At 36.8% G+C, this 144,179-nt stretch overlaps 10 protein-coding genes, 1 long non-coding RNA gene, 1 other non-coding gene and 1 pseudogene across 13 annotated transcripts, besides 1 other annotated feature; 10 read left to right on the top strand and 3 right to left on the bottom strand.

Moving 5' to 3' along the window:
* Nucleotides 1–5,893: 5,893 nt before the first annotated feature.
* KRTAP19-5 (keratin associated protein 19-5) lies at nucleotides 5,894–6,378 on the top strand. Its single transcript, NM_181611.3, has one exon. The coding sequence runs from the start codon at nucleotides 5,945–5,947 to the stop codon at nucleotides 6,161–6,163; it is 219 nt and encodes a 72-aa protein (NP_853642.1). The 5' UTR covers nucleotides 5,894–5,944; the 3' UTR covers nucleotides 6,164–6,378.
* A 4,491-nt stretch (nucleotides 6,379–10,869) lies between these two features.
* KRTAP19-4 (keratin associated protein 19-4) lies at nucleotides 10,870–11,211 on the top strand. Its single transcript, NM_181610.3, has one exon. It carries the CDS (start codon nucleotides 10,925–10,927, stop codon nucleotides 11,177–11,179), a length of 255 nt encoding a protein of 84 aa, NP_853641.1. The 5' UTR covers nucleotides 10,870–10,924; the 3' UTR covers nucleotides 11,180–11,211.
* Nucleotides 11,212–16,021: 4,810 nt separating this feature from the next.
* KRTAP19-3 (keratin associated protein 19-3) lies at nucleotides 16,022–16,573 on the top strand. Its single transcript, NM_181609.4, has one exon. The coding sequence runs from the start codon at nucleotides 16,078–16,080 to the stop codon at nucleotides 16,321–16,323; it is 246 nt and encodes an 81-aa protein (NP_853640.1). The 5' UTR covers nucleotides 16,022–16,077; the 3' UTR covers nucleotides 16,324–16,573.
* Nucleotides 16,574–20,598: 4,025 nt separating this feature from the next.
* Nucleotides 20,599–20,992, top strand: KRTAP19-2 (keratin associated protein 19-2). Its single transcript, NM_181608.2, has one exon. The coding sequence runs from the start codon at nucleotides 20,687–20,689 to the stop codon at nucleotides 20,843–20,845; it is 159 nt and encodes a 52-aa protein (NP_853639.1). The 5' UTR covers nucleotides 20,599–20,686; the 3' UTR covers nucleotides 20,846–20,992.
* Nucleotides 20,993–27,667: 6,675 nt separating this feature from the next.
* Nucleotides 27,668–28,329, top strand: KRTAP19-1 (keratin associated protein 19-1). The gene has a single exon (NM_181607.3). It carries the CDS (start codon nucleotides 27,718–27,720, stop codon nucleotides 27,988–27,990), a length of 273 nt encoding a protein of 90 aa, NP_853638.1. The 5' UTR covers nucleotides 27,668–27,717; the 3' UTR covers nucleotides 27,991–28,329.
* Nucleotides 28,330–32,326: 3,997 nt separating this feature from the next.
* LOC105372772 (uncharacterized) lies at nucleotides 32,327–114,819 on the top strand. 2 transcript variants are annotated; one of them, XR_937653.3, is made up of 4 exons: nucleotides 32,327–32,370; nucleotides 33,960–34,015; nucleotides 34,577–34,671; nucleotides 114,675–114,819. It is a non-coding gene; the product is annotated as an uncharacterized LOC105372772 (long non-coding RNA). The 2 variants fall into 2 exon arrangements; XR_937654.3 differs by lacking the exons at nucleotides 34,577–34,671; nucleotides 114,675–114,819 and adding exons at nucleotides 62,306–62,368; nucleotides 63,309–63,428.
* KRTAP15-1 (keratin associated protein 15-1) lies at nucleotides 67,166–67,760 on the bottom strand. Its single transcript, NM_181623.3, has one exon. It carries the CDS (start codon nucleotides 67,705–67,707, stop codon nucleotides 67,294–67,296), a length of 414 nt encoding a protein of 137 aa, NP_853654.1. The 5' UTR covers nucleotides 67,708–67,760; the 3' UTR covers nucleotides 67,166–67,293.
* KRTAP13-5P (keratin associated protein 13-5, pseudogene) lies at nucleotides 71,064–71,574 on the top strand (annotated as a pseudogene).
* On the bottom strand, nucleotides 77,009–77,815 carry KRTAP13-4 (keratin associated protein 13-4). The gene has a single exon (NM_181600.3). The coding sequence runs from the start codon at nucleotides 77,757–77,759 to the stop codon at nucleotides 77,277–77,279; it is 483 nt and encodes a 160-aa protein (NP_853631.1). The 5' UTR covers nucleotides 77,760–77,815; the 3' UTR covers nucleotides 77,009–77,276.
* On the top strand, nucleotides 82,109–82,655 carry KRTAP13-3 (keratin associated protein 13-3). The gene has a single exon (NM_181622.2). The coding sequence runs from the start codon at nucleotides 82,123–82,125 to the stop codon at nucleotides 82,639–82,641; it is 519 nt and encodes a 172-aa protein (NP_853653.1). The 5' UTR covers nucleotides 82,109–82,122; the 3' UTR covers nucleotides 82,642–82,655.
* KRTAP13-1 (keratin associated protein 13-1) lies at nucleotides 111,213–112,004 on the bottom strand. The gene has a single exon (NM_181599.3). The coding sequence runs from the start codon at nucleotides 111,946–111,948 to the stop codon at nucleotides 111,430–111,432; it is 519 nt and encodes a 172-aa protein (NP_853630.2). The 5' UTR covers nucleotides 111,949–112,004; the 3' UTR covers nucleotides 111,213–111,429.
* Nucleotides 111,647–112,148: an enhancer, noted in NCBI's record as "H3K27ac hESC enhancer chr21:31768205-31768706 (GRCh37/hg19 assembly coordinates)". NCBI's record gives its function as "activates a minimal SCP1, AML or CMV promoter by ChIP-STARR-seq in naive H9 embryonic stem cells {active_cell/tissue: H9 hESC(naive)}" and the evidence as "EXISTENCE:reporter gene assay evidence [ECO:0000049][PMID:30033119]".
* Nucleotides 114,820–132,656: 17,837 nt separating the features above from the next.
* Nucleotides 132,657–132,741, top strand: MIR4327 (microRNA 4327). Its single transcript, NR_036221.1, has one exon. It is a non-coding gene; the product is annotated as a microRNA 4327 (primary transcript).
* A 3,022-nt stretch (nucleotides 132,742–135,763) lies between these two features.
* KRTAP13-2 (keratin associated protein 13-2) lies at nucleotides 135,764–136,645 on the top strand. The gene has a single exon (NM_181621.4). The coding sequence runs from the start codon at nucleotides 135,822–135,824 to the stop codon at nucleotides 136,347–136,349; it is 528 nt and encodes a 175-aa protein (NP_853652.1). The 5' UTR covers nucleotides 135,764–135,821; the 3' UTR covers nucleotides 136,350–136,645.
* Nucleotides 136,646–144,179: the final 7,534 nt, after the last annotated feature.

The following is a 144,179-nucleotide window of genomic DNA, read 5'->3' as shown; positions in this document are numbered from 1 at the left end:
CTCGTAAATTTGTTTAAGTTACTTGTAGATTATGGATATTAGACATTTGTCAGATGGGTAGACTGCAAAAAATTTCTCCCACTGCCTGTTCACTCTGATTCTAGTTTCTTTTGCTGTGAGGAAACTCTTTAGTTTAACTATACCCCGTTTGTCAAGTTTGGCTTTGGTTGCAATTGCTTTTGGTGTTTTAGTCATGAAGTTTTTGCCCATGTCTCTGTCCTGAATGGTATTGCCTATGTTTCCTGCTAGGCAAATAACTTAGAAGCAAGAGCAAACCAATTTAAAAGCTACCAGAAGACAAGAAATAACTAAGATCAGAGCAGAACTGAAGGAGATAGAGACACAAAAATCCCATGAAAAAAATCAATGAATCCAGGAGCTGGTTTTTTGAAAAAAAATTAACAAATTAGATATTCCACTAGCTAGACTAATAAAGAAGAAAAGAGAGAAGAATCAAATCGACACAATAAAAAATGATAAAGGGGATATCACCACTGATCTCACATAAATACAAACTGCAATCAGAGAATACAATAAAAACCTCTACACAAATAAACTAAAAAATCTAGAAGAAATGGATATATTCCTATACACACACATGCTCTCAAAACTTAACTAGGAAGAAGTTAAATCCCTGAAAAGACCAATAACAACTTCTGAAATTGCGGCAGTAATTAATAGTCTACCAACCAAAAAAAGCCCAGAACCAGATGGATTCACAGCCAAATTCTACAAGAGGTACAGAGAAGAGCTGGTTCCATTCCTTCTGAAATTATTCCAAACAATAGAAAAAGAAAGACTCCTCCATAACTCATTTTATGAGGCCAGCAGCATCCCGATACCAAACCTGGCAGAGACATAACAAAAAAAAAAAATTTCAGGCCATTATCCCTGATGAACATCGATGCAAAAATCCTCAACAAAATACTGGCAAACTGAATCTAGCAGCACATCAAAAAGCTTATCCACCATGATCAAGTCGGCTTCATCCATGGGATGCAAGGCTGGTTCACCATATGCAAGTCAATAAACGTAATCTGTCACATAAACAGAACCAATGACAAAAACCACATGATTATCTCAATAGATGTAGAAAAAGTCTTCGATAAAATTCAACATCCCTTCATGTTAAAAACTCTTAACAAACTAGGTATTGATGGAACATATCTCAAAATAATAAGAGCTATTTGTGAGATACCCATAGCCAATATCATACTGAATGGACAAAAGCTGGAAGAATTCCCTTTGAAAACCAGCACAAAACAAGGATGCCCTCTCTCACTGCTCCTATTTGACATAGTATTGGAAGTTCTGGCCAGGGCAATCAGGCAAGATAAAGAAATAAAGGCTACTTAAATAGGAATAGAGGAAGTCAAATTGTCTCTCTTTGCAAATGACATGATTCTGTATTTAGAAAACCCCATCGTCTCAGCCCCAAAACTCCTTAAGCTGATAAACAACTTTAGCAAAGTCTCAAGATCGAAAATCATTGTGCAAAAATCACAAGCATTCCTATACACCAACAACAGACAAGCAGAGAGCCAAATCGTAAATGAAATCCCATTCACAACTGCTACAAAATGAAGAAAATAGCTAGGATTACAACTTACAAGGGACGTGAAGGACCTCTTCAAGGAAAACTACAAACCAGTACTCAAGGAAACAAGAGAGGACACAAAGAAATGGAAAAACATTCCATGCTCATGATAGGAAGTATCAATATCATGAAAATAGCCATACTGCCCAAAGTAACTTATAGATTCAATGCTATTCCCATCAAGCTACCATTGACTTTCTCAGCAGAATTGGAAAAAACTACTTTAAGCTTCATATGGAACCAGAAATGAGCCTGCATAGCTAAGACAATCCTAAGCAAAAAGAACAAAGCTGGAGACATCACGCTACCTGACTTTAAACTATACTACAAGGCTACAGCAACCAAAATAGCATGGTACTGGTACCAAAACAGATATACACACTAATAGAACAAAACCCAGACCTCAGAAATAACACCACACATCTACAACCATCTGATCTTCAACAAACCTGACAAAAACAAGCAATGGGGAAAGGATTCCCTATTTAATAAATGATGCTTGGAAAACTGGCTAGCCATTTGCAGAAACTGAAACTGGACCCCTTCCTGGGGAAATTCAATAATACAAGGACAAAAGAAGTGAGAGCTGGACCAAACGTTAGATTATTACAGATTGTACCGTGCTGCCCCCTATAGTACAGGTGAGGAAATGCCGAACAGTTAAGTGATGCCTAGAGTTAAAATCTAAGTGTCAGAATCAAGACCAGAAAGCAGTTCACCTGAACCTAATGCTCTAGTCCATCATTCTGAGTCTCTTTCACTGCATAATTCCAAATCTGAATGCCATCTGGAAAGTTCTTGTAATAATACTGTGGATGGTTTCAATTTTGGAGCAGAGTATATGGAGACTAATTTCATCTCTTAGATTAACTATGTTTTGTTGCTGTTGTTTTTAAAATTTTTCTTGTTAACTTTTATTTTGTTATATATAATACATTTCTGAATTGCTAACTTAGCTTTACTTGAAGGCAAAAACAGAACAAATAAGCTCAATTCTCAAGATTATTTATTTTTATGAGAAATACTTGGGTTTGTTTATGCAATGTAAAGATGAAATATGAACAAACAACTCAGACAAATCTTGTTATTTCTCTCTTTAGATGCTGTACCTTCACAGGGGAGGGCAAGGTAGATAAATTTTGGTAATTTCATTAAAGGAATTTTGACCCTATAACTGAATTTCAGATGAAACTGCTCTATTCTCATACAGGTAAATATCCTCCCAGCCTGAGTAAAAGTATTAAAAATTTGCAATTAAAAGAAAGATCAGTATAATTATAATGAGAAAAAGCACTTGTGGCATTGCTGGTATAATTCAATATTAACATATTTTTGTAACTTACATTTTTATATATTATTAGTTTGTGTCTGAGTTAAACGAAGTCTTTGGAATTTATAACAAAAGCTTTCTTTCTTTCCAGGTAAAAGTTACTACTTATCCCAAGTAAGAACATATTTTCTTCTTCCTTATCCATTATCATAAAGTTATTAAGCATATATTCCAAAGTAAACTTCCTAAAAGTGAAAAGAAGGAGAAAATATAAAACATCATTGTTCTATCAACTTTGGGTCTAATCGACTTTGAGTCTAACAATCTCTTTCAGCATAAAACCAATATCACTACAAATGAATATATGTCTTCATTTTACAATGGATGCTTTCATTTTACTATTTGTTCACTTCGAAAAAAGGACAAAATATTTGTTCTATATATTTTGTATATAAAATATGTAGATTTATATATTTTATTTTAGTATTAATCATTTACTGCTTACGATCATTAATTGGTCTTGTGGAAAATTATCACATAGTCTATTTCTTTAAAACATTCTAATTCTTATTTGGCTATTGAGGTTTTCCATTTATATCTTGTTTGGTTTTATATCTCAGATGTATGCATTGTTTATGCATCCCAAACAAAAATTAGCTATTAAACACTCTTACATTATCAGGCTGATTTATATGGACAAACTGTGGTATCCTTAATATAGTTATTTGTGATTTTGAGTTATTTGTGATTTTATGGCTTCAAAAGGACTCACTGAGAACTCAGCTTATTGACTGTTTCAAGTTCAGATGAGAAATAAGAATGAACCAATATTTGGATAAAAGAAATGTAGCAAATATTGGATTAAATCCTACTCTATAAATGGAAAGACTTATTGAGCTATTTTTCTGTCTTAAAAAGGTAGCTCACTAAGGCGTAGTCAGGGTTGTGCACAGATTGTGGTTGCTGTGGCAGTTACTGTCAATTTACTTAGAATTTCTTCAATAAACAATTTTTAATTCCCTAGTCTGTTGCTTAGAAGAACTGAAGCATTCCTTTTAGGAAATTTATGTTTGATAAAATACTTATAAATCTCACAAAAACTCACCAGCATGTTCAAAGTCATGTAAATTAAATGAATTTTTAGTTGTCGAAGCCAAGAGACAGGTGCTGCATGGAGATTAATCAAGAGTGGTCTCAATGTTGTATCTGTTTCACTAATTCAACAAAGTCAGCTGAGGAACTCTATGAAGCCCAGGGCAAATTTCTTTACATATGTTTCTCTATTCTGTGCCATTTCACCATGGTGCCTTTATTTTGAAAACTTTGAAGACAATTTCTATTTTAGGATACCTTTTAAATTTCAGAAAGCCATAGGAGTTGGAGTACATTTTAAAAAACCCATCCCCTCAAGTATTTATCTGTTGAGTTAACAAACAGTCTAATTTTACTCAAGACATTTTAAAATGTACAATTAAGTTGTTATTGACTATAGTCACTCTATTGTGCTATCAAATAGTAGGTCTTATTCATTATTTCTAAGTATTTTTGCTGGGGTGGGGAGTTGAGGATGTTTAGTAAGTACAAAAAATAGAAAGCTTTAAAAATGATATTTTAATGAACTATTAACAGATCAGTAGGCAGTGGTTAGAAATTACCTCAGAATAAATGAGTACAGGATAGACATAGAAGAACATCAGAATCACGCCTGTAATCCTAGCACTTTGCGGGGCCGAGGCGGGCAGATCACGAGATCAGGAGATCAAGACCATTCTGGCTAACATGGTGAAACCCCGTCTGTACTAAAAATCCAAAAAAAATAGCCAGGCGTGGTGGCGGGCGCCTGTAGTCCCAGCTACTGGGGAGGTTGAGGCAGGAGAATGGCGTGAACCCGGGAGGCGGAGCTTGTAGTAAGCCGAGATGGTGCCACTGCACTCCAGACTGGGCGACAGAGTGAGACTCCGTCTCAAAAAACAAACAAACAAAAAAATCAGGAAAGATGTTACAGTGAATACAAAGAGGAGATAGAAAAAAAAAAGCGTTGAGATAAGTCGATGGAAGACAGAGGGAATGTATGCAATAAACTTCTACCTGGCTGTTTCTATAGACATTAAGAAAATGGGAAGAAGAATAAAAGCTGAAATGAGAAAGGAAATAGAGGTCATATATACACTACTGAAAAATGATAAAGAAAGAAAGTAATTGACTAGAATGTGCAAAACAGAGGCAGATGCAATCTGCAATTTTACCAGGACTTTGAATAAAACCAATTATAAAGGAGAGTTTTAGGACTTGAATGGAAAACTAAAGTGCTACTCTGATAAGTCTGCGTAGGAGATGGATTTTGTGCCCTCAATTTCTGAAATTAATTCTTATGTATTTTGCAACCAAAAGGTTCTGAAGCTGGTGTGCAAAGTCAAAAATAGTATAAAAGTTATTGTGAATAAAATGCTAAAAATCAGCATACACTCTCTTTTTTTGAGTCCTTTGGCGATTGTACACAGCAGGGCATTAAAATCATTTTGATTTCAAATGTTTTCCTGTATTGTGCATATAGGCACTTTCTGAAGACCTCACCTTGATAAATAAGTTTGCTTTTTAAAACTATAGATTTAACATCTGTAAATTGAAAAAACAGCTGTAAATTTAGTTGAATATGAAGTTATCAGTTTGGAAGATGACGGACAAAGGAAATTATTCATTATAAAAGGAATACCATAAAGTGTAGATGATGTAATACACCTGGTAATAGGCAATTCTGTTGAGCATTTGGAATGTGCATATTTTGAACAGTAAGCCCTTTCTTTTCATAAAAGCAAAGCAGTAAGTTCAATCGTGTCCTGAATAAGACATTAAGTAAGCTGAAATATTTTAATGAGAATGAGGGCATCTCCCTACATCAGAAGACAATAGATAAATGAGTTGTAACATCAAACGTAATACAAATAACTATAGCAAAGGAGGGTATACAGATGACTCATCACACGCTCTGACCAGGGTATATAAGCCTCCTACACATGCTGGTGTTCACACTCAGGATCTTGCCTTGAGCAGCATACCAACTCACCACTCCTGACACCATGAACTACTACGGCAACTACTATGGAGGCCTGGGCTACGGCTACGGAGGCTTCGATGACCTGGGCTATGGCTATGGCTGTGGATGTGGCAGCTTCCGCAGACTGGGCTATGGCGGTGGCTACGGAGGCTACGGATACGGCTCTGGCTTCGGAGGCTATGGATACCGCAGCTGCCGTCCATCATGCTATGGAGGATATGGATTCTCTGGATTTTATTGAAATCCTTCCCTGACAACCTAACATGAGGGGACATAAGAAGATCACCCAAACCTGACTGCAATAACAAACAAACGAGGTCACCCTGGATCAAGCCAAGATCAAGAGCAGTTAGCATCTAAGAGGTTTAAGAATACCTATCATTCCATAATTCTTTGCTTTATGTCTCTGGATGTGTCTTACTTGTACCTTTATAACTGTGGGGTTTCTCTGTTCCTTTTAGAATAAATTATGCTAACTGAAAGCAAATACACGACTTTTGTTTTTTGCTTGACTCAAAATGGCAAAGTGGTTATTTGTAATTATATCCAGTGAAAAAAGAACAAACTACTATACATATAGAAGTATATTATATATAACAAAATAATTTTGTATATACATGCACCTATCTATATAGCTGTATGTATGTGTGTGCATGTATATATTCACATTCAAAGGTCACAGTTGACCCTTGAATAATGTAGGGGTTAGCAGTACTGATTCCCCCATGCAGTTGAAAATCCACATATAACTTTTGACTCTCCAGAAACCTAACTACTGGTAGCCGACTGTTGACTGGAAGCCTCACTGATAACATAAACAGTTGATTAACACATACTTTGTGTTTTATATGCATTATATACTGTATTCTTACAATAAAGTAAATAAGAGAAAAGAAAATGTTATGAAAATAATAAGGAAGAGAATTTATATTTACTGTTTGTTAAGTGGAAGCGACTCATCATAAAGGTCTTTATCCTCATTGTCTTCACATTGAATAGGCTGAGGAGGAGGAGGAACGGGGACGATGGTCTTGCTATCTCAGGAGTGGCAGAGGTAGAACAAAATCTCAGTATGAGTGGATTCACTCAGTCCAAGCCCATGTTGTCCAAAGGTAAACTGTACATGCACAAATGAAAACCATAACACTCAATTAAAAAGAAGGCTTTTTCTTTGGAACACTGCGCCATATTCACCATATCTTTTTCATTTCAATGCTTTCAGTGAGATCATGTTAGTGTTTAAATTCAGCCTTGAAATACCAACTTCATAAACTTTCACATTTAACTGGAGACCAACATGAAGAGTATGTATTTCTATAGTTTGTTCAAAATGTATGTTTATATGGCCCCTTTAATGGTAAGAAAAGTGCTGATAAAACAAAGTATATATCTGAATATACACTGAAAAAGAACTTATTTTTGTGACTTTTTTTTTTTTTTGAGATGGAGTCTTGCTCTGTCACCCAGGCTGGAGTGCAGTGGTGCAATCTCGGCTCACTGCAAGCTCCACCTCCCAGGTTCACGCCATTCTCCTGCCAAGGCCTCCCAAGTAGCTGGGATTACAGGCACCCGCCACCACGCCTGGCCAATTTTTTGTATTTTTAGTAGAGAAGGGGTTTCACCATGTTAGCCAGGATGGTCTCGATCGCCTGACCTGGTGAACCGCCCGCCTCAACCTCCCAAAGTGCTGGGTTGACAGGCGTGAGCCACCGCGCCCAGCCCTTTTGTGACTTTCTATCATGTTTTATTCCTGGTCCATTGTGGTGTGACACGAAGTTGTATTTTCATATTATCAGCACATTTATATTTTGCAACACACCTAGGAAATATAGAAATCATTGCCATCACTTGTGAAGTAATTCATATTAAGGCTGTGATTGACCTGAAGCTTTATACACTCTAGCCAAGTCTCTTTTAACCTTTAACAAGCAAATGTGGGCCTTTTCGTGTTGGTATTTCAGATAAGTATCTTGCCCATGAAAAATATGCAATAACATATTATTATGTTTCAAGAATAATATATTTCAGTACTGAAATAAAAGCGAATGTCTTTAGTTGGAGTCAAGCAAATTCAAAAATGCCAGGAAAATAATATAAAAGAACTGTGGAGCATGCAGGGGAACTACTATAAAGTTTTCCCAGTGCTTACCCTAATACCATCTTGAATGGGAAAAGATCTCCAAAAAGTGAAATCATTTGCTAAGGATCAAAAATGGCATGACAAGGAGAGCCCAGACCAGAACCCAGTTTTACTGAGTATCAGGCATTCTACTTCCCCATGCTCACTGTTCCATTCATTTTTTACTTCTCTTCTTGTGTGTTGTCACATGAAGCATCTCGAAGGCTCTGTTCATGTGCGTCTGAAGAGTTTAATTGTCATGGCCAAATGACCACCTCTATTTAATTTCATTTGTAAACACTCTGTTGTAGAATCTTGAACTTAGCAATTTCTAATGTAGCTTTATCTGTGTAAAAACAACTTGTTAATAGTGCAAATCCAATATTTTAATATTTAAAAGAAATCATAACGCATTTGAAAAACTCTGGCTTGTTTACTGAACTTATGGATGGATTTGCTTAGCTAGATGCTATGACCAATTCTTTCATTCAATTCAAGTGAGATGTTGCAGTTTTGCCATAAATAGATCTCGGTAAAAATATCTTAGTGTCTTCATTGCAGGGCTGTACTATTTAGTTTTACTGAGTATGACAGAATTTCACATGAAAACTTTTTACTCCCTAAGTGGTCAATGGCATCACAGTCTGAAGAAAGGCTGTCTATGTCAAAAGAAGAACAATTAATATAACCATCTAGAGAAAGTACCACTTTTAGTTTAATGCAATTTCATCATATTATTACATCTCTAGTTGTTAGATTGTATTGATTTGTGTTGAAATTAAAAGAATACCTTAAGAATACATTTCCTTCCAAGGAAAAGCTGTCGCCTGGTCTAGAGAAAATGCATCATAGGATCATTAGCCCCGCAACTGAGCAAAGATCTGACAGAGCAAAATAGGCAGCGTGATAACATTAAACCTGTTTATTTGTGATTTTATAGCTTCCAACTGAAATAATGAGAATTTAATATTCAAGTTAGCCACTGTCTTTTGATTTAGGATGCTTCATAAAAATGGAACAGGTTCTGAAAAGACAAGACAAAGAAATTAAGAATAAGATGTGAGGTAATCAAAAGTTTCTCAATTAGGACAAAAAAGCATTAAACATAAAATACAAATATTAACAAATTTTATCTGATATTAAGATAATCTATTTACATATAAACATTAATTGAAAGTGAAAAAACAAACCACATGTTGGCAGAAAATATTTTCAAAACCAAACTTTTACAAAATACCTGTATCCAAGTATGTAAAAAGCTCCCACAAATCAGTGCTAGAATATAACAAACCCACTTAAAAATGGACGAAATACATGAGCAGGTACTTTTAAAAAGAGAATATCTAAATGGCCAATACACATATAAAATGGTGGTCAGTATCATTACTCATCAGGCAAAAACTAAATTAAATCAATACTTGGATATTACTAAATGCCCACAAGAATAGTCAGAATTAAACAGTCTAAAAATGACAAGCATTATCAAATATGTGGAACAACTAGAATTTTCTTACATTGCTCATGAGACTATACATTTCTACATTGCTGATGAGACTGTAAATTTAGAATACTATTGACAAGATCTTTTGAAGCTGTTGTTAAAAACTGGAAAGAAGATTATCTCTAGGGAATGATATTTGCCATAATGGAACAATGGAAACATTTTGGAGATTAGAGTGTGCTTGGTGTAGGTAGTGTAAGCACATATGCAAAAATTCATCAAATTCATCACACACACACACACACACACACACACACACACACACACACACACACATACACCTTTTTCTTCTCAGGAAATACCATGCTAGTCCACTAAGTTGTTAAATGTTTATTAAGGTATAGGATATATAAAAAGATAATTTAAATATAAGGGCTCTTTGAAATTCAATAAGATACCATTAACATTAGAAATGTTTTCAGAATCTCCAAAATGTAGGTATAATATTACAAGATAACAGGCAGAAGAAATAACTGAGGGTGCAAGTCCTCAGTTGACTCCAAGAATTTAGTCACATACAGCCACAGGTGACCCCAAATATTGTTAATTCAGCTGTGCCCTTAATTTCAACTTTGAGCTTTTAAGTTCTTTTTAACCTTATATGATCTCAAATACAGTGATCAGTTATTTTTAGTCTTATAAGTAATTTCCAAATGTTGTGCTTTCACAACTGAATTTGCATGCCTCTTTGCAATAATTACCTTGTAGTAACAACACAATACATAAATGCTGAAAGGATGAATAAATTCTAAAGTCTATGCCTCTCAAAGGCATGAGTAATTCTCTGGCTACATCTGAACAATAGGGATTTAAAGATGAAATGAAGGCTGGGTGAGGTGGCTTATGCCTCTAATCTCAGCACTTTGGGGGTCGAGGGAGGAGGGTCACTTGAGCCCAGTAGCTTGAGACCAGTCTGGGCAAAATAAAGAAGACAAAGAAATGAGCTCCAATAGCATCTGACTTTAGAGGAACATATAACCTTCATTTTATTTCATTTGTAATATGCAATATGTCTAGCTATGAAGAAATCTATTTAGGATCTGGTATGCCAAGACTTTAGATACAGCAATTTCTTCTCATTAAGTGGTGTGATAACTTTTAAGGGCCACTCCAATTCAGCAACAAAGCAAACTCAAACAATTTAACGATTGTGAGGGCCTCTCCTTGTGCCAGGGAAAAATGAATGACTTGTGTTAAGTAACTAATTTAAAACACACACACAGACACACACACAACAAACAAACAAAAAAACAAAAAAAACAGGTACGCATGTGACTCATCACATACTCTTATCAGGGTATATAAGCCTCCCTCTACACGTGCTGCCATTCACACTTAGGATCTTGCCTTGAGCAGCCAAACAACTCACCACTCCTGACGCCATGAGCTACTATGGCAGCTATTACAGAGGCCTGGGCTATGGCTGTGGAGGCTTTGGTGGCCTAGGCTATGGCTATGGCTGTGGATGTGGCAGCTTCCGCAGACTGGGTTATGGCTGTGGCTTTGGAGGCAACGGATATGGCTACTGCCGCCCATCATGCTATGGAGGATATGGATTCTCAATTCTACTGAAATCCTACCCTGAGGACACGATATCAGAGGTCATAAGAAGATCATTCAATTTAACCAAATATTGAGTCAAACAAGGGCACACTAGATCAATCCAAGATGAAAAAAAATAGCATCTAAGATGTTAGGAATATTCATTATGTTATAATTGCCTATATCGTGTCTACTGGCATCCACTACCTATACTTTCCTAACTGTGTAATTGCTTAGTTCCCTTTGCAATAAATTGTCTCAATTTGAAATGGCACACATGGCTTCTGTTTATTTATTTGTCTATTTGTTTAAATGCTGACTCTCAATTCCATTGCATATTTCTTTTCTTGATGCTTCCCAATAATCTTAAAATTCTGGTCTTATATTCGTGTAACAATCACAGCTGAGTTTTGAAGATTAGTCTACTTTTCACAGTATATGCCTCTTTTTATTTAAGATTTTGATGAATCTTGAACCTCTTAATTTCTAGCATATCTAGATCTAAATAAAAGTTATTAGTAAATAATGATAAATTCAAATGGTATAAAAAATTAAGAAGCATTAGAAAGACTCAGACTTGTTTACTAAACATAAGAATAGGTTTATACAGCCAGCTAGTAAGACCCACACTTTCAGTGAGACTAGTGAGAGTACATAACACTCTCCATGGACTGGGTCAATTGATTCCATTTGAGGACTACACTACTTAGTTTGACAGAATATGATAATAGCTCTTCCATTTTCCTGATCGTTAGTGGCATTTTCTCACAATACAGGTAAAGGCCTTCTGTAGCTAGGAACAAGTATAATAATCAATTTAACTACTTAGAAAAAGCATTTGATACTTCTAGTACACTGTGGTATGATCAAATTATTAGAACTTGAATTTATTGATTTTATGGATCGCTGAAGGATTTAAAATAAATATTCCAGAATATCTTTACTTTCAGGGAATAGCTTTGCTTTTCTTAGGAAGAATACATTACAACAATACCATAAGCCCCAAAACAGATGCATATTTGGTAGACTTAAATAGGCAGTATCTGAAACCTGTTTATTTGCGATTATGTTGCTTTAGCCTGAGTTAGCAAAAGTGTAATATTCAAATCATCAACTGCCTTTAAAAAAATCACAAAAATAGAACAAGTTTTAAAGAAAACAGACAAAAGTTTTAAATAACAATGTGAGAGGTAGTCAAAATTTTTTAAATTAGGACCAAAAACATTAAACATAAAACAAAAAGATTTTAAAATGGGAGTTTACTATATTATTGCATTTTATTTATGTATAGACACCATTTTAAGATGAAAAAATCTACATAGTGAATGAAAATATTTTTAATACATAAATCTGAAAAAAATCCTGTGCCCAAATATGTAAAGATCACCTGAGAATCAATAATAAAATATTACTAGCTCAATTAAAAGTGAACAAAATACTTCAACAGTTACTTCAAAAAAAATCTAAATGGCCTATAAGCATATGTAAAGATGTTGAATATTATTATTAATCAAATAAAACCATATTAAAACAATAATCAGGTATCATTATGTATTCACAAAAATAGTCAATTTTTTAAAGAGTTTGCAAGTGATTAGTGTAGGTAAGGATGTGAAGCAACTGGAACTCTCATACGTCCCTGTTGGTACAGTAAATTTAACAACTGGTAAATGTAATAACTGCATCTTGAGATTGGTAGAATCTGTGGAAGCTAAATATATATTATATAATATATAACTGTTATTTATGATATATAATGTATAAAATAAGTATAGATATGATATAAATTAGCAATTCCTATCCCAGCTATAAGAAAGGTATAGGAAAGCCTAGGTCTAAAAATAAGGATCTTAGCTGGGTGTGGTGGCTCACTCCTATAATCCCAGCACTTTGGGAGGCTGAGGTGGGTGGATCACTTGAGGTAAGGAGTTGAGACCAGCCTGGCCAACGTGGTGAAGCCCTGTTCTACTAAAAATACAAAATTATTTTGTATTTGGGCATGGTGATGCACGCCTGAAGTCCCAGCCACTCAGGAGGCAGAGGCAGGAGGATCGCTTGAACCTGGCAGACAGAGGTTGCAATGAGCCGAGATAGCGCCACTGCACTCCAGCCTGCATGATAGAGTGAGACTCCATCTCGAAAAAAAAAAAAAAGAAAAGAAAGAAGAAAAGAATCTTTATAAAAAGGTACAAAACAACTTTCTTTTCTTTTCTTTTCTTTTTTTTTTCTTTTTTTTTTTTTTGAGATGGAGTCTTGCTCTGTCTCCCAGGCTGGAGTGCAATGGCGCGATCTCTGCTCATTCCAAGCTCCACCTCCCGGGTTCAAGCGATTCTCCTGCTTCAGCCTCCCGAGTAGCTGGGACTGCAGGCACCCTCCACCACTCCCGGCTAATTTTTTGTATTTTTAGTAGAGACGGGGTTTCACCGTGTTAGCCAGGATAGTCTCGATCTCCTGACCGCGTAATCCGCCCGCCTCGGCCTCCGAAAGTGCTGGGATTACAGGCGTGAGCCACCGCGCCTGGCCAACAGCTTTCTTTATTCACTCTAGCAATAAAAAACCAAACCAAACCAAAACTGAAACCACTAAACTCCTCAAATATAGGCCTACCAGAGCAGAATCATAAATCAGTTGTGCTCTATTCATGTAGTAGACTACTTTTCAGAAATTAAAACAACAAAATTCACATCACATACGACAGAGATCTACCTAATAGTGACACACAGAAGAATTGGGGATGGAAATGGGAAGTTTCAGTATACTACATGAGACCACCTAAGTGAAGTACAGAACAAGAAAGCCTTATGTAGGATGTTAATTGTTACTCTACAAGGAATAATATTGACTGGTAGAGTCAAGCGCCAGACTTTGGGAATTAGAGTGTGCTTGTTATAGGTGGTCTATAAATATAAGAAAAATATCACCAACTTGTATACTTAAGATTTAAGTATTTTTAAATATGCCTTAAACAACAGCAACAAAAAGCAAATGAAATGATAGGTTATTTGTTCCTCTAAAGAAAGAAAGCTATTTGAGCTAATTTCTCTTTTAAATTCTTATTGTTGGATACATTCGTAGTATTGTTCATTTCTATGAGATGTAAGATTTTTACCTGTAAGAACTAGAATTCATTCATCTATTCAACACTTATATATTGAGTTTCTATTGCATGCTGGTCATTGAACTGCAGCCAGCAAATCTATCTGGAGAAATGCACAATTTCAAAATTGCTTATAAACTCATCAAAAGCTTAACAGTATATTCAAAGTAATAAAAATTAAACAAGAAATTATATATTTAAGCTTAAAGTTAAGGGCATATGTGGGTGGGGTTTGGGGTCAGCCTTGGGTCTAGGTGACTAAATTCTTAGAGTCAGCTGAGGTACTCTTTGTCTTTAATTATTATTTCCTTCATCCTGTCTTTTTATATTATACATATTTTTAGGGGATTCCTAAGACATTCACAATGCTAACAGTCTCTTACTGAATTCCCCAGGGTCTTTGGCGATGGCATCTATTAACATCTAACACTTTAATAAATACCTAACATCTTAGTAAAGCTTAGTTAGCTATTTTCTTTTAGGAAAAAAAAGAAACACACAATAGGTAAAGGTAACATAAAGGCAAAAATATCTGAAAAATCGAAGATTTTATTTATATATATATATGAATTTAAGTAAGTATTAAATGAAAATGGATGGGAGGCAAAAAGAATTGCATATATTTCACCATCTCACCTAGTCCCAGACCCTAATGGGAACTGAAAGAATATATTGAAAAGAGGAGGCCGGGCGCTGTGGCTCATGCCTGTAATCCCAGCACTGTGGGAGGCCGAGACGGGTGGATCACGAGGTCAGGAGATCGAGACCATCCGGGCTAACACGGTGAAACCCCGTCTCTACTAAAAATACAAAAAAAAATTAGCCGGGCGTGGTGGCGGGTGCCTGTAGTCCCAGCTAATCCGGAGGCTGAGGCCGGAGAATGGCGTGAACCCGGGTGGTGGAGCTTGCAGTGAGCCGAGACAGCGCCACTGCACTCCAGCCTGGGCGAAAGAGCGAGATTCTGTCTCAGAAAAAAAAAAAAAAAGAAAAGAAAAGAGGATAATTGTGTGGATCAGGAAAAAGGAATGAATGGGAGGAGGGCAATACAATCTGTATTTTTGGTAGCACCTTGGATGTCTAATATGCCAGTAAGGGAGTCGGGATGTGAAAACAATTTTGAACAGTTTGTAAAGCTGCTTAGGAAATAGATTTTTGATTACTGTGATTTGACTTTAATGTTTGAGCAATATACTGTTGTGTTGTTAAATCAAAATGGTTTTTATTTTTTAAACGAGTAAAACCAAAAAAAGAGAATATTGGTTATGATGGCCAATGTTCTAGAGTAATAGAAGAATGATGGCTTTATTTTAACTTTTTTAACCCCATGAAATTCTTTACTGTTAGGCATAGCAGGTGAGCAGATGGCTCCAGTCTTTCAAATGTTTGCTTCTCTTTAAAAAGGGACCTCACCTGAGGTAATAGATACCTCTGGAAGAATATAATAAATTTCAGAGCATTGAATTTAACCAAAGTCTGTTATTTAATCATAAATGAGTAAAACAATTCAAGGAAAGCCAGAGATGAAGCAATATTTAATTTCAAAACATAGCATTACCAACTATGTAATGCAATATGCCTACGAAGAAGTCTATTTAAGGTCTGGTATGCACAGACTTTGAAGCTACAGCAATTTCTTCTCATAAAAGTGATGCAATATGTTAAAGGGACAGCATGAGAAGACAGCAATGCAAGCTCAAACACTTTAATGAGTTTGAGGGCCTCTTCAGATGTCAGGATTGGGTCAGGTAAGTGTAACATACACAACTACACTAAAATAGGCAGCAAGTGTTTTGTTACGTGATGTGTCAGGGTATATAAGCATGCCTGCACAGATGTCAACATTCACACTCAGGACCTTGCCTTGAGCAGCAAACCAAACTCACTACCCCTGACACCATGAGCTACTACGGCAGCTACTATGGAGGCCTGGGCTATGGCTGTGGAGGCTTTGGTGGCCTGGGCTATGGCTATGGCTGTGGATGTGGCAGCTTCCGCAGACTGGGTTCTGGCTGTGGCTATGGAGGCTACGGATATGGCTCTGGCTTTGGAGGCTATGGATATGGCTCTGGCTTCGGAGGCTACGGATATGGCTGCTACCGCCCATCATACTATGGAGGATATGGATTCTCTGGATTCTATTAAACTACTGCCCCAGCAACACAATGTGTGAAATTATAAGAGGACTTTCCCAGAGCTGACTTCAATCATTGGACAACAAAGATCATGCTGGAGCTATTTGCACAAAAGAATTTAACATCTCAGAATTTCAGGCAATTTTTTTTCTCTGTATACCCACATCTCTATAATAATCCTAGTATTCTCTACTTTTGCTTTTAAAGCTGATTGAATTATCTGTTTATCTTCCAATAAAACATTCTATTTTCAAACACAATATGGTTCTGTTTTGTTCATGAAACTCAATTATACGTAAGTGATGATGTCAATGAGAGAAGCTATCTCCTTGGTTGAGAATCTATGTTTTTTCATATACCTCATAAACATGCATGCAGATAGATAAATACATCGATAGCTCCAAAGAAGAATAATTCTAGATTGAAATGAAAAGAACTGCAAAATGGTTAGTAATCTGATATTTTTCAACATTTTCCTTTTATTTAGATAGTATTCAGATTTAAGTCAACAACAAAAAGGAATACCTACTAAACATGTCTTTATATTTATATATCAAGCATATATGTTTTATTTAATTCAGATCACATTTGTCAACTCACTCTGAATGTGTAATGAATTCTTCTATCCATTCAAAATTTCTTTCTTTTTATTGTAAGAGCAAGCAAATGGTGACAGATCAAATGATATTCCTAGGTTAATTATGAAAGTGTATTTTCTTTCCAAGAATTATTGTAATTGGTATAACCTCACCCTATCATACTCTTCTGTCCATTAATTTATTTGACATTTTCATTGAACAACTGATGTACATAACTATTAAATTAGTATAGAATTTTTTTTCATATTGGATTAACATATTTAACTCAAAATATTTTAGATAATTTTTTCAGCTAGCTTTTCTATTATCTTACTTGGTCTTCATGGTATGATATGGCAAAGTCATGGCATGATATAGCAAAGTTATCATTTGGCCAGTAGAAAACTTTATTTTCATTATTTCACACACCAACACAGGATCTGAGTTTCACAATTAACTCATGATCTTCCTGGAAAAATATCCCCAAAATAGCATAACAGAGAAATAATTGTGCAAGTCATTGAGTCCACTGAATTAAGAGAAAAAAATTGAAAAATAAACATTTCTCAGTTTCCAAAGTTAATCGCTATCCAAAAGATACTATAATTGTTCTACTTTTCAATTAGGAAAAAAAGCAGAAGTATTTGATTGTTTTGGTTCATATCTTTCACAGCATTATATGATCATATATGTGCATGTATATATATGTGTGTATTTGTGTATCACAATGAAGTATATCTTATTATTTTGTTATTTGAAAATACATAAGAAAAGCAGGGCATATTTTATTAAATATATTTTATTTGTAATAAATAATAAAATTTGCCTTTAATTTGTAAAATCTATTGGATTATATTTCTCTTGGAGATGGTTATATGCATCGGAAATAGCAATGTACATTAGCCTTTCATGAGGGTTAGAAAATCTTGCAGGTTTACCCAATAATTCATGAGATTCTTAAAGTAGTTAGACTTACTTATTATTGTTTGTCTTCAACAACTACTCATTGAGAATTTAAACATTGTCCAGTTTTCTTTTTCAGAACGAAAATAAAGGTGGAATTAATTTTGATAAAGGAGAAAACAACCATGGCAAATATTGAGTTAAATATTCATTTAAAACCTGAAAGCCATTTTGAGTGCATATTCCACCTTAGATATGCACTACATGTTGAGGCAGGCAAAATTCATTCTTTCATTTATCCAACAAATTTTTTGGAAGAATAGTGAACAAATCAAGTTGAGAAAACGCATTATCAAAAATGTTGCTTATAGACCTCAAAACAAAGCAAAACAGAAAACAAAACAACAAAAAATACTCTTGGCAAAATGTTTAAAGTCTTGTAAAGCAAAGTATTGCTTAAGGACCCAAATCCAATATATGGTCATATTTTGGTGGAGCTAAACTTGGGATTGATTTACTATCTTCCTAGAGTAAGCACAGAAAATCTGTGGAGCATGGCCAGCCCTCCTCACATCCTTGCTTCCTATCTCAGTTATTTCACCACTGCACATTCGCATTTGAGATTTTCAAGGCATCAGAATTTTAAGAGACTGTTAGATGTATTATATGACTCTAAGAGTCATATAAAATATTGTTTAAAAATGTATAACCTTAATAAATAAATAATGTCTTATGTTTGCTGGTTGAGAGAAAGTAGGAAGATGAGGCACACAGAATTGGAAAAGAAAACATAAGGACAAAAATATTGTGATAAAATTAAATATATGGGTAGAAGGGTAAAATACTGATTAGAAAAAAATGGATAAGAAGAAATACCTGCTTGGCACTAGTACATATTGGGAATGAATGCAGCATAAAATGAAAAGCTTTGATAAAGAGAACTGATATATACATAGTGAGGAAGAGTAGGAAGTGGAAGAAAAGTGGTATCTGTAAAGCATGAAGCCAAGCTCATCTGAGTTTCTAGGTAATACTTTATTTAGAGCCAGTTCTGGAAAATTGTGTAACGATAAAAATAGACTTGATTGTTTTCGTGTGTGTGTGTGTGTGTGTGTGTGTATGTGTCTGTTTTAGACAGTTTCACTCTGTTACCCAGGCTGGAGCGCAGTGGCATGATCATGGCTCACTGCAGCATTGACCTCCCAGGGATCAAACAATCCTCCTGCCTTTGCCTCCCGAGTAGCTGGAACCACAGGTGTGCACCTCACACCTGGCTATTTTTTGATTTTTTGGTGGAGACAAGGTCTCCCTATGTTGCCCAGGCTACTCTCAAACTCCTGGTGATATAGTTTGGCCATGTCCCCATCCGAATCTCAACTTGAATTGTATCTCCCAGAATTCCCATGTGTTGTGGGAGGGATCCAGGTGGAAGTAATTGAATCATGAGGGCTGGTCTTTCCCTTGTTATTCTCATGATAGTGAGTAAGTCTCATGAGATCCGATGGGTTTATCAGGGGTTTCCGCTTTTGCTTCTTTCTCATTTTCTCTTGCCGCCACCATGTAAGAAGTACCTTTCACCTCCTGCCATGATTCTGAGGCCTCCAGAGCCATGTGGAACTGTAAGTCCAATTAAACCTATTTTTCTTCCCAGTCTCAGGTATGTCTTTATCAGCAGTGTGAAAACAAACTAATATACCTGATCTCAAGTGATCTTCTCACCTTGGCCTCCAGAATTACAGGGGTGAGCCACTGTGCCCCACCTGAAGAGAATATCTTTGAACTGCTGTTCAGGCTGGTGTAAAACTGAGTTTATTCTCTTGGATAATATATCAGTTTCTGGAATAAATTTTGTTACATTGATAAGCCAAAACAATGTTTTGCAAGCTGATATAGAAAATTAAAGTAGTTTTATATTATGTCTACATACATATTTTCCATTACTTTGTGTTTACCACAGCTGATAAGAAAATTTATTTATTCAAAAACTTCCTTTTCTTTTGAAGGAGGAATAGCCTTAATTTCTCAACGCAATAAAAATATTTGATATTTGAAGGCTTTACTAGATTTAAAAGTTTTAAACTTGATCGATTTATTTGAATCTAGGTGGAGGTAAAATAGAACAATCTAAGGAATGGTGTAAAAATGAGAAATGAGAAAACATTTAATAAAAACACAGTGTCAAATACAAATAATTCAATATGCATAGTGATGAAGAATTTAGGATTTTTTAAAAATTGTGTAACTTTGAAGATGCAGACTATTTTATCATTAAAAAGAATGTATCAGCTGGGCGCAGTGGCGCAAGCCTGTAATGCCAGCACTTTGGGAAGCCAAGGTGTGTGGATCACCTGAAGTCAGGAGTTCGAGACCAGCCTGGCCAACATGGTGAAACCCTGTCTCTACTAAAAATATAAAAATTAGCTGAGAGTGGTGGCAGACACCTGTAATCCCAGCTACTCAGGAGGCTGGGGCAGGAGAATCACTTGAACCCAGGAGGTGGAGTTTATAGTGAGCTGAAATCACAACATTGCACTCCAGCCTGGGTGACAAGAGCAAGACTCCATCTTAAAAAAAAAATGTAATAAGTTCAAGGGCATTCTAACCATGCAGCTAAGCCAGCTCAAAGATTTTAATGAGTTTGTGTCTCTCCTTGTGCTAACAAACAGATTGATTATTTGTATAGAGTAGATAAATAAATTGGGATGCTGCAAAAGGATGGCCACATGTTTATCACATGTTCTGCTCAGGGTATATAAGCGTTCCCTAAACATGCTATATTCACACTCAGGACCTTGCCTGGGACAGCAAACCCAACTCACTATCTCTGACACCGTGAGCTACTAGGGCAGCTACTGTGGAGGTCTGGGCTATGGCTGTGGAGGCTTTGGTGGCATGTGCTATGGCTACGGCTGTGGATGTGGCAGCTTCTGCAGACTGGGCTATGGCTGCGGCTATGAAGGATGCAGATATGGTTGTGGCCACAGAGGCTGTGGAGATGGCTGCTGCTGCCCATCATGCTACAGAAGATATAGATTCACTGGCTTCTACTAAGCTGCTGCTCTAGTGATGCAGCATCTGTTATTTTGAAGGGATTTAAAAACAAGTTACTTACTTCTAAGATACAATGGGGGTAAAGGTGTAAATGTGTAAATGCTCCCATTCCAAAGGGAGAAATTGACCAAAACAAAGGGGCTATAAGACCCCAAACAAGTCCAAAACCCAGCAGGGCAGTCATTAAATATTAAAGCTTCAAAATAATCTCCTTTTACTGCATGTCTCACACCCAGGCCACATCGATGCAATGGGTAGACTCCCAGGGCATTGGGCAGCTCCACTTCTGTGGCTCTGCAGGGTATAGTTCTCCTGGCTGCTTTCACAGGCTTGCATTGAGTATCTGCAGCTTTTCCTGGCACACAGTGGAAGCTGTCTGTGGATCTACCATTCTGGGGTCTGGAGGATGGTGACCCTCTTCTCAGAGCTCCACTAGGCAGTGTCTCAGTAGGGACTCTGGGTGGGGGCTCTAAACCCACATTTCCCCTCCACATTGCCCTAGTAGAGGTTTTCCATGAGGGCTCCACACTTGTAGCAGACTTCTGCCTGGAAATCTAGGTATTTTCTTACTCCCTCTGAAATCTAGGCAGGAGCTCCCAAGCCTCAACTCTTGCCCTCTGTGCACCCACAGGCTTAACACCATGTGAAAACCTTGGCAGCTCCTCGCTTGCACACTTGGGAACATCAGCCTGAGATGTATCTGGAGCCCTTTTACCGATGGCTGGAGCTTGAGTGTCTGGGACTCAGGGCAACATGTCCCAAGGCTGCACAGAGCAGTGGGTCCTTGGGCCTGGCCAACAAAATCATTTTTCCCTCCTAGGCCTCCAGGCCTGTGGTGAAAGGGCTGCTGCAATGGTCTCTGAAATGACTTGGAGGCATTTTTCCATTGTCTTGGCTATTAACATTTGGCTCCTCTCTACTTATGCAAATTTCTGCAGCAGGCTTGAATTTCTCCCCAAACAATGAGATTTCATTTTCTATGACATGGCTGGGCTGCAAATTTTCCAAACTTTTATGCTATGTTTCCCTTTTATGCTCTGGAAATATAAGTTCCAGCTTCAGATAATCTCTTTGTTCAAGCATATGAGGGTATGCTGTTAGAAGTAGCCATATTACATCTTGAATGATTTGCTGCCTAGAAATTTCTTCTGCCAGATACCCTAAATTGTCTCCCTCAAGTTCAAAGCTCAACGGATCCCTAGAGCACAGGCACGGTGCTGCCAGTCTCTTTGCTAAAGCATAGTAAGTGTGACCTTTTCTCCAGTTCCCAATAAGTTTCTCACCTCCATCTGAGACCACCTCATTTGGGCTTTATTGTCCATGTCACTATCAGCGTTTTGGTGACAACAATTTAACAAATCTCTAGGAAGTTCCAAACTTTCTCCCATCTTCTTTTCTTCTGAGCTCTCCAAACTGTTCCAACCTCTGCCTGTTACCCAGTTCCAAAGTCGTTCCACATTTTCAAGTATCTTTATAGCAATGTCCTTCTTCTCTGGTACCAATTTTCTGTATTAGTCCATTGTCACACTGCTATAAAGAAATACCTGAGACTGGGTAATTTATAAAGTAAATAAGTTTAATTGGCTCACAGTTCTGTGGGCTGCACAGGCTTCTCCTAGAGAGGCCTCAGGAAACTTTCAAGTATGGTGAAAGGCAAAGGAGAAGCAAGCACATCTTCACATGGTCAGCAGGAGAGAGAGGTCAAGGGAGGTGCTACACACTGTTAAATAAGCAGATCTCGGGAGAACCCCATCACAAGACAGCAGTAGGAGGATGATGCCAAACCATCAGACATTGCCCCCATACCCAATCACCTTCTACCAGGCCCCTCCTCCAACAGTAGGGGTTACAATTTGACATGAGATATGGGCAGGGACACACATATAAAGCATTTCACAGAATCAATAGGATATACATAGATATACAGAAGAATATTTACTGTTAGGGAAGAACTCATGCAATTATGGAGGCTGAGAAGTCTCATGATCTTCTGTTTGCAAGTTAGAGGCCCAGGAAAGCTGGTCTAGTACTTCCAGTCCAAACCCAAAAGTTAGAGAACAGGGGAGTCAATGATGTTAAGTTTCAATCTGAGACCAAATGCTCTAACCAGGAATGCTGATGTGTGAGGATAGGAGAGGATGAAGATCCCAGCTCAGAGAGCAAACTCCCTTTGCCTTCCCCATTTAGTTCTATTTAGGTCTTCAACAGATTAAATGATGCTCACATACACTGGTAAGAGTGATCTTTACTCAGTCTACAGATTAAAATATGAATCCTTCTGGAAAAACCCTCACAGACAACCCAGAAATAGTTTACCAACTATCCCAGCATCCCTTAACAGAGTCAAATTGACACTTAAAATTAAGCATCACAACATTCATATCATTAAAACTGTAATAAAAACAAACTTTCTTCTCACAAATCTTATAATCTATATCCCTAAAACTTAAAGAGAAGTGAACTCTCTTTTTCTATGAATCTTTGCATTATCTATAATCTTCTTTTATTCATAATTTTCTGCTTTCATCTAGTTTGTTATGCATGTACAACAAGCCTGACCTAAAAGTCCTTGATAAACTGGATAATAAAATGTGAATTGTAGTCATTCAACTCATTTCACTTGTCTTTTTATAGGAATATTGTGTTCTTTATTATCATCATTATACTGAAGGATTTGTAATGCAGTAGGGACTATAAACACACAGAAACATTATTATGAGGCAAAATATTCTGTAGTTTCAACTGACTAAAAGTGTCATTTAATATTTAAATATATAGAAGTATGTATATTTAAATATATAGAAGTATATATTTAAATATTACATTTAAATATATAGGAGTATATATTTAAATATTACATTTAAATATATAGGAGTATATATTTAAATATTACATAAATTTATATATTAAATATAAATAAATATATTTTTATATTTATATGTATTATGAATAATAAATATTATTTTATTTATATTTCAATATGATTATTGATAATTTGTTATTTATATTTATTAATATATAGAAGTATATGTTTAAATATTAATGAAATATTAATTTATTTATTATATATTATATATAAAATATATAATACATACATATATAGTATATATTGTATATAATGTATATATTTTATACAAATATCATTTTATATATTTCTATATGTCTTATATCAATATCATTATGTATACATACTTCTCTCTCTCTCTCTCTCTATACATATATATATATATACACACACACATATATATATACATATGAAGATAAATTTCAGTGAAACCTCATCCTTTCAAGAAATGGCCAAAACAATATTGTTTTTATAAAACAGAATTTCAGGCAATGATATGTGCCTACAGATGTTTTGTACAAGCTCGCCAAATGTAATAAAATGAGGACAAAAATTAAATCACACAAGGAGCAGAAAGAGGCATTACAATTCTGCAACGCTGTATTCCAATTTTGGAGGCACAGAAATTCAGAATATGTTATTTTTGTCATAATTGGTGCCAAGACTAGGATCAGAATCATGCCATCCTGAGTCCCAGGTTTTAGACTATACTTTGCAGACTCACCTTTTATGCATTTTCTTCTTGATTGTTGTCAGATAACCATTCTGAAAGTTCTGGTCATAGTTGTAAGAAAAGCTAAATTATCTCAACTGCTTTTATGAAGGTTGGCCCTTTTTCTTACATTAACATTGATGTTTCATTTTTATTGTTGCGATATACAGAATTAAACCAATCAAATTTTAGTTTATCTACTTCTGATTGTAACTAACCAATGAGCAATGTTAAAATCAGACTCTAAGTTAAAAAACAAAACAAAGCGCCATGACCTCTTCTTTGAGTCAATGCTCTCAGGGCATTCTGTGTACTACAACAATGGGCTGAACAGGGGAAATACAGCAAAGTAACTCTATGGGAGGTCAGCAATATTGTCTGACCCAGTAGAATAGGATTTCACTAGAAGCATTTTCTTCTCATTTGGATAATGTCCCAGGGATAGTTTCCATGGGGCTGAAAAGCAGTAATCAATATAATTGTTACTGCTATTGTTATTACTATAATCAATCTTATAATTTCATGCTGTTTAAGGTTGTATTGAATAATTTCTGAGATGATAGAAAATTTATAACAAAAATTTCCTTACTTCCAGGAAAAATGTGAGAACATTTTTCACTCTTCCACCTATCAACATGAGTAGAAAATAGGGTCATGAGCTAACAGTTCTTAAAAAGCAATAATGATCCAAATCTACTTTTGATCCAATAAATGGATAGAAAAAGAATAACCCCTCAAAGGAAATTTCAGAGACTTTTTTCACTTGCATATACAGAAAATAAATCAGATTTTTTACATATTCTTCAAATTTTTTTTCTAGTTTACACGGCTAGTGGACAAAATAAGCTATGCATGTCATAGTCATATGTTTTATTCTTTGAAAATACATTTAGTGTTTATTGTACTATAGAAGTTTCGCATTTGTGTCTCATATTATTTCCATATAGAGACAGTTTTATGTATCAAAAACAAACAAAATAGCCTTTAATCATGGTCACATGCTCTGACAGAGCTACACAAGAAAATGTGAAATTCTTAATGCTATGTAATTTATTCATAATTCTAAGTGTTTCATTAGAAATGTATATATGAATTGTATCACTTGACTGATTTTCTGAAATGGAGAATAAAAATGGAATGAAATTGGGTTACAGTAACACAGACATCAAAGAGGAAGGCTATTGTTGGGTTAAATGCTACTCTGACAGCAGGAATCTTGTTGGAACTTGCGTTCAGCCTTACAACATCTCCCAGAATAGCCAGTAAGTTGCTCATGTTATGCTATTCATGGCCCTTGCATTGATGTCAAAGTCATATGCTTCATTCAAATAATATTTTTGAATGCCAACTAAATATGAGACTTTGTTTTGACACTCAGCAGGTCAGAGAAACACCGCATTGTAAAAAAAAAAAAAGTGTGACTTGAACAGAAAGTCATTATGTTTAGGGAAATAAACAGGCACACAAAGAGAGGTATCACATGTTCTCACTCATAAGTGGGAGATAAAAAAGTTAATCTTATGAATGTAGAGAAAAGAGTGATAGATATCAGATGCTGGAATGGGTGTGTGGGTGCAGGAGAGATAAAAGTTGGATGAAAGGTATAAGTTCTATTGCAGAGTGACTATAGTTAACAACAATATACTGTATATTTCAAAGTAGCTGGAAGAGAGAGCTTGATTTATTCCCAACATAAAGAAATGATAAATATTTAAAGTGATGGATATTTCAATTACTCTACCTTGAACATTATACATTCTATGCATGCAATTAAATATCATATGTATCTAATAAGTATGTAAAATATGTATCAATAAAAAATTTAAATAAAATAAAAATTTTAAAATGTGTCATTCGGTTACTCATAAATCTCAAAAAAATCTTAGTAGTATGATTATAGTCATATAAAACTGATACCTTTCTGGAGTTCCAAGTTTCAAGATATAGGTACATCTGGATGAGGCTTAATCAGGTATGAGGTAAGCCTTGGGCATTTCTAACTCTATGGGCTGAGCTGAGGGACTCACTGGTCAACTCTCCCTACAGAGCTACTCCTTCTTTTCTATATTTTTCACAATTGTCCCTTACATTTAGAGAATTTCGTGTTAATCTAAGTTGCACAAATATTTTTTTAAATTTCAGATAATTTGAAGAGTTGAAAAATGTTTTAAACAAGAAACACCATAATCAATATCTTAGAAGATCTAGTTGATTTCTCAGGAAAAGATAACTAGAAAGCGGTTAAAACAAAGCACAACAAAAAACATGGGCACAGAATAGGCAAAGACAAGGGCAAATATTGACTATGGAGATCTAAATGGAAAGAATGAATGTTGATTTGAGTAAATAGGTTGTAGCCAGAACATTTTACCTACTTCAAACTTTTACCTGGTTATAGTAATGAATTGTGGAGGAAAAGAAGTTGGGTGAAATTTGAAGTGAGATCAGCAAAAGATGCAAGAGGGATGAATTAATGACAAAAGGTAGAGAAAGAGAAACAATTCTGTATGAAGGCAGATTATAATCTTCATTTTTTGGTAACAGTGAGGTTAGAACATATAATGGAGAAGGGACTTGAGATATAAATAGAAAACTCTGGAAAGACCAGATGAGATGGGCTTTTGATCCCTGTAAGAGTCTCTCCACTTATGACTACAATTGTGCTATGTTCTTAAAACAAAACAAATATTTTGTATGCTGTTGTGCAAAGCCCAAAATAAATATAACAATTGTGCATGATCAAAGTTTTAAAAGTCTACAAATTAGGTGACATTTGTTTCTTTCAGGTACATACACAGATGAATCAAATCTTTCTTGCTTCTCACTCTACAAAATATGTGTGTTTTATGAAGAAACTGATGAAAGTAAGAGTCTTGACCTTGGCTATTTCTTGAAATTTTGTGGAATCAACTATAACCACGTCCAAAAATGCTAGTGATGAGAATATATTTGAATAGAAATTCAAGAATTTTTAATGTGACTGATGTTAAGTGACTGGTAATAAAGAATTCTATTTAAGGTTTGGTATGTTTTAGACTTTGAAGAAGCAGCAATCCCTTCTAATAAAATTAAAGCAGCAAGCTCAGGGACAACCTAACTAGGTAGCCAAACAAGCTCAGGCAATCTTACTGAGTGTTGTCAGGGGACAATAGATTAACGAGCTGCCTCAGGCAAGTATAATTCATGGAATGACACAAAAAGAGGGGCACATGTTTATCACATGCTCTGACCAGGGTATATAAACCTCCTATACATGCTGGCATTCACACTCAGGATCTTGCCTGAACAACAAACCAACTCACCACTCCTGACACCATGAGTCACTACGGCAGCTACTACGGAGGCCTGGGCTACAGCTGTGGAGGCTTCGGTGGCCTGGGCTATGGCTATGGCTGTGGATGTGGCAGCTTCTGCAGACGGGGTTCTGGCTGTGGCTATGGAGGCTACGGATATGGCTCTGGCTTTGGAAGCTACGGATATGGCTCTGGCTTTGGAGGCTACGGATATGGCTCTGGCTTTGGAGGCTATGGATATGGCTGCTGCCGCCCATCGTACAATGGAGGATACGGATTCTCTGGCTTTTATTAAATGAATTGCTGAAATTGGAAGCAGAGGAGAAACCTCCAAATGTGTTTGGTCCTGTCCCGTGCTTTCATTCCAAAAATCCATTCTATTGCCTTCAGCATCAATGGAGAGATATTTAGCTATGTTAAATCTTTAAAATAGATTTAAGCTGCTTCTGTGAATATTTGTTGTCTTTTTACTTTCGGAGTCCGTCACCTGAAATCATATTCATGTATAACTACTCTAGGTTGTTCTTCTAAATTTGCTTTATTTTTCTTACCACCATTACCTTGATGTTATCTATCAAGATCCTAGCAAAAACTTGTATTTTGCTTTTATCTAATAAATGAAGTAAAGTATAAATATTTTAGTTCTTGTCAATGTTTCCATTGTCATATTTAACATTTTATTTTGCAACTACTATAAAAAGTTTACTTATGAGGCAGTGAGATCTGTGGCTCCATGGTGGAATATGATGAAAATGTTTCTAGTTTACTGTGTTAACGGAAGCTTGAGAACAAATAAGATATCATATTAACAAGAGATAAAAATAACTTGCCTGTCTATTTACTTAGGATGTCAGCCCCTCTCAAGTGTCCCTCAAGTGTTCCTGGAATCACTAAGGATAGTGTCATTCTCATATTCTGCTGTGCAACGTTGGTTGCTGTTAGCTGAACGTCTTCTTGGTACCCCTGTTCTGGCCAGGCATGTGTTTGCTTTTTGTCCACCCTTCAGTTGAGGTTGCGGCAAGGAGATTGGGAAGTTTCACTCATTTCCTACTCAGAACTACATTCTATATTTAGCATCTCCCTGAAGGCCATTGTCCAATATTTGACTGAGGCAACTCCCACTGAAATGCGGCACTGAAACCCAGTGGCACAATGTTGTACAAAAAATGGGAGGTAGTTTGCAAATGTATTCTCCAATTCCGTGGGTTGTCTCTTCACTTTGTTGATTGTTTCATTTGCTGTGCAGAAGCTTTTCAACTTTATGTGATCCCATTTGTCCATTTTTGCCTTGACTGCCTGTGCTTACTGGGTATTACTCAAGAAATTTTTGCCCAGACCAACATCCTGGGAGATTCTTGTGTTAAGTGAAATAAACCAGGCACAGGAGGACAAATGTCATATGTTCTCACTTATTTGTGGGATCTAAAAATCAAAGCAATGGAACTCATGGAGGTAGAGAATAGAAGGACAGTTACTAAAGTCTGGGAAGGGTATTTGGGGAGGGGACTGGGGCTGGTTAATAGGTGCAAAAAAAATAGAAAGAATAAATAATGACTTAGTATTTGATAGCACAACTAGGGGACTATTGTCAATAATAATTCAATTGTACATTTTAAAATAACTTGGAGAGTAAAATTGGATTGTTTGTAACACAAAGGATAAATGCTTGAGGACAGGGCTACCCCATTTCCCATGATGTGATTATTACACTTTGAAAGCCTCTACCAAAATATCTCATGTAACTCATAAATATATGTACCTACTATGTCCCCACAAAAGTAAAAAAATTAAAAAAAATTAAAAGAAAGAAAAATTGGGATAAGCCGGAGGGATGCTTTCTGATTTTTTTGTTGCACCCTATTAGAGGCTCTTAACAGTCTATATGGCTTGTCGTGAATGGATGATGACACAAAGTCACATGAGAATAATACACAGGAGGCTTTACTGATAAGAAACCTTCTGGGCTGTCAACTCTGGCTTCATTTCTCAGTCAAGTTCAAGGAGCCTGGCTCTCTTTTCTCTAGGAATTTTTTCTCACCCAAAAAATTCTTCCGTTCCTTTCAGGCTTGTTTTACAAGTTCATCACCCGTGGCCAGGCATCTTGGAACACCAACAGTAAACACAGATAGAACCGTCCTCTGCAATGTTTCTCAGTCAACTTTCAAAGTAGCAAGAGAAGCCTGTTTCACCAGTTTGTCTGACATGACTAGGCATGTCTGAATCCACTTAAATTCAAATTTGGACCCCTACTATTTATCTTAGAAAATCTTTTTATCCTTTTGTAAATCTAAAAGAGGAACACTATTTATAAATAATTTCCATAGAAAAAGTGTTACCTTTTTGTCTATACTATAGTTTTGATTTCAAATTAAGAAACTAAACAATGGAAGCAAAAAAATGGAGAGAAGAAAAGAAAGAAGCAAGAGAGAAATCAAAAAAGAAAGAGAGAGAAAAATTCATAAGTTAAGGGCCCAATCACATTTAGAACACATTCCATGTTTTATTTTATTTTATTTTTTAATTGGCACAATAATGGTATGTATTTATGGGGCACAGAGTGAAGCTTTGATATATATAATGTAATCAGATCAGGATAATGAGCATGGATAATTGATCTTTTGTGAAGCTGAAATGAGAACCAGATATAATACCTGTCCAAGTGCTGTTAAACTGAAAGACAGTGATTTAAAGACCCTTCAGCAGCTACCCTTGGCAAATGCTTAATTTTGCTAGTGAGGTTTTGCAATCTAAGTTTTAGTAAGTTCTAAATTCCTTGGACAAAATAGAAGAGTTAATTAATTATTTAATTAAGCTAATTTTTAGCTTTAGCTAATTATTTTATGTTCTAACAACAACAACAAAAAATCTACAGGAGAATAGCCCGTAGCCCCTGTAGATTATAGGAACTGTAGTTACTATTCTGTATGATTTCGATCTTTGATTTTTTTATTGTCCTTTGTCAACTCTAAAATTTAACAATGTGTGAATTAGTCTGCATATTTATATTTGCTCTATGAGGGTTGTAAGCATATATAAAGCTTCCCTTTATAAACATATAAAAAATGGTGGGTGCTTTTAGAGAACAATTATTTAGAATGTACAGTATGTGACTAGTCAACCTAATTTTCTCCAGACAGACATTATATCCTACTAAAGATGACCTTGAAGATAGAATATCTGTTACCTTTTTACTACACCACACTTTCTATTTCAAATTAGAAAACCAAAAAAGGGAAGCAAAAACAACAAAAATCATCCTCATTAGGTTTAAGTGCTGGCCTTACTTGAAGGTCTTTTTGATTTCCGATCTAAACTGTCCAGGTGCTGTTAAATTTGATTTGTTCCCAAATATAATTTGTGATGCTCCTGAATGTCATGGCTTTTAAAAGTATATTGCAAAAGATGTTTTTATTCTTGGTTAGATTGTTAAAGAATTGGAAGCTGGGAACGTGAAAGATATTTCTAAATTGCAGTCAGTAAGTAGTTCTGCTGGGAGAACTGAATTTCTGTTGATTTCTATTACAGTATATCAGTAAGATATACTGTAGAACTCACCTTCAAAATTTAAAATATACTACAGAACATACAATTCTTATGAATGCAAGTAGAGGGGGAATTTCCTGATGAAAACTATAAATTCTAATTTTGAGGAAGGTATAATAGTGTCATGTGTACCTAGTCATGCTTGTGCATAGTGATTGCATAATTTAGGATCCAAGATTAATGTTAAAGGATAAAATTGGAGAATGAATAATTTCTTGAAACATGGATACAAAAAGTAAAATTTCTTTCTTCCACCGAAAAAGTTTTTTCAGACATAATAATCATGGTCACATCTTACTACTGCACTCAGATTGGTCACAGAAACCTCTAATAATGCAAATCAATATAAAAACTCTTTAATCAATTAAAAATGCTCTATTACTATGAAAGATCAATTGAATCAATATTGTATTGGATATGTGTATAGAATAAAAATTCAGGATACCTGAGCAATTTGGTAATCTGAATAAAAGTATTCCCTTTTATTGGAAATATGTTTGACAGACATCACTGCTGGCCTCTGAAGTTTAGAGGACTAGGTTGCAGCTATGAATCCATCTATGGTTTGAGCTACTAACTTGGAGATTCTAAGGCTTAATATTGTTATATATTTAGTTATGTTTCTGCCAAGCACCTTACTATGGGTTGTAGAGACCATGTGGATTCTATTGTTTAATTGGTTGACAAGGACAACCAATTTGTGATCGCTACAGCCACTCAAGTCAGAATATGGAGAAGCTTCACATGTCTCCTCTGTCATCTCCATAGCCAATTGGTAGCTATTTTGTGCTATCTTCTTAACAGATACATAAAATATATAATTCTTTATAAATATATTCAATTTCATTTTACCTTTTATCTAATGCTGATGGTCATAATTTGCCACTTGGACTATGGCTGCACCTTTTCATCTATTCCTATCTGATCTCCAAAACTCAAAACCTGCCACCTTTCTTTAGTCCCTTTGTTAAAAGTTATTTGTTCAAAATGACTCCTTATATCTCTCCCTGGAATGACACATAATGCTGCTATTATGATGAAAACAATGAAGCGCTCAATATGCTGATATGGAAGGAAATTTTATTAAAAGGCAAGTTACAGAAGAGCCTGGACCATGCAGTTGGCTCATCAGGTATGATATTACACTCAGCAAACACCGACTGAATTAATATGTGTATTTACCTAAATGATCCATAATCTTGTTAAATATCTGCCTTTATACTAGCTCCTCCTTTACCTTGCATGCGCTGCTCTTCACTTCTCAAAAAGAGTTCCTACTCATCTTCAAAATTTAACTTAAGGGATTTCTGGGTCAAATGGTATTTCTGGTTCTAGATCCTTGAGGAATCGCCACACTGTCTTCCACAGTGGTTGAACTAATTTACACTCCCACCAACAGTGTAAAATTCCTATTTCTCCACACCCTCGCCAGCATCTGTTGTTTCCTGACTTTTTAATAATCACCATTATGACTGGTGTGAGATGATATCTCACTGTGGTTTTGATTTGCATTTCTCTGATGACCAGTGATGATGAGCTTTTTTTCATATGTTTGTTGGCTGCATAAATGTCTTCTTTTGAGAAGCGTCTGTTTATATAATTTGCATGCCTTTTGATGGGGTTGTTTGGTTTTTTTCTTGTAAATTTGTTTAAGTTCCTTGTAGATTCTTGATATTAGACCTTTGTCAGATGGGTAGATTGCAAACATTTTCTCCCATATACCCAAAGGATTATAAATAATTCTACTATAAAGACACATGCTCATGTAGGTTTATTTCCACACTATTTACAATAGCAAAGACTTGGAACCAACCCAAATGCCCATCAAGAATTGACTGGATAAAGAAAATGTGGCACATATACACCATGGAATACTACAAAGCTATAAAAAAGAATGAGATATGTCCTTTTAAGGGACATGAATGAAGCTGGAAGCCATCATTCTCAGCAAACTAACACAGAAACAGAAAACCAAACACAGCATGTTCTCACTCATAATTGGGAGCTGAACAATGAGAACACATGGACACAGGGAAGGGAACGTCACACACAGGGGCCTGTCAGGGGGTGGGAAGCAAGGGGAGGGAGAGCATTAGGACAAATACCTAATGCATGCAGGGCTTGAAACTGAGATGTTGTGTTGATGGGTGCAGCAAACCACCATGGCACATGTATACCTATGTAACAAACCTGCACGTTCTGCACATGTATTCAGAACTTAAAGTAAAATAAAAATTTAAAAAATTTAAGTATCTTCTCTTGAGATGCCTTCCAGATTCCAGCAGTCACTTGACAGCATCATGCACAAATGTCGCTTTTGCATAGAGGTCTTCCCTGAGATGCTATTGGCCTGTGGTCGTTTATATAGCCTTTTCTTCATAGCACTTATCACCAAGAGATGCTATACACTTGCTAGTTGACTCACATATTTTGTATCTCCCCAGGACATGGAAGCGACATATGGGCAGAAATTTAATCTCTTTTACTCATCTGTGCATCCACAGGGCCTAGAATAATGCCTGGCTTACAGAAAGTATTTCATAAAATATGTGCCAAATAAATCTATCATAGTGCCAAACCATTGGTTATTAATTTATATGCCAGTATCCTCATTGAATCCTGTGTCCTTTTCTTATAATAATATGATTTTATTGATGAAAATGTAGAAAAGCTCTACTTTTATGCTAAATTAATATCATGTTTTATTTATCTTTTCCATAGGTAGACATTAACTTCTGCAATGTGCTGGACGCTCTTTTAAGTTTACAGGCATAAACGTAAGCCAACTGCAACTGCAATATAGCTAGTAAAGATGGTTCATATTTATTTTCTGCCTTTCATGACATGTCACACATAAACTTCACACATTATAAGGTATATGATTTTGTTATTCCTGTGGAATAGGTGAGGAAATTGCACTTTGGAAAATTTAAATAACTTCCACAAACCATGCAATAGTGAGTTGTGAGGTATTATAACCTGTGATAAATTAAAAAGTATTTTGACTCTAAGCATAAGTTTGTGCACCTGAGCAGTGAAGGCGAGGCAAATGCCCCTAAAGAAGGTCCAATGTTTTAATCATAGGATGTCACTGGTCACATTTAAGAAGTAGAGGTGCCAGTCAAAATTCTTCTATGGTATCATCAGGAGAGATATACCTTGATCTCCCTCTCTCACTTTGCAGATTTATGTTCACCCATTTTTTGTTCTCAACTGTCTCTGAGAAAGAAGTTTTCCTTCTCCCCTGTAAGACTTGAGGCATTCATTTTTCCTTTTTTTCTCTTTCTTATCTTGTGGCTTATTGTTTTATTCACTATTACCTATCCTTCTATTTGGAGTTTCCCCTTGTAGGAAGACACCTGAAATTGACCTACCTGGAACCACCATCTATATTCTGGGATACTGTGCTTCAGTCTTTTAGAAACTCTTTGAGGTATTTGTATGCTAAAAAAGTAAAGCTCAGAGAGGCTAAAAAATTCCTAAAGTTGGATGTTTATACAAGGCAAAGCTGGGTTTTCAACCCAGGAAGTCTGAGTGCAATATACTATCTTCAGACATACACAAAGTCCTATGAAAAACACAACCAAAGAAACCAAGGTTAAAACCTCAGTGTCCTCTTGGTCTATCTTTAAGTTGACTGTCATCTCTTCCCCTTTTCTTCATGTCACTGAATGACCTAAAGGAATACTTGCACCCCCTCTGCATTCTCTCTCTTCCTCTGTACCTCATTTCTAGTGCAGTCTTCCATCCTCCTCCAATAGTCTGTCACCTAGTTGAAGCTAATGCAGTAAATGTTCCAAACAACTTCTTTATTGGCAAATCCAGTGTCATCCTCAAAGTTTTGTTGAGATGCAGTGTCACTAGGTGGTTAGGCATGAACTTTCTGAAGGCAAATTCACCTAAGTCAGACTGTCAGCTCTGTTACTTTCCAAGGTGACCTTGGAAAAGTTACTTAAACCCATTGGATTTCAGCGTTCTCATCTGTAAAACTGGGGTAACAATAGCAACAATTTCATAGGATCCTTGTGAGGATTAAATGAGTAACGCATACAAAACCTCAAAGCATAGCTTGTCATATAGTCTGCAATCAATATATATTAGTTATTGCTACTTTTATTTTGACACTATTATAATTGACTTTGTTTCCATTTTCTATTGCCATCATACTGCTGTGTTACATACAACGATAAGCTGTATAATAAGATGGTTCATGCTCAACCATCCAACGGCTGGGGGAAGTAAGATAGCCTTGCTGTTTGCTCACATGACTGGGGTTTGACTTACTGTTGACTGGGGTAAAAGTGGGAATTGGCTTTGCTCCATCAATCTCTCACTCTAAAATTAGGCTAGATCTACTTACTGTGTTCTCATGAAGATGGCAAGAGTATGAGAGCAAACTAGATTCTTGCAAGAACTTTCATGCTCAGAACCAGAACATCATCAATTCTGCCTTTTGGCTGGTAACACCATGTTATATGACTGTGCCAGGAATCAGAGTGAAAGAACATTTCAAAGTTATAACGCAAAGAGAGTAGATGAGAGGGAAAAGATAAAGCTTTGTATTCTACCAGAGAACCCACTGTCTAGCCTTTGTTTATTTAAAGCTAACCTCCTTTACTCTAAGCAGTAGTTGACAACTTCTCTGCAAGTTGTGGTGCTCGAATCTACATTCCCAGTCTATAGGAATGCCAGACACAATAATGAACAAATTATGAAGTTAGAATTTCAGATAAGTAATAGAAACATTTTTGGTATGTCTAAAATATTATATAGAGCGTGCTTATGCTAAACAAAATATTATTTATTCAGAACTCAAGTTTAACTGGGCACCCTGTATTTTTATTTGCCATATATGGCATCTCTCCCAAACCGGTCTTTCTTCTGATATTTATCTACCAGAAGAATGTTTCCAAATGCATGTCTCCATAGACAGCTGAGCTTAAACTTATTCTAACCAATAGATTCTTCTTCCCACACATGCACCCTTTTTGCTTCTCTACAAACCCCTTTCCAGCATTTTGATCCACCAAGTGCTGCAAAATTAAACTTTTGTGAAAATAATTATCCATTTATGTCCCTCTCCTCACTTATTGGCTACTAATTCCCCTTAACCTTGACATTTATATTTTTCTCAAAGATGGCACACTGTCTGCATCACCAATTCTTCTTTCTTATTTTATGTTTTTTCATCTCTTATCACAGTAGTCTCTACTAAGGATTTTCCTAACTCAAATTTTATTTTGCTTACATCTTAAGGTGCCATTCTTACTAGTTAGAAACTCAAAGTTCAAGTCAAACTGCTTGGATTCCAATACTAACTTGACTGAGGATTAATTCTCTGAACTTGGGAAATTTATTTTATCTCATTAAATCTCATTTTTGTTATCCGCAAGTTGAAAATAATCTCATTGTTTTCCCTGTAATGTGGTGAGGACTAAACGATCTATTATTTGCAAAGTACAAAAGAATGGCCAGGCAGAATAAATGGTAGACAATATCCATAATAATAATGATTATTATTACTATAATGCACTTATTCTTTTATAATACCTGGTGTCTCTATTTCATCCCATCATAATACCTTTTCATCTTGCAAGTCTTAATGTGCAAAAACTACTCTGACATCATAGTTCATGAAAAATGAACAAACACCCTATCCTCAACTGTATTCTTTTCACGTTTTCTTTTCTCACAACCACTTTTATCATATAATGTGATGTTTGCTTATCTTTCTCTCCTGCTCAATAATGAGCTTCTTCTTTGCAATCTAGATTTACTCAACTTTAATGCATTTGAATTGAAAATCATTACAGATTCATAAAGCTAAATGTATTACTTTATTATATCAGTCATGGTTACAATGCAAGATGGCTATTAAGCTTGATATGTTCCCATTTTAAATTGTATGCCTTATATGCTCTATTTTCATGTTAAAATAATAAGGGAAATAGTTTGCTCAAAAGATTTAAACAGCTCATATGAAACACCTGGATTACTTCCTAGGCAAAGAGTAAATGGAAAATATAAGTACAGTAATTTATTAGAACTTTTATGTCAACAGTCTGTACTGTATGAAGAGACTGAAACACAAGCCCTGTCTACCAGGCAGACTATTTAATAAGCATGCAAAAACTTTACTGAGACTATGGGTAGTTTGACGAACTGTGGGAAATCTGGGAGACTGGGTTGAGAAGTGGGATGCGACCCAGGGTTGTCAATATAGCTAATATAGCACCCAAATCAATGACACAGCAATAGTCTTGTTAGGATATTATTTTTGTCATTACTGCCATTTTTCTTTTTAGCCACCACTAGAGTGGGGCACTGCTACTACTGACATTCCTCTTGCCATTTTTTTCTGCTTCTGGATACCTCTGCTCTAGATACATTCTGAATACCGTTTTTTGTCTTTGTGTCACTTTGCTAAAAATCCAAGACCAGTTGAGACAGTTGATTAGCCAAGCTTAATTCAAATGCCTAAGACATCGCTACTGGGAGCAATGAAAGGAATTATCTAGTCCTCTTTAAGGTCTGCATTGGGAGCCACAGTACTGTCTCCTCCTAAACAGAAACAAGTCTTAGATACTGAGTAGCCTCACAAAAACAAGTCATAAATGTCAATGACACAGAGCCCAAGTTAGAGCAAATGTCTATATTTTCTTCCATACCAGATTCAGCCCAGAATATAAATAAGCACACTCTTAGTTAAGTAACAAGAGTGCTACTGAAATCTAATTTATTTTTTAACTATACCTCCCAAACAATTTATCCAGTTTTCTAAAGTGACTAAAATTCTCTGAATTAAACCTTTGCCTAGCACATAGGGTTAAGACTTGTGGTCATGGTGAGAATTGTAAATTCATTTCCTGAGGGTTTGGGAAAAGAACCATCCTGTACATTATTACCATTTACTTCTGGAATACTTTCCACCCACATATTGGGAGGGAAAAGGGAGAGGAAAAGGAGAAAGCAGAGGAACACACATGGAACCAGAGATGCAGAGTCAAGGGAAGAAACTCACATGGATGGAGTGACTCAGTAATAAAACCTAGCCCCCAAGAGAGGCCACGTAGTGACTGACCTCTTCAGGATGGATGTGGCAGGGGCAAAGGGTGGAGATCAAAGGGACATGGATAAGAAGTCAACAAAGATAAACCATGTCTACAAAAATTATGCCCCAAGCCTTTAGGTGATCTAAGTGTGTTGTAGAAAACACCATCAAGAGGTGTCTGCTTTTTCCCCTTCTGGCGAGCTCTATAAATCAGCAATTCAGTGAAGTGGAAAAGCATAGCCTCTGAAATCAGCTTACCTAAATTCAGATTCAACACACACACTTACTTAATAGCCATGATGACGTCGGGCATTCCATTACTTCAGCTCTCTAGGCCATCTATAAAATGAGGGTAATAACAATACTTACCTCATAGGGGATCGTGTTAAGTGAATCAAAACATCTAAAGTTCCTGGCGTATAATAAGTATTCATAAACACTTACTATTCTTAAGATTATTATTGCCAGGTTAAGAGATGTGTCTATCCCAGGGACTCAGCTTAAGTGGTTAACCCTTTAACAGAAGTTGGTTTTGAATAATGGTGGACAGACCATGATGTTTACATAAATATCTTCTTACAGAGAATGTCAGAAGCCATCATGTATAATTAGTGAAGCAAAACAATCTTTTGAAATACAGTTGAGGGATTACCTCATGTCATGGAGTAAATTTATGGGGATCTCAGTTGGGGTCAGATAAAAGCCAAGGCTTTGAGAATGGAAACATTACCTCTTACAGGCACAAGTTGATTAAAGGAATACTAAATTCAAACATGTTAATATTCAAGAGGCCCTCCCTTCCTGGAATCAAGGGAATATTAAAGGGTTCGAGGGGCTCATGTGCTATTTGAGATGTAAAGCCTGTAGGCTTTACCAGCCCCACTTCTAAGGGTTTACAATTTTATTGTACAGAGAACAGAGAGTGACATTTGAACTCAAGTCATGTGGCTTTTTCTACCCAGCTGAATTCATTTCCCTAATAGCTGCAGTCACTGACAATCTAGGCTTCCACAAAAGCTTTGGGGTGAGTACTGTGACTTCAATTGTTTAAATCACCATTCTCATTTTGGCTGTAGAGATAAAGACCTTGGCAAACAGGATAAAAATAAAATTCTGGCCTCTCTGTGGTCATGTAAGGTGCATATTCCCTGTAACCAGATCAACATCCATTAAGAAGATACTAACATTCCGCATTCATTGAATTAGAACCATCTTTGTGCCATCCCTGGGACCTGTGTTGATCGTTTGTGAGCCAGGATATTTAAAGTATGACATTTTTTTCCTCAAACTATTTTGGAATATGACTAGTTTGGTATTTAATTGTTGTAGAATAAATCTCAACTTGGATACCTTTCACATCATATTGAGTCTTCCAGGCTGCTGAATTTCGACCTCAGAGATACCACGTGAAAGGAGGTTTCCATGGGAAGGAAGAAATAAACTCACAAGGTGCTTTCAATGAGTGAGATGTGATGTGACGGAGTTATTGAAAGGACATTATTCTTCTGATGGATTTTTTTCATTTGAGGAGCATATCATAGTCAGGTTCTTTATGGGAGTATTTTGTTGGTATGGACAGTTTTTTTTTTCTTATTCTTAGTGGTAGAAAATATTAAAAGACCATAATATTTAAAACAAGTAAAGCAAATGTGTATCTAATACTCAGGAGCAGCATGGAATGCTATTTTAAAACTAAGTCTGTATCATTGAAAATAAATTAATCCAAGCAAATGATCAAACAAATTGATTTTATACGATGTAGAGAAATACTCATTTATTTATTAATTTTCTTTAATACTTTTCTTGCTTTATAAAAGGTTCAGTCTTTGGCAAAAAAAAATCCATATTAATGACAAAAGACTTGAAAGAAATGGCAACCTAATCTCAATAAAGATTTAAGCGATGAACATCAAGATTATGGCATCATGTACAACTTATTTGACCCTTTTGATTGTACTAATCCTCCAAATTAGAAAGTCAGTTTTACCTGCAGCTCACTTAGCATGGTGATTGTGTTTGTGCACTAACTTTTTAACATTTACTTGACCTTCACTCCAGTATTCAATTTGTAACTTTCATAATGACCATGTGAGGCATTATTTTTCCCTCTGTATTGTTTCCTTTGAATCTATTTATTATTGTTTCAATAGGCAATAATTTGTGAGAATCATGCTTCTTTGGTGTTGATTGGGCCTTCTAAATGAAGAATGATTTCTTGCTTTTAGTAATAATATATGCTGTCCCCATAGTCACCTGATTATAATGGCTGGGTATCTTTCAAAGTGAATTTAAATGATGTAGCTGATACAATAATCTTCTAACAAAAACCGATCTCATTTTCCTTTTGGAAACACCAGTCAATAATCTATGGTGACTTTATAAGTGACTTTATCAGTGGATGATTTTTTTCAACTTTTACTCCAAAGAGTGGTATAGTACATCGTAATCATTTACAGGTGATGCTCGTGGCAGGTATAAGTTTCTATAGGTCATCAAGCTTGCTCTCCCCATCTGTAAAATATAAGTGTTACACAAGTTTTACACCCAAGGTTACATTCTATGATCTTATTTCTGCCATTACTATTGAGCAGAACTTCTTTTTGAACATTCAAATTTCACTTAGAAAATAAAGCCAAATACCTTTTAAAAATGTAAGTCCTCTTGTTTTAGGAAAAAGGGCTAAGCATACTTATTACGTACTTATTATATTCTTATTTATAATTCTTATTGTTATATAATGTATGTGGTTTTTTTGCATTTTTAATTTTGTCTTAAGAGAATTGTGTATAATGCTGCTTGCCTGTCTTATTATGCATCTGGTTATCTAATAGGTAGCTTATGAGATCTGTTAAAAAGTGCTACACGTTTCAAGTCAAATATATGTCGCCAGGTTTACATAAGGTACAAAACCATAAAAATAACTGCTCTTCAGCGTTCACTGAAGAATCTAGTAGGTATTTAAATTTATGACTTGAAATAACTTGGGTTAACTGATTTTTATTTTTAAGACTTTTCTTCCTTTCATGAATTGATATTTACTGTAAAACAAGTGAACATATGCTTTATGATGAACTTGAATTATGATGCTTAGTAATTAGTTATTCTAGTGGGCCTCAAATCTAATCAACCGGGACAAATTTATTTGAATGTCGTAAAAAGTCCACCATTTAAACATGCAATTCGACACTGAATATTCCATTTGTATTATATTTATATGTATCTGAAAACACACACACACACACACACACACACACACACACACACAATGTATATGGAAGAAGCACAAAAACCTTTCCACTTCATGAAACTCCTTGAGTTTCTTGTCTCTTTTTTTCATGAGATACTAGTTGTCAGGATTACCCTTAGACTCCCCAACTTTCTTTTATTTGTCTAATTTCTTTCTTCATTATACATCGTTTAGGTGACTAAATTTCTCATTTTTTTCTCTAAAATTTCCATTAAACACTTTCAAAACAAACAAAAATTTCTTTATAACATGTTTGCCTTCCTAAGTTCTTCCTAGAGTATGGTATGTTTCTAAAGTTAAAAAAAAATAGAAGAAATGGAAAATAGAAGAACACATAAAATCAACAAAATATTATTTTAACAAATTGGACAGAAACAATAAGTGTCAAAAATATTCCTCAGTTTTGTAAATATCAAGTAAAGTGTTGATGTTTGAACAAATGCACATGTGTATTTACATCTGACTTTAAACTTTCTTCCTTATATGTGAAGACTATCCCTGCAGGCCATTTAACATATTTGTGTCAATCTTCATCTGTATCAATATTGAAAGGAATATATTCCTTGTTGAATGCAGATAATGTGGCTGAAAGGATTTTAAGAATCTAACCTAAAATCAAGAAAGAAATAAAACAGGAATATATTTTTATATGTGTTGAAAAGTATTAAAGTTGATTGTTTCTGCTTAAGTGTTCATCAGTTAGTGTCACTGACATTTTGAAGGTATAATTTCAAATGTATCCCCTCCTGTGTATTTTCTTTGAGTCTCTAAAGGAAGAGAATTGAATCTTCAGTCATCAAACTGAGAAGTACAAAGGAAACAAAAGAAATATTTTGTTAAATTGCTTTTACCCTTGTCATACAATGGGTAGGAAACAAGGAGTTTACTAGTTTCTCATATTTACCTAATTGCTCACTGAAAGTTAATCACAACATTTGTCTTTGATTTAGTGTTTAAAAATCAGCTTCTGTTAAGTTTAATAAACTCCTGTTTAGATGAGTAGGGTTTTTATCAAACTGTGAAGTACCATGATTAGGGCTAGATAATTTGTATAAATTTTTAGATCTAAGGAAAATTTTATATAACTCTGTCAGTTCTCACTTGGTGCACTTCTCCGCTTCTTTGCTTTTTCTGTTTGAGTAAAAGGTACTGAAACGTCCATGGGTGACTTTATAAAGTATTGAGTCGTTCAAAACAATTAATAGAGAGAAAAATATAGATGGAGAAAAGAGAAATGAGATTAACTAGCATTAAATATGCTAAGAAACTTAGAAGTGACAAGTATAATAATAGAAACATTGTATACCAAAATAGGACAACCATTGATTACTTAATTTAAGCACATACTTTAAATGCCTTACATAAACTCTGAAAACATTATGATTCCCATTGTAAGAATAAAGAAACTGAATCAGAGAGGCTAAGTAACTTTTCCAAGACCTCACAGCCAATAGGTTGTAAAATTAGGATTAGAATCTTGATCTAAAATCCATGTTTGCTCTTCTTACTACTTCTTGTTATTGCCAGAAAGCATGCATCAGGAGTGATATCTGGATGAGTTGTGGGCTGAGAGAGATGGTAGATTGAGTTTGTTGTCTTCACTGGTTAATTAGAGTAATTCACTGACTGAGTATAAGTTTGGTAAAACTCAATAGAGTTCTAAGACCCTGAATTAAAGAGAGAAAAAATGGATCTTGATTGAAATCATCAGTTTTTTTTACTAGAACATGCAGGGAGCCTCCAGCATAAGGCAATTGTGAAGTTATCTATAGCATTTGTTTTCAGTATACCTAATTTTAGATGGTATGGATACCAATAATACTTTGTGTTTGGTTGTTAAACAAAGGCCATAATCTGAGTAGATAATTAACAACAAAGTCACTTTATTGAAGGCAAATTCATAAGATCCAGGGTTAAAATAATGGAACCCAATCTAGTGGAATATGGTGAAGAGGGAGCAGTCAAGTAAGGAAGCCACTTTTCTCTCATCTTCCTCATACCTTTATCTCTTTCATCATGAGCTGTATAATGCCACAAACCCTAAGGAAGGTAAATTTTACAATCCTGCTGCTGTGGAGAATAAGGCATTTCATGGGAGATGAGCTAGGCTTTGGAAGGATAAAATGTTAAAGGATAATCCAAAAGGAGAGTAAACTCTGAAAAAGGGAATTAGCAGCCCTTCACAGAACATGCCCTTCACAGAACATGCTTTCACAGAATTGGCTGCCCTTCACAGAACATGCTTTCCTAATTTACAATATCTTCTGATTCATAAAGTCCACTTTCTCTGTGCTAAAAGTGGCTCAGCATTGCTAGAGGGCAGATGATTTCACCAGTAGAGGTAACATAAATGAGGTGTTTGTTAAAGAGTTATAAAGAAGACAGCGTTTGAAGGGGAAAAAATCATGGTTGTAGACAGAATCTGTATAACTTTTTCACCGTGTAACAAGCCCTATAAATATCCAATATGGATATGATTATAGACATACCTTTGTCATTTTTTGTTGTTGCTGACCAAAGCAAAAAAAGGCTGCAGTGATTCCTTCTGTACACCAGGGGGTATCTCTTACCACTTCGGAAACTCATTTTCAGAACCTTTCCATTCACTCACTGTCTTCCTCATCACCTAGTTGAGCTCCTGGCTGTGTTGTAAGACTGCTTCTGGTTTCTCATCATATTATTCTGGAGCCCAAACACTTGAAGTTGGCTGGGAGTTTCTACTTTAAGTATCACTTATAGACCAACTGAGAGCCATTTTATGATTGGAATAAAACTCTTCGAAAACTTTCATTATTTCTAAGCCTAAAATCTTTGTTCTGTGAAGCCTGACATTTCTACTGAAGTAGAAACTCTTGCAAATTAAGATGTTCACGACCCAGTTTTCCAAGACTCACGTGCTTTGTGTGTTATGCTACACTGCTAGTTTGCTAAGAATCTTTGGGACCTTACTGAGAACAATTCCCATTAAAATAAATGACAGATTAGAAATATTTAAGAACATACAGGGCCGGGTGCGGTGACTCACGCCTGTAATCCCAGCACTTTGGGAGGCCGAGGCGGGCAGATCACGAGGTCAGGAGATCGGCAGCATCTTGGCTAACATGGTGAAACCCCGTCTCTACTAAAAATACAAAACAAAATTAGCCGGGCTTGGTGGCGGGCGCCTGTAGTCCCAGCTACTCGGGAGGCTGAGGCAGGAGAATGGCGTGAACCCGGGAGGCGGAGCTTGCAGTGAGGCGAGATCGCGCCACTGCACTCCAGCCTGGCGACTGAGCAAGACTCCGTCTCAAAAAAAAAAAAAAAAAAAAAAAAAGAACAAAAAGAACACATGGAAAAGAATACGGTTTAATAGTTTGAGAAAAATAATTCACTAACAAAAATTCTTTCTTAAAGTTATTAAACAGTGTAGAATTTGTAAAACTACTATAATTTAACTCCTGGTTAACAGAAGAAACTACTGCAGCCTTTTCACCTTAGCCAACTAAAAGAAAAGGGGATAGTATAATGTCAGGGCACATGGAAAATGGAAACATTTAATATGAAAATCTTTTCTTATTCTTCCTTGAGGAAGCATGCCAGAGTCTTAGTGTACAGTGCATCAATATTCTAGAGAAAGAGATTTGTCAGCCAGGTGATTTTTGACGTTTAAACTTGAAGGAAACAGAAGTTGTGTCTCAATAACAGAACACATGATTTTTTATGAGCCTTCCAGTGCATACCCTTTGTAAGGCAGGTACCTCATGCAGATCAGAGTTAGGCAACATAATGAAAACCAGCAACTGGTGTAATTTCTGACGTGTGTCATAAATCATACTCCATTTGCACTTTGGAACTGTCCCTGCTGGCAATCACCTGCGTATTTGGGGGTCAAGTGGAGTGTTCATCTTCCATCAAATTCAATGCAAACTATGAAGCATAGCTTGGTGGCTATGTTGTGGTTTACTTCTCAAGAGAGTCCGGTGATTACAATTGAAAAAATCCTGGGCTGTCCTTGTGATAGAAAGTTTGGGAAAGAAATATACCAATGCACAAGTGTTGCTTAGCAACACTGCTTTCATAAGGAAAAGTCAATTGTAGAACGTCTCAGAAAGTCATCACTTTGAGTATACCATATTCTCATTCCTTTAGTGAAACAATGAAGGATTGGCAAAAAAGTACAAACACTTTTTGACCCCCACCATCAATGTTAAACTAGTTATGATTACCTGTAAGTTTCAATATTTATTTATTGATGCAATAATTCACATTTCATTGAACATGTACTAAGCATGTACCCCAAATATAATGTCAGTCACTAATCCCATTAGAACCCATTCACTATTTCTTAAAGAAATAGAAGGTTACACATACAATGATTATTGTGTCATGTAACAAGTAATTCCATATTTGTTAATGGCCATAAAGTTAGAAAGGAGAGCAATATTGTAGAAATCATTACTTGAAACATTGTTTATATAGGTAACCCTCTCTAATTATATTAAGTAGAATGCAATAAACATTAATGGAGTACCTACTATGTAATAAAAAAAAAATTGGGCTGGATGCTGTATTACGTTAAAAACAAAATCTGCCACAAGCTGACTTTCTGACTTAATGAAGTTTGTACTCAAGTCATAGGAAACACAGATGAGTTCCCATGGTACAAAGAGAAAAATGGTTACCATAATGCAAGCACCACTCTCACAGAACAGCAGGCCACTTCTGGGAGAAGGAAGGTAAGAACAGGCTTGGATAGAGTCTAACGTTTCAACATTTAAAAAGAGAACAACGGTACAAACAAAAGTAAAGTATATAAAAGTACTACATAAGGAGAAAGCAATGAACATTTTGGAGTGCGGGAAGAAATGAATCAGCAAAAGTAGCTTGGAAGCAAATCATAGATTATCATACGAAAGAACTCTAATGAAAAAGCACAGGCTTTGGCTTCAACAGAGCTAAGCGTGAGTGCTGGCTTGAAAGATTATTAGGTATGTGTCCTTGGACAAGTTTTGTGTTTTTTTTTTTTTTTCTGATTTCTAGTACCTAATATGAAGAGTTGTGAGAATTAAGAAAGAGCATGCAAATCCCAAACCGCATGCTTAAACAATAATAGCCAATGAGTAAAAGGGAGCCACACCCAAAGTCTCAGTATGTCAATTTCAAATGGCATCTTAAGTCGCATTCATTTTCCACAGCGACACATTTGGTTAGTATATTCAATAGGTAGAAATCCTCTTCCTTCACAAAGAATTGTTCTCTCATTCATATTTTTAAAAAATATAGAGCCCTTTTAGTAATGTTATTATTAGTTTTATTAGAGACTATGGCTTAATAAATATGAATGTTTACAATAGAAAGTAGTGCAAGCATACTGAAAAATTATAATGTCATTAGTGCTCAGTTCACAAGAAAGTGATGACCTGCAGTAAAATGGAAACAATATCTCAGGGTGAAAGAAAATATCTACAGATTAAATAGATTGCTGTCCTGAAAGAGTCATACTGTGCCTCACGGGTTTTTGTTTTTTTTTTTTAAGCAAAATATCTTTTAATCTCTCCATTTAAAAATGTTGAAACCTATTCAAATTTTTAAAAATACTGAAGCAATCAACATATGTCAGTTGAAGAAACACAGAACAGTGACTAACATGCAAAGATGCTTCATAAATACTCTGAACAAATGAGTGATGAGTGAATCGATGAATGATGCAGGCCCACTTTGACCCACAGTTTTTGGTTTCTGAAGTAAAGTGTGTATCATGTGTCTTAACAAATACTAAGTTGTCAAGAAATATTTACTATTGTTACTATTATTATTGGCAACCCAATGAATGTCTTTAAGGGGAAGAATGGTGATACCTTGACTTTTTAAGAAGGCAACTCTTGGCAGGGCGCAGTGGCTCACGCCTGTAATCCCAGCACTTTGGGAGGCCGAGGTGGGAGGATCACGAGGTCAGGAGAGATCGAGACCATCCTGGCTAACATGGTGAAACACCGTGTCTACTAAAAATACAAAAAAAAAAAATTAGCCAGGCGTGGTGGCGGGCACCTGTAGTCCCAGCTACTCAGGAGGCTGAGGCAGGAGGATGGCGTGAACCTGGGAGGTGGAGCTTGCAGTGAGCCAAGATGGTGCCACCGCACTCCAGCCTGGGCGACAGAGCGAGACTCTGTCTCAAAAAAAAAGAAGTCAACTCTTTTGTCATCCAACTCCCTTTTATGATTCAATGCAGAGACTAAGCTGATGTGGAAAGAAATTAGAAACAGGGAAATTACTGGAACATTACCTAGCTAGAGGTCACACAGGCCTATTTAAAATAGTAGAATTTAAATGAAAAGATAGGGTGGCTATGTGGTACATTTTAGGAGTAGTATAAAATAATCTGATTCTGATTGGTAGCGAAAATTAACAAAAAGATAAATATCAGACTGATACCAAGATACTCAGTCATAGTAACTGAAATAATCGTTTATATTAATTCCAATAAGGAGATGTAACCATAAGTTCAAATTTTAACAAGCCTGAGATATAAAATTTGAGATATTGATGGCTAACGCATGTGGCAAGGGATGCTTATGAATTAATTACCTGACATTTAGGACTTTTCTTGGAAGAACAGTTAAAATTTCAAATGCAAATTTTTTAATTGCCTGCCAAATTGATAGTGAAAAACAGGAAAGTAGATGGAATCATCTTGGAAGGGAATATTCTTTAAGTAAATGAAAGCCTGCTATTCCATTCTGAGAGATGCCCACATTTGAAGACTGGATAGAAGGAAATAGAAGCAGAGAACCTATAGTGAGATGGATGTGGAAAGATCCAGGACGATACCTGGTCAAATAAACACTTCACAAGAAGTTCAAGGGAAAAGGGTTTTAAGTAGGGAGCAGAGAGATAGTCCGATAGCACACAGTTTAGAAAGGAAAGATAAATTTCAGAGTGATGAAAAAAACTATTACGTTTAATAATGAGGGTGGCACTGGTGAAGTCTGAACGAGCACTTCAGTAGAGTGGAAGTGGCGATGGCCAATAGTGTCCGATAATGAAGAACAGTAAACATCAGACACAGGGGTTATTTGCAGATGACTAGAAGAGTCATTGAGGAGGAAAATAGGAATGGAACAGATAACTAGAATGGAGGCAGAGAAGGGGCTGAAGCAGATTTTAGCAGCTATTTTTTCTTTTTCATTCTTTCTGTGTTCCTATGGCAGACATGTATTTAATTTTACACCAATTTTAATTTGTTAAAATTTGATAGGTTTTATTGTGATTATTCTTGAATTTTTTAAATATTCATGGCTGTTTCTCTCCAAATTATTTTATTGAAAAGAAAGATAGGATATTCTGGCTACAACTGTGGCTATAGCCTTACATGGAGACCTGGTTACATCAATAATTGTGTGTCCTTCTGTCTTAGAAAATGGGGAAAAGGTGCAGCAGGAAGGAAAGTGACTTGCAAATGTATTGAGTTTAAATTAGAGTAGTTCTTTAATAAATATCAGTTGCAGAAATAGTATCTATAAAAAGTGTTGAAAAATACAATGTGAGTTTCTTCAAATAGCCCTTGATTTTTGGCAATAATATATGTTGTAGTCTTTATTTGACTGTGGTTTTAGGTATTTCTGAATATAGCGGTTTCTTACAGGTTTTTTATACACAATTACATGCACTCCCTCACCTAATTGTTTATATAAGCCCAACCCCAAATGAGGTTGTATATTACCAAGAGTACAGATATGACTGCAGTGATAATTTTTTTATTCTCTTTATTAATATTTTGAATGATTCAACCATTGTGGCTTTGTTTTTCTTGACTGACTGATTATTTGATTGATTTCAACTCACCAAGTAATCATTAGAATTTCACTAAGCATAAGGCACCATGCTGGATGCTATGGGGGAAAATGAATCTTTTAAGACATGATCCCTGTTTTAAAGAGACTGACAACTTAGGTTATAATAAGACCCAAATATTGCAAAACAGGTTTCAAGAAATAAGTCAGATGCTTAGCACTATTAAGAACAAAAACAAAACAACATCACTTTCTGTCATAATTCATACTTGTAAAGAAAATATGGAATTTTAAGAAAATGAACGTTCTAATATTACTTACCTGATTACATTGTAATGATTTAACTAGATACTACATACGTTTAGCACAGTGTCTGGCACAAGTCATTCTTTTTTTTTTTTTTTTTTTTTTTGAGATGGAGTCTCGCTCTGTCGCCCAGGCTGGAATGCAGTGGTGCCATCTCAGCTCACTGCAAGCTCCGCCTCCTGGGTTCACGCCATTCTCCTGCCTCAGCCTCCCGAGTAGCTGGGACTACTGGTGCCCGCCACCACGCCCAGCTAATTTTTTCTTTTTTTGTATTTTTTACAAAAAAAATACAAAAATAGACGGGGTTTCACTGTGTTAGCCAGGATGGTCTCGATCTCCTGACCTCGTGATCCACCCGCCTCAGCCTCCCAAAGTGCTGGGATTACAGGCGTGAGCCACCGAGCCTAGCCTGGCACAAGTCATTCTTAATGTAAACATGACTTGGGAAAGTTTCTGAAGTGTGCCAACTCTTCATTTCTTTATGCATTCAGCCAATACGATTAGGGCACAGACTGGAATCATGCTCTGTAGAGGCATTAAGTATTAAGCAGGGGACAAAGCAGACCCTTGTGAAGTATATGTTCTCTATGTTTTCACTTGGATTATCTACGTGGTTTGGGGGGTTGGGCTATATCTTTGTATAGTGAGTGAAAAGAATTTCCCAGACTCACTTTAAATTATGATGCTATTAATTTTTACAAGAGCCTATTTTGTTTTTAGTTAAAATTTAGTAGAGTCAAAGAGAAAGGTCAGGATGAAATACCACAGATAAGAAGGGGACAGAGATGGCCGGGCATGGTGGCTCATGCCTGTAATCCCAGCACTTTGGGAGCCCGAGGCGGGCAGATCACGAGATCAGGAATTCAAGACGAGCCTGACCAACATGGTGAAACCCCGTCTCTACTGAAAACACAAAAATTAGCTGGGCGTGATGGTGTGCACCTGTAATCCCAGCTACTTGGGAGGCTGAGGCAGGAGAATCGCTTAAACTCAGGAGGCGGATGTTGCAGTGAGCCGAGATCACGCCACTGCTCTCCAGCCTGGGCAACAGAGTGAGACTCCATCTCAAAAAAACAAAAAGGGGGGACAGAGATGTAACATGAGTTTGACCAGGGCAAACCTGTTATCCAAGACAGCAGTTCTGTGTACTAAAACCAACACTGGCATGAACACATTAGATTATTATTACTTTAGTGACTAGATCTGATAATGCCACTGGTAAGTTCTCTGAGGTCCGGAAACTTTTCTGTCTTTTTTCACTATGCAGAATGTGCCTGACACATGATGGTTGCTCAAAGTTATTGACACGTTGATTGATTGAGATAGAATTTCTCTCTGACACATTTGCTGTATTGTTCTATGTGCACATCTACTATTTCCTTAATTTGATTCTAAGTGTCTTAATGAAAAGTAGTGTAGATTGTTAATTCTTGGGACTTCCTACAGCACCTTTGAATACATGTGATATGGTTTGGATATTTGTTCCCTCCAAATCCCATGTTGAATGTGATTCCCAGTGTTGGATAGGGGGCCTTGTGGGAGATGTTGGGGTCATGGGGGAGGATCCCTCATGAATGGCTTGGTGCCTTCCTCATAGTAATGAGTTCAGTTGAGAGCTGGTTGTTGGAGCCTAATACTTCCTCCTCTTGCTCTCTTGCTCCTTTCTCTCATGCTCACTCTCCTGCCATGTGTGATGCCTGCTCCCACTTCCCCTTCTGCCATGATTGTAAGCTCCCTGCTGCCCTCACCAGAAGCTGGTCAGATGCTGGTGTTATGCTCGTACAGCCTATAGAACCATAAGCCAAAATAAACCTCTTTTCTTTATCAAGTACCTAGCCTCAGGTATTTCTTTATAGCAAAACAGACAAAATAACACAGAGGGGAAGGGACCACAGCCCTCCTGCCCCCAGAATGGTAGATCCATGGGCATCTTGCATCCCATGTCTGAAAAAGCCAGAAGCACTCAACCCTAACCTGTCAGCAGCCACGCTGGCTATATACCCTGCAAAGCCGTGAAGACAGAGCTGCCCAAGGCCTTGGGAGTCTGTTCCTCACACCAGTGTGCCCAGGACCTGGAGCCAAAGAAGATTATTCTGGAACTTTAAGGTTTAATGTCTGCCCTTCTGGGTTACAGACTTGCATGGGGCCTGTTGTCTCTTTCTTTTGGCTGATTTCTCCCTTTTGGAATGGGAATATTCACCCATTGCCTATACCACCATTTTATCTTGGAAGTAAATAACTTGTTTTTGATCTTACAGGCTTATAGGTGGAAGAAATTTGAGTCTCAGATAAGACTTTAGACTTTGGACTTTTTGCTGAGTTGATGCTAGAAGGAGTTGAGACTTTGGGGACTATTGGAAACAGATTATTGTGTTTTGCAATGTAAGGAGGACAGGCAATTTGGGAGGTTAGGGACAGAATGATATGGTTTGGATGTTTGTCCCCTCCAAATCTCATGTTAAAATGTGATTCCCAAGGTTAGAGGTGGGGCCTGGTGGGAGGTGTTGAGGTCATGGGGGAGGATCCCTTATGAATGGTTTGTTGTCTTTCCATAGTAATGAGTTCAGGTGAGGTTGTTTAAAGGAGTCTGGTATTTCCTCTTCTCACTTTCTTCCTCCCTTCTCTCATGCTCATTTTCCTGCCATGTGCAATGCCTGCTCCCACTTCGCCTTTTGCCATGATTGTCAGCTCCCTGATTCCCTCACCAGAAGCTGAGCAGATGTTGCTGTTATGCTTGTGCAGCCTGCAGAATGATGAGCCTAAGTAAACCTCTTTTCTTTGTAAATTACCCAGTCTCAGGTATTTATGGCAATGCAAATGGACTAATACAACACGTAATATTTTTAAAAGATTTTCAGAAAAGGTGAGTGGCAATTAATTTATAGTGATAAAATCATATTAGAGAATTTTTGAAGAAGTACTTTTTAGGCATACATTTTCTTTTGGTTGCACAAGACGCTTAACCCTGGTACATATTTTATTTCAATGTTTTGGGAGTTAATAAAATTATGTTGAGTCATTCTTTTGATAAAATAAAATTTATTGTCTAAAAATGAAACATTGTATAAGTTTCATAACATATAAGTGGATATTCCTTATCACCAACTCCCGGAAAAGTTAACTAAATATTAATGCATGTGACATATCACTGCCAGTAATTTGGTCAATGTGATAGATTCACTCAAATCATTTTGTGTAGATGTACATCCACTTATAAGACATACAGGATAAGAATGGGATTATATATTTTGTCTCAGACGATTTTCTTTCCTTTTGGGGGTGAGGGAGGGGATGGGGTCTCACTCTGTCACCCAGGCTGGAATGCAGTTGTGCAATCGTGGCTCACTGCGCCTTCAACCTCCCAGGCTCAAGCAGTCCTCCTACCTCAGCCTCCTGAGTAGCTGAAACTACAGGTGTGCACCACTACTCCCAGTTAATCTTTAATGTTTTTTATAGAGACAGGATCTCACTATGTGGCCTAGGTTTTTCTTGAACTCGTGGCCTCAAGTGATCCTCCCATTTCGGCCTCCCAAAGTGCTGGGATTACAGGCATGAGCCACCTCACCTGACCCCAGACCACTTTCTAAAGGAGAATTCACCAAAACCATATTTTCCAATACCTGGCTTGATGGTTGTTATTCTGGAAACTTTATCTAAGTCCTTGAGGCTCCCTTGGCCTCAGCATCTCTCCTTCAGTCTTCCTGTCCAAGCCACTTCCTCTATTCTCTTCCTAGTACCTTTTGAGGTAGTTCCCAATTCCACAATGACTGCCACAATTCTTTCTGCAAGGCCACTGTCTACCAGTGCTGTGTTCAGTCCCAGTAGAGCCAGCCAAGATTTTTCTCCCTCTCCCATTCTTGCCACAGACGTTACATCAGATTTACAGTTCCAGCCATGGTAAATTTCATGCTCTGGGCAGAAAATCTCCTGAATTTTCATCTTTGAGTCATGATCTAGTTTGTGACATCTCATTGTGTGGAAAAGCTGATCATCTTGCTACTGTATTGATTCATAAGGATCTAGAACCAACTGCTATATTTAAGGAACTTTTCATCCAATGCGTTGGTACACTTAGGGACATTTTTCACTTCTAAATATTAGTAACTTACCAGTTCCCTACTTGGTAGGGAATATATGTCATAATTCCCTAATTATGACATATGAAAAATGTCATAATTCAATATCTTTGCAAAAAGAGTAACTATTTTTATGACATAATAGATAGCATTCATAAGATAATTTGTGCGAATGAAATAACTGTATAAACTGTAAAGAACTGTGATGGATATCTCTAATCCCAGCACTTTGGGAGTCTGAAGCAGGAGGATCACTTGAGCCCAGAAGTTTGAGACCAACTAGGCAACATAGTGAGACTCCATCTCAACAACAACAAAAAATTAAATTGAAAAGAAAAATACTAGCTGGGGGTGGTGGCACAGGACTGTTGTCTCAGCTACTCAGGAGGCTGAAGTAGGAGGATTGGTTGAGCCCAGGAGTTTGAGGCCTCAGTGAGTTGTAATTGTGCCATAAACTTGAGTGATAGAGTGAGACTGTGTCAAAAAAAGGAAATAAATTTTTTAAAAAATTGACTGTAAAGCACTATATAAAGATTAAGCTTTGTTAAGGTCATAGGAAGAATTCAAACTCGAATATCTACTTGATTGATATTCTTTCTGGATCCCAAAATGTAAGTTGATATATGATGTGTTATTTTTTAAAACATTGATTTAAACTTGCATCAATGTATTTTCCTAATTTCAATTAATCTCCTTTAGGGCAGACTCTAATTTTGTCTTCAATTATCTTTCAGTCCACAGTTTGCAATTTTATCTGATAAAAAATGTGTAGGTACTTAAGATTTCTTCTGTGAGCATCTAGTGACCTAATAGTTGAACCACGGTTTAATGGGACCTTTGTTCCACTTACTGAGAAAGAGAGTGGAGTTTTTAATAAAGGAATGAATTTTTTGTGTGATAAGGTCAAACAGCACGTGGAATTAGCCACCTTAGTAACTCCCATGTGGGTAATCTCTACCTCAAATGTCTTCAAAATGTGAAACTTGTACTATTGGTCACAAAATCTATTTGTTGATGGTGATCAGTATTTCTTTTAGTGAGAAATAACAGAATAGAATGGACTGAAATGGGATGGTATGAGATAAAATAGAAATTATTAGAGTCATCGAATGTTTGGGCTTTCTGAGAAAGATGAGAGAAGTTCTGAAGTAAAAGTATTTTTCAGTGTGAGTCCTGGTCACATAAATTTGAAAGCTTCTGCTTTATAGAAACTGCACTGGCACCCGTTGTTCTAATAACAAAGCGGAGTGTCGGAGAGGGTGTGCATATTCTTCAAGTAGAGCTGGTCGTGGATACAGTTTTGAAAGCTCACATAGAAGGGAAAGTAACAACATTCCCATGCAAAGCGTCCATTTTAATTTTACAGCACTTGGAAAGAATTTTCTTCTAGAGCTAGAGAAAGCCTATTCTAAAACACTTAAGCATGTGAGGATCATCTTTCTTTCTACTACTCTATTTTTTAAACTGTCATGTAAGGTTTTTGAGGGTAAGAACTATATCTTTTCATCCTTTTTTTTTTTTTCTCTCTCTCTCTCTATTGCCTGGGCGGGAGTGCAGTGGCGCGATCTCGGCTCACTGTAACCTCCGCCTCCTGGGCTCAAGCGATTCTCCTGCCTCAGCCTCCCGAGTAGCTGGGACTACAGGTGCCTGCACCATGCCTGGCTAATTTTTCTGTTTTTAGTAGAGACAGGGTTTCACCTTATTGTCCAGGCTGTCCTCGAACTCCTGACCTGGTGATCCACCTGCCTCTACCTCCCGAAGTGCTGGGATTACAGGCGTGAGCCACTGTGCCCGGTCGTCTTTTCATCTTTTTAAACCCAAAGCCAGCACAGTAACTACCATAAGATGATATTCCATAAATATTGACTATTGACAGAATGAATTTTTATGTTTTAGGACATATAAATTAAAATGACTGAAAATAATAGTGAGAATGCCCTAACATTTTTGTAGGCCTTCCATTATATGTATATATTATATCTAAGTATTAAAGAAGATAAATATATATAAAGATTATATATTTATAAATATTAATATAATTATATAAAATAATTAATATAATATATTTATAAATATATATTTATATATTTTATATATAATATATAATATATATTATGTATTAAATATATATTATATATTATATATTTATATACATATTTATCTTCTTTAATACTTACAGTAATTCTGCCAAATAGATGATTTTATTCAATTGTAAAAATGAAAAAAATTGAGGTCATTGAAGGTCATGAGCTCATATGTCAGAAAAATCATTCCTGATAACTCAGTTTACAAGCGAAAAAAAAATTAAGTAGGTTTCTTAAGAAGAATGTGTAGAAACTGAGAGAAGGGATTTTAAGTCACCCTTTCATAATTCACCTCAGAGGATACTAAACATTCTTGTCTCTCAATAAGTACATCTTTTTCTTCTGTTTTTTGTTTGTTTGTTTATTTGTTTATACTTAGTCTTAATGGTTTCATAAAATGTATTTTGAGTGGGAACATATTTTAATTTTTAACAGAGCTGATGTTAATGAAATTCGATAAATAAAATGGTTATATACATCACAGAATTAAAACATATATAGTTGTGTGCACCCATTGAAATAGAGTGTATCTTTGCAGGATGGGGGCAATGGACAAACTAAATACATTCTAAGTCTTCACAATAGAATTTGTACAAAATTGGGATATAAAGAATGATATTTAAAGAAATAAAATGGATTTCCAATCGATGACCCGAGCCTCATATCGGCCTGGTACTATGATCTTTAACAATTTAGAATGTATCATTACAGAATTTCATTACTCTCTTTCAATATGCAGAATATTCTGAGCATGACATATAAAGGAGCAAAATTAAAATGTTCCATATCCTTAACTTTATGCTGGTTTTCCTTGTGTTTCTTCTAACGTTATGTAAAATCCAATTACTTAAGTCAATATCAAAATAGCTAGAAATCTCTGCCTGGTGGTTGTGAAAATGTAGCGGCTAAATGGCTATTGAGAGTGCATTGTGTCATATGCAAGAAAGCCTGCTCTATACTTAGTTCTGCAGGAATCACTTTTGTTTTTATGTAGAGGTGCCAAAATTTAAGTTGAGCCTCTCTTCAATTACATGAACGTTGTTCAACTCTCCACACTATTTCTTTCATATCACCGTTCTTCCATTTGTGCTCCACTGGCTCCAGTAAATATCCTTAGATACTTCATCGTGGGTGCCGTTAGCTCCTCTAAGAATATTTTTCAACATTCATCCTGCCTCTTACCAGGCTATGTAAAAAAAACTTGTAGAAATGTAATTCACTGTCAATAGACAGATCCCTAACACCTGAATACTATGTTAGCAAGATCTTTGAAAAAGTAATGCTCAATATTTCTTTGATTTAAAAAGCTTAGAAAGTTTGACTGAGGAAAACAGGTACTTTATTACCCAGGAGATAGGGACAGTTTACTCTGATGAGGATGAATGTTCTTTTATTTGTATTTATTTTTACCTCTTGCATAAGGGTGATATAGCCCAAAATATATAGAGGGAGTTTTAAAAACGGACGTGAGTTGACAAGACACTACTGGCTTGCTGTTTGATTTTGGACAAATAAACTTTATTTTACCTCAGATGTCATATTATGTATATAAACAAATCAAATACCCAACACATCTCTTTGTGTTGTTTTATGGATTATTAAAATATATTGCTACAGCATGTATATTGTTTTTTAAAAGCCCACGACATTTTGACTACCGCTTTTGAAAATAGCCTAAAAGTGAAAAGGCAAATGACTCCAATTTTCATAATTAAATTTTATTTTTGTCTACAATAATGGTTTCTTAATGTTGTGATCTTGTTTCCATAGAACAATCAAAGCCTAGCAATATAAGTTGGTAGTAGAGGTGATACATTCTTTGAAATATCTTTTATCCCTTTATACACAAAGATACCTGAAACTGTCAATAAGAAACACCTCTGCTTCTGGGATGGAACATTCATCTCTTCTAAGAGGATTCTTTCATCTGCACAAGGTTTCCTCTTTCTATCAAAAAGTATATAGTAAGCATGACCTATGTGCTTACAATGACATACACATCGGAAACACTGGAGAATACTAAGTTGATGTTATGTGGATCAGGACAAGATATAAAGCCAGTTTTCTACACTTAATAAATAATTTATATCAAAAGTACTGCATTTCCTTGAAAGAAGAATAAATCACTTGCTAACTTTTTACTAAATGATACTCTACTCTGTAGGTAACAAATTATGTAGAAGATACAATCCTTGTTTAAGGGCTCCTTCCAGGCAAGTTGGAAAAATTCAGAAAGTAGGATATAGCTTTCAAACTAAAAAATATTTCTAATATTTTCTTAGCCAGAAGGATTTCAGATAATACAACATGAACAAAGTGAATTGCAAATATTATCTCAAATAAAATATTGCCTAAAACAGTCAAATAAAAGAGCTCATTTTAAAATCTGCCCAAATAGTAAATTACATTTAGATGACAGATGGAAATTCTGAAATGATTAGTTAGAAATTTCCAGTGATCTCCTGTTTCTTATGTAATATTATATAAGTTTGTTAGTATGGTATCTTGTGACCAGTAACCTTTCTAGTTCAAGCTCCAGCTGTTGTTCTCATGCACTCTGTGCATCAGAATCCTCACCTCTGCTTGAATACTGCTTTGTAAGTTTTACCTGTGATGTTCCTTTTCTGTGATCTTACGCTGTCATCTAAATCTATGATCCTTTAGGTCCTAAGTCAAGACTTATCTTTTCTGGGAAAAGTCCTCCAATCTTTATTGCTTTTCTCGTAAGATTATATCAGTGTATTAGTCAAAGTTCTCCAGAGAAACAGAATCAATAGAATCTCTTAGTGGACAGAGAGAGAGAGAGAGAGAGAGAGAGAGAGAGAGAGAGAGAGAGAGAGTTGTCACTGTAGTAACTAAAGCTTTCATTAAAATGTCTGTGCATATTCACAGTCATGACTTTTCTGCTAATGAGTCCTCCACACTCCCCAGTGTAGCTCTGCTAAGAAGGCAACACTAGCCCAACTGTGCACAAGAAGCACATTAGAGCAGAAGGCAATGTTCAGAGAATTTGTTTCCAAAAATTGTTTAAATCTAGTTTACCATCTTATGTTATTTCTGGCCATCACATTCCTCATGTTTGTTTTATTTCTTTGTTACTCTTTTTAAAAAAATCTTCTTTTATCATTCTCTACCTTTCTGCTTTGCTTCCTGCACTTTAACAAAGTATTTGCTCTTTTTGCAATTTCCATAAATCTTGGCATTATTGACAGTTGGGTAGCATACTTCTTCGCTAGGTTTGCACCATCCTGAGTATTGTAAGATGCTTAGCAACATCCCTGGGCCTCTTCCCATTAGATGCCAGTAGCAGCCACCAGTTCATGACAACCAAAAATGTCACCAGACATTGCCCTGTGTCTCCTGGGGGCAAAATTATTTTTTGTATAGAACCACTGCTTTAGATGGGTATTTTAGAAATGAACTGTGTGGGATAGTTCTGAACTGTGGATGCTAGACCCCATTTGGAATGTGGATAGCACAATATGGATGCAATATTATATTACTCCATGAATGAATAAAGTGTTATGGATGACCGCTGAATCAGCATATTTATACTTCCTAAATCTAAAATAATGGCGAGCTACCCACTTAGCAAGTATTTTTCTGCTATAGCATATGGACATAATAGCTTTGATTGTGTTTACCTTATAATGACCTGTTCAATTGTAATTAGAGAAAAATGATGACATTATTGTGACAAGCTTCTAAAATGCTTACGTTGTCTCTTGAGATCACACCCACTCATGATCATCATAGACTAAGAGATAATGGTAAGAATTAGATTGTCTCTTCACTATATTTCAAATAATCAAGAACAATTGCTAGAATATAGGTTCTGTTTTATTATCTCTTGGGCCTTCCAAGATCTTTCTTCAATTTGTATGACTCATTCTATGTGCTCTACAACAGAGAACTCAGCTTTTTTAGTATCTACCAGCAGTGGTAAAATGGACTGTGAACTGTGTTTCTTCATTCTGAAGCTTTGTAGCTGATATCACAGGCTTTACCCTTCGTCCCAACATTTCAATTTAGTTCATTATATGAACATTTTACTATGAACCTCTTCAGCTGTTTCTACCAAATATTTCATGGTGAAAATCACCTACTCAAAGAGTTTATATTTCAAGTACAAAAAAGCAAATTCATTTAAATAAGTGTTTATTTGGACCTGCCATGTGCCACGGTTTATGCTAGGTCCTGGAGGATGTAATATAAATAACACACATATCAACAGAATTATACACGAACTGTAGTTTTAGTTAGAATGATTGTGATAGTTAATATTTTGTGTCAACTTGACTGAATCAGAGGATGCCCAGGTATCTGGTAAAACATTTCTGGATGTATCTGTGACAGTGTTTCTGGATGAGATTAGCATTTAAATCAATGGATTCAGTAGACTGCCTTTTCCAACCTGGATAAGCTTCATCCCAACTATCGAGGGCCATAATAGAACAAACGGCAGAGGAAGGAGGAATTTGCCCCTTTTTCTTTTTGCCTGGCCACTTGAGCTGACACATAAGTATTTTCCTGCTCTTATACTGGGATTTATACTATCACCTTCCCAGATTTTCAGTCCCTTGGACTCAGACTGGAATTATACCAACAGCTCTCCTGGGTCTTCAACTTACAAATGCAGACTGTGGGAATTCCCAGCCTCCAATTCCTCATATTCTCTCTCTCTCTCTCCATCTCTCTTTCTCACTCATTATTCCAGAGAGATCATACTGATTTTGTTTCTCTGGAGAACCTGACTAATGCAGAACCTGAGGTGATCATTAAGGACTAACCCTGTTTGGGAAGTGCAAGGCTGTAGCAATGGAGCATGGAAGTGCAGCAAGCAAAATGCAATGCAATGCTGTGCGATGTGTTAGTGGCCCTGAGTATCACTTCATAATGAGGTATAAGGCAAGCCACTTGGCAGGCATGCTCGTTAAACATTGCCGACTTCTCTGGAGGGGTTGCAAAGAAAAAATACACCTCAAAGTAATTGATGGGATAGGGAGGAAAGGGGAAACTTGTCTTTTCCTGTTCTAGCATCTCCTGTTACCACTGATCAGGTTCACTGTAAGGGTAATTCAACCACATTTCCGGTTGAAGCATGTTTTGGGGAAGCACTCAGGAAGTCAGACTCCATACTCCATCCAGGTGTAGTATTTCATCAAACTCTGAAAGTGCTGGGGGAACCCTGAGTAGAGGGCCCATAGGCTAAGAAAGTGAGAGAAAGAAGGCTGTGGTGGTGAACAACTTCTATGACCTAACAAGATCACTGGAAAATCCTGAAAGTATTTATACATAGATAAAAATAAATACACAAAATATATTTGCAATAAATTGCTTTACGTATATAGGGACAAGTGTATTACCTTCATAATGTCAAAAAATCTATTAAAATCATTTCTGTGCCTGATTATTTTAGTTTTCTTTAACTACCAAGTCATACTTTTAAAAATGTGAATTCTATTTCTAATTTTAAAGTTAAACAACAGATACCTTAAAAATTAATCAATACAACATTCTCACTTAACAAATAAGGAAACTGAGGCTCAAGGAGATAAGATAATTTGCCCAAGTTTACATAGGGAATGATGGATTCAGCTCTAGAAGTTGTCTCTAGGCTGCCAATTCAATATTCTATTCTCTCTTCATCTTTCTACATAATTGAAAAGAGTTGCTTTTTCATTGAAACACAGACAGCTGACTTAATGGTCCTTCAGAAATGGCAAAACAGAGGGAATCTGGAACTCAGGTAGTCAGATATTTTCTTCTGCATCTTAGGCTATGAGTATCTTCCCTTGAGCCAAAGCTAAAGGTATGAGGCAAGTTTCTGGACAAAATAACATGTTGTAGATGACACCAGTCAGAAAAGCAAAGGATCCTTCACAGACTGGAGTGTAAATAGGAGACATCCCTTTAGGGAAAGACTGAGATAAACATTTGACAATGTGGCTATGAGCTTCAGTGCTCTGTAAGTACAGAATGGCAAAATCTGTTCATCAATTTCCTCCCTAATTCATTAACTAGCCATTTATCATGTCAGAGAAATATAAAAAGTTAATAAGACAATCTCCTAGTTATGAGCACATGTTCCAGAGGTAAACCAAATGTGGTTGCAGCCTCCATCACTTGGCCGCATTGTTTTGCTGGAAAGTATATTTAACCTGCCTGTGCTGCAATTTCTTCATCTGTAAAATGGAGGTTATACTAGAACTTGCCTTACAGCATTGATTGGAGATTAAATGATTCACACTGTGCACTTGCTATATAATAATAAATACTGGATATTATTCATATTATTATAATTTGTGAAACCTAGAAGGAGTTCTGTTTATTCATCACAAAACTCAACACTCTCAGTCAAATGGAAAAACTTTGAGAATCTGTGAAACATTTTGTTGATGTTTGTTCACTTCAAATTTTAAAAGAACACAGTAGCCATTTATTCTGATGTTGAGGCTCCAGTTGATGCTACAAAGTGTAGATGAAGCCAAAGAAAAGAAGTGAGAAGAATTAACTGATGTTCCTTTATTATAGTTACCAGAAATTGGAGCATTATGGTAACAATTTTGAAGCAAGTTCCATCATGTTAAAGCAAAGGTTGGTAAACTTTTTTATTTTTTTCTGAAAGGGGCTAGATGGTGAATATTTAAGGCCTTAAGGGACATATGGTCTCTGTCTGAACCACTCAACTCTTCCACTGTAGCATGAAAGTCAGAATAGACCATATGTAAATGGATGCTTGTGGCTGTGTTCCGATCAATTTCATATATAGAAACAGGTAGTAGCTGGATTTGGCCCACCAGCCATCATTTTTCAACTCCTGATCTAGAAGAAAAGCTCTGTAGAAAATCATTTATTCTGTGACAGTATGGTTATATTCACCATGATTCTTTATTTGTGAATATCCAGGGTATTTCATATAGGAGTGTAGTTACTCATGTCACTTTCTCATTATTGAGCTTATATAATGAGCTTTCTTTTATCTTTATGTAAAATAATTTTACAGGTGCTTTTCACATAAGTCACAAATTTGGTAGAGTCCCCAAAGCTGAGGGCAAATATTGGTAAATGACAATAAATCCCAGTCCTAGTCACATTCCCATGATTAGAGATGGCCTTGACAGCTTTACAGCTTTCCTGAGCCTTATACCCCTTGAGTGCAATTTAGACATTCATAAAAGAACGAGGTTTACTCTGAAATAAGTTTTATTCTTGTGGGATAATACTACCCATGTGACACACAAAGAGAAATACATATATCCCTGGCTTCCCTCTCTTTGGGAAGGGAGAGAAGGTGATGAGGCCCATTCATAGACAGTGTGGTGGCTGGCTAGAATGACAGAAGGTAGTCTCATTCTCTATAATAAGAATGTTTTATATTATAGGAACTCAACAAATGTTTGTTCAATGAATCCCTAACTGAAAATAACATTTTCTAAAGCAATTATATGATCAAATGCTCTATGATGGGATATAAATCTCTCAAGACATGAAATGTCATGTTTCAACTCCTCTCTCAACTCCATTTTCTTTCCAGAAAAAAAAAAAGAAGAAGAAACACATAAAGCTAAGAAAACAAGCTTACCTAATGAAAATAGTAATAAGTACAGGATGCATTTACTAAAAGTGTCACACTAATAAAAGAAAATGACATGTCTCTGGAATTGTTTGCCCACCAAGAAGACAAGGCAGAAAATTGAGTATTTCTGTATCTCCTGGAGTTTTGAGACTATACTAGCATACTCTTAAAGCAGTGAGCCATTAGAATTAGCTGGGTGGAAGACACCTGCTCTAGGACCAAATCACACTTCCATGGGCAGTGCTGTGAGTGTGTGTTTCCTATGGGCCAAGAGGGCCACCTCCAGGACAAATGGATTCTAGCAGAAGAAAGCTGGCTGGGATGGAGCCCTAGCAGGAGGGAACTCGGGATGAGGATACAGGGAGAAGTCATGGAAGGGTGTGCTAACTCTGTCAGGCAATATTCAGTTCAGGGATTCCAGGGAGAATGGGCTGGGGTGGGAATAAGATGGTTTCTAGAAAACACACCAAAGTCTCCACTAGGAAAAGAACCAATATTCAGACACCTGTGGTGTCTTAGTCAGTTCAGACTAAGATACCATATACTGGGAGACTCAAACAAGAGAAATTTATTTTTCACAGTTCTGGAGGCTGGGAAGTACAAGATCAAAGTACTGTCCGATTTGGTTTTTAGAGATGGTTCTCCTCCTGGTTTGCAGATGACCACCTTCTCTCTGTGTCCTCACGTAGCAGAGAGCACAGAGACCAGAAGCAAACCTCTTGTGTCTTTTCTTATAAAGGCACTAGTTTCCACATGAAGGTTCCATTTTCATAAGCTAATTACCTCCCAAAGGCCTCTTCTCCAAATACCATTGCATTGGGAATTAGGATTTTAACATATGAATTTGGAGGAAGGGCACAAACATTACATGCTCAGTTCAGAGTGCATAATAACAGAGGATATTCAATGGCAAAGATTGGGTCCTAGCTAAATGCACAAACCTTAATGTCCCTATTGAAAAACCTGTAAGATCACCAGAAAATCTGCTAAGACGAAATGAAGTATATTTGAGCTCCCTGCCACAAAGAAGAATGCTACTGTAAGTCTTGTCTGTGTTTCCACAGGGAGGTGTTAGAAATGAGATTCTGGGCTGAGCTGGTTCAAGGTGGGTCTTTCAGAGAGGAAGCTGACATGAGTTTCTTGATACATAAACTGTTGCTTAATTAGGGAACTGTTTATTCAGGTCTTTGGGCTATTGGCTCCAACAAATTAATCTATAGGAATTTCCTGAAGCATGCAGTGAAATGAGCTATTGGTTGTTATTATCTCTTCCCAGTAAAAGTTTTCAGAGGCAAACAACAAAGTCCATGTTGACACAGGTGGCCTAAAGCATCATGTTGAGGAAGATGGCCCTGGTTGTCATTTTCTTTCCTCCCATTGTGTATGTTTGAATCAAAGGGAAACAAGGAGCAGTACATTGATGGAAGGCAAGGTGGAGTATGGAAATTTAAAAAAAAAAAAAATCTTCTTTAAACCACTGGTGGCCTTTGGAAACACATGACAGGCCTAAACTGAGGGGAAAGGGAGAAGCTTTTATTGTGGCTGTAAGACTGGTTTTGTAATTATGCAACTTTGGATTACTAACGTGAAATGAAAATTTTTCTTAATATCTTAATGTGATCATAGATCTACCCATTGTGTTGTTCAGGGATTCAGGGAAGCTAGAGCTCTAAATTCAAGTGTGAAGTTCAGTGGTGTTAAAAAAAAATGAAGCAGTTTCCTAATTGTGTCCTGAGTCCTGTCTGCTTAATGCATCAATTAAAATCAAAGATAACCATCTAATAATTCTTGATTTTCTCTTACTCAGTAGTAGGGTTAGATTTTCATTCAGTGGGTCCTCTATAGGGTCTGACATAATAATTGACATTTTGATCAAAGTAAGAAAAACATGAAAAATTCCAAGTTATTATTTATTATTTTACCACTGTTTATCAGTGCTGAGCTTACTTAGGATCAGAATAAATATCATGAAGATGGAAGCTATGCAAATGTACCTCTTAAATCTTCTGCTTCAGGGAGCATTACTGACTGATTGACAGCTACAGCAGTTGGTCTTTGAATCTACCATCACTTCTGTGCCAAGGTTGTGCTGTCATCCATTCTTGTTAGTAAATACTCTTGGCAAGGATGCTAAGGCAGGCCCATTTTGGTGATATGTAAGGCTCCTTTGATGGGTGACTTGCCAAAACTTTCTTAGAATTGCCCTAAAGGAGTTTCTTTTTTTTTCTTATCTTTTCTTTTCTTTTCTTTTTTTTTTTTTGAGACGGAGTCTCGCTCTGTCGCCCAGGCCGGAGTGCAGTGGCACTGTCTTGGCTCACTGCAAGCTCTGCCTCCCGGGTTCACGCCATTCTCCTGCCTCAGCCTCCCGAGTAGCTGGGACTACAGGCACCCGCCACCAGGCCCGGCTAATTTTTTGTATTTTTAGTAGAGACGGGGTTTCACCGTGTTAGCCAGGGTGGTCTCGATCTCCTGACCTCGCGATCCACCCGCCTCGGCCTCCCAAAGCGCTGGGATCACAGGCATGAGCCACCACGCCCGATGGGGAGTTTCTTAAAGAAGTTTCTTCTAGACCAAACTTAGTTCCCTCTGTCCTTCACTGAGGCTAGACATACTCCACAGTAGTATGGCTCTCCCAGACCTCTCCAACTACCTCCCCATTATCTATCACTGGCATTTTCACCAATAAATCTTTTTTATGTTTAATCCCATTTGGCAGCTGCTTTTCAAGGGACTGCAATGGACACAATAGATCAGTAAGATTTGTTATTCTAAAATTAAGTGTAACTTATTTACTCTATTTTCAATAATGGGTTTATATTATTTTCTCTGAGTGTTTTTGAAGTTCTTCTTTGTGTTCCCACTGAATCTTGTCTTCACCCCATTATTCCATTTGCCATATAAGTTATAATTGTATTTGTGGGAACTTCCTGAAGCAGAGAATTTGTGTCTTTGTTCAGCGTAATGCTTGGTATATAATAGGACCTCAATAAATTTTTTTTCAATGAAAGACTAAAACAAAATTTTCTGAAGCAAATATATAAAAAATGCACTTATGAGGGGATTTAAATCTCTTAAAACATGTGATAGGTTATATATTTAAATTTTCTTTGCACTTTGTTTTCTATTCAACAAAATATCAATAAAACATATGAAACAAACAAAAAGTGTACCTAAGGAAGACAGTTGAAGATATGGGATGAATTCACTAAATGTATCATTTTTACTTATTTATTTATTTATTTTTTGACACAGAGTCCCACTTTGTTGCCCAGGCTGGAGTGTAGTGGCATGATCTCAGCTGACTACAACCTCCGTCTCTCAGATTCAAGTGATTCGCCTGCCTCAGCCTCCTGAGTAGCTGGGATTATAGGTGCACACCAGGCCTTGCTAATTTTTGTATTTTTAGTAGAAATGGGTTTTCACTGTGTTGGCCAGGATGGCCTCAAACTCTTGACCTAAAGTGATCCGCCAGCCTCAGTCTCCCAAAGTGCTGGGATTACAGGTGTGAGCCATCATGCCCAGCCTAAGTGTATTGTATTAACAAAATAAAATGGAATGCCAGAATTCATGCCAAAGAAATAAGCTTATTTAAAATATTGTAACTATTTGAAATATATTTGAGTGGAAGAGTTCTGGGAAAATAATGAGAGAAGGATTTTAGAAAGATGATAACAGAAATGATCCTGAGCATTGGCACAAAAATTGAAATTCAAGATATATCTCCTGTCAGATTTAGGAAGGGTCCTAGGTCAAGATTAATTTGTCCGTGTTCAATCATATACTTCCAAGAGGGCTAGGATGCTGAGTCCTACTGATGTAGATGGTCAACAATCACAGATATTGGACAGGCTGAGTGTTGCAGTTCCATAGAGTACAGAAATAATCATGAGAGAATGGAGAATATTCAGTAAGATGATCCAAAAAGGCGAGACCCAAAGGCTGGTTAGTAACAAGTTGCCTGGAAATTCCTGGATGAAAAGGTAGTTGGGTGGTAGAAGCTGGACCCACAGTCCAGAGATTGGAAGCCAGTGCTTCCACAACCAAGAGATCCAAGGCCAGTGTTTCCACATCCAAGGGATCTTATGTAGTTAGTCTGGCGGGGACTGCAGAAGATGGAATTCTTTGGGCAGTAACAGGATGTCTGATAGGATCTGGCCAAAGTGCAGGATGTCTGGCAGCTGGTGGGCTCACAGTAGGTCTCCTGACAGCCATTGTAGAGAGAGGAGCCCAGTTGGCAGGTATTTGGAGAATAGATGGCATTGCTGGGGTAGAACAAATTATAAGTGGAAACTGGATACCTCAGGTAACTTCCAAAACAGCAGGAGGAGAAGTTTCCAGAGCTGCAGTTGTAAGACATGTTAACAGGAGTTCTGAGCTCAGGTGATTTGCAGTGAGGAGCGTGTGTGTGTGAATGTTACCTTCTATACTGGACACTGACATACTCTAGCAATAGGTGTAGTCACAAGTGCCCATTCTAATGAGAACACTTAATTAGGCTGCAGTCAAAATGAAATATATTAACACTCAAAGAATTTTATTTATGAACGTAGACTTCTACATGAAAGAATTTCATTAGTTTTTCAAAGCAATTGTTCATGAAACAAAAATGCCATTTCTCATTCATCTTGCTTAGGTAGAATGAAAACCACCATAATTGTACCTATAAGACTGATGCTTCAAAGGGTCGGGCGCGGAGGCTCACACTTGTAATTCCAGCACTTTGGGAGGCTGAGGCAGGCATATCACGAGGTCAGGAGTTCCAGACCAGCCTGACCAACATGGTGAAACTCCGTCTCTACTAAAAATACAAAAATTAGCCGGGCATGGTGGTGGGCGGCTGTAATCCCAGCTACTCAGGAGGCTGAGGCAGGAGAATTGCTTGAACCCGGGAGGCGGAGTTTGCAGTGAGCCGAGATCGTACCACTGCACTCCAGCCTGGGAGACAGAGCAAGATTCCATCTCCAAAACAAACAAACAAACAAAGAAACAAAAAAACAAAGAAAAAAACTTGATGCTTCATTCATCCTGTCCTTCTAGAAATTGGATCAAACGGCTAAGACACTGAGAGTTCTGGTATTTGTAAAGATCTGAAAAATACCTTGTAATCTGGAAGGGACTTTGATCTTGCTCCAATTTTATAAATTCAATTGAGAACAGAAAAAAAATTTCAATATCTATTCCTTCTTTCAATTCTTTGAACCATTAGAAGAAATAACCCAATAACAATCCTTATTTGGTAGACATGCTAAATGAGTGCCTAACATATTTAAGTTTAGATTTCTTATAACACAAGTAGCTAAGTCACTCTTGTGCACATGAAGAGTTAAGAATGAAGGGTGAAATTTTTGAACAAGTGCTTTGAAGTTTACATTGTAAAACTACTAAAGAAATCCCTTACTCAAAGGTTGATTTGCTTCTTCATAGAAGTCATCAATAAGTTTGATTATAAAAAACCGTTTATCCCCATAAGGTATAAGTAATTTTTGGTCATGTTGATGTTACTGAGAGGAAAATAATAAGCACTATAAGTAAAATGTAAATCGTTAATCTTTTCCTTTCTTTTCTCTCAGAGGGTGACATTTTTACCAGAGAGGGAAAAGAAAAGCAAGAAATGAGGGAAATGTCTATCCCATGTAGTATTCACAGAAAGATAAAATATGTAAAGAATTCATAGTAACAAATGACTTTATAAATTGAAATAAAGGGGTGGGAAGGATACATGATGATAATGTGTAATTGAGAGTGAATGCCTTTGTGACCTCTGATGTATCAGCTGACATATATATTCTGCCTAGAGTACTAGAGTAATGAGGATTTTTCTGGATTCGCTCAGAAAGTTCATCAGAGCAAACTGTAAATAGATATATGGCACGGATGCAGGAAATGCCTTAACCTGTGGGAATGGGCAAACCTCTTAAGACATCCATCTTCAGAACTGATGTATTCTACAATGGAAGTGAACTGAGACTCCCTTCTATGAAGAATCAGGATTACTAGGTAAAAGTTTTAGGGGAAGATTCAGCTAAAAATCTAAAATGAGTTGCTCTTGCAATTAATGATATTTCCATACTGAGGGCCCTGGGAAAATCTAATTAGGATGTTGTAAGTGGAATTCCAATCTGACAGGAGGCTGGAGATAATTGCTCAACTTCCTTCCAAATTGTAGACTTTATAAGTCTAAACTTTTGAGGAGACAAATTGATCTCCAATCATGTTTCATTTATTAAGTAACATAGTTTGTTCTGTGTTTCTGGAATAAACAATTCTTATTTATTAGGCTTCTCAATTATTAATAGCCAAAAAGCATTCTAGTAGATTCCAAATCTTCCTGTTGTGTTTGTCAATAAAATATTGAATATCAAAATAGCCACACAAATATTTAGCCCGCCTAAATTGAAGTTGCTTTCTTGTTTTAATGTCATCCATTCCTATATAAGCAATTTCAGTAGAAGAATACTCTGAGGGATCAGATATTAAGTAATGTCGCACATTCTTTTCTCAAAGTATGGATTTTTTTGCATTCAACTACTTTCATTCAGAAGTGGAATGGAAACTTTTTTCTAAAAATGAGCAAATCAAACAACACAGAAACCACAGCAAGATAAATCTCAATCTCTCCTCTTCCTCAAGATATCAGTCTCATTACACCATTACATCAAGGTGAAATACAAGTCACAGAACAAGAGAAAATATGACCATTATTTTAGAAGTGTTGTAATACCTGTCAGAAACACCTGAAAATAATTTACGTCAAAGTCATGTATGTTATTTTTGAGGCAAAGGAAGAATCTTCCTAAGATGCTGCCTTTGTCTCACCATCTCAAAGCAGTTACTTTATAAACTTTCTTTAAAACAGGAATCTTTTCCAGATTCTGGGGAATTCTTTTAGTGGGAAACACTGACTCTGATTAGAGGTAGAAATACACTAGGCATCTTTGACACATGATCTGTTTTTATTTTTAATGCCTTTTAAGCATCTTAGATGAATAATCTCGACCATTCCAAAATACATAAAGCAATTTATTATTTTTAATTCACTCAACAGTAAACACACACCCAAGGAAAGAAAAGCTAAGATTGGCTCCTAATAGTCTGCATACAGTTTTAAACAGGAGCACAGAAAATAAGGGAATCTCAGTTAATATTTCATTAAAGCTGTTCCAGTTGAAGTTTGATTTTTAAAAAGACATTATATCTTGCATATCACCATTGCTGCTTTCTGATGACATTCTTCGTTAAGTTAGCTTGCTACTTTGCGGTGACAGTGAATGTATGTTTTTGTTTGAAAGAAATGACTATGAATAGATTGGTTAGCTGGCAACTTTGTGCACCAGATGGCAACAATTTTGAGACAGATTGTGAAATGGGTATCAATTATTTTTAATTAAGGCAGCTTCCCTCAGCCCAGACACTGTCTACCTCTAAAGCGATTCTCTGAGTTATCTGAAGAGTGACCTTTGGTAAGGGAAGATGAGTAATAGCTTTAAAGAGTCAACACTATTAACTGAATCCCAAGGCACAAACATTACTGCACTTCCTAGCTGTAAAATCACAATAAATACATATGTCTGACTATGATTATCTTTTTAATTCATTTAAAGTTGGCAGGTAACCTATTTTATGTGCCATGTGGATGACACACCCAATGTTAAGGGCATATAAGTCCCCAGGTCCAAGAAGTGACATTCAAAGTCACAACCTTGTCATTGTAAGTCAACTCTCTCCTACAACTGCTACTCTGGAAACTTCTCCTCCCGCCCTGTGGGGCATAACTGCGCTACCCAGGCTTCTCTTGTGGCTCTTCCTACCCCAGCAAACTGGTCTACAGCACTGACCTCTGCTCTCCCAGCACCTGCCAGCTGGGCTCTTCTCTCTACAGGGGCTGTCAGGAGACCTGCTGGGAGCTCCGCAGGTGCCAGACATCCTGTGTAGTGTCCAGCACCTGCCAGATCTCCTGCTATTGCCCCAGAACCTCTATACTCTGCAGGCCCTGCCAGATGACTTACTCTGGATCTCTGGGCTTTGGATCCAGGGGCTTTCAATCTTTTGGCTGTGGCTCTCCATCCCTGGGCTTTGTATCCAGTGTATTCCAATCCATGGGTTATTGTCCCATTGCTTTCACATCCCTAAATTATAGACCCAACTTTTACCACCCAACCTTCTATTCTTCTAGTAGCTGCCAGTCTGCTTCTTACCATCCAGCCTGTGAATATGACTTTTAGTAATTATGTTTGAGGAACCAGAAACTTAAACACAATACCTACTGTGTCCATATCCATATATCCATACCGTCTATTGCTCTCCTATCCTATCATTTGCCTACGAATTTGATTTCTACTGTTACCCATGATAGATGAGGAATAATCTGAATTCCAGTAACTAGAAAATATTCACTGGAGCAAGATGTCAAAACTGCTTATTTATAATTATATAGATATGCAATATCAAAGCACACTTCTCTTACTGTATCTCCTAGTTATTTCCCCTAGAGTAGTTGCTTTAAATTTTACAAAGTGAAGAACGTAAGTTTAAATAAAACTGGGTAACATTACATGTGCATATCTGCTTTAATATTCTTTGCTTACTTTTTGTCTTAAAAACTACTAAATATCTGGCTAGGTTTTTCTGTGTTTTCTACTAAAGACACTTGCGCACGAATGTTCATTGTAGCATGATTCAGAATAGCGAAGATGTGGAATCAAGATAAATGGCCATCAATGACAGATTGAATAAAGAAAATGTGGTACATATATACCATGAAATACTATGTAGCCATAAAAAAAGAACAAGATCGTATCTTTTGTGGGAACATGGATGGAGCTAGAGGCTATTCTCCTTGGCAAACTAACATAGAAACAGAAAACCAAATAGTGCATGTTGTAAATTACAAGAGGGAGCTAAATGATGCGAACACATGAACACACAGAAGGAAACAACAGACACTGGGATCTACTTGAGGGAGGAGGGCGAGAAGAAGAAGAGAAACAGAAAAGATAACTACTGGGTACTGGGCTTAATACCTGGGTGATGATATAATCTGTACAACAAAATCCCCGTGACACGAGTTCACCTATGTAACAAATCTTCACATGTACCTTTAACCCTAAAATAAAAGTTTAATTTATTTTTAATTTTAAAAAGTAAAATTGTCCATATTCTTTTTTAATTTAGAAGACTTTTCATCTTTCATATTGATTCCATCTATTAATATCTTCACGTGATAAAATGAAGAGGACACATTTTTAAGACTACAAACAAACTAACCACTGTGGTCTTCTTTTTCTGCAGGGAGTTAGAAACATCAATATTTTTATATAAATGATTACATTTGCAATGACTATTAAATTGATTGTATCACATAATTTTGGTAGAAAGAATACTTTTATAAAATGTTTTCTGAAATATATGAGAATTCAGAGTGAGGATATCCAGTAAAAAGTTAGATTTTAGTGAGTTAGATTTGTTGAGGAATCCAGATCCCCTAGCCTTAGTGCCAGGTAAGAAATCAATTCTCCAAATGAAAGTGCTAACATATTTCAATATTCGTTAGCAAGTAGGACCAACCTGTTTTATATAATCAGTTCTATAAACTTGATGAAGTCTCAACTTACTCTTATTTTTTAAGTTGTTTGGTTGGCAGCACTTTCTTGAAAAAATAAAATTCAAAACCAGTGCAAATATTCTCTTGTTACAGGATTAGGCTAAATATCCAGGTAGCTGATAATCCTTGAATCAGCAGTTAAGCCTCAAATGTTTTATCATTTAAGTCAAGTACAACATTATTAAATGGAAGACCTAGATACTTACCTACTGGGTAACAATATGGCATGGTTTATTTTTTGTTGTTGTTGTTTCAGTATCCAATACCATTTGGTGATTGTCTCAGATTTTTAACTTTTTATTTATTTATAATCAGTAATATATTAACATAAATAATGATTAGTTTAGGAAATTTCTACTTTACTTTTGTCATGGTTTCATCTAGTGAAGAAAAAGTAGCACGCACAGTGAGCAGAGTTTTTACTTCAATTGTTAAATCTGAAAGAAGACAGAATGCTTACAATTGTTCTTAAAATTTCTAAACAAAATAGAACTATCTTTTTTTTGTTGTTGTTGTTGAGATAACTTGCGGTGCTATGGTTCAGGCTGGATTGCAGTGGCACAATCTCCGTTCACTGCAACCTTCACCTCCCAGGCTCAAACTATCCTCCCACCTCAGCCTCCCAAGTAGCTAGGACTAGAAGCACACACCACCACACCCCGCTAAAAACTATAACTTTTCTTGCAAAGAGAACATGCAGACAGAGCATTTGAGAAACAAATTACACTTACATACAAGTGATAGGTCAGCCTACTCGTTCAAGTCTTGGGGGTGGGTCATTTGTTGTTCAGACCTAGCCGGTAGTGCGATGGCCCATTCCACAGCTGCAAGACGCGGCAATACTCTCAAGCCAACAGTAGGTGGAGTTAGTGGGAAATTTGAGAATTGCTGGCTAGGTGCACGTGAAGTATGGGCATGAAATTTTGACTGCCACAAAGCCACAGATAAAGGATAATCTAAATGCTCTTGCTACAGTGATTTGGCCATGTCTTGTATTTTTTAAATCTACAACTATTTTTTATTATTCGGTAACACTTTTCTTCTTTAAATTTTGTAGATAGAAGAAAAGGAAAATAAGCCAAAAATAAAAGCTCATTTTTTAATGAAAAAAACAAAAGTTGGGTTCTGAATTTCTACCACTAAATCCGGTTGATGGTGACTGCATGAACTTGTACAACAATTTGATGATATTTATTATTCAACATGAGAGTAGGTGATATCATTGACCACATGAAAAGTGAAAGACATAGTTTTACTGAAGATACATCAGTATCTACTTCAAAAGACAGAAAAATGTTTAAGAAGACCAAGTCCTAAGATGATTATTTACTATTAACAGTTGCAAAAAGTGTGTCAATACATCACCCTGATACAGACATTTTCATTTAGGTCAAATAACTGTTTTAAGTCATTTTCACTCGTGTTAAATTATACATATTCTTGTGCATGTACAGAAAATAATTGAACCAATAGTTAATGACATGCCCCTCCAGTAGCAGGAAAAACAAATCACTAGGGATTAAATGAATTCAGTTTTATATTAGAACTGTCAAATGCTTCAAACAGAAAATAAATTAATTCCAATAATGTTTTGATTTCTTCGCCTAGCCCCCCCAAAAGAGTAAAGCTATAAAAAGTTCATAATGTTCTGTTTGATAAAGCTAATGTAAAGTTATTTTAAAAGTTCAACATTGAAGATGAGATTATCTGTTGTATCCATAATGATAAAAAGTACAAATTTTGGTAAGGACATCATGGTAAAGAAAATAAGAGTCCTGTGGAGAAGACGCACATTTTTAATTGTGGTGAATACATAACTCACTTTGTATCCGAATAAGCTGCAATATTCTATCAATAAAAGTAGAAGATATAATTTGAAAAATTTTAAAACACTTTGTATATACTCTAAATTGTACTGGCAATCAATACTTTTCCTTACCTTGTTAATCACCATGTTCACGTTTTTCTACTGTATTATCTTTGAGCTCTTGTTTCATTTATTTTAAGCAATAATTTGTATTGTTTTATACAGAAAAGTAAATGAAAGGAATTTCCTTATGTTTATCAATATTTTTTACACATTGTATGCTGCTTCTGCATTCTATATTATTAGTTTACTCAAGAACATTGCCATGAATTCACTCTGATTGATTCCATCCCCCTTCAGTCCAATCTCACCAAAATGGGAATCTGATTTACGTTATTAGTGAGATGTTGCAAGAGTCTGCAATTTCACCATTCTTGTTCATAATGCTTGGTATTATTGAAGGCAGAACTTTATATCTATCATCTTGGATCCTAAATCTGAAAAAACTAAGTTACACTCATGATAATAATTAAAATGTTAAGATATGTCATAGAACTCAGAATTCATAACATTTTCTTCCTGAGATGCCATTGATTATTTTTCTATTACTCTACTATTTGTTATAACCGTTAAAATGTTATTTAAATAAATTAGTTTACCTTCTTTGGAGCTCTTCTCCTAAACTCTAAATTTATTTGTATTTTCATTCTTTATTACTGATACTACTCATGAGGCTACACAAATAAATCCAATAGTGGATCATCTCCATTTAGATGAATAGTAATTCTGCAGTATTTCTGTACTACTAGAAATACTAAGTGTTCCTTGGTTGAACTAGGAGTTGTATTTTTTAATAAAAAGAAAAGAAAAACCAGAAAAGAGTAACAAAACAAGATTCATTCAAGAGATCATATTCTACCAGGTCTTTGATCTGTAAGCCTTGGCCAGTTTTAAATCCTTTTAGAGTTTCCATTCCCCCATGCCTGTAAAGGTCTATAGTATACAGTATTTGTCTTTCTCACAGGGATGTTAAGTATTAAGGGAAAATCTGTTACCTGATAACTCTTTTGCCTTCTTGTGTGGTATACACTCACCTATGACCACAAGCATAGCAATGCAAACCATTTTATGTTGGCTTCAACCACCTTTGTGTGGACAACATCTGCCCTCAGTCATATGCAACGCCACTTTTACTGTACCTGGGTTTCTTCCAGGTCACAACTAGGAAAACAGAAGGTGCCCACTGTGATTCTTTCCTTGCATAATTATAAGGTTCCTGAAAATTACACATCTTGGATATTGTTCAGCCAATGGGAGAAAGAAGCGGATGGATAAATGTTTTTCCATGTTGATCTGATCCTGTGGGGGACAATTCCAAGAGTCATTCTACATGCTCCTAAAAGGTCCTTACAAGATTTAGCCAAGTTGCTCTCCATAAAATAAACTCGAAAATGCACCCTTTCTTTAGATTTTCCTCTTTGATTCTTTCATCTTCCATAGTGTCTCATACTTGCTTCCTGGGATCTTGTGCCACATAAACTGTTTGCACCCAAATCTTTGACATTAGCCTTGTTCTGGGGAGAAGAGGAGGATCCAGAGTAAGACTAATGGATATAAATGCTTGTTCAGCATGGCTCAGGTGTGTTGCTGTCAGCTTGATTAAGGTTGAGCCTTGAAGAAGCATCGGTAGGTTACCGAAGCCTCCTGGACCCAATAATTCCCACTTAAGATCATTGGTGAATGATCCTGACTCTCCTTACCAGTGGGAGGCAGGAAACCTGGCACTTAAGTCTACTAACAAAGAGCAAAGCGTCTGTCCTAGCAGTGCTTAAGCTTCACTTTTCTCTTGGTTGAAAATCCACATTCAGATACTAGACTTTAAGTAACCTTTAGTGCAAGCATACAGTTTACCTTATAAATTACATCCTAGTCTTGTTGTCTGCATTTCTAGTTTATGCATCAAATTTTCTGCTTTCCTATATCAGTAGAAATGCATGTCCTTCATTCTTAGACAATTCTCACTGCTGTTGAGACAAGTCTGCAGATGCAAACTATGTTCTTCCAGAAATGATTACTCTTAATAGACAACATACCTAATTTCAAGAGAAATGTTCTCAGATCTGTCAGATTATATGGGCCCCAAATCCAGTTACACAGTCATATTGATTTTTACTTAAATCTCCCAAATTCTTGAATGCAAAAATGTAAGCAAAATAATAATAATAAAATAATAACAATGTGAACAATATATTTGGGTACCAGATTACATACATTTATTAGATTAAAATTTCCATTTTCAACAGTTTTTGGATGAAAATCAGATAGCATATATTCGATCAATGGTAAAGATATTAGAAGTTAATATTAGGTTACTCATTAATTTCGCAGTCTGCCAGAAGTTGGTCATGCAAGAAGCTGGTGGTGGAAGAATAAAAAGATATTGGGATCTGGCAAGAATGAAAATAATGGCTGCATTCAGTAGAGACTTTGATCCCAATACTCAAAAGGATCTAGAAATTTAGCAGGTGAATTGATAGAAGCGAGATCCACAGATTGGTCTGTAACAAGAAGACTGCCAGGCTCCAGAAGCCAAGTAGTTTGGGTAGCAGAATCTGGATCCGTAACTCAGGGAAGGAAAACCACAGCCTCCATATTTCAGGAATCTGAAGCCACTGGATCCATTTCCCAGCGAGTAGCAGCACCTAGATCCATAGCCCTGGGAGCGACAGCTGCTGGACCGAAAGCCTAGAGATCCAGAGCAAGTCGTCTGACAGGGACAGCAGAGGATGGAGGTCCTGGGGCGGTAGCAGGATTTCTGGCAGCTGGCGGGCTCCCAGCAGGTCTTCTGACAGTCCCTGTAGAGAGAGGAACGCAGCTGGCAGGTGCTGGGAGAGCAGAGGGCAGTGCTGTAGACCAGGCTGCTGGGGTAGGAGCCTGGGTAGTACAGGTAGCCCCCAAAGGAGCGGGAGGAGAAGTTTCTAGAGCAGCAGTTGTAGGACATGCTGATGAGAGATGGGAGTTCAGCTGAGTGTACCTAAGAAGATTCTGAGTTTTAATGTCGCATCCTGGACAAGGGCATTTATATCCTCTCAGCAATAGGTGTGGTGCCCAACAGGGTCATCCTTTACATATTTGTGATCCCTCATTTACATATGTGTAACTGCGTAATCTTGTCTGTAATTGCATTTGAATAGTTTTCCATGTATTGTATTTATGGGTGCTATAATTTTCGTGTTATAGCACAAAGCCAATGAACTGTACTTATGTCAGAAATGCTATGACTGTTTTATATTAATGTCTAGCTCATCATGACAAGGAAAGCTCTTCCTATTTCTTTGGCACATGCTAACTGCCTCTTTTCCTGTGTATTCACATCTGGCTTTGCTAGTAGATGTTTTCCTCTTAAGAGTGGGGAATGAGATAACGTTAGTTTCTTTCTGGTGCAATTTCCACCTGGATGAGAACCTTTGTGAAAATGATCCATCTTGTCACCATTGATTGCTATACTCCAAAATTACTTTGTGGTGATTTTTTAGGGCGGTAAGAGTAAATTAATACATTAAGTACTACAGTTATAAAGTCTGTCTCATATCCAGTGAAGAAAGATCAAGAACAGGCAAAGCAAAGAGATAGAAAGAAATGGCTAGAAATTGAAAGAAACCTTGCCATTTATTTAAAGACGAGATAACAAAAAGAAGCTCGATTGAAACACAGTCACAGAGAAGATCAATTTGAGGTCATGTCTCTTCAGCCAAAGAGCCCGAATGCTTGTCTGCTGAAGGGAGGAAACAAGTGAAAGAGAAACAAAGAGAAAGCTCAGGAATTTCAGAATTTTTTTTCCTATTGCATTCCAGCTGTCATGTGTCTTGTCTCAATGTCTTTATGAGCAAAAATTTTCAAAATTAGCAAATCTTATGAACTTTGATATATTTATCATCTACTTTTGTAATTATACAGGACTTCTACCTTCTTAGAATGGCTCTAGCTTTCCATATTACTGGCTTTCAGTGTCTTTTTGCCACTTGTAGAACCAGGTACCATCCTACATTTTCCTGTGAAAATGTGAAGTTTCTTTGTTCCCCAGTCCTCTTTTCCTCTGCATGGTATATGAATGTTTCTCTCTTATTTTCTCTCTCTCTTCCTCTGACTTTCTTTCCCTCTATTTTTCTTTCTTTTTTCTGTGCTTAAGTTTGATTTTATCTTTTTTCTTTTTTTTACTTGTTATATTTTATGTTTTGTTCATGTGTTTGTTTGCCTCTGCTGAATTATAGATTCCATGTTGAAAAATAAAAATTGGACAGCTTTGTCGTATTCTTTGAGGATAGCCACTTTGTAAGTTCATTCACAAAATATTCTATGTTGAAATACAAGTAGTTAAATTATATTCAGGACCAAAGAAAGTGTACTGTCATGGTTGATGACATTTTATTTTATAATAAAATATAATAAACTTACAACAATAATGTTAGACATTTTCTCGATTAAATTTTCTCAATTAAAATGTATGGCAATATTGAAAAGTAACTTAATATAGGCCTTCCAGAAGGAAGAATGAAGAAAGAAGCAAATATGGCCAATTCAAATATCTATTCAGTGAGTTACTTTCTATTTTTCAATGGCAGTTGATTTCCCCTAACCTTGTACCTTAGTAAGTAGGTTTGGAAACTATTCCTTCCCCATTTTCTTTTGTTTCAAATGTAACTCTTTAAAATAATCTTGAATACAAAACTTATGAGTTAAATGGAGAGCATGAATTTATTCAGGCAAAACTAAGGGATTTAGTGAATTTGTCTTCAGTTAATCCAGGCTCCTTATTCAAAAATCCTTCTCTGAACCAGTTATTGTGAAAAGAGGTGTTCTTCCCTTCTCTCTGCCTCTAAATCTCTAAAACTTTGTCCACATTAATTTGATAGAAGTTTAAGAAGAACTTGTAAATGCCACAACTTTGGACTCACTTCATCTTGGAGATCATATTATTTGTTCTGTTTAATATGGAGCCTCATCATTGTTGTTTCTTTTTTTGACTGAATTATTTATCAACAATTAAAAATTGAGATCTTTCACATAAAATATATGGCTCAGGGATATACATCAAAAGGCTTCTGATCTTTTGACAGATGATTCTCTTCACTGGGCTATGAATAATGGCTTTGGATATTTGAGATATGTTTTCAACAGAATCTCATCCATAGTTGAAAATTACAACGTTTGGCACCTACCTGCTTCTCTTTTCAAAATAACCAGGCAACTTGTCACTAACATGCTGGAAAATCTTGCTTTCACTAACCATCCAGGTTACAACCTCAATAAGCAAAAGCCAATACTTCTATATAAAGATTGAAAATAGAAAAAAGAGTATAAGCCATATGTAATGTAGTTAAAAAGTGTACCTTGCTTATAATTGGAATCTAAGCAAAAGAAAGATGAGAGGATGGGGCAGAAGCAATATTTGAAGAGAGTACAGTTGGGAATTTACCAATCTTGATAAAAGACATCAACTCACACGTGAAATAATAGGAGAATGGTGTAGATCTAGTCTAACTAAGGTGGAGATGGCTGAAAAAATGAGTTTTAGCAGATATTACCTGGAGACAGTCTGAACATAAGCTCCAAAACTAAACTCAAAAGTTTGTTTATTGTTTCTCTAAATCATTGAACAACTGAAATAATTTTTTTTTTGTTTACCCTGATTGGCATACTCAAGATAAAATGTTCAGTTTAAATTTTTTGCTATCCTTCAAAAAATTGGTTTACTTTTTGTATTAGTCTATTCTCACACTGCTATAAACTACTACCTGTGACTGGGTAATTTATAAAGAGAAGAGGTTTAATTGACTCACAGTTCTGCAGGCTGTACACGAAGCACGGCTGGGGAGGCTTCAGGGAACTTACAATCATGGCAGAAAATGAAGGAGAAGCAGGCAGTCCTACAAGGGAAGCAGTAGAAAGAGTGAAGGGGGAAGTGCTACACATTTTTAAACAACCAGATCTCATGAGAGCTAACTCACTAGCACGAGAACAGCAAGGGGGAAATCCACCCCCATGATCCAATCATCTCCCACCAGGCCTTCCCCAACACTGGGGATTACAATTTGGCCTGAGATTTGGGCAGGGACACAAATCCAAACAGTATCACTTTTTAAAAAGTATAAACAAGATTAAATATTTACAGATTTTCTGCATTTTTTCTCTTTCCAGAGTCTCCCCTGAGAGAGGCTGGGAGAGTTGTAAGATTTGGACATAGGTCTGGCCCAAGTGAAGGAGAAAGAGAAAGAAGTGCTTGAGACCTATGCAGGAGACAGTAGTTCTTTAAGGCCGTTGAGGAAACCCTGAGTCAAAGCTGGCCGTCAATTGTCTTCCAGGAATTCCTATATCCCACTGTGCTCAGTCTTTGCTTGGGAGCAGCCCAGAGAAAGCAAGCCTTCCCCAAAAATGCAGTGTTAACTTTTAGAACACAGCAGGTAGGACCACTGGTTATTTAAGCCTCCTGTAATTTAAGATCCGAGATGAGAATTCTCCAGGCTGCCACACATATGAATGAGAATCTCTTAGGACCATGGGCCTCATATTAGATGCATTGAATCTAAAATTCATTTATTTTTTTCTGTCATTTCAATGGTGTGTGTTTATTTAACACTTTAATTCTCTTCATAAGGCCCCAGAATTGTTTTTCATTTGTGATTGTCTCAGTTCCATCCCTTGCTGTCACCATGTCTCCAAATAATTGTCCAGGTTTCCTTCTGGTCATAGGCATCAATGTTATTCAATTTGTCTTGGCTCATACTTTTCCCTCTACACTGGATGTGAGACACAGTGAGTAACAGTACATAATAGATGAAGGAAACTTTTGTGGAATGAGAAAGGATGGTGACATGTAGGTTTAGTTTTCAGCAGGTTTCTCATTAAGGCCAAAGTTGTGTCTCTAATCCATTGACAAAAAAGACATGTAACTTTATCTCATTTCTCACTGTTTAGGGAAAATTATTGCCCATAACAGCCAATAACAAGACACATGAAAATTATGCTAGGAGGAAAAGGAGGTGCTTTCCTAGACATAATAAAATAAATATTAATACGAAACAGTCATAGCATTTCTGGCATAAGTGCAGTTCATTGGCTTTGTGCTATAACACCAAAATTATAGCACGCATAAATACAACATGTGGAAAAGTATTCAAATGCAATTACAGGCAAGATTGCTGAGCTACACATATGTAAATGAGGGAGCACAAAAATGTGAGGGATGACTCTGCTGTGCACCACACCTATTGCTGAGAGGATATAAATGACACTGTCCAGGATGCCACGTTAAAACTCAGAATCTTCCCAGGTACACTCAGCTGAACTCACATCTTCCCGTCAACATGTCCTACAACTGTTGCTCTAGAAACTTCTCCTCCTGCTCCCACGGGGGTTACTTGCACTACCCAGGCTCCTCCTGTGGCTCTTCCTACCCCAGCAACCTGGTCTACAGCACTGACCTCTGCTCTCCCAGCACCTGCCAGCTGGGTTCCTCTCTCTATAGGGGCTGTCAGGAGACCTGCTGGAGGCCCAACAGCTGTCAGACATTGTGTGTTGAGTCCAGCCCCTGCCACACCTCCTGCTACTACCCCAGGACTCACATGCTCTGCAATTCTTGCCTGACTATGCATGTTGGGTCTCGGGGTTTTGGATCCAATAGCTGCTGCTCCCTGAGCTGTGGATCCAGGAGCTGCTCCTCACTGGGCTGTGGATCCAATGGCTTCAGATATCTGAATTATAGAATCCATACCTCCCCTTCCCAGAGTTATAGATCCAGATTCTGCCATCCAATCTATTTTCCACCTAGAAGGTGGTTCCATTCATCTTGTTATCAGCCATTCTGTAGATCTGGTTTCTACTGACTAATGTGGTGACTGGTAAAACTCATTTGAGAAATGCATATTCTTTAGTAAGGTCATCTGTTAATTTCTTCCTTTGAGAAGTATTCTAATATTATTGATCACCAGGTCTTCCTTACTTTCCAGCCCTCAAAAACTGGGTTGTATGTTAGTTCTGTCAAACTGCAGTTTGGATCAATGAATAATCTATAACTGGATCAATCTGGATCTATAACTCTGGGAAGGGAAGGCATGGATTTTATAATTCAGATATCTGAAGCCATTGGATCAATGAGTGATCCAAACTGCATTATAGATATAATTTATAGTTTTTGTATTTCTTTCCAAAAGAGATAGGAAGTGAAAAAGATTTTATTTTAATAAACTCTTTATTCTTCTGTCCAAATGTGCTGTTAATATTGCTATTTATTAGTAAAGCATTGTCTAGGATGTGCATTGTCATTGCTTCTGGTAATGGGCTTTGCAATGCCCAGATTGTGGGATCTCCACACTAATTTTGGTTGGGCTTTAGATATTTTCCTCCTCTTTAAGCAGGAGTTTCTGGGATTCTCACAGTTTCCAAGGATAGCCTTTCTCTTAAGTATCCTCGTCAGGATAGTTAAGATAGCCTTTGCTATCATTTTTGATGATAACCTTTCATCAGAATCATCAAAAATGATTGTTTGGGTTGTATCTTGAAATAAAATTGGATAGGCTGTATTTATACTGTTCTGTTCTCTCACATCAAAGCGTTATAAAAAGTAAGTTACTGATAGTATTAAGAGCATTGACTATCCTTGTTCATTCCTTGAATATGCCATGCATCTCTAAGGACAGAATGTAACAGAAAAGTTTGAAGAGTACATGAACAAAATTCATACTTATATGATTAGGCCTGTTCATGAAGTATATTAAAATGGAAGACTAACACATGGATGTAAATGTTTAGAAAAGAGCACCTATGAGCTTCAGGTATCATAGTGCAGGAGTATCACTTATTTTTAATTAGCTAAATCCCTGAACCCCAATTACTGTTTTCAATCTGCTCAAATGATCTCCATTTGTTTAAAAAGGCAGGCAACAAACTTTGATGGGAAGGAAGTAGGCTCAGCAGGTGTTAGTTGTACCTGGGTTCTTTGCCAAAATATAAACTGAATCTAATTGAAAACTCTGAAGCCTTTACTATCATCAAAAATGATTGTTTTTTGTCGTATCTTGAAATAAAATTGGATAGACTGTACTTATGCTGTTCTGCTCTCTTACATCCAAGTGTTATAAAAAGTAAGGTACTAAGACAATACGATGGTAATGGCAGACATAATATTTATATAAAACAAGCAATGTTCAAGTATTTTCCTATTCTTTATTTTATAAGATCTTCTAACATTCTCTGAAATTAGAAATATAATGCAGATTATTAGACACTTCACAAAAAACTTAGTCTTATAAGTACATAACAGTCATCTCATCATGTTCTCTTCCTCTTTTACTGCGAATGTGATAAAATATGAAATATAAAGAGAGCTGTAGAGTTCATCGACTTCAATATTCTTATTCTACAGAGGTGGAAATGGAAACAGTAGCGTTAGATAGAATTTTAAAATGTTACTCAGCAAGCTATTGTAGAGCTGTGAGTAGAACTACTTTATTCCACCCAATTTATTTTATTGGATCTATCCAGCTGTGACATTTTCTCTTATCTCCTCACTTCCGTCATTTGCTCCCTATTTTCCTCTTCTTCTTCTTCTCCCTCCTCCTTCTCCTCCATCATGTTTAGGAAATAGTCATGGTGCTTATATAGTTAGAGGAAAGAAATAAGGAATAATGAAAGAAAATGCATAGGAAAAATTATCAGTGATTGAGTTACAAAAATTAAAATGACAAACTGTGAAATCCTCTATAAACTTGGTCCTTTTTATAACTTCATGGATTTTTTGAATTTTAGTGATTCTAGTTAGTCCCATGCTCATAATATTTACTCAAGAGTAATGATCAAGCCTTATATCCCCAAAACATAGGCAATGGTAAGGGTTTAATGAGGAGCACCTATAGCTTATTGGCCAGGCTGAGGTTTCCTCTGTTACTGTCTCCAAATTGCAGATGCAGGAATGGTTTTCTGGCTTTCAGGAATACACTTTAATCTTGGTTTCCTATTACTGCCATAGCAAATTAGATTAAACTTAGAGTTTTAAGCAATACAAATTTATTATCTTTTAATTCTGTAGGTCAAAATCTGATGAATTGATGACCTCACTGGGCTAAATCAAAGTATTAGCAGGGCTGAGTTTCTTTCCAGAGGCTCTAAGGGAGAATCTATTTCCTTGCTTTTTACAGATTCTAGAGAAGGTGTCCCCAACCTCCGGGCCATGAACTGGTACTGGTCCATGGCATGTTAGGAACCAGGCAGCCCAGCAGGAGGTGAGTGGCAGTTGAGCAATTGTTACTGCCTGAGCTCCACCTCCTGTCAGATCAGCAGTAGCATTAGATTCTCATCAGAGCACAAACCCTGTTGTGAACTGCACATGCGAGAGATCTTGGTTGCGCATTCCTTATGAGAATCTAATGCCTGATGATCTGTCTTCCATCATCTGAAGATGGGACCATCTATTTGCAGAAAAACGAGCCCAGGTCTCCCACCAGTTCTACATTCTGGTGAGTTGTATTGTTATTTCATGATATATTACAATGTAATAATAATAGAAATAAAGTGCACAATAAATGGAATGTGCTTGAATCATCCCCAAACCATCCCTCCCCACCTGCTCCAATCTGTGGAAAAACTCTTTCAGGAAACCTGACCCTGGTACCAAAAAGTTTGGAGATGGATGTTCTAGAGGCCACCTACATTTTTTGGTTCATGGTCCCATTCCTCTGTCTCCAAAGACAGCAGTGGTGAGTCCAATCATTTTCATAGTGGATCGCTTAGACCTACTTTTCTGCCTTTACCTCCCACTTCATACTTACAATTACATTGGGTTCGGCTGGGTAATCCAAGATACTCACCCTGTTTTAGCAAGCTTAATTTCATCTGTAACTTTAATTCTTCTTTGCCATGTGAAGGAACATATTTACAAATTCCAGAATTTAGAATTTGAACATCTTTTAGGAGCCATTATTCTGCCTACCAAAACTAGTAAACATGCAAATTTAGAAAATAACTCAAAGATAGATTGATCACAGATAGATAGCAGTATAATAGAGTGCTCACAAACAAATGATCAAAACTCAATGATGGGGACTCTGAACTTATACCACAATTGCCCCGGTTATTATATAAAGGTACCATTTCTAGCTGATAGTCAAAACAAGAAAGTTTTATTATTTTATCACGAGAGACTTGTAACTCCTGAGTTTATATCATGTCATTACCAGTTAGGAAACATCCACCCTCTCCCATTCCAAATCTCTAGCAACACTCTAAATTTCCCAGAATGCAGCTTTTATTCTCTATTTCAGCAACTGCATATAGCATAGTGAATTACAGTCTTCTGATTGTCACCAAGTTGATCCCATTCTACATGATTAACAGGAAATCGGCTGGCACTTATTTGGACTACATCTAGTTGCCTCCATTCTTCCAGCTCCCTCCTGCTGCATACTTTGACAGATGCTTGCGCTATGCATTTTGAACCCAGGAGTTTAGTTCCCAAGCAACTACTGCCCATGCAATTATAATCTTAGAAGCTACTGGTCATCTGCCTACCAACTGGTTTGCAGTTCTGATTTCCAAGACTTAATGTAACCAGTTTTCCAGGAAATTCTCTCACAAATCATTTCTAGGCATTTGATTTCAACAATTTCTATTCATTAATGCATACCTCATGAGTGGCTACAGAGAGCAGCTTTGTCCTCCTCAACACCCTGACCCCATGTTTGTTTGACTGTTTTTTATTAGTCATGTCTCAGAATACATCGTCAAATGTTTTGTCAGTACCACCCTTTTTCACAATATATTTATTCAGCCTTTACCATGAACCAGAATCTTTGCTGTGGAAATATATTGCTGAATATATTTTTAAAAATAAGATTATATTCATTCATTACTCCATAATAAATGAATTAAGAAAACGCGTGGTCTCTGTTCTAGCTGGGCTGAAAGTCTAACAGATGAAGTAAATATTAAACAATTGTTTAATTACAAAAATAATGAGCTGGTTTTTTGCTAAAATAATATACATCAAGGGAACTTTACTTAGTCTTAGAAGTCAGGAAATGTTTCTCAGAGGACTAACATTTAAAAGAGATTGAAACAATAAGTATGGAATCAGTAAGTGGTACCAGAAGTGTTTCTAGGACAAAAGTTTTGAGATGTGGGCCGGGCGCGGTGGCTCACGCCTGTAATCCCAGCACTTTGGGAGGCCGAGGCGGGCGGATCACGAGGTCAGGAGATCGAGACCATCCTGGCTAACACGGTGAAACCCCGTCTCTACTAAAAATACAAAAAAATTAGCCGGGCGTGGTGGCGGGCGCCTGTAGTCCCAGCTACTCGGGAGGCTGAGGCAGGAGAATGGCGTGAACCCGGGAGGCGGAGCTTGCAGTGAGCCGAGATCGCGCCACTGCACTCCAGCCTGGGCGACAGAGCGAGACTCCGTCTCAAAAAAAAAAAAAAAAAAAAGTTTTGAGATGTGTATGGCATGACTAAAAGCCATTTTGGCTGGTCATTAAGAGAAAAGGAAAGAAGAGTTTGAAATTAGGCCACAGAGGTATTTTGGAGCCATTCTAGGCAGGTCCTTAGAGTTGTAATTTGGTGTTGCAGACATTCTTCTAAAACCAACAAGAAGCCATTAAATATTTTTAAGCAGAGGTATATCTATAAGAATACCTCTGTTTTTAAATAATATTTTTTATTCAATCAATATTTACATACCATGAAATGCACATATTTCAAAGGGTAGAGCTTGTTGTCTTTGATGAATATACACACCTGTGTAATGACTACCTGATCAAAATACAGAAAATTTCTTCACTCCAGAAAATTCACTCATGTTCCTTTCTTAAATCAATTCCTGACCCCAGACACAGCTACTGTAGTGATTGCTATCACCATACATTAACTTGCTTCTTCTAGAACTTCATAAAAATGAAATCATACATTTTTTTTATCATATGCATCTTTTTTCACTCAACTTAATGTTTTCGAAAAGCTTCATGTGGTGATATGTTTTATTCATTTTATTGGTGCCGTATATTCCCTTTTGTTAATAATATCACAATGTGTGTATTCTTTCATCTATTGACTGACATCAAATTTTCTCAAGATTTAAAAAATAGAGCACAATGAATATTGATTGTTCCAGTTTCTTTTTGTGAACATATGTTTTTAGTTTTTTCTCGGGGGGAAGAAAACCATGAATGAAATTTCTGGACCATAGAGTCGGCATATGCTCAACTAAATTAGAAATTGCCAAACAGTTTTCCAAAGTTAGTTTCATTATTTTACTATCCCACCAGCAATTTCCTAGACGCCTACGAACTCCATCGTCACCAACATTTGCCATATTTCTTTCAGCCATTTGCTAAGTGGCATCTCACTGTGGTTTTAAGTTGCATTTATTTGGTGACTAGTGATTTTTATACACCTTTTTTATGTTTATTGGCCATACCCATGGAATCTTTTGTTTAGTGTTTATTTTTCCCTCATTATTGTTATATTTTTATTGATACTAAAGTTGAATTTTTTTACGTATTCCCAAAGTAGTTATTAGTATTGGTAATTTCCTATGTATTGTTCGCCTTCTTTTTTGAAAATAAAAAATCAACTTTTATCTTAGATTCAAGTGACACATGTGCAGGTTGATAACATGGGTATATTGCATGATGCTGAGGGTTGGGGTACAATTGATCCCATCACTTAGGTACTGAGTATAGTACCCAACCAGTTTTTAATCCTTGCCCCTTTCTTCTCTCCCCACTCTAGAAGTTCCCATTGTTTATTGTAGCCATCTGCATGCCCATAAGTACCAAATGTTTAACTCCCACTTGTAAGTAACAAGATATGGTATTTGTTTTTTTTGTTCCTGCTTTAAATTCACTTAGGATGATAGCCTCCAGCTGCATTCCTGATGTTGCAAAGAACTTGATTTTGTTCTTTTTTATGGCTCTAAGTATTTCATCGTGTATACGTACCATATTTTCTTTATCCAATCCACTGCTGATGGACACCTGAAAGAGGTCCCAATCCAGACGCAAGAGAGAGTTATTAGATCTTGCACAAGAAAGAATTCAGGACAAGTCTTTAAAGTGAAAGCAAGTTTATTAGGAAAGCAAAGGAATAAAAGAACGGCTACTCCATAGGCAGAGCAGCCCCGAGGGCTGCTGGTTGCCCATTTTTATGGTAATTTCTTGAGTATATGCTAGACAAGGGGTGAATTATTCCTGTCTCCCCTTTTTAGACCATAAAGGGTAACTTCCTGATGCTTCCATGGCATCCGTAAACTGTCATGGCGCTGGTGGGAATGTAGCAGTGAGTATGACCAGAGGTCACTCTCGTCTCCATTTTGGTTTTGCTGGGTTTTAGCTGGCATCTTTACTGCAACCTGTTTTATCAGCAAGGTCTTTATAACCTGTATCTTGTGCCAACTTCCTGTCTCATCCTGAGACTTAGAGTGCCTTAACCATCTGGAAATGCAGCCCAGTAGATCTCACCCTTATTTAACCCAGCTCCTATTCAAGATGGAGTAGCTCTGCTTCAAACACCTCTGCTATTTCCCCCACTTTTATAAGAAAACTCTTAATCCTAAGGGTTGCTGAGGGATGAAGATCCATCTTCTGTAACATCTTCAGGCTGAATACGGGCGATGATATTCCTGCCTAACCATTAGGGTCTCTTGTGTTCAGGGTAGAGAGGAGCTCAGTTAGAAAGAGTTGGTATGCTGAGGGTCATTTATAACTCTTGAGTTCTGACAAAAGGTGATATCTGGGAGATTAATTAAGTGTTCAATTTAAGAAAACATTTAGTAAGCTTATTCTGCATTCCTATACCAAGAGTACAACAGCAATATATTCCACAAGAATAAAGCAAAACAAGTAAAATTATCCCAAACAAACTAAATTAGAAGACTTTTCATGAACTGGGCAACAGGTGGAACCAAGCTGATGTGGGGTTGCTAGCTATTTGCAATGTGCCCAGAATTAACTGATTTAGATTTTTACATTACCCATCCTTCTTGTTTTTTCTGAGCAGCAGTTAGAGATCACTGGTTGGTACGCAAGAATAAGTAGGGTTAGCCTACATTGCAGAAACAAAGTTATAAACAACTGATGAGATGAGAATTTAATAACAACTGTACCATAGTTCTGGAAACATAATATTTCTCTCTCCAGTTTTTCATTTTTACTAAAGACAAATCATGATAAGACTTATTGGCTTTATTATACTTGGCCTGATTATTTGTATAAATGGCAGAAAGAATAATTATTTTGTTACATAAACTCTTTTTAAATTGTCTTTGATGGAACTCTGCTCCATAGAAGGACTCGTAGGTAAGACTTTTTAAGAGCCCAGCCCAGACATGGGTTTGCACCTTCAAATATCTATGAGTTGAGTAAATTCCTCTCCTCTTGGGGTCCCAAGATAACTTGGGGCTCCTGGACCTGTTAGAGAGTGACATTCTTCACTTACCACAGGTCACAAACCCTATAAGGGACTATGGTAGACAAGGTGTAAGGCCAGGTTCCCAGGGGCTTTTATAGGCTTTACAAGTCAAGTTTGATTCCTTAAAGGAAAACACACCATTCCAGACAAAGCTGTGGTAAAATAACCAGTTTCTCCAATGGTGTCCTGCTGCAAAAGAAAACAGATTCTTACTGAACTTATGCAAATAACCATATAACCATAAATTAAGAATACTCACAAATATGTGTTTCCAAATTCTGGAGAAATCAGCTAGAGAGAAACAAATATGCTCCAAATTTTGTTCACAGGAGTATACTCTACTCAATTGTCAAAGGCTGTAAATAGCTCTAAAGAAAAATTTCCTTCATTCTGAAAAACAAAACAAAGAATCAGCAATGTTTTAAGCAAAAAGATAAACGGATTACTTTAGACTTCTTCAGTTTATTCCATGAAGTTAATTTCTGTTCTGCTTGATATTCATGAACATTTTAGCTCTCCATGAGACTTCTGGAAGTTGTTTTCTCTGTTCTGATGTCACAGTCTCTAAAGTTATCAGAAATCTGTATTCAAGTGTACCTGTTGGAGTTCTGTAGCTGACTATAAAACCACCTTCTAAAGAGGACTAAAATGAGACAACAATTATCTGTAGGTGACAAAACGTCTTAGGACAGCCACAGTCAAAAACATGATTGACAGAGAAATTTGGTTACCTCTGTGCCATACAATGACAATTATAATTATTAATAATATATACTAAGTCATATTAGAATTATAGGGCTTTCCCATTATTTTGGAACATATACCAATGAAACATTTATGCAAATACAGCCCAAAGAAAGCCAAACACCATTTCACATTTGAGAATGCTTTTCGTATAATTTTTATACCAAATAAGCCAAATGTCACTGTTGCATTAACGCATTATTGATGTCAAACCCAATTCTTTATAAAACCTTATATAAATAAATCTATCCAGTTGTAATCAGTTTGACCATAAGGTAAGATCCTCATAAACCTTTTTAAATTCTTTACAATGTTTGTTAAAGAGCAGATTATATGCAGGCTTTTGCTTTAGGAACAACCTGCTGTGCTTTTATTCCAATGTTTAATTTATGGAAAAACTGAGTAATGCCCCTTTAACTTTAGCCAATATGTTCACACACAGAATCTCTTTTACAATTAATTTTTCATTTTCACAAACCTTCCACAACTTGCTAAAACCTTCATCTTTATCCTATTTAGCTTAAAACAATTCTTAACTCTCTAACCATAGGCAAGAAATTCACATTTCTATGTCTTCTTATACTCTTTTACCAAAAGTACATCCTACTTTCCTGACATGACTTGTGTGTAAAATTGGGTTTTTTTGGTAGTCTCAAACACATGTTGCACTGTTGACTCTTACAAACTTTTCCTTTTCATGAAAATCTTTGTTAAATTCGGGATTTTAATTATGTACTAGGCGTGGAGCCTAGGACAGCAGACAGAAGTGCAGTTAAGGTTTGACTCTTCCTAGTGTCTAACTCCATGTGTCCCAGGCTTTACCTAGCTGTAAACCAGGCAAATTGTACATTTAAGAGTCACAGATGCCTTTTATGAAGCATTTAGGAGGCCTAATCACTTTTAAATGTACAACATTTCGTGCATAAATTCCCTCTCACGAATCCTTTCAGGACTTACATAGGCCATGTACAACATGTTTAGACTTTCTGACTTGCCCTAAACATCCCTCTTTTTAAACAACCAGTTATTTTACTTTAGGACAATAATTTACCGTACAACATCCTTTCTTATATAAAAGCTTTCTTTATAGCCTTCCTTGCATAGCTAGGGGGCACGGCTAATTCCACATGTCCTCAGGCCTTATCTAGAATCTAATGCTTCAAAATGAATTGAACAATTTTAAAAGACAAATAAGCAGTTTATAACCTTAAAGCATTTAGCAAACTAAATAGCTGACGTATATGATTTAGACCAGATGTTTACATTTTTGAAGATATTTTTATTTTGCCAATAATCTTTAAAATTGTTTTTTATTTCTCAAAGATTACTTAAGTCATGGGAACCAAAAGGCATTACACTTTTAACTTTTCTGACAAAATATTTGATTTAAGCTCTTATTGTTATTAAACCAATTAGTTAAGTCTTTTTCATATACAAACATCACATACATAATACATAAAAATACTTAGGGCTGGGTGTGGTGGCTCATGCCTGTAATCCCAGCACTTTGAGAGGCTGAGGTGGGCGGATCACGAGGTCAGGAGATTGAGACCATCCTGGCTAACACAGTGAAACCCCATCTCTACTAAAAATACAAAATATTAGGCAGGCATGGTGGCAGGCACCTGTAGTCCCAGCTACTCAGGAGGCTGAGGCAGGAGAATGGTGTGAACCTGGGAGGCAGAGCTTGCAGTGGGCCGAGATCATGCCACTGCACTCCAGTCTGGGAAACACAGGAAGACTCCATCTCAAAAAAAAAATACTTAGACAGAAAATAAAGGACTCATTTTCTAAGCCAGGAATTGAACCTTAAGCCCAGTCTGCCATTGTGAAAAGAGAAAGCATGGCCACATGGTTACAAGGCCAAGCTCCCAAAGATGGACATACAAGACAAGAAGGAAATCTCATCCAGTTTTTTCAGGGACCTGTGTCAAACTTTCTAACTGACAAGTTTGCTGGGCCATCTTGAAAAACACACCTGGGTGTCCTAAATCCATGTTCTATCCTAAGGTACACCTTATTAGGACAGAATAATACAGAAAGACACACAAAGCACACCCTTTGCTACAGCTTAAGACTAGCCTTATAAATCCTTTTTTCCATTAAGCAAAACTTTACAGGAGATAAACAGTGAATTTTACCATTCATTCAACCTGCTTGTTCAGAGAGGGAATAAAAAAAGAGGGAGAGAGAGAAGGAGGAAAGCATTGCCTGAGTCAGAGTGGGGAAGGTGAGATACTCAGGAAGGTCAGAGAATGACCCACCCATTGCAGCAACACTAAAAATTTTAGGTGGCTGCTTGTCGATGGCAAACAGATCTTTTCCAGCAGTCCCATCAGCTCTCAAGTTTCCCCTTTTTGAGGGAGGAAAAAGCTCCCCATATTCATAATGATCTGTACATGGCTAACCCTTTCACCCATGGCCATCAGCAAAGAGGGCAAGGCAGATTAATTTAAAGAGAATAGTGGTTAACATCCCATAGAGCCAAACCAGTTCTTATCGAAAAGGGACTTCACCGAGAGGGGCCTCTAACCCCCTAAATCTTAGGTTCCTTAAAAGGGACTCTAACCCTCCTAAGTTGGGCTTCTAACCCAAGGTCTGTCAAGCGTCCTTGCCTTTTATTAAGAGGGGCGTCTAACCCAATCTGTCTTAGGAGAGACTCTAACTCCCCTAACTTGAGCCTCTAACCCAATCCCATTCTTTACCTGGGTACCCCAACACCTGCCCAAAGTTGGCTGATCAGAGCTGCAGTCTGTTTCCTTTGGATCAAGCAGTCTTCTAAGTATTGCCCCTTCCGTGGTTCACCAAAAAGATGTTACTGGACTCTACCAGTTACCCAAAGTTACACTTTGGGTCATGGGTTTCCCACTATAGTCACTTCTGCACTTCTGTGGTCACCAGAAAGATGTTACAGGAAAGAGGTCCTGATCCAGACCCCAGGAGAGGATTCTTGGGTGTCACACAAGAAAGAATTCCGAGTAAGTCTTTAGAGTAGAGTGAAAGCAAATTTATTAGGAAAGTAAAGGAATAAAAGAATGGCTATTCCGTAGGCAGAGCAGCCATGAGGGTTGGTTCAAATGCCTCCGACACCTAGGTTAATTCCATGTCTTTGCGAATGTGAATGGTGCTTTGATGAGCATACGAGTGTATGTGTGGTTTTGTTTGTTTATTTGTTTGTTTTTTGGTCAAATGACTTACTTTCTTTTGAATATATGTCCTGCAATGGGATTGCTGGGTCAAATTGTAGCTATGCTTTAAGTTGTTATTTTTTTATAGTGGCTGAAGTAATTTACATTCTCATCAACAGTGCATACGTTTTTTCTTTTCTAGACAGCCTCGCCAGCATGTGATGCTTTTTGACTTTTTAATAGTAGCCATTCTGACTGGTTTGAATGCATCTCATTGTGGTTTTAATTTGCAATTTTCTGATGATTTTTATTTGAAATGTGTTCCATATTTTTGTTGGCTGCTTGTATTGTGTGTGTGTGTGAAGTGTCTCTTAGTGGGGTGATTTGCTTTTTGCTTGTTCAATTGTTTAAGTTTCTTACACATTCTGGATATTACATCTTTGTTAGATGCATAGTTTGTGGAATTTTTTTTTATTCCATAGGTTGTCAGTTTACTCTGTTGATTGCTTCTTTTGCTGTGCAGAAGCTCTTTAGTTTAATTAGGTCCCACATCAATGTCTGGTTTTGTTGCAATTGTTTTTGAGGACTTAGTCATAAATTCTTTCCCAAGCTGATGTCCAGAATGGTGTTTCCTAGGTTTTCTTTCAGATTTCTCATAGTTTGAGGTCTTATATTTAAATGTTTAATTCATTTTAAGTTAATTTTTGTATATAGTAAAAAATAGGGGTCCAGGTTTATTTTTCTGCAGATTGCTAACTAGCTATCCCAGCATCATTTATTGAATAGGGAGTGTTTTCTGTATTGCTTATTTTTGCTGAAGTTGTTGAAAATCAGCTGGCTGTAGGTGTGTAGTTTTATTTCTAGGTTCTTTATTCTGTGTCATTGGTCTATGTATCTGTTTTTATATCAGTACCATCCTGTTTGGGTTGCTGTAGCCTTATAGGACAGTTTGAAGTCAGGTAATGTGATGCCTCTGGCTTTGTTCTTTTTGCATAGAATTGCCTTGGCTATTTGAGATCCTTTTTTTTCCATATGAATTTTAGAATACTTTTTAAAAATTCTGTGAAGAATTAAATTTGTAGTTCGATAGGAATACCATTGAATCTGTAGATTGCTCTAGGCAGTATAGACATTTTAACGGTATTGATTCTTCAAATCCATGAGCATGAAAATTTTCTCATTTGTTTGTATAATCTATGATTTCTTTCAGCAGTGGTTTGCAGTTTGCCTTCTAGAGACCTTTCACCTCTTTGGTTAGATGTATTCCCAGGTATTTGATTGTTGACGTGACTATTGTAAATATTATTTTATTCTTGATTTGGCTCTTAGCTTAAATAATAGTTATATATAGAAATGCTACTAATTTTTTACATTGATTTTGTGTTGTGAAACTTGATTTAAGTCATTTATGAAATCCAGGAGCTTTTTGGCAGAGTTTTTATGGTTGTCTAGGTATGGAATCATATTATCCACAAAGAGATACAGTTTAACTTATTTTCCTATTTGAATTCGTTTTATTTCTTTCCTTCTCCTGACTGCATTAGCTAGGACTTCCAGTACTATGTTGAATAGGAGTAGTGAGAGAGTGGACATCCTTGTCTTATTCCAGTTCTCAAGGAGAATGCTTCCAGATTTTTCTCATTCAGTGTGATGTTGCCTGTGGGTCTGTCATAGATGGCTCTTATCATTTTGAGGTATGTTCCCTTGATGCCTAGTTTTTTTTGAGGGTTTTTTAACGTAAGGGAATATTGGATTTTATTGAAAGCTCTTTCTGTCTGTTGAAATAATTACTTGGTTTTTGTTTGTAATTTAGTTTATGTGGTAAATCACATTTATTGATTTACACATCTTGACACAACATTACATTCCAGGAATGAAGCCTATTTGATCACTATAAATTAACTTTTTGATATGCTATTGGATTCTGTTTGCTAATTATTTGTTAAGTTTTTATTGTGTTTATTTTATTAGGAATATTAGCCTGTAATTGTCTTTTCTAATTTTGTTTTTGCCATGTGTTGTATCAGAGTGATGCTGGAGTCATAGAATGAGTTAGGGAGGAGTCCCTCCTCCTCAATTTTTGGGAATAGTTTCAATAGAATTCGTACCAGCTCCTGATTGTACATCTGGTAGAATTCAACTGTAAATCCATCTGGTACTGGGCTTTTTTTTTTTTTTTTGGTTGGTAGTTTTTTTAATTACTTATTTAATTTCAGAACTCAATATTAGTCTCTCCAGGGTTTCAATTTCTTCCTGATTCAATAGAGGTATTCATAATAGTCTCTGAGGATCTTTTATGTCTCTGTGAGATTCGTTGTAATGTCACCTTTTTCATTTCTGATCATGTTTATTTGAATCTTATCTCTTCTATTTTTTGTTACTCTAACTAGGGATCAATAGGTCACTAGTTAGAATCATCTTGTTTATCCTTTCCAAGAACAAACTTTTTGTTTAATTGATTCTCTATAAATATTCAGGTCTCAATTTTTTTCCATGTGTGCTTTGATTTTGCTTGTTTCTTTTCTTCTGCTAGATTTGTGATTAGCTCGTTATTGTTTTTCTAGTTTCTCTGGGTGTGATACCAAATCTTTGAGATCTTTCTAACTTTCTGAGGTAGGCATTTTGTTCTACAAACTCTCCTGTTAACACCACTTTTGCTGCATCCAAAAGATTTTGGTGTGTTGTGTCTCAGTTTTCATTCATTTCAAAGAATTTTTAAATCCTGCCTTGATTTCATTTTTTAACCGCTAAGTCATTCAGGCTGCTTAATTGCAATGCAATTGTGTGGTTTTGAGGGAAATTTTTCATATTAATTTCCATTTTTATTGCACTGTGATCTGAGAGTATGATGAAATGAGGTTTGTTTTTTTTTTAAATTTATCGAGACTTATTTTATGCCTGAGCATGTGGTCAATCTTGGAGCATGTTCTGTGTGCAGAGGAGAAGAATGTATATTCTGTGGTAGATGGGTAGACTATTCTGTAGATATTTATTAGAGTCAAGTGCCGAGTTCAAGTCTAGAATTTCTTCATCGGTTTTCTGCCTTGATTATCTGTCTACTGCTGTCAGTGGGGTATTGAAGTCTCCCCACTAACATTGTGTGGCTGTATGTCTTTCTGCAGACCTGGAAGTACTTGTTTTATGAATCTGGGTGCTCCAATGTTGAGTGCATATATCTTTTTTTTTTTTTTTTTTGAGACCGAGTCTCACTCTGACCTGCCTTGGCCTCCCAAAGTGCTGGGATTATAGCCGTGAGCCACCATTCCCGGCCGAGTGCATATATCTTTAAGATAGTTAAGTTTTCTTTTTAAATTAAATCCTTCATCATTATGTAATGCTCTTTTTTATTCTTTTACTGTTGTTGATTTAAAGTCTGTTTTATCCAATATAACAATAGCAACTCCTGCTCTTTTTCCTGTTTTCCTTTTGTGAGATAGATCTTTGTCCATCCCTTAACTTTGAGCCTATGGGTGTCATAGTGTGTGTGAGGGGTCTCTTAAACACAGCAAATGAATATTCTTTTTTAAATTCAATTTACCACTTTGTGCCATTCAATTGACACATTAGGCCATTTACATTCAAGGTTAATTTTGATATGTGAAGTTTCTATCTTATCACGAAGTTGTTAGCTGGCTGCTTTGTTGATATTCTATTCTGTGGTTGTATTATAGGGTCTGTAAGCTATGTACTTAAATATGTGTTTGCGGCAGCAGGTTTTTAACTCCTTTAAGCTCTCTTGTAAGGCTGTTCTAGCGGTAATAAAGTCCCTTAGTGTTTGCTTGTCTGGAAGAGATTTCATTCCTCCTTTGCTTATGAAGCTTAGTTTGGCTAAATAGAAAATCCTTGATTGGAATTCCTTGTCTTTAAGAATGCTTAAAATAGGCCCCTAATCTCTTCTGGCTTGTAAGGTTCTGCTGAAAAGTCCACTGTTAGCCTGATGGAGTTCCCTTTGTACATAATCTGACTTTTTTCTCTAGTTGCCTTTAAAAAATTTTTTTAGCATTGACCTTGGACAGTCTGGTGACTGTATGCCTTGGTGACATTCGTTTTGTATTGCAAATCACAGGTGTTCTCTGGATTTCTTATATCTCAATATCTATCTCTCAATCAACATTAGGGGAATTTCATTAATTTATTCCCTCAAATATGTTTTTCAGGTTGTTTACTTTTTCTCCTCTCTCAGGAATACTAATAATTTGTAGGACTTGTCACTTTACAAAATCTCATATTTCTCAAAGACTTCAGTTTTTTTAAAAAATCATTTTTTTAAATTTTTGTCTACCTAGGAGAGTTCAATATTCAAGCTCTAAAATTATTCTTTCTGTTTGGCCCAGTCTATTGATAAAGCTTTCAAGTGTACTTTGAAATTCCCTAAGTGAGTTTCTCATTTCAAGAAGCTCTGAATTATTTCTTCAGATGTTAACTCTTTCTTCATTTCCTGGATCGCTTTAGAAGTTTCTTTCTGTTGATTTTCAACCTTGTCTTGGATCTCATTGAGCTTCCTTGCCATCCATGCTTTGAATTCTTTATCTATCAATTCTGAGTTTCCATTTTGGCTAAGGACCATTGCTGCAGAGCTAGTGTAATCCTTTCGTGGTGTCACTACAGATTTTTCATGGTGCCAGAATTCCTGTTCTGGTTTCTTCTCGTCTGGAAGCACTGGTACTTCTAATTATTGTAATTATTTTTGTGGGGTAGTATTTTTTCTTTTTCTTTCTTTCTCTGTTTTTCTCTCCCTTTCCCCTTCCTACTTCCTTAGGGGGTGCGACTGCAGAGAATGCTGGGTAGGGTTTTTGGCTTTGCTTCTATAGCCCTACGCACTCTGTTGGCATGTTTTATACTGGACTGTGTGGTTTGACTTGCAAGTCAGTAGATGGCGCTGATGGGAAACAGCCAGCTGCAGCCGACGTGGCTACGTACGTAACTTGATCCTTGTTTACTGGGAGAAGCTCTCTGTTCCCTCAGCCAATGGGCTGATTTGTGGAGTGCGCAGTGGTTTGAGTTCCCTGCTCAGCTCCATGGGAGCAGCGGCCAAGATGGGCAGGGCCAGACTTGGCAGTTCTGCCGACAGGTCCCCTGATGACAGGCACAAGCATCAGCCTTGAGGGAGAGTTCTGTCGGCAGACACCAAACACTCAGAGGCGGGTCAGGTATGGAGGTGTGAAAGCTCCTCAGTCCCAAGATCTCTGCAAAGGTAGAAAGGGTGCCCTAAACTCTTAATCCAGGAGAGAGGGTGCTCCAGATGCCTGGATATTTACACATATCAGTGACTCTAATACCATCTGTTGAAAAGACATGTTTTTACATTCGAATTGACTTCACATCTTTGTAAAAAATAGGTAGCACACATGTGGATCTGTTGCATAACTCTATTTTGTTCCACTAATTTAATTATCTATATTTAATTCCAGTACCATAATATTTTGATATACATCTTCCTATTTTATTTCTCCTTTTAAAGATGGTGTTGCCTATTCTTCCTCTGTTAAACTTTATAAATTTCAGTCAATTTTTCAATTTTTGGCAATTTTGGCACTTTTGTTTGGAATGTTTTGGATCTGTGAATTTGAGATAATAAAAATTATCCCTAAATTCATAGATCCATGATACGATTCAAGATCTATTCCACAAATGATATGTTTTGATATTATTACAATATATTTTAACTTAATTTTAAACTTAATTTTTCATATGCTTTTCATTTGTATAGACAAATAAAATCAATATTTCTATAGTAATTTTATAGATTACTTAGGATTTTCGATGCGAGCAGTCGCACCTGTGACTAGAATGTTTTACCACTTATTTCCTGTTATTTTTATTTTTATTTTTTGCTTTTTCGTTATAAGACCAATAGTTCAATGTTGACTAGAAATGTTTTGGGAATGTGCAGTATAGTTGATTTGCACGTGTATGTATGAGTGTGTAGTGTGCTACATTCGTTTCTGTTTATAACAATAAATATGTATCTTTTTTGTTTTAAGTGCCTATTGTTTACAGTATCAAGTGATATCTGACCAGGGAGACATGTAAAAGATGATTGATATTATTAATTGAGCTAACTTAGAAGGCATCTGCAACAACACGCCTCCTCTGCCATCCCCAGCGAGCCTGAGAACTCCATTTTCAAACTCTCTCAGCTCGGAAAGTGGGGTCTTTACATACAGCAGTTTATTAATTGAATTTCTCCTGTTCAAGATCACGACATTCAATATACCATCGTATCCTGACTACCTCACTCTTTAAATTTCATTCTAATTCAGTTTAGCTCCAATTTCAGAAGAACTTTTAAACATATATCTAAAAGTTGGAGCTATCTTGAATATCAAAATCACAAGAACTATGAGAATAGCTAAGGGAAATATGAGAAGGTAAAGTAAAATGACCAAAGCAGAGAGAAAAAAATGCATATTTTGTATTTAGGGAAGAAGTGAAATTTAGTTGGTGTACAGTAAAAGAGGGTTTATGTAGAAATGTGAGACAGAACTTGCAATGTAGAATGAGTACATACAGATAGTCTGATGACTGGATATCACTAATCATAGGTTTTTATCCTTTTCATTCAAATTAGTGCAAAGCACCTTCTAATTGGATATGCTTATTCCAGTTTCTCACCCCAATCAAGCTATTTTTACTCACTCTCTAGACTCAGCTGATAGGATACTTTCTTTGGGAACCTTTGCTGACTTCTAAATAGGTGACATCTCTTCGTTAAGTGTTCTTATATGTTGAGGCTGCTTATTCACAGCTTTAATAGCAACTATAATTAAATAATTATTTGGTTAACATCGATTAAACCTGCTAAATGGTAAGTTCAGAGAAACGAACTGTATTTTAAAAAATTGTTTTAAAATTTTCTCATTATATGGTAGCCTATGAATGGATGCATTTTCCTTGAAAAATATAATAAAATATTTTTTCATCATGCATTCCCTAAGAACAGAGCCAGATGAATCTTATTTTGAAAAGTGACAAAATGCTACTGAGGCATGACTAATGAAAAATACAGAAGTTAAGGTTGGGAGGAACAAAGTTGTTATCTGTAATCACTAAAGTGACAAGAATAAATAAAAATTGGTAAAATCAATTGCATATAAATGATTCATGATGAGCTTCCTGGGAAACTGAATACAGTAATTCCTGGAAGTCAGAACCACATGCTGGCCAGTAGCTAGATGGATGGTAATTTCTGGAAATACAGTTGCTAGGGCAGCAGGAACTTAAGACCTGAACCCCCAGATTCAAGACTCACAGAGCTAATGAATGTAACAGATCAAACAGGGAAGGCAGCAGTGGAAACCCACACCACTGGTAGAGGCAAAGCCCATGAGAGATCTAATAGAAATCTGGTAGAGAGCAGGACTGCCTTCGTAGGGAAGTGGAGATCTGGAATCACTGTTGCTGAGTTGCTGGAATATAGGGAGAAATCTACCTTAATCCTGGTAAATTCAAAATGTTGCAAAAGAGTCAGGGATTTCGGCTGGCCATTTTTAGAGAAACTTTAATATGGCATTGGGATAGTTTCTTGAGATAGAATGATAAAGTTTATAATGATAGAGTTTATAATATGATGATAAATTTATCGTTATTTCATCCTGAAATTAGATATTAATCTATTTAACTTTAGTACCAGTTTTGATATTGCAAATTTATTGTCTCCAACATTATAACTACCAGTTGTGTAAGCATGCTTCACTATATAGTTGTGTAATTATTATTGAAACTATCATATTAGTCTTTAAAAGGTAGTTTGCTTTTCTAACTAGAGTATTTCCAGAGGCCAGAGAACCACTTTTATATCTAAAATAGGCATATCATTTCCATTAATCCAAGATGGCTTTGGCTTAGCCAGAAAGTATTCTTTAATGTTAATGCTATTTGTGTCTGTGTTCTAGATCTCTAAGATGGCAGAAACTCACAGATGAGAATTCTATATATAGAGCTAACTTGAATTATAACATTTTTTAAATTATGAAAGTTATAAACAAAATTAGATCAAGTTCACCAGGGAGCATCGAACATTGTCATTCCAATTTCTGTCACAGAAAACTGAATAGAACCTTCCATATTTTCACTCATTATTTCAATCCCTTTGGATTTCCCAGTAAAAGTCTACTAACCATGATTATTACCCAAGCAATCTAGTGGTGATGAGGATGGTGGTGATAATGGGGAGGAGAAGAATAAGAAAGAGGGCCGATGAAGGGAGGGAAAATGAGACCACAGGACACAATTGAAACTGCATTAAAATGAAACTTAGGAAGCAGGGTTCCATCCTCTGCTTGCTGCATGACCTGGAAACTGCCTCTTGGCTCGCGCCTGTAATCCCAGCACTTTAGGAGGGCAAGGCAGGTGGATCATTTTAGCCCAGGAGTTTGAGACCAGTCTGGGCAACATGGCAAAACCCTGTCTCTACAAAAAAATAAAAATAAAAAATAAAAATAAATAATAAAAATAAATAAACAGAAAATTTGCCAGTTGTATTAATACATTTTCATACTGCTGACAAAGACATACCCAAGACTGGGTAATTTATAAAGAAAAAGAGGTTTAATGGACTCACAGTTCCATGTGGCTGGGGAGGCCTCACAATCATGGTGGAAGGCAAAAGGCACATCTTACATGGCGGCAGACAGAAGAGAATGAGAACCAAGTGAAAGGGGTTTCCCCTTATAAAACCGTCAGATCTCATGAGACTCATTTACTACCACGAGAACAGTAGGGGGGAAACTGCCCCCATGATTCGATTATCTCCTACTGGGCCCGTCCCACAACATGTAGGAATTATGGGAGCTACAATTCAAGATGAGATTTGGGTGGGGACACAGCCAAACCATATCACCAGGCATGGTGGCATGTGCCTATTGTCCCATTTACCCAGGAGGCTGAGGTAGGAGGATCACCTGAGCCCAGAATTCAAGGCTGCAAGGAACTGTGATCAAATCACTGCACTCCAGCCTGGGCAATAGAGTGAGACCCTGTCCAAAAAAAAAAAAAAAAAAAAGATACTGACTCTTTTAGAGCTCAAGTGCCACCTTAATACATTAAATTTAATTTGGTGATCTACACAGTTTCTTACCAGAAAGAGTGAAACATTCTCATTTTTTAAAGGAATGGCACTTTTGTCAAGTCTATGATTCTCTTAGAGACTGTATTTTCTCATATGCAAAAGAACCTTAGACTATGAGTGAATTCTCTCACAGGTCTGCTTGAGGGTGTAAGGAGATGATGCATAGAAAATTTATTTAAAGATTGGTCAGCTCTACACAAAGGTGTCATTTTGCTTTTAATTTTAGCTCATTTACAACCAGTCATATTTTTGACAACTTATTATTTTGTGAAATACTACATTCATGAAAACTTAGAAAGTAACCATTAAAAGAAAATCAAATAGCATCCTTGTTTGTGAGATATAACTAAAATAGCCATATTGGCTGCTACAGAAGGTTATTTCCAGCTACACTGAGTTTGAGCCATGGGAAAGCACTAACATGGAACCCACAGCTTCCACGTCTATATCCTTTCCCCCATAGGTTCAGTTATAATCTACTTACACACACTCAGAGAAATAAATCAGTCTGGAAGCCAGTTGGTGAATGCAGGGATTCAGGCAACTTTGCACCCAAAATGGGGTGAATTCAAAGATATTTACTAAAAGCTCATAGGCAGCTGGGCACAGTAGCTCACTCCTGTAATCCCTGCACTTTGGGAGGCGGAGGTGGGCAGATCACCTGAGGTCAGGCATTTGAAACCAACCTGGCCAACGTGGTGAAACCCCATCTCTACTAAAAATACAAAATTAGCCCGGCGTGGTGGTGCACGCCTGTAATCCCAGCTACACGAGAGGCTAAGGCAGGAGAATCGCTTGAACCCAGTAGGCAGAGGTTGCGGTAAGCTTAGATCGCGCCATTGCACTCCAGCCTGCGCAACAAGAACAAAACTCCATCTCAAAAAAAAAGAAAAAGAAAACGAAAAAAGCTCATAAGCAATCTTTTCTCAATTTTACAAACATGAGTTCTCTGTTTGTTTTGCTTAATGTGAGCCATGTCATATAAGCCTGAAGTGTCACCCTGCTCTATGTATTCCTGGTGCTTGTACAGCTTCTTTGTTCCCTCCTCCTGTTAGCAGCAACACATGGGCAATGGTTCATGGAGTGAATTAAGCTCTTCTCTGCTCCTGAGGTGTTTAGTCAGAGAATGCTTCACTGTCAAATTCTGAACTACTGGGAAATTATTACTTTAAGAGAGTTAAAAACTCTGAGGATATCGGTTAAGGCTTTGTATACAAAGCTCATTCACAGAGAACTATAGATCTTTAATTTTAATAACACAAATACACAAGAAAATAACATTAGAAAATGAATAGATAACAAGCCACCACATTATTCCAGGGTTAAAAAGTTTATTACCCTTAAATCATGCAAATTTTATTTTGAAAAGAAAATTTGTTAAAATGAAATCTATCACAGGTGCTGGCATCAGACTTTAAATGTGAGCTATTATTCAGTTGAGCACTGGCAATACACTTTTTAAAGGGTAAAATATAAGCAGATGTAAGACAAATTAATTTCTGGTGTTTAACTTAAAAAATCTCATACAATTGTAAATTAATCAATGCCATTTGTAATAATTCAAACGTTAAAGAAAGAAATACCACAATGGAAATTAGACAATATTTTGAAATACATGATACTGATGATAAAATGCAGTAAAATTTGAGAGATTTAACTGTTTAGAAGGAAAATTTTAGATTTTAATGAGAATATTAAAAAGCTTGAAATCAAATTTTCAGTACTTTATTTGAGGATGCTAGGAAAAAAAAATAGCAATTTAAGCCAAAAGAAATGTCTGAAATTATAAAGGTGGAAAATTATGACGGCAAGAACAGAAGCCAATTAAATAGAAGTCAAACATAAAACAGAAAATCAACAGAGTCAAATTTAGGTTTTGTGAAGATCAATAAAATCAAGTAGTTCAATTTTAAAAGAAGCATAGAGAAAAAAGGAGTCAGTAACTGCACAAAATTTATATAATTATCTGAAAAAAAAATTTTGTTTTTATATTCCAAAGCAGAATTAATTTCTCCTCCATTTCCTTCAGTAAGGTTAAATGTCTTAGCCTTCTCCATTCTTTCTGTTTTTGAAACACTTCTTCAAAATAGTCTTCATGGCAAAACATTAGGGTAGCCACATGATGAATAGAGAGCAAAACTACTCTTAGCTAAGAGTAGAAAGTTAACCAATTTGTTCTGAAAAATTATAGAATTCTAGTTCATGTTCTCTGCACCAATCAAAGAGGCTTGTAGACACATCTGTTTCATTTTATTCTAATCTCTATTTCTACACTTGTATTATTGTGTGAATGATGTGGGGGTATGAGAATAGAGACTTGATATGCAACCAGATCCTGGTTAATCCAGCCCCAAGATTCTATTGGTAAGGTCTGTACAGTGTAGGCATCCAGGGGTAGTTTGATTTTTCATTTAAGCATAAAAGATGAATTATTTGTCAACATTGTGAAAATAGAAAATTTCAAAATTTGTGTGCTTTTCATTGTGAAAATATTGGCTTGCCATTTTCTGGTTTGTGGATTTGCATCCCTGATGTGTAGATTGAATTATTTCAGATCTGAGGGGTGCTGTCCAGAGACTATACAACTTATTTTTGCAGCTTTACCCACTTCTTCTAAAAATTGCTGATCAATTTATTACCAATCAGCCTTGGTCAAATTACTTATTTTATCAATAATTTGTGCAGATTTAAAATTTATGGGTTTTTTTCCTTCATTTTTGAAGGATATATTTAACTGTCATCAAATTCTAGGTTGATTATTTTTCTTTTTCAGCCTTTCAAAGCTATCATTCCATTTTTTTCTAACTTTCAATATTTATGCTGTAAATTAGCTATAATTCTTATTGCTATTTCTCTAAAAAATGTGTAGTTTATAAAATTCTGGCTACTTTTAAGAACTTCTCTTTATTTCATTTTCATGAATTAATTATTGTATGCCTAAGTCTGAATTTCTTTATCTTTATTCTGATTTCAAAATCCCAAGATCCTTGGATCTGGGGGTTGAAGGGATTTTTGTTGTTGTTGCTTGCTCGCTGTTGTGGTATTTTTGTCAAAAACGCAACATTTTGACTAATAGCTTTTCTATGCTTTTTTCTGGCCCACTTCTGCTGGGACTTCTGTTACATAATTTTTAAATTGCTTAATGTTTTTCAGCAAGTCTTTAATAACTTACTCTGTCTCATTTTTCATTCTCAATTTCTTTGTGTACTTAGATAATCTTTTCTAAAAAATTTATTTTCAAGTTTATTTATCTTTGTTACTGTCTTGTCAAATATTTTCTTCATTCTATCCGATACATTTTATTTAAAACTTTTATCTTTCTGTTTGGGGATATTCATTGGATTACTTTTTATTATTTTCATATCTTAAAGTTTATCAATTATCTTAATATTTTCTTAAATCATTCAAATATCATAGTCATTTTACAGTCAATGCTTGGTAATTCTAGTGTTTTTATTAAATGTGAATTTTCTTCTATTAAATGTTTTCCTTTGGCTAACATTTACATGCCTTTTCAAGTATCTTGTAATGTTTTATTGCATTATAGGCATAGAAAAGCTGTGGCTTGTGGCATATAAATATTACTATTTATACACCCATACATTTGTGTGTGCATGCATACATACACACAAATATACATCTGCAAATATTTTTATCATTTTCCAGAGAATATAATCCCTTCCTTGTGCATTTTAGAAAGGTAAAGAGCTTCTCAGTAAAATTCCTCAATTAATTGAGTTAAACAAGCACCGTTACCAAATTCAATCAGCTTGATTCCACTTCCAATTTGTCTAAACTGCAACCAGATCCTGCCACTCTCTGATCAGTGCTCTTTATTATAGTCTATATTTCATCTAGTGGGGAGGTTGGTCTATAGTTTCAGAGTGTTTAGTATTTTAGTTTGCCATTGGAATTGTTTTAGATTTGTTCATTCTAATTATTGTATTTTATATTTTTAATATTTTTGTGTTTAGTTATATAGATAATGGTATTCTGTCAAAATTCTTAAATTTGTCTTAAATTTTTTAAGAACAATAATAACCACAATTGTTTTTCTGTATATTCTAATACCTTCATCTCTTGTGGATTTATTTGCACTCTGTATTGTCTCTTGGCTTGGTCATATCTTGCTTTTTTATAGAATTGGTCATTTTTAATTAATTACCATAGGCAATTTGAGAGTTTGAGTGGTTTTATTTGCAGACAAATTTACTTTGGATATAGCATGCTGGGATAATGTTACTAACACTCCCATATCACCAAGATCAATGCAGTTCAAAGGTTGGCTTCAGTTTCTATGAAACATATTCTATATATGCTTGCTCTTAAAAATTCTGATAGACTATTTAAGATCCTTACCAAAAACTTAGCATGTTCACGTGTGTTCCCAGGTCCTTAGAAGGTCCTGTAGTCTGATTGCTTGTGGTCATTCAAGCCATGAGCCCATTAATATCCTTTTTTTTTTAAATCAATGAACAATTCTGGGAAGAAAGCAGCTTAACTGTCAACACTTCCTTTGATTTAAACCATCTCCTAATTTTGTTCCAGCAGTTCTTAGCCTGAGTGTGCTCTAGAGTTTATATGAGGATTGTTTTATTCAGTTTTACTAGGGATCTTATTGATAGGGTTGATTTGAGCTACCAAGATTTGCTGCTGCCAAAAGTTATATTATCTAAATAATATCATATTAAATTTCGGTATATAATAGTGATGGGTAAAAAGGTTTATTTTATTATATATGCAAAATTACTTAGAATAAGCAGAAAACCTGGAAAGAGAATTATCAATCATAAATTTGTTCCAGTAAAATGAATAAGTGGAGGTGAAACCTAGGATTATTGTCACTAAACACTCAAAATGATGAGTTTCAAAATGATGGAGTAATGAATAACCATTATAAAGGTCTAGCCCTAGTTATTCTCTGTTTATTGTAAATTAACTGTCCAAACATTGCCTAAACATAAAAGGTGCTTTTGTACATCCTCCATTTCTCTTCCATTTTTAAAACAGACATTTATTGGTCATATTACTCTACTTTTGAATTTTTTTAATATTTGAGGACATGTATTTGTTTTCTTATATTTTTTCTTTTCTGTTTAAAATTTAGCTTTTAATCCCAGTTGCTTTGATGAAGGTAAATTTCTTTTTAAATTTTTTTCCCACCTCTGGCTGCTTTAAGTTTTTCTCTTTTTCTTTCCTGTTCCTCAGTGAGATTCCAATATGCCTAGTTATGGGCTTGTCTTCATATTTATCATGCATGGGATTTTTAGTAGTTCTTGAATATATGGATTTGATATTTCCTCTATTCAAAAATTATCTTTGGATCCCCTGTGAATCTGTTTTTATTACATATGACTTCTCTTAGATTTAGTGATATGTGGACTTATTTCTAGCCATATGTACACACACACACACACACAGAGAGACACATAATTTTGTTTTAGGACTCTAGCAGCAACTATGTTAGACTGTTTCACATGTTCCATAGTCTCTGAAACTCCTTTAAATATTTTAATAATTTTTCTTTATTTTTTTTGTTTGTATATATTCTAGTGAACAATAACTAATTATCTCTTTAGCCATGTTTAATTTTGTTTTAATCCGTTCACCAATTCAATATTTTAATTTATCACATTTTTTAATTTTAAAATCTGTTTTTGGTTCTTTTAATATACTTCAGTACTCTGCCAAAATTTTTCATCTATCTTTTTATTCCCTAAGCATGTCAAGTGTAGTTATTTAACATTTATGTCTAATATTTTCATTTACTGAAGCTCTTGTAAGCCTAATTCTGCTACATATATCTATATTTTGGATTTAATAATTTCTTAACTTCTGAAGCCTGGTAAATTTTTGTTGGGTACTAGACTATATCTGCGTCTTCATGTGTATCTAGATATAACTATATCTGCAATGGTATCTATATCTATATATAAATAGGTATCTATATTTACATTTGTATCTAAATTTATCTATATAAAGAAATAATTTAGAGCTCACTGTGATGTTATCCTCCTCCTGGAAGAATTTAAATTTGATTTTGGAAGGATAGAACAAGAACCCTGGTATTCCTATATCCTCTTAACTTAAGCACTGAAATGATTTGGAGCTGAACTTCAGCCTCTCTTTTGGATTTGACAACATTCCTATTCTAAAAGTAGTCATGAATTCCATGGCTTTCTGCTTGTTTATTTATCAACACCTTTCTTAGATTTTGGCCCTGGTAATTTCTAAATATTTTCACATGTATGTTTATATATCAAGACCTTTCTTAGATGTTGACACTCATAATTTCTGAATATTTTCACATGTATTTTCCTTGTCTAGATTTTCTAAACAAAAGACATTAATTATAAATTGTTTTTTCATTTGTAAGCATTTGATTTTAACTTATTTAACCTTAGGTATGAACCTAATAATTTATACCTAATCATTGGATAAAAGATTTCTTTTTAAAAGTACATAAGTGATTAGAATAGAAGAGAAAATGGAATAAAAGTGCCCAATCTCGGCCGGGTGTGGGGCTCATGCCTGTAATCTCAGCACTTTGGGAGGCCGAGGCGAGCGGATCACCTGAGGTCAGGAGTTGGAGACCACTCTGGCCAACATGGCAAAACCCCGTCTCTACTAAAAGTACAAAAAAATTAGCCAGGCGTGGTGGTGGGCACCTGTAATCCCGGCTACTAGGGAGACTGAAGCATGAAACTCGCTTGAACCCAGGAGGCAGAGGTTGCAGTGAGCAGAGATTGCGCCACTGCACTCCAGCCTGGGTGACAGAGCAAGACTCTGTCCCAAAAAAAAAAAAAAAAAAAAAAAAAAAAAGTGCCCTATCTCAAGACTGTGTTAGTAGTTTGAATGAACATGTTTGTCATTACCACACCATATTAAATCACTTTGCATTGTAACTGAGCTAAATTTCCAATAATTCCTTGAATACACAAAGACTTTCAGCCCCTTCTGCTTTGCTTATTGCGTGTAATCTTCCCAGACTTCTCCCCTCCGATATTTCTGTCTTTGCAAGTCAAAAATTTGCAGCTCCTTCAAGATATCGTACAATAAGTTTCCCTGTACATTCCTTATCATCTTTGTGTCTCCATATTTTTACATTTAACATCATTTACATGTATAATGGATCTCTTTCTCTAACAGCTGTTGTCTAAAGGAATAATGCATGGGAATAGTTATTGAACGTTGTTTGAGCTCTTTTTTTCTTCTCAACTTTAGGTTCCTTATTGAAATCTATTTATCTTCACACCTGTTTCTGGAACTGCTTTGCCTGAGAAAACAAAGAATGCTACCACAAAAAAGAGAAATAACATTTCCCTAATTTTATGCTCAGATGTGAATTAAATTATCACTTCTGATGATATCAAAAGGTTATTATCTTCAGCTTTACTTAGTGTGAAACATGAATACAAACCAAGGTGGAATATCAATCCTCCATTCAAGTTTCATGGTATCCCTTATTACACATATGTAGATAACTGAATCATATTGAATTCTCATCAATGAGATGCAGGCATTTGATCATGATTACCAACAAATATTGGGTGACTTCAAAAGTTACTTCAAATCACTTTTGTTTCTCTTCAATTCCATTTTTCTTTTATGTATATCTATAACCATATTGTTCTAAATAGTATTTTTTTCTCTGCAGATTCCTGATATAACTATCAACTAGTTTGCTACCTTATGCTTGTTGGCATAGACACAAGAATCCACATTTTATAAGGGGATCAAGCTAATTCCTGATTCTGATATTTTAATGAATAAAAGTCTGTAAATTTAGTAGACTTCCACTACCTGTAGTTTGAATAACAAAAATCTCTGAGGCCCCCAAAAGTTTGTCTGAATCGCAAACTTCATATGATTTTGAAACCTATTCCTATATATATACACCAATTGTTTCATAATAATTGCCTAATACATCACAACCAAAACCCTAGCAATATAAAACCACCACAAACATAGCTGAATATGAGACCAATGGATTTATTGGATTAAAATGATTTGACTTTTTATACAATTGTGGAAGAAAATCGAATAATATAAATTCTACTTTTAATGTGTATTTCAAGATTTATTTTGAGCTAGTTCTCCAATTACAGTTTTTCAGATGAAGCCTGCCAGCCAGTATTTGGGGACAAAGACAAACTGAGAACTTGATAATTATAGAATAAGAGGCTAATTCTTTCTGTACATGATGAAGACAATAAAGGTTATGAGTAGAGGCATTGAAGGCATTAGCCAACAAAATCAGCAATTTAACAAGATGATCAATAGTAGAAGCCTGATCCACAAGTTGGTCTGTAGCAAGAAGACTGGCAGCTCCTAGAAGCCAAGTAGGTTGGGCGGCAGAATCCAACGCCATAGCCCAGGGAAGGGAAGCCACAGCCTCCATAACCCAGGGATCTGAAGCCACTGGACCCACAGCCCACTGAGTAGCAGCTCCTCGATCCATAGCCCAGGGAGCGGCAGCTGCTGGATCCAAAGCCTAGAGACCCAGAGTAAGTTGTCTGGCAGGGACTGCAGAGCAAGGAGGTTCTGGGACGGTAGCAGGAGGTCTGGCAGGGGCTGGACTCCACATAGGATGTCTGGCAGCTGGTGGGCTCCCAGCAGGTCTGCTGACAGCCCCTATAGAGAGAGGAACCCAGCTGGCACGTGCTGGGAGAGCAGAGGTCAGTGCTGTAGACCTGGTTGCTGGGGTAGGAAAAGCCACAGGAGGAGGCTGGGTAGTGCAGGTAGCCACCACAGGAGCGGGAGGAGAAGTTTCCAGAGCAGCAGTTGTAGGACATGTTGATGGGAGATGTGAGTTCAGCTGAGTTACACTGAGAAGATTCTGAGTTTGCATGCCACATCTGGACAGGACCATTTATATACGTTCAGCCGTGGGTGTGGCACCTTACAGGGTCATCCTTCACACATTTAAGCTCCCACATTTCATATAAGCAACTTAGTAATCTTCTTTGTCATTGCAGTTAACTAACACCCTTCATCTTATATTTATGGAAGAACTCCTTTTGTTTTTACAGCTCTGCGTCAATGAAATGCATTTATGTTACAAATGCTATGACAGTATGTGATTAGTCCCTACTCCATTATGTCCAGGAAAACCCCTCTTATTTTCTCTGCCCATGATTTATACATCTGCTCCTGTTTTGGCTGGGAAATTCTTTCTGTCTTGGGTGGGGATAGCAATGTATTCATCTTTTTTTGTCAGTGGCCTAGAGGCAGAAATCTTATTGTTCACACTCTCCAAAATAGTTTGCCATCTGTTATTTACTATAATCAGTGCTTGTAAGTCCAGTCTCGAGGGCCTATATAAAAGTAAGCCAAAGGAATTGAGAGATAACTAGACATAGATATCATCTTGAACAAATTTTTTTAAAAAATTAGTATTTAGAAAAAAGAAATCAAAACAAAAGCAAAAAATAAATAAATACAAATACAACAATAAGGACCCATGTGAAAAAAAGGAAAGTAGAAGACACTGCTGAGATGAGGTAGGAAACAAGTCAGAGTAGTCACAATAGCAGAAGGATGCTCAGGACTCCATCCTAAAAGCAAATCAAAATGCTTTCAAATAAACTTATTTGATGACTTTTGTATGATGCATTCATATTTGTAAGTGTTCTGGAGCCTACCTGTCTACAACACCTCTAAACCCCCACCTCAAAATGTTGACTGCCTTCTGAGCATTTGCGGGGTAACACCAGCTTCTATGTTTTTCGTGACTCTGTCCCAGCCCTCTTTAAAGAGGTGGATTTAGGTTTTGTGGTGTTGAAAAGTATAATTTGGAGATCCTCATTAAAAACACAATATTAGGAATATAATAATAGATATAAACATGGATATTAACTTAGAATAAAAACTTCCATAGTTAACAAAACCCAAGATGTCACAAAATCAAGACAATAATATACCTTTATCATCATCCTCATCTATAATCTTTTTCTACATTTTTTGGTTGCATAGTCGGTCTTTGATCATCTCTACACATGACAATGGTTTTGTCCACATGATTTTCTGTAGAACAAATGGAAGTAAAACTTGGTGTTTCTTTTAGAAATAGTACATCAAAAATACTTGAATTATTTTTTATGACACAGAAAAGTTTTTTTTTTTTAACATTGCCATTTGTTGTGAGCAACGCCACAGCTGTAACACCCTCTGTCATTTCATTTCAGCAGTGCTTCAAGCCTGAGATTGTGCGCCTCTTGTCCAGATGTCCCTGGTTCACCTCCCACCTGTATCTGTTGGCAATTTGCATGAGGATCGGCTGCAAACAGCTGTGGATCCAGGGTTGTAGGGGTCTTCTAGTTTGTGGCAGAGCAGTATCCTCGTTCCAATCCTTCTTCTTAAAAGGAAAACTATGGGCCGGGGGCTGTGGCTCACGCCTGTAATCCCAACACTTTGGGAGGCCGAGGCGGGCGGATCACAATGTCAGGAGATAGAGACCATCCTGGCTAACACGGTGAAACCCTGTCTTTACTAAAAATACAAAAAATTAGCTGGATGTGGTGGCGGGCGCCTGTAGTCCCAGCTACTCGGGAGGCTGAGGCTGGAGAATGGCGTGAACCCCGGAGACAGAGCTTGCAGTGAGCCGAGATGGCGCCACTGCACTCCAGCCTGGGCGACAGAGTGAGACTCTGTTTCAAAAAAAAAAAAAAAAAAAAAAAAGGAAAACTTTCTAAGGTTTATAAGGTTGACCCTGGGGACTAGATATATTAGAAGTAGTGCAGGCAGCTCTCCGGATACACCCACAGCCTGAGGATGCCACGAGGGACTCCTAGGCCACAGCAGCATAGCTGGAGCAGCGGGTTCCTCCCAGTCTCCCCAGGAGTGATAACAGAGCTTTGGAAAATGTCAGGCAAGAGAAGTACCCTCAAGCTTACCCTTCATTAGGTTACATCTGTCTCTGCCTCTGCCTAACATGCCCTGCCCAAGATGTCTGAGCATGTGCTCATGACAGTCTCTCTAAGACATCAGGGACTTACATGGAACACCAGGTCTCCCTCGGACACCTGTCAGGACAATGTGTCTCTCTGGAGCTCCAGCCTCACTTTTAGTAATTACTTTGCTGTATGTGTTGTTGGTGTTTTTCTTGTCTTTGCTGCTGTTTAATCCCAAATCAAAACAGAAAACAAAATAAGAAAATGTCTGATAGCTTTATTATGTTCTTTGGATATATGTTTTCTAAAAATTCAAGACAAATTCCCTGACAGAATATATGCCAAAGTCCAAATATGTGATGTCAGGGGCTCAAGAAGTATAAAGCCATGGCTAATGTCATGGAATTGCAAATCTATTTAATAAAAAGGTAATTATACAACAGATACTGAAAGTATCAACTTTTTCTTAATGTAAATGTATGTTTAATTGGAATTTTCTTTAGAACTCACTAGATAAAACTTGCATAAGTAAAAAAAAAAAAATGACAAAGAAGCTTCCTCCACATCAAACAGCTACTTTTAACAACTTTATCTTGTGATCTTCTAAATATCTAAATTTCTGTCTATAGGCTCTTGGCAGCTGCGAGAAAAGTCCTAGCCCACAAGATGCTGTGAAGACCATTTCTTTCTCAAATCCTCATTTTCCAAGGAACTTTTTGAAGATAACCATCCTATCACAACTAAGGGTAACTTTTTGTTAACTGGAAATAATCAAATTAACAAAGTCAGCAAATGTGTTTATCAGGGCTTACCCTTATGACTTCCCTCCCCGCTTTGCAATAGTGCCCTTCTCCTCCCCATGCATATCCTGCCTTCCCTGCACTAATGGGCTGGTGAATGGTACCAGTTGAAATAATAGACCATAAACTCACAGGTCCTCTGTCAAATCCAGCCCACATAGGTTCATTCATCTCACAAGTGCAGGCCCCCCCGGGCATTTTATTCAACTATAAATTAGTTGCTAATATTCAACAATCAAAAATTCACAAAAATTTGGATTTGTGATTTCTTTTTTAAAAATTCTGAAAGTCTGGTGATCCTGGGTTTTCTCACTCACAGTTGGCTGGAACTGAAGAAGAGTTGCTCCACGGATGTGGGACATGCTTCTTATCATCCCCACAACTCTAACCACCCCTCTTGTCTCCCAGCTCTACAGCCAAATTTCAGTTGTGACTACGCATCAAGCCTGCACTATTATTTTGTTGTGTTGGTTAATGTCTCTATCATAAGTGAGAGAATGTGAGATGAATTAAGAAGCTTTGGGTTTCAAGAAAATTTCTGAAAACTATATTCTCGTGCACTTGACAAATATTCTTTCATGTTTAATAAGAAAATACATCATGTCTGTGATGATGGATTAGAATATGAAGCATCAATCATCAAACAAATCACAAATCCACTGAACCACCTCACTTATATTTATGAGCTGCCTACATCATGTAGTGGCTTGAAATGATCTCCTCTGACTTCAAATACTTTATAAGCCAGCAGAATTTGAGTTGGTTTTTATATGCTGGGCAAATGCTTAAATCAGTGTTGTCTAACTTCTGAATATGCAACAGAATGAACAATGGGTCATTTTAGGACATACAAATAAACCAAAAAATAATTAATTACTTAAATAAAAAAACAGATGATTAAATTCCTCCTAAGGCTGCCTCATTCGTGGTTCTCATGTACCACCATTTTTGGAAGTTACTCCCTTAAATTAAAAGGTTAACATCTAGCCAGGAGCCCACAGGAGATCCTCATAGCCCTGTGAAATCATGCTACATGCCTGACCACCATAACCCCCTCTGGACACGGCTTGTCTGTCCAAGTTTATAAAGTACATTAAAAATAGAGGAAAGGTAATCTATTTTCTGCTTGTAGTATTATAATTTGATTGTAATGTGCAGTCTTTGATAATAATATGCTGTCTTCTGTCTTCATGCTATTGCAAAGATGTAATAGCTATTGCAAATGCTCTCATTCAAGAATGCTGAAGATGGATTTAGTGGCATTAATATCCATCCTGCAAGATGGAACATCTTAGAGTCTGAACAGAGGCCATGTCACTACCCAGTGACATTGTACAGATGGTCTCATGATGACTAGTAATGACTCCTTTCACCATAAATACCAGAGCAAATAGTGATTTTGACAGGTGATGACAGCTGAAATTGGGAGGCAGAAGAAAAAGGGCCTTCAGTTAGAAATCAAATGAATGGCATGATGAATATGCCTGTAGCACAGAAACAGTCCCTAGCATATAGTAGGCACTCCATAGATAGACGTTGATAGAATGAAAAGGGAAGTTAGGCATGCAGATGTCTTATATGAAATCAAGCGTCTCAGAAGCCTATCTAAATGGTAACTATTTTGCCTTTGTTCATTCTTTGATTTGGCAGCTGAGTGAAAGTTGGCTATATCTATTAATAGATTTGGAAGCTTTTTCACTCAGAAGTAGGAAGCCTCAACAGTGGATCAGATACAAACCATGGGCTGGCCTTTATCTAGCTGGAATCAAATCCTAGCCTAGTGGAAAAAAGCGAGATAAGGGGAAAAGAGAACATGCTAGAAGACATGTGTGTGAGCACCCTTCCTTCTCTGCCATTTTTGAAATGAGGAAAGTTCCTTTATGCCCCTCGCAGGGCATGTAATAGGGTGTGGCTCGCTTCTTCTGTGCCCCACAGCTCAAACCCCTAGCAGGGAGCATGCAGACCAGCAGGTCATGGGGAGTGTGGGCTTGGACCCCATGGCAGCATCTAGGGTTGAGTGTTTACAGCTCCCAAAGCCCCAGTGGGCATATGTTATAGTCAACTCTTTCAGCTTAGCTATCTGCAGCTGGCTTGTGTTAATCAGCTCAATTAGACCCTCTGCCTTATCACAAGGACAAAAGACTTTCTGTATCTTAGGGTTCTTGTCCTAGTGTACCAGAAAAATCAGATCACATGTGGGCTTGGAGGATTAGTGCAAGGTTTTATTGAATGGTGTAAGCAGCTCTCAACAGATGGGTGGGGAGCTAGAAGGGGGATGGAGTGGGAAGGTGGTTTTGCCCTGGAGTCGGGTGGCTCAGAGGCTTGGCTCTCCTCTGACAACCCTCAGCCAAATTTCCCTTGGTGTTCCACAGCTGATGGCCTGCCAGCATTTGTCAGTGTGTTCTGCTGGTGTGTTCCGCTTGACGTCCAGCCGCCTGTGTATTTGCCCACTAGGTTCTCGGGGTTTTTATAGGCAGAGGATGGGGACATTGTGAGCCAGGGTGGTCTTGGAAAATGCAACATTTGGGCATGAAAACAGGAGTGCCTGTCCTCACTTTGGTCTGAGGGCACAGGCCCTACCCAGCACTTCCCTGCCCCCTTCCCATATCACTTTGAAGAAGTCTGGCCTCAACCTTATTTTGGATGTCACCACTGTCTCCCTCCTTTCCTTCTGTTTAAAGTCTTTGCTGGAGATCGAAGAAATGACAAAACAGCATACAGAAGGGAACTCCATATTTACTCAGCATTTCTTCATCTAACCTCTGGAAGGTATCATAGGATTGGGTGAGATTTCTGTTCATGAACTCCCTTTATTCCTGAAGGGAAAACAAACAAACAAACAGATATGGACAAGGAAGATGTGGATAGGAGAGTAGGAAAAAAGGAAGCAAAAGGGGGAGTTTATTGCAAGGTGTTTCTGTATTTTCAGAGCGCTAGAAGTAGAGGATATTTGAGGTTCCTCTGTGTACTAGGATTGCGCACTTCTTTTTTTTTTTTTTTTTTTTTGAGATGTAGTTTCACTCCTGTTGCCCAGGCTGGAGTGCAATGCTGCGATCTTGGCTCACACAACCCCTGCCTCCCGGGTTCAAGCAATTCTCCTGCTTCAGCCTCCCTAGTAGCTGGGATTACAGGTTCCCGCCACCATACCTGGCTAATTTTTGTATTTTTAGGAGAGACAGGGTTTCACCATGTTGACCAGGCTGGTCTCAAATTCCTGACCTCAGATGATCCACCTGCCTTGGCCTACCAAAGTGCTGGGATTATAGACATGAGCCATTGCGCCGTGCCTGGCTTGTGCACTCTTGAAAGAAAAGAAAGTAAAATCAAGTGAAGAGTCCTAGACAGGACCCTTAGCCCTTCTTGGTTGGCTGAGCTCTGTGGTGGGTGGATGATTAGAGGCACAGACATGGTAGAGGTAAAATATCCCAGTATCTCTTGGTAACAACTGGAGAGAGCCCCAATGTTTGAAAAACCTTTTGCTTTTCTTCCTTACTAGTACTGTAAACTGCTTACCTTTCTTTGTTCACTTTCCATTTCAGTGCTGAAATCCTATGATGTTAAGATTTGGTTGTGGCAATATTGCTGGTGCCCAGAGAGTATTCCTTTGCAATTTCTGTCCCATTCCAAGTGGATTGAGGCTTTCATGAAGGTGGTTAAAGAGCTTTAGGATGTAGTTGAGACTACTTATTCCTGGGGAAGTGTTATACACAGAGTTCCTTCTTTCTTTTTCATTATTTTCCTTGATATTAACTTTTTCACCTACCCTCATTCCAGGATTTGATTTATTTTTAAAGACTTGGGATTTAAATCAAGGGACAAAGAAGGTAATCTCAGGTCATTGTGGAATGCAGTGTATTTGACCACTTAGAATCTTCAACCTTGATGATTTTAAGAAATGCTGTTCAAAATGTAGATGTCAGAATCCCACCAGCCCAGAGGGTAGTTCTAGGGTGGGGGCCTGCCATTGCAATTGTGGGACAATGAAATGTAGAAGCTCAGCATGCATTTTGCTGTCAGAACACTTTGCGGGCAAACTCTGATGCTGCCCTTTTCAGCACTGCCTCGCTTTGCTCATTGTGTGATTGTGAGAATGAACTGGGATAATATAAATAGATAAATAGAGATACTGAAACATAAATATCCAGAGTACTGCCAGCTGGTTAGTAAATCTCTGCTGAAATAACAAAGCAAACCCTTGCCAGGTGATGCTGAGGTATCAGATTTGAGAACCACTGCTGGAAATAGTTTTAAATACGTTTTTGTGCTTCAAGTCATTCTTTGGCATAATAGCAAAATGTTCAGGATTAAATGAGAAATTTGGAATTTCAAACACTATACTTATTTCAAAATAAAACCATAGCACCTGCAACACAATATTGAGAGCACTATTTTAAATCTTCATGGAACCAGTCAGCTTTTCATAAATCAGTGATCAACAACCTCCTAACTTTACGATTTAGTTTCATGTCCCTATGGTGTGTTTCTTCTTCATTTACCCTTCTTCTCTAATTTGTCTTTTTTTTAATCTTTTTTTTTTTTTTTTTTTGCTTTATCTCTGTTCCGTTCTGTATGTTTTTCCTTTCTTTATACTTATTTTAAGCACTCCTTTTCTTGGTTTGGCTTCTAAACTGGGAATAATTTCAAACTGAGGAAGTGTTTTTTTTTTTGTTCCATCAATTAAATAGCATTGCTTTTCTATTTATTGGTTGAATAAAGTTGACTCTCCTCTACGTTTGTTTCCAAAAGTAGTTGAGTATTTTTATTCATTTCTCTTAAAATGTTCTAAATTTAATTCGTTTTTTTGGTGCTTTATTTAATTTTAGACTAGAAATCATTGAAAACTTTCCAGATTCTAATTTACATTTTAAAATCTCAGCATTATAATGCCTTTTTAATTGAATGTTCTCAAATGGCAAACAATTCCAAGATGACTTGCAACAATGGCCCTAATAAAACTTTTTAATAACCATACATACATATCTGGCCTCCAGAGCTATTAGTCTGTTGTTACCTTAGGACACCCTAGCTTTGTACGATACCCCATCTTAATTTACCAGACCGGAAGAACCTGGAAGATAGGAACAATGTCTATTCCTCAATTATTGACTGGCAATGGACTTTCAGTAATGTTTATTAAAAAGATGAATACAGGTATTTTTAGCATGAACTTTATTACTTTTACTTGTTGACAACAGAAAATATATGATTATCATTTGATGAACTATGAGATTTTGCTGTCTGATTCCTTAGAAAACAGACATAAAGGGCATGGCATCTGGTCACCATGAGATGGCAGGAAATGGGAGGTGGCAGGGGACCCTGCCAGGTTGCATGGTGATTTTTGGCCATGGAAATAGCCACCTTCATCCTTAAAATAAGAAATGAATGATCTGTTTCTCTTAAGTACATGAATAAAACACATTCAGCCATATCTGCAGAGGCAAATCAATGTTATTTTAATTAGACAACTAATTAATGAAACTGCAAAGTACTCTCTGAATACCAGGATGTTTTCTCCCGATACCAGTGGTCAAGGGTATATAACATTCCTTGGGAGAAAATTTGTTAGAATTCCTTATTAAATACAAGGAAAACTGCAGTCAGGAAACAATATCTAATTGAAATTCTATAGTATGCATTTTTTTTTTAACTTTTAGCGATGGCCTGTCTCCTGTTATATGAGTTGAATTTTGTCCTCCCATGAGATTTGTATTTTAAAGTGCTAACCCCCTGCACCTCAGAACATAACCTTATTTGGTGATAGAGCCTTTATAGAGACAGGCAAGTGAAAGTGGGCCCATTTCATTCGTATGACTAGTGTCCACATAAAAAGGGGAAATACAGACACAGAGACAGTCCCACACAGAGGGAAGATAACGTGAAGAGACACAGGGAGAAAACCATTCAGGACCATTTAGGGAGATGGCCATCTGGGGAGAAGTATCCTAGAAAGAGGCCTAGAACAGATGCTTTCCTCACACCCCTCAGAAGGACTCACCTGCCAATACCTTCATCTCAGCCTTCCAGCCTCCAGGACTGTAAGACAACACATTCCTACTAAGTCACTCAATTTGTGGTACTTTGTAATGGCAGCCCAAGCAGACTAATATACCCGCCATCTGTCAAAGTGAGTTCCTCCCATCCCAGGTATTGAGTGGCCACAGGGACCTCCTTCACCCAATGTCTACCATGTTTCTCCTGGCCAGCAAAGAACCTAGCAGCCATCCTGTGCCCTCTTATGGACACCCTTTCATCAGCCTGTCCAGAGGACAGGGCTTTGAGCATGGGGCTGTGGACTCTGCAGTTTTCAGCCTCTGTGGATGAGGGACCTCCCTTGACCCAGATTATGGGCTGGGTTTCTGTCACACTCATAATTGCTCCTCCAGGAGAAGTCAGTTCACTTTATTCCCAATCAATTTGTGGACACAGGTCTAAAGAGCAGCATGTTGCCTTTCTAGAATCTCATAAATTTTTTCATAACTTTATTACTAAAGAGATTCTAGATTTTCTAACTCATGAACTGCCTATTCATTTCCAAAAATGAGGTCTTCAAAAGCCATCTTCAAGAACTTAGCTGAAGCTTTTTAATATAGTAGTGACCTATGCTACAGCTAGAAATCTGCAAGTTGTTACTCCTGAAATTATCTCTCTTCTCCCCCTTTCATTTTCTCCCTTCCTCTCCTCTTTCCTCTCTCTGCCTCTTCCTTTCTTAGAATACAGTTTATGTTTCATATTTTCTAGATCCTCTCTTTTCCAATGTGTCTCCCCAAAACAGAAATATTCCAACTACTTTAAAATCATCCTCTTAAGTTAACATAGAAATTGGGTTTTTGTTTTCACTTATTTTTGTGTGTCTTGTATGCTTCTAGTAAGTTTCCTCTGGCATGAAAATCCACTGGTCCTGCTTGGGAAGGCCATTTAACTGTAAGGTATAGCACTTCTGGAGACTATTAAAGGCAAGTGCCCAGATATTGAAATCACTGCAATAGCTACATTCTTAATTAGCTCTCCTACTTAATTTATTTTCTTCTCTTGGTCTCTATCCAAACGTGGAGCCACAAAAATATATTTTTTAAGTCTGAATAGTGATTAGCTTTTCCCCATCCCTTGTGTGATAAATCAAAGAGTATAACTTAAGAAATGTGTTGAGAAAAGTTCTTTCTACTGTGCTAGCTGTTCCACTTGAGACCTAAGTGTTATCTCAAATAAGCAGAATCCAAATTCAACCTAAAGTTAGAATACAGTTCTTGCCATCTTGAAATATATTTCAGGCTCCTAGAAGAGTCAGAATTTAGGATAATTTGAGAGAGGATTTTATATTAATAACTTAGACTGCTGTGAACTCATAAACTTCATTTTTTCCTTTATTTATGCATTTATATATCAACTCATCTGATCGAAATGAATAATACCTATTCTGTTTAAAAATCTCATACTTAGAAGAGTAAATGAAATAAATAGAATAAGTGAATGAATGAAATGAATGAAATCTGCAGTAAGACAAACCTAAACTTGAGCATAATTCTATCATTTATGAGAGGTGACCTTATGTTATTAAGATTTGTTGGTCTCTGTTTCAACATCTAGAAAATGTGAATGGTAATAACACATATTTCTTTGGAGACTTAAATGAGGCTACATATGTACAATTCCTGCTAGGGCCTTTGGACACATGTTGGTTCTGCTACTTTCCAACCCTTCCATCTAGCTGCCACGTTGCTCTATATCCCTTTGTTTTGATCTCTCTGTATCCAGGAAGCTTTCTTGGACTAAACTTCCTCAACTTCTTAGTGTCATGTCTGTGATTTCTCCTCTATGAGCTTACTTTCTGATTTTTCATAGTCCTGGTCTTGTCTTTTTAGAGTTTTTATTTTCATGTCTACCTTCCTATGGCATCCAAACTAGAAATTAACATGAAATAATATGAAGGGTCAACTTTCAGGAATGTGTGATGAAATTGACAAATATATTTGAACCAGTGGGATTTGTTAGAGAAAAGGTAGAAAAAGCTTCATGGGAGGAAGCATGTTTTGAGGTGGATTTTCAAGTTCAGCTCTTTGGAGTTCAGTTGAATTGAGATACTAAAAGGTTAAGATATCAGGGTGGAAGTGTTTTTGTCATTTCCTTAAGGGGACATAGAATATTTTTTGTATCCTTGAAGTCTAGGGTGGTGGCATAAAGCTGTAGTAGATCTCAGGTATTGGATAAATCATGCTTAGATATCAATATAATTAAAATTTATTTTCACCATAATTGAAAAACTGGAGCCAAAACAGATCTTAAACATGATTTAACCCCGAAATATTTTAGTATTTCCCACTTTGCTCATCTAATATTTCTTTATTCTTTACCCTGCTGCCTTCAATCCTTCATTCTCCATCCACCCAACCATCATCTCCCATCTTTTGTATTACTGAGGCAGTACATGCAAAGGTTAAGAGTAGAGACTCAAGTAAAACTATCACACTACATCATTTCTGCTATTGTAGCTCATCTGTAAGAAGGATATACAAATTATTACAGATTTACTATGAGTTAAATACTATAACTTATGTGCCATGAATAATGCTTAGCACAATGCCTGGCTAAATGCTTTAAATGCGCATAAAATGTTTTTAAATGTTATCTACTATTATTTTTTATAATTGAGATTCCTCATTGTGTTCCTAAATTAAGCATTAGGCCCTCTAATCCATTTTACATGATTTTTTTTTAAAAAAAGAACTAGGAATGCTTTTAGGTATGTTTCTAGCTCTAAAGAACCTCTGGAGTTTCACACCACTAGAATGAGTTAACTTTTGTTAGTTCAGTGTCATCATAGTCAAGATATTAATGTTCACAAGTACAGTGAATTAAATTCATATACTATAGCACCATTCACAAAAGCTTTAAGTGAACAAATACATCTTAACAAATGTGGTTTTCTATAACATGGATTATAGCCACATGTTCCAAAGTAAAGAGTTCTCAAAACTATTATAGTAAATATATCAAAATTATAGAAAATCAATTTGCACTTTTTGGTAAATGAATTTAGACAGAGCCTCACCACTATGATGAGGTATAGAGTATTTCGTGACTTAGCTTACATTTAATAGCACTGTTTTGTATATATTTTCTAATATTTTTTTCTAATCCATATAAATAAGACTAATGTCTTTCTCAGATGGTGTTTTACCTTTTCAAAGACATGAATTAAGAGTTTCTTATTTTTGTCCCTTTTTAGTGCTGTCGATATATTAAAGCTTGTGATTTTAAATATAGCTTAATCTTGGATGAATGATATTAAAATATCTACATATTTTAATGTACAAGTTCTACATTATTAACATTATTGAAACAAAATGAAGACATGATAAATCAGCAAAAAGAGTAAATACTAGAATGACAAATAATCATCTTTCTGATGAAATAACTGTTTGCTAATACTTTAATGCCTGATTTGATGACACTGATTAAAGCCTTAATGAATAACCACTCACAATAGTTACCTTTAGCGTGTCAGCTTGGCAAGGCTATGGTAGCCAGTAGTTTGTCAAATGCCAGTGTAGATGTTGTTGTAAAGGCATTTTTTACATATGACTAACATTTAAAATAGTAAACTTTGAGGAAAGCAGATAGCCCTTCATAAATAATAGGGGTATACCTCCTCATATTTGTTGAAGGCCCTAAGAATAAAGACTGAGGTTTCCTGAGAAAGAAGGGATTCTCAAGACTGCAACATAGAAACTGCCTGAGTTTCCCGCTTACAGCACTGTGAATTCAGACTCAAGACTGCATCATCAACTCTTACTAACTCTTACCTGAATCTCTAGCCTGCTGGCCTAATTTGCAGATTTTAGGGTTGTCAGCCCCCACAGTTGCATGAACAAATTCCTTAAAATAAATATTTCTCTTTCTTCATACACAAACACACATATTACACACACACACACACACCCCCACACACTCACATACACACCCTATTGGTTCTGTTTCTTTGGAGGACCCTGACTAAAACTCTCTTCAAGAAATAGCTGACATTTTCATTATTAACTATCAATATCTGTCTAACCAATTGATCACGTGCTTCTTGAATCTCACTGCAACTTTACAGTGTAGGACTACCTAGCAAAAAACAAAACTAAACAACAATGTAGTCATATGGAAACTCATTGTGGAAACTGAATTATAAGAACTTGATTTTCACCTTCAAGTCACAGAATTCTGCAATTGTTAGGACCTACAGCAGCCATCCAGTCCTGCCTCTGGCATATGTAAGAGCTAAAATAACTTGCTGTAATTCAGTGTTGTTTCCATTCTAAGACATGAAAACTCATCTCTATTAATGTAAGAGATAAAACATTACAATCAGTGGTTTCTCACACTATTTACTTGGTAGGTTTAGTAACACCTTATTCTTATGTCTTATGTTAAATATGTCTGTGCTTTGCTCAGTTCCCAATGAGACTTTGTTTCTGTTATGCTATAGTGCTGAATTAGAATGAACACACAAGCAAAAAGCAAGGAACACAGTAACTCTGTTACTGACTCCCTCTCTAGCCCTATAAATTTTTCTTTTTTGCTAGATTACGTGCGTCTTTGACAATTTTCAAGATGGAGATTTGAATACTAAGTTTTGAAAACAAAAGAGAAATTGAATATTTCTCAATCTTCTTAGAAGAATCTGTAGTGTTTATAAACTGAAAAGCAAACTGACAAAGATTGAGGACGTCTACTAGCCTGCATCAGTTAAGTGGTCCATCTAGCACTCAAGTGACAAACTTCACAAGTGCAAGGAGAAAAACATGTCACCACATTCTGTCACCTCAGTAACATACTGCCAAGCAAGACACTGAGATCAAGTCAGGTAGGGAAGTGGTCATGCATGTCCATGCAAAATGATGAAGAGAAGAGAACTAGGGCACCTGTTCAACTGGAGCATGTATTATAATTGTAGGCTGTGAAGAGTCATGTTATTCAAAAGATGTTTGGTTTCTTTAACATATTTTTAATAAAGATACATGATAATATTTTATTCACATGAACTGTACAAAAGGACAAGTATAGTGCTGTGGCAGAAGTTATTAACATAGAAACAAAACAAAATAGGGTGAAATAATAAATATGACATTGTTGCTTTCATCTCTTCTTGGTTCAGTTTATGTCCAAGACAATATAAATGAACTTGCCTTACTTTCTGGCCAGGGTGCCCCTAGCAATGGCTTATGTTATTCCTATGGTTGAAAGACAGGTTGTCACTATTTCTGATATGTCTGCAGATCAAGCAGATTGATATAACCATTGTTGCTGGACCCTGAGATCACTTACAGCAATACCACAGATTAAATGAAAAAATTTCTTAACAGGCACAAACTAAGAGAGCTCACTCAAAAATACCTAGACAGCCTGACTAGCCCTGGATCTACAAAATAAATTAAATTAAGAGTAAAAAAATTCTAACAATGAAAATTCCAAGATAAGATGGTGTATTAGACTGTTTTCATGCTTCTGATAATGACATACCCAAGATTGGGTCATTTATAAAGAAAAAGAGGTTTAATGGACTCCCAGTTCCAAGTGGGTGGGGGTCCTCACAATCACGATGGAGGGCGAAAGGCATGTTTTAAATGGAGGCAGGCAAGACAGAATGAGAGACAAGTAAAAAGGAAAACCCCTTATAAAACCATCAGATCTCCTGACACTTACTCACTACTGTGAGAACAGTATGGGGGAAACCACCCCGATGATTCAATTATCTCTCACTGGGTCCCTTTCACAATACATAGGAACTATGGGAGCTACAATTCCAGATGATATTTTGGTGAAAACACAGCCAAACCGTATTATTTCACCCCGGCCCCTCCCAAATCTCATGTCCTCACATTTCAAAACCAATCATGCCTTCCCAACAGTTCCCCAAAGTCTTAACTCATTTCAGCATCAACTCAAAAGTCCACAGTCCGAAGTCTCATCTGAGACAATGCAAGTCCCTTATGCCTATGAGCCTGTAAAATCAAAAGCAAGTTAGTTACTTCCTAGATACAATGGGGGTACAAACATTGAGTAAATACAACTTTTCCAAATGGTAGAAATTGTCCAAAACAAAGAAGCTATAGGCCCTATGCAAGTCTGAAATCCAGCTGGGCAGTCAAATCTTAAAGCTCCAAAATGATCTCCTTTGATTCCATGTCTCACATCCAGGTCACCCTGATGCACGATATACCAAGAGATTTTTAGCTAAATTAGTCTTCATCAAACTAGAAACATCTGTTTTCAAAGACTTTAATAAGAAAATGAAATTAAAAGTCACAGACTGGAAGAAAATATTGTAAAAACATATACTTTGATAGAGGATTTGAATCTTAGTCTTCTGTGTAAAAAAACAGTAAGAATATAATTATAATGAGATAACACACATAGAAAATGTTCAAAAGATTTGAACAGACACCTCTAAAGGAGAAGTATGGGAGGCAAAAAGCACATGAGGAAATGTTCAATATTATTATTCATTAGAGAAATGCAAATTGAAACCACAATGGGACACCATTACATGCCAACTAGAATAGACAAAATAATAAGGATAATACATACAGTGCGGTTGAGACTGTGAAACAAGTGAGATTTTCATACATTGCTATTGGAATGCAAAATGGTATAGCCACTGTGGAATATAGTTTGTCAGTTTTTTATAATGTTAAACATGTGGTTACCATATAAACCAGTAATCCCATGCATAGGTATTTACCTAAGAAAATTGAAAACATATTGTATTAGTCTGTTTTCATACTGCCTTAAAGATACTACCTGAGATTGGGTAATTTATAAAGAAAAAAGATTTAATTGACTCAGTTTTGCATGGCTGAAGAGGCCTCAGGAAACTTACAATCATAGCAGAAGGTAAAAGGGAAGCAAGGCACATCTTACATGGCGGCAGGAGAGAGAGAGAGCACACAAGGGAACCTACTACTTGCAAAACCATCAGATCTCATGAGAAGTTCCTCACTATCACAAGATCAGCATGGTAGAAACCACCCCCCATGATCCAATCACCCCCCACCAGGCCCCTTCCTCAACATGTGGGGATTATAATTCAAGATGAGATTTAGGTGGGGCCACAGGGCCAAACCATATCATTCTGCCCTTGGCACCTCCCAAATCTCATGTCCTTCTCACATTTCAAAACCAATCATGCCTTCCTAACAGTCACACAAAGTCTTAACTTATTCCAGAATTAACCCCAAAGTCCAAGTTCAAAGTCTCATCTGAGATAAGGCAAGTCCTTTTCTGCCTATGAGCCTGTAAATCAAAAACAAGTTAGTTACTTCCAAGATACAATGGGGGTACAGGCATTGGGTAAATGTTCACATTCCAAGAGGGAGAAATTGGCCAGAACAAAAAGGATACAGGCCCCATGTAGCACAGCCATTAAATATTAAAGCTCCAAAATAATTTCCTTTGAATTCATGTCCCACATCCAGGACACGCTGATGCAAGGGGTGGGCTCCTAATGCCTTGGGCAGCTTCTCTCCTGTGGCTCTGCAGGTTATAGTCCTCATGGCTACTTTCACAGGCTGGCATTGAGTGTCTGTGGCTTTTCCACACACACAATGCAAGCTGTTGGTGGATCTACATTTCTGGGGTCTGGAGGATGGTGGCCTTCTCATGGCTCCACCAGACAGTGCCCCAGTGGGGACTCTGTGTGGGAGCTCACACCCCACAGTTCCCTTCTGCACTGCCCTAGCAGAGGTTCTCCATGAGGGCTCTGCCCCTGCAGCAGACTATTGTCTGGACTTCCAAGCATTTACATATATCCTCTGAAATTTAGACAGAGGTTCCCAAACCTCAACTCTTGTTTTCTGCACATCTGCAGGCCCAATACCACTTGCAAGCCACCAATGCTTGGGACTTGCACCCTCTGAAGCAACAGCTGTAGCTATACCCTGGCCCCTATCAGCCATGGCTGGAGCTGGAGCTTCTGGGACACAAGGCATCAAGTCCTGAAGCTGCACAGAGCAGCCAAGCCCTGATCCTAATGTATGAAGCCATTTTTCCCTCCCAGGCCTCCAGGCCGGTGATGACAATGGCTCCTGTAAATGTCTCTGACATGCCCCTGAGACATTTTCCCCATTGTCTTGGCTATTGACATTCAGCTCCTCGTTGCTTATGCAAATTTCTGCAGCCAGCTTGAATTCCTCTGCAGAAAATGGGTATTCCTTTTCTATCACATGGTCAGGCTGCAAATTTTCCAAACTTTTATGCTCTGCTTCCTTTTTAAAATAAGTTCCAATTTCAAAGCATCTCTTTGTGAACACACATAACTGAATGCTTTCAGAATAAGCCAGGTCACATGTTGAATGTTCTGCTGCTTAGCAATTTCTTCCACCGGATACCTTAAATCATCTCTCTCAAGTTCAAAGTTTCACAGGTCTCTAAAGCAGGGGAAAAATGCCACTAGTTTCTTTGCTAAAGCATAGCAAGAGTGACTTTGCTCCAGTTCCCTATAAGTTCCTCATCTCCATCTGAGACCACCTCAGCATGGACTTCGTTGTTCATATCACTATCAGCATTTTGGTCAAAACCATTCAACAAGTCTCTAGGAAGTTCCAAACTTTCCCACATCTTCCCGTCTTCTTCTAAGCCCTCCAAACTGTTCCAACCTCCTCCTGTTACCAGTTCCAATGTCGCTTCCACATTTTCAGTTTATCTTTATAGCAGTACCCAACTCTGCTGGTACCAATTCTCTGTATTAGTCTGTTATCACACTGCTATGAAGATACTACCTAGGACTGGGTAATTTATAAAGAAAAATGGTTTAATTGACTCATAGTTCCTCATGGTTGGAGAGGCACCAGGAAATTTACATCATGGTGGAAGGTGAAGGGGAAGCAAGGCACATGTTACATGGTGGCAGGAGAGAAAGAGAGTATACACAGGCAGAAACTGGGACTTTTAAAACCATCAGATCTCATGAGAAATCCCTCACTATCATCAGAACAGCATGGCGGAAACCGTCCTCATGATCCAATCACCTCCCACCAGGTCCCTTCCTTGACATGTGGGGATTATAATTAGAGATGAGATTTGAATGGGCACACAGAGCCAAACCATATTACATATGTCCACAAAATTATCTGTATGTGAATGTTTATAGCAGTTTTATCCACAGTAACTCCAGACTCAAAATCATCTAAATGTCCATTTTCTAGTGTATAGCGTACATACAATGAAATACCACTTGGCAATAAAAGGGAATAAACTACTGGAATATGCAACAACATGGATGAATTTCAAAAGCATTATGCTCTGTGAAGGAAGTTAAACACAGAAGGCAACGTAATGTGTAATTCCTTTTATCATGCAGTTCAAAAAATAAGACTATAGGAACAGAAATTTAGATATTGGGGAAGCAGATTGATCCAAAGGAGCACAGGAGAATTTCTAGAAATAATGGAAATACTCTATCTCAATCAATTGATGATTACATAACTATATATGTTTGTCAAAACTCATTGAACTGGGAAGCCAAGGCAGGAAGATTGCATGAGGCCAGGAATTCAAGACTAAACTGGACAACACAGTGAGAATCTGCCTCTACAAAAAAAAAAGAAAAAAAAATAGCTAGGGGTTGTGGTATGCACTTATAGTCCTAACCACTCAGGAGGCTGAGGCAGGAGAATGACTTGAGCTCAGCAGTTGGAGGCTACAGTGAGCTATGATCACACTACTGCACTCCAGCCTGGGCAACAGAGCAAGCCCTTGCCCCCTCCACCAAAAAAAGAACAGAAAGGAAAAAACCCATTGAACTGTACTCCTAAAAATGGTGCATTTCATTTTATGGGAACTGTGTATCCACAGATCTGACTTTACAAAAGAGTCAAACAACTGACCAGAGGAATATATTAGCAACATATGAAAGACAAAGGCATACAAAAAGAATGCACAAATTCTCTAAAAATACATTTAAAAGAACAAATGACTCCATAGAATAATGGCTAAAAGATAACAAAATATGAGAAACTAAAACAGGTCTGAGTTACACAGCTAAGTGATGGAGCTGGGATTCAAACTCTGCCAGCCTGAATCCAAAAGCCTTGATCGTAACTACCATGCTAGAATTGAAATTATGTATGTCCAGCAATTGCATCTAAATATACATGTTCCAGAAGCCCTAGACAGTAGATGCAAGGGCCTATATAGAAGTATATTTCTTGCCACATGGTTTGTGATAGTAAAAAATCAAGAATGGTAGAGCGATATATCAATAAAATATTTTTATACAGTAGAATTCTATAAATTTGTAACAAGGAATAAACTAGATGTGTGTATCATAGCAACATGGTTATTTGCATAAAGTCTGACAATGGTGTCAGTATTGCAGTTCAAATCTCATCTCTGCTACTAACTACATGGGTAGCTTTGGCAAGTAACTCAATCTGTTTGTGTCTCAGCTTCCTCAGCTATAAAACAAGAATAAAAGTGGTGTGTACCATGTAGAATTATTATGAGGATTGAGTTAATATTTGTAATACAGTGCTGAGAACAGTGCCTGACATTTAAAAGTTCTACTGTAGTGATAATAAATGCACAAATATATAAATATCAACTTGGATATGTTTTAGATATTTTTATTTAAATAAATTTAATATAAAAAGAAAGCTACAGATACATATATGTATCCAATAAGATGGCATTTTTGTAACTTAAAACAACAATAAATGGTATAAACCGATAAATATATGTATAGACAATTTCCTGGAATGCTATGCAAAAACGAATGCATTATTGTGATGCCTTTGGAAAGATATGAAAAAGAATCAGACTGAGAGACTGGCCCACAAGGGGTCTCTCTCTGTAAGATAGCGAATAGAATGGTGGTTACCATAGGCTTGCAAGGGTAGTGGAAAGAAAGGACAGAGAGGTGTTGGTTAATGGGTGCAAAAATATAGTTAGATAGGAGGAATAAGATCTAGTGTTCAGTAACACAGTACAGCAACTGTGGTTAACAATAATGTATTGCATATTTCAAAATAACTAGAAAAGTAGATTTGGAATGTTCTCAACACAAAAAAAATGATAAATGTTTAAGGTGATGGATATGCCAGTTACCCAGATTTGATCATTACACATCGTGTGCCTGTATCAAAATATCACATGTACCCCATTAATATGCGCAACATTATGTATCCATAAACATTTAAAATAAAAAAGAGAAAGATGAACGCAAATCTGACAACGTGGTAACAATTGTGAGTTTAGGCATCCAGAAAATGACTCTAGAATTTACTTTAATTTTCTATTTGTTTTCAGTAAATGCAAGGGTAAGGTCTCAGAAGAGATAAGAAGAACCGAGAGGTGTGTAAGCAGGCTGTTTATAAATCTTTTTGTTTGTTTGTTTGTTTGAGACGGAATCTCACTCTGTCGCCCAGGCTGGAGTGCAGTGGCATGACCTTGGCTCACTGCAACCTCTGCCTTCCAGTTTCAAGCGATTCTCCTGCCTCAGCCTCTCCAGTAGCTGGGATTACAGATGTCTGCCACCACGCCTGGCTAATTTTTGTATTTTTAGTAGAGACGGGATTTCGCCATGTTTGAAAGGCTGGTCTCAAACTCCTGACCTCGTGATCCACCTGCCTCGGCCTCCCAAAGTGCTGGGATTACAGGCGTGAGCCACTGCGCCCAGCCTGGCCTTTTTATTTCAAACGAAAGTCATGGATGATGAAGACATAAAATGGATGAATTTGAAGCAGGAAGAGCTGTAGTGAAGTTAGAGGAGGTGCCAGGGCCTGGAAAAGTCTCAAACAATGAGGCCGGATGACCTCCGAGAAAGCCACAGGCCTGGGTAGGCTTGCATGGGGGACTGGGAAGAGACCATGAACAGGTTAGTCCAGGGAGTTCTCATCAAGCCTTTACTCAGTAGTGGGTTCTTCATAGTTAGCATTAATGTTTAATAGATACATTTCCCCTTGGGTGAGAATTTTAAAAATAAAATCTAGTGTAAAGCAGCTGTTATGAAGACTCTTTAGTGACCAGACAATAAAAGCCTCTCCTAGGTCTAGAGAAGGCAGAAAATTAAAAAGTGAACAGAAAGTAAAAAGGTGGCCGGACGCGGTGGCTCACGCCTGTAATCCCAGCACTTTGGGAGGCCGAGGCGGGTGGATCATGAGGTCAGGAGATCAAGACCATCCTGGCTAACATGGGGAAACCCCGTCTCTACTAAAAATACAAAAAATTAGCCAGGCGTGGTGGCGGGCACCTGTAGTCCCAGCTACTCGGGAGGCTGAGGCAAGAGAATGGTGTGAACCCGGGAGGCAGAGCTTGCAGTGAGCCAAGATTGCACCACTGTACTCCAGCCTGGGTGACAGAGCCAGACTCCGTCTCGGAAAAAAAAAAAAAAAAAAGAAAGTAAAAAAGGTATAGGGCAGTATATATGGATTTTTACTATTTCTACTACTGCCTAATATTTGGTTAATTTGAAAGCTTTTGAAGAATCTCTGGAAACATTGCAATAGAAGATTGTCAGTTTAAAGCTTCTGCTACATTACTATGTTAACTTGGAAAAACAATCACTTTTCAAGTAATTCAGATCATAGGCTACTTGTGGCTACTGTGTACTGTAATGATAGTTTTATTCTCTGTAGTGTTGTTATGCCTAAATTTCTAAAGAGAAAAGAGAAAGAAGAAAGAAAGAAAGAGAAAAGAAAGAAAGAAATAGAAAGAAAGAGAAACAGAGAAAGAGAGAGAGGGAGAAAGGGAGGGAAGGAGGCAGAGAGAGAGGGAGGGAGGGAAAGAAAAGAAAGAAAAAGAAAAGGAAAGAGAGGCAGAGAAAGAAAAGAAAGAAAAAGAAAAAGAAAGAGGGAGGGAGGGAAGGAAGGAAGGAGAGAGAGAGAAAAGATTTCAATATCACGTTTTCCCTGACATATCAAGATAGTGAATTTTTCTTTCTATACTAATACTTTGCCTGTGTATGTAGAGTACGTAGAGTATTTTATTAGTTCCAGAATCCACTTTTGAACTGTTAAGGCTACTCTAGTTTTGTTCTGCTTTTTCTGCCTTTCAGATGGACACATTTATTAGCATTTGGGAGTTGTTCATTAGCATTTGTACAAAGTGCACAAATAACTCCTAATAAAAAGTGTTAACCCAATTAGGAATGGGTGGAGGGACTGTTAATTGGAACTGACTTACTCCCAAGTTATTTTAGTGTTTATTCCCAGACATAGGGAGCTGGTCTAGAAAGGCAAGAACTTTTGGATATTAGTAAGTTTTTTGTTTTCTTTTTTTTGAGCAGAATCAACCTGTAGTAAGAAAAGAAAAATATTTCTCATTTTAAAGGTGTTAAAAGCTGCCATTATAAGGAATCCCATGTGTTGGGGGTGGTGCATACTTTTTGGTGAATTTAATAGGTGTCCATTCATAAAGCACAGCTTATTTTACTTCAGTGAATCAGAGTGATGGTTTAAGTATTGCACAAGGGCACTTCATGTGATGCATGCCACACTTTGGATTCTGCATGGGAGAGATAATCATAAAACAAAGTAACTAAGTGCTCTGAAACAGTGTGCTTTGGAATGAAGGAAGTTAATTTTCAGGTAGTTAAGAGGCTCTCTTTTCGATAACCATTGTGAATGCCATTTCCCTTAGTTAAACCAAATAAAATGTCAAATTCAAAAGAAGAAGAATAGACACAGATAAGAAGCCTCTTCCCCCCATTAATCTAAACATGGATTACCAATATTCTTTCTCTTTCTTGGGCTAGGAAGTGAAATATACTTCAAATGTATGAAGATCAGTAAGGCATAGAATTCCCCAGTTGAACACTATTCAGTGTGAATATTGTTAGGAAAAGTAAATAAGGCTTTGTTAGGCTTTTATATCTTAGTATAAATAAGCTTAATAGTTTCTTTTCTGAGACAAGTTAAAGTTGAATTTACTTTTATATTTGCAAGGTATTTGCAACTTGACTCTGAATAAGAAAACCATAATTAAAGCTTCAATTTTGCTTCTATCTTACTGAGAAATTAGGGGAAAGTTAAAGCTCTCTGAGAGGTAATTTTTCCATGTATGGGTTGAACAGGGGATGTTTAAAGACCCATATAACTCTAATACTTCAAGTTAAAAGCTTCAGAAAAATGTTAACAATTCCTCAAAGTTTAAGTATAAATTAATAATTGCAGCTAAGAATCTGTCCTTTTATCCAGAAAAAAAAATTGAAACATAAAACAAAATAAAATTTATGAGTTGATTTAGAGCATAACCATAGAATAGTGCTTGCTACAAGATAGGTTCATCAGAAAATATCTGAAAAACTTCAATTTAAAGTCTTACTAAAAAGTTTGTGTTTATTGTTTCCTAAGTGAGCATTGTCTAAAGTAGCCTCTTGTTAAGGAAGATGCCTGATATGGACACCCAACATAATGCTGCACTCCTCAGTTCTGATCCTGAGCTCTTAAGGTACTAGTAAAAGGTTTAACTGACAGATTGCTGAGGCTACTGAATACAGTTAGTATTTGGAGAAATCCTCCGTTTCTGGTAACAAATAATATGCTTGTGTTAAAAAGAAGGACAATCTATTTTGAGTAGTAACCACTGATGCTCCTGATAACTTAAGGGAAGTAAAGAAAGAATTTTGTGTAATTCCATTTGGTACAATAAGGACTCACTGTACTCAAATAATAAGAGGCAAGATACTCATAAATGTGATGACATATAACATTGAAGGTCAAACCACAGTGAATTCCAGGAAAAAAAAAAACTGAGTGGCTTCCTTCTAAGTGTTCCAGAGTGACTAAAGTACAAGTAAGTATATGAAGATGTGATAAATTAAACAATAACCTAGGGAAGCATTCTTATAATAAAAAGTGAGCAAGGAGAAGGGAGTGTCGAGACAGTGGACACACCCAGGTCTAAGAGCATATATAACTTGGAGTCCAGACTATGACATTCAAACTCAGAGAATCTTTCCACTATAACTCAGCTGAACTCACATCTCCCGTCAACATGTCCTACAACTGCTGCTCTGGAAACTTCTCCTCCCGCTCCTGTGGTGACTACCTGCGCTACCCAGCATCCTCACGTGGCTTTTCCTACCCCAGCAATCTGGTCTACAGCACTGACCTCTGCTCTCCCAGCACCTGCCAGCTGGGTTCCTCTCTCTATAGGGGCTGTCAGGAGATCTGCTGGGAGCCCACCAGCTGCCAGACGTCCTATGTGGAGTCCAGCCCCTGCCAGACCTCCTGCTACCGCCCCAGAACCTCCTTGCTCTGCAGTCCTTGCAAGACGACTTACTCTGGGTCTCTAGGCTTTGGATCCAGCAGCTGCCGCTCCCTGGGCTATGGATCGAGGAGCTGCTACTCAGTGGGCTGTGGGTCCAGTGGTGTCAGATCCCTGGGTTATGGAAGCTGTGGCTTCCCTTCCCTCGGCTATGGATCTGGATTCTGCCGCCCAACCTACTTGGCTTCTAGGAGCTGCCAGTCTCCTTGTTACAGACCAGCCTATGGATCAACCTTCTGCAGATCAACTTGCTGAATTTCCAGACCTTTTAAGCAAAGTGTCTCAGTCTCTACGTAGAGCTGTTATCATAGGCATTTCCAGCAATGTGAGCTAACCCCTCTTACTACTAGCTCTTCATCCTTTCTCTGGCATCAAGTACTGGCTGGACAGGCTAGTTCTTTCAGACTGTGAAATTAATGAATGAGCAAAATATAGAGTCAAATGTCTATAATTTTGAAACAAGTGATTCGTTATCACGTAAGTTCATCTTATAAAGTATATGGAAGTTCAGTTTTGTTTCACGTAATAAATTCATTTACTGTTGATTCCAATATGTTCTCTTTGTCTTTTATTGGTTTCCAAAGTTTGATTTGTGATCTGTTTTGGGGGCTCCAGGCCCCCAGACGTCTTTTCCTTGGACATCCATTTCCATCGGTAATGTCATCAGGCCTAGTGTGTGGGGAGATTCTCCGGGCATGCCAGTGCCTAAAAGACTGAGCAAGTGCATGTCTTCTGCCATGAAAACTGGTTGGATTCTTAACAGAATTATTGAGAGTACACTCATAATGGTGGTGTGTTTTCAAGGAAGACACATTTTGCTGACAATCATATTTGCTTTTTGTTTACATTTTTAAAAGAGTATTTAGAGTTTTCTCAGAAGATGTCAACTAGGTGATTAAATATAAAATTATGAAATATTTGAATAAATCTGAAATGTTATGATGGAAAAGGGAAAATATGAAATGTTAGGTACTGGAGGACATTACGGTTGTGTTTAAATATAGGAGAAAATTAATTATTCAGTGTGTGTGTGTGTTTGTGTTGTGTGTGTGTGAGAAAGAGAGAGAGAGCACAGAAGACAGAAAGACTTAAGGTTTACAACTGTGAGTAATGGAAACAGTTATAGGGAGAAATACTTTGGCTTGTTTTAAATGTATATTTATAAATCATAAATTTATAGAACTATTATGACCTTTGTGTTTTCTTTGGATTATTGAGTTTATCAACAAGGAAAAAGATATTACTTTTCAGTGATTTCTGCATTGAGTGGCAGTTAAAATTAGATTACTTTCAATGTTCTAGATTTTATAACCTCCCTCAGTATCCTTGGAATCCACTGCTCAGCTGTGACAGTGTGAATAAAAATAAATATTTGTAGGATGCTATTCACATCTGAGATATAAGACCTTCTCTATTTATTTTAATTTAAGCAAGTGATTTCTTTCAGAGGCTAAAGGTAGTGTAAAAGTTCAGCTAAAACTTTTTCATAAAATATTCAATAACAACTCTCCATGAATGGGAAAACAACTTTGAAAGATTATCATTTCCTCCAATAATATGTCACGAGCTTTAATTGATTTTTTTCCCTGACACCTTTCCCTTAAGCTTTTTATAATTAAACCTGAAAAAAGAGGGTATCTTTTCTCTTATAATGGAGACAATACGGGCTAAGCATGGAAGTGTGGGAACCACATCCTCTGATCATAGAAACCTGCCGCCACAGAAACTAGAAGAATAGAGAAGGGAAACACGGGAAGAAACTCCTGGCAACACAGAAGCCTCTGATTCCCATGTACCTTAAGCCAGCTTTATTCATCCTTTAAGTGCTTTGATCATATGGGTCAATAAAGTCTTCTTTAGGTTTAAACTAAATAAAATAATTGAAATAAAATAAGACTTCTGGCACTCTCATACAAAGATTTACAATACTGGCAAACCAAATCAAGCAACACATCAAAAAGCTTATCCACCATGATCAAGTGGGCTTCATCCCTGGGATGCAAGGCTGGTTCAACACACACAAATCAATAAACGTAATCCAGCATATAAACAGAAGCAAAGACAAAAACCACATGATTATTTCAATAGATGCAGAAAAGGCCTTTGACAAAATTCAACAACCCTTCATGCTAAAAATTCTCAGTAAATTAGGTATTGATGGGACTTATCTCAAAATAATAAGAGCTATTTATGGCAAACCCACAGCCAATGTCATACTGAATGGGCAAAAACTGGAAGCATTCCCTTTGAAAACTGGCACAAGACAGGGATAACCTCTCTCACCACTCCTATTCAACATAGTGTTGGAAGTTCTGGCCAGGGCAATCACGCAGGAGAAGGAAATAAAGCGTATTCAATTAGGAAAAGAGGAAGTCAAATTGTCCCTGTTTGCAGATGACATGACTGTATGTCTAGAAAACCCCATCGTCTCAGCCCAAAATCTCCTTAAGCTGATAAGCAACTTCAGCAAAGTCTCAGGATACAAAATCAATGTGCAAAAATCACAAGCATTCCTATACACCAATAACAGACTAACAGGGAGCCAAATCATGAGTGAACTCCCCTTCACAATTGCTACAAAGGAATAAAATACCTAGGAATAAAACTGACAAGGAATGTGAAGGACCTCTTCAAGGAGAACTACAAACCACTGCTAAATGAAATAAAAGAGGATACAAACAAATGGAAGAACATTCCATGCTCATGGGTAGGAAGAATCAATATCGTGAAAATGGCCATACTGCCCAAGGTAATTTATAGATTCAATGCCATCCCAATCAAGCTACCAATGACTTTCTTCACAGAATTGGAAAACACTACTTTAAAGTTCATATGGAACCAAAAAAGAGCCTGCATTGCCAAGTCAATCCTAAGCCAAAAGAACAAAGCTGGAAGCATCATGCTACCTGACTTCAAACTATACCACAAGGCTACAGTAACCAAAACAGCATGGTACCAGTACCAAAACAGAGATATAGATCAGTGGAATGGAACAGAGCCCTCAGAAATAATGTCACATATCTACAACTATCTGATCTTTGACAAACCTGAGAAAAACAAGCAACGGGGAAAGGATTCCCTATTTAGTAAATGTTGCTGGGAAAACTGGCTAGCCATATGTAGAAAGCTGAAACTGGATCCCTTCCTTACACCTTACACAAAAATTAATTCAAGATGGATTAAAGACTTAAATGTTAGACCTAAAATCATAAAAACCCTAGAAGAAAACCTAGTCAATACCATTCAGGACATAGGCATGGGCAAGGACTTCATGTCTAAAACACCAAAAGCAATGGCAACAAAAGCCAAAATTGACAAATGGGATCTAATTAAACAAAAGAGCTTCTGCACAGCAAAAGAAACTACCATCAGAGTGAACAGGCAACCTACAGAATGGGAGAAAATTTTTGCAATCTACTCATCTGACAAAGGGCTAATATCCAGAATCTACAAAGAACTCCAACAAATTTATGAGAAAAAAAACAAACAACCCCATCAAAAAGTGGGCGAAGGATATGAACAGACACTTCTCAAAAGAAGACATTTATGCAGCCAACAGACACATGAAAAAATGCTCATCATCACTGGCCATCAGAGAAATGCAAATCAAAACCACAATGAGATACCATCTCACACCAGTTAGAATGGCAATCATTAAAAAGTCAGGAAACAACAGGTGCTGGAGAGGATGTGGAGAAATAGGAACACTTTTACACTGTTGGTGGGACAGTAAACTAGTTCAACCATTGTGGAAGACAGTGTGGTGATTCCTCAGGGATCTAGAACTAGAAATACCATTTGACCCAGCCATCCCATTACTGGGTATATACCCGCAGGATTATAAATCATGCTGCTATAAAGACACATGCACACATATATTTATTGCGGCACTATTCACAATAGCAAAGACTTGGAACCAACCCAAATGTCCAACAATGATAGACTGGATTAAGAAAATGTGGCACATATACACCATGGAATACTATGCAGCCATAAAAAATGATGAGTTCATGTCCTTTGTAGGGACATGGAGGAAGCTGGAAACCATCATTCTCAGCAAACTATCGCAAGGACAAAAAACCAAACACCACATATTCTCACTCATAGGTGGGAACTGAACAATGAGAACACTTGGACACAGGAAGGGGAACATCACACACCGGGGCCTGTTGTGGGGTGGGGGGAGGGGGAAGGGATAACATTAGGAGATATACCTAATATAAATGACAAGTTAATGGGTGCAGCACACCAACATGGCACATGTATACATATGTAACAAACCTGCACGTTGTGCACATGTACCCTAGAACTTAAAGTATAATTAAAAACAAACAAACAAACAAACAAACAAACAAAATGTATCGTTGGGCAGGGCATGGTGGCTCATGCCTGTAATCCCAGCACTTTGGGAGGCCAACGTGGGTGGATCACAAGGTCAGGAGTTTGAGACCAGCTTGGCCAACATAGCGAAACCCCGGCTCTACTAAAAATACAAAAAATTAGCCAGGCATGGTGGCTGGTGCCTGTAATCCCAGCTACTTGGGAGGCTGAGGCAGGAGAATCACTTGAACCTGGGAGGCGGAGGTTGTAGTGAGCCAAGATTGCACCATTGCACTCCAGCCTAGGTGACAGTGTGAGACTCTGACTCAAAAAAAAAAAAAAAAATATGTCATCAAGTGCAGAGCTACTCATTGACTTTGGTGTAAATAGGTAATTAAAAATTTTTATTAGACATAAAGGTCCTATGAGTCTGAATTATGCCATTAGCATTGAAGGTGGACTACTAATTCATCTTTAAATAATGCGGAATGAGTAAAATGTGGATTAAAAAAAATCATTTGAGAAAACAAACTAAAGGGGTCACAGTAGCATGGACAGTAAGAAAGTCCTGGGAGCTAGAGGCTCATAACTTCAAGTGTGGAAGGCACCAGGCCTTGCAAGGAGACATCTGAGCACAGAGAAATGTTTAAAATGCAGCAATCCCAAGATAGAAGGAAGGGGTGTCCAGTGACATAGAGAATCTAGTTCTGTAGTGACTTGAAGAATCTCCACCATTCTAATGCAATCTTTAAGTGGAATGCAAACAATTGAGACAGGGAGGCAGAGAGTAAAGGAGAAAATTAACACATTGGAATACTTTCAATATTTAAACCTTTCAAAGTATAATGTGAAGATTCAGATTTCAGGGATCAGACAAAATAAATATTCTTTGCCTCCTCCATTTTCTGCATGAATAATCTTCCCTTAATATCTCATCTCTGCTAATCTCCAACTATTTTTTATTTTCCTCTCTCACCTTTTCTCTTTGCTTTTCTTCTTTCTCTCCTTCTCTCTGTGATTTTTCAGTTTTTATGTACACTCTGCTCCTCTCCACACTCACCCTTTAGGGTGCTGTCAAGTTAGGCACCTGGTAACTGTGGGTCAACGCCTAAGTTGTATGAGGGTAACAGAGAGTGTAATGGAAGGCTGACTCCCATCACTGGCTAAGAAAAAGCAGAGTGGAAAAGATAAGTTGCTTTCAAGCTCACTTATAATTATTCCACTCCTAATGACCTTAATATACCAAGTGACATCAGCTCTTTGTTCTAATTCAGCTCACTAGATGTGTTTGAGCTTTAACTTTGCACTAGAGCTCTTCTGTGAAAAGTGCTGAGAGCTTAGAAAAGACCAATGTCACTAGACTCATGTCTCTCACTAGTGAGAGAGACAAATTTCCTCCTATGATTTTGGTGTGAAGGATGCGTGAGAAGAGAGCGCCAGCAAGAGGAAACTGCGTAAGCGGTGGCATAATTGCTTGGAAGAATACAGTGTGGGTTTCGGGGACAAAACTACAAGTTCCTTTTTTATTAAACTGGGAAATGTGGTCAGCAAGAGGTAGAAGACTACATAATAATAAGTAAGTGTGATTGTCCAATTCTACAAATCCAGAAATAGAGACGGAAACAACACGGATGCCATAGAGGGCCTCAGCTTTGTGTCTGGGGTGGCAAGATGTCAACGATAAACAATTAAAAAAATAAACTTCACATTTCATATGTGGGAGTGGTTTTGGGGGGCTCATGTTATTCTTAGATATCAAAGTTTATGTAACTGGAGACTTAGTTACAATTAGCAGTCTAATAAAGTATTAACAAGCAGAAGCTCAGGGTTGCAGACTATTACTTGAGAGGCACCACAGTATGAATTAAGAAAACATCAGGTATCTACTGTTCAAGTCCAGAATTCTCTATCCAGCTGTTCAAAAGAAATCATTCATGGTTAATCCAATCCTAATATCTCATCTCTGTTGATCTCCAACTATTTTTATTTTCTTTTTTTTTCTCACTATGTCTTGCATGCTGCTTCCCTGGAACTTAAAGAAAGGGAAGGCAAACGTTTAAAATGTGATACAATATAAAACATAATAGTATTAAGATAAATTTTTAAAAAGGTAAAGTCACAATTCTTACACAAATGAAAAAATCAACACATATAAAAATTTTTATTTAACTCATTAATAAATGTGGGGACCACTAAGATGCTACAACTGGTTCAAAGCATAATTCAGAGAACACTTAGACAGGTTGTTAGGAAGTTTGAAATGAATCCACAGATAGATGCAAAGTAGTGCTGTACGCAGAGTAAAAATCAGTATCATTCCACTTGACAGAAACTATTTCATTTCTATGGACTAGAATCATTTGCATTATTAACAATTTTATTCAACTTACAGAATTATATAGGAGTTAAAAAGCAATAATACGTGACAATACCTTGAAAAATGAACTAGACAGGCCACATAGTAATACATTTCCCCCATTTCAAAATCCCACAATTTTTTCTGACAACAGTATGTGAAATCAGTAATGTTAATTGTAAAACTTAGTAACAGATGTGCTACAAAAGTCTGAATATCATTTTTCCTTTAATATGGAAACTGAGGAGGAAAAGAAATTATGCATATCATTTCCTGGAAAGAATTACTTTACCTTATCAATTTATGCCTTTTTTCTTTTTCTCATCTTTACTGAGGTATAGTCTACAAAAATTATATAAATTTAAGGAGTAAAAATTGATGTTTTGAGATACACACACTGTATATAATATATACACATATTGTGAAATTGTCACAGTCAAGGTAATTAATATAGTTATAATTTCAGTTTCCATTTGATTGATCATTTGACTATGGCAAGAACACTGAGGTCTACCCTTTCTGCAAATTTTAAGTATACGATACAATATTGTTAACTACAGTCACATTGCTATACATTAGATATCCAGAACTTAATTGTCCTGCATAACTGAAACTTTTTACCCTTTGACCAACACCCTCCCAATTTACCCTCCGCCCAGGCCCTGACAGCTACCAGTCTAGTCTCTGCTTTTGTGAGTTTAACTAGTTTCGATTTCTACATACATGACATCATGTAGTATTTTCCTTTCTGTGTCTGGCTTATTTCTCTTAGCATGATGTCCTCCAGGTTCATCCAAAATTTTGACATTTCTAATGGCACTGCTTCTACTTGTGACTTGGGGAAAAAATGACATAATTACATAAATGTGTCGTATTTTGACTTGATCTTTCTTTCTGCTCTATACCACCACTTGCACCACTCACCTCAAATGCTGCATTACTGTCTAGTGTTGTTGTCTAGAAAACACAAGCTTCCATTTTTAATTTCATATATAACTAAATTAAACATTTTATAAATATAAAAGGACAAAATATGTGGCTCATATTTCTGCCTCATTACATGAACATTGTAATTCATACACATGGTGCATGCCTGTAGTCCCAGCTCCTTGGGAAGCTGAGGCGGGAGTATTGAAGCCAGGAGTTCCAGGCTGCAATGAGCTATTGATTGCACCATTGCAATCCAGCCTAGGCAGCAAAGCAAGACCCTGTCTCTAAAAAAAAAAGAAAAAATGTTAATCATAAATGGAAGAATTTTTCTTCTGGACTGTGGTAGTGGTTACACTAATCTATACATTAGATAAATTACATTGAACCATACAGATACAAACACAAATGAGTACATGTATAAACCAGCAAAACTCAATAAGGTCTGTAGTCTAGCGAACAACATGGCACCAGTGTCAATT

This window comes from Homo sapiens, chromosome 21 (genome assembly GCF_000001405.40).
Source record: "Homo sapiens chromosome 21, GRCh38.p14 Primary Assembly".
NCBI lineage: Eukaryota > Metazoa > Chordata > Mammalia > Primates > Hominidae > Homo > Homo sapiens.
Note: the sequence above shows the minus strand (reverse complement) of the source record. Positions and strands in the feature narration are given on the sequence as shown.

What these genes read in the sequence shown, in the direction of transcription:
- KRTAP19-5 (NM_181611.3), top strand. Translation starts at nt 5,945, where the DNA reads ATGAACTACTACGGCAACTACTATGGAGGCCTGGGCTACGGCTACGGA.
- KRTAP19-4 (NM_181610.3), top strand. Translation starts at nt 10,925, where the DNA reads ATGAGCTACTATGGCAGCTATTACAGAGGCCTGGGCTATGGCTGTGGA.
- KRTAP19-3 (NM_181609.4), top strand. Translation starts at nt 16,078, where the DNA reads ATGAGCTACTACGGCAGCTACTATGGAGGCCTGGGCTATGGCTGTGGA.
- KRTAP19-2 (NM_181608.2), top strand. Translation starts at nt 20,687, where the DNA reads ATGTGCTATGGCTACGGCTGTGGATGTGGCAGCTTCTGCAGACTGGGC.
- KRTAP19-1 (NM_181607.3), top strand. Translation starts at nt 27,718, where the DNA reads ATGAGTCACTACGGCAGCTACTACGGAGGCCTGGGCTACAGCTGTGGA.
- KRTAP15-1 (NM_181623.3), bottom strand. Translation starts at nt 67,707, where the DNA reads ATGTCTTACAACTGCAGCTCTGGAAACTTCTCCTCCTGCTGTTTTGGA.
- KRTAP13-4 (NM_181600.3), bottom strand. Translation starts at nt 77,759, where the DNA reads ATGTCCTACAACTGCTGCTCTAGAAACTTCTCCTCCCGCTCCTTTGGG.
- KRTAP13-3 (NM_181622.2), top strand. Translation starts at nt 82,123, where the DNA reads ATGTCCTACAACTGTTGCTCTAGAAACTTCTCCTCCTGCTCCCACGGG.
- KRTAP13-1 (NM_181599.3), bottom strand. Translation starts at nt 111,948, where the DNA reads ATGTCCTACAACTGCTGCTCTGGAAACTTCTCCTCCCGCTCCTGTGGT.
- KRTAP13-2 (NM_181621.4), top strand. Translation starts at nt 135,822, where the DNA reads ATGTCCTACAACTGCTGCTCTGGAAACTTCTCCTCCCGCTCCTGTGGT.